This window comes from Python bivittatus, unplaced genomic scaffold, assembly GCF_059951505.1.
Source record: "Python bivittatus isolate LINGU-HERP-01145 unplaced genomic scaffold, Pbiv_v1 ctg000310_np1212, whole genome shotgun sequence".
Taxonomy (NCBI): domain Eukaryota; kingdom Metazoa; phylum Chordata; class Lepidosauria; order Squamata; family Pythonidae; genus Python; species Python bivittatus.
The window spans coordinates 8,730,993-8,858,201 of NW_028277054.1; the positions used below are offsets into that span (position 1 = coordinate 8,730,993).

A 127,209-nucleotide genomic window follows, 5' to 3' on the forward strand; every position below is an offset into this window, starting at 1 on the left:
GTTGAGAGAATTTTCCGCCCATACTTACGAATATCCAGCCGTGTTTCAGACGGGACGAGTGCACAGCTCCTCTCGAGCGAATAAGTAAGGACGGTCCGAGACGCACCTCGTGAAATCACGCGATCACGTCGGGGTCACCACAATGCGGTTTTGCTGTCCGCATCAGGGTGGGCCACTCATGGGGTCTCGACAGGCGAGAGTGAAGACAAACACGCAGGTTTTCCTCGAGGTGAGTGAGCCCAGAGCGTGTTCTGAACTACTCTTTTATTGGGTATTACAAGTCAGGAAACAGGTGGTGGGGGCAGGTTGTGGGGGCATATAGCCTTTTATAGTCATGCAACAGCTTTAAGCAACACTATTGGTTTATTCTATGTTTCCTGTATAGCCTGTCATGGTTATACGTTTCCCTACTTGCTTACGTAGCATCAGGTATGTCTCAAGCAGTGATCGCCTTATCGTGCTTTTAGGTGCTTTTATTATCTGGTACCTTCCCTCATCCTAGGTTTCTGGTTCGTGTGCTGGCCACTGGCCTGGCCACACTGCAGAAGCCTGAATCAAGTTTCTGATAAGCAAGCATTTTATTCCAACAAGCAACTCCCTTGATAAGCGAAGCAGTAGTTAAGCAAAACTTCACACGACCACCCCATTTAGCAACAACAGTCCTAGTAGTGGTCGTTAAACGAATCACCCATGGTCATTAAGTGAGACATCACGTGACTGTGACTTGCACCCTCCTGCCAGCTTCTCCATTGATTTTGCTTGTTGGAAGCTGGGTGGGAAGGTCACAAATGGCAATCACATGACTGTAGGACGCTGCAACCATCATAAATGTGTGACGGTTGCCAAGCACCTGAATCACGATCACATGACTGCAGGGATGGTGCAAAGGTCTTAAGTGTGAGGACCAGTCATAAGTCACTTTTTTCAGCGCCATTGTAACTTCAGCAATTGTTAGACGAATAGTCATTAAGCAAGGACTGTCTGCCTACTCAGCTAGACAGTATGTAACCCACTTTCAAGTCAAACGTACCTAATTTTGCTCTGTTCATGGTAAGTTTTCAGGGAACTTTGATAGCTATGTTTGCAACAATTAAGAAAGTCTTTTTTTTTTTTAGATTTTTTTTAATCCCACCTTTATTATTTTTAAAAATAACTCAAGGTGGCGAGCATACCTAATACGCCTTCCTCCTATTTTCCCCACAACAATAACCCTGTGAGGTGAGTTGGGCTGAGAGAGAGGGACTGGCCTAAAGTCACGCAGGAAAATTCAGGAATTATCAACATCCTCACCAAACTACAATTCGCAGGGTTCTTTGGGACGGGCTATGAGAGTTAAACTAGCCTAAAAGCAGTGTGAAGGTAGAGGTGGCATCGAAGGTTGCAAACCATGTGCCTGAAATGCAAGTTTGGGAAGTCACTTACTGCTGGTGGACAATGTGGGAAGCAAAGAAAGGGATTAATGTAATGTAATTTAATTAAATTAAATTAATTTAATTTGTTGATGGGGTTTCTGATTTTAATTGTGAGCTGCCCAGAGTCACCCCTTGGGGGGGAATGGGTGGCATACAAATGTAATAATAAATAATAAGTAATAAATAAATAAAATTAAATCCATTGGCCCAACAGGGTTCTTTTAATGAGAGACTCTTACAACATTTCATTTTCTTCTGCTGCTTTAACAGTGCAGGGATATTTACACCCGGATGGGTGATCACAGCCTTCGAGCCGACGAGGGTTCTGAGCAATGCATCTCCTCTGTGCAGAAATTCCAACATCCAGCCTACAACCCCACCACACACGACAACGACCTCATGCTGCTACAGTTGTGCAACTCTGCCATTTTTAACCAGTATGTCCGACCCATTGAACTGGCTACTGAATGTGCTCAGCCTAACACTCATTGTGAGGTATCAGGCTGGGGCACCATCAAGTCACCACAAGGTACGATTGTCAGACTTTGTAGTCAAAAGCCGTGTTTCTCCACCTTGGCAACTTTAAGATGCGTGGACTTCATCTCCCAGAATGCTGGCTGGGGAATTCTGGGAGATGAAGTCCATACATCTTAAAGTTGCCAAGGTGGAGAAACACTGGTCTAGAGTGAAAATTATTCCAAGATGCAAGAATTTGGGTACTCTAATTAGAAATATTTATTCGATGAAAAGTTTAAGGTTACAACCCAAGAATTCTAGTCAGACTCCTATACAGACACAATTTATGGCACCTATATATAGGCAATCTTCTAAGATTTGACAATTTCATGAGATTTCAGTCATTTAAAAAAAAAAGAAAAAAAAGAAATGGGTTTCCATGCTTACAGTGTGCAACAGTCTATACAACATCCAACGAAGACTGCAAACGGGCATACCCAAACTCTATCACGGACATGCTTTGTGCTGGTGTGAGAGGAGGAGGCGTGGACTCTTGTCAGGTGAGAGGACTTCTTCTATAGCCCAACATTTGTCACAATAGGAGCTCCAAGGAATTGGGGGGGGGGGCACGCCTCTGTCTTTCTCTCCCAACCAGAAATGGACAACCTAGGGTTGTATGCAGTCTCTGAAATCCTTTGTTGCAGTCCTTAGAGCCTCTTCTGAATTTCTGCAGAACATGGCCAGGAGGGTGGTCTTCTGCTTTGAGGTGGAAATCCCATGTCAACTATAGTATGAGTCCTAAAATAAGCACAGTGTATTATAGTTGAGGGAAAGAAAGCTAAGCTAAACTCCTCTTGCCTCAAACTTCAACTCTCCTTCCACATGGATGGCTGTCCTTGTGGACCTACCACATGTGGTCTTCAGCCTCTTAAAGGTTAGGTGTGGCCTCAGGCTGCTGTAAGCTGCTCAGCCTTGCACTGTCCCAAATTGTAATGGTTCAGACTGCCAGATCTGCTGGCTTTTAAAACCACAATTTTGTTGTTGGTGTGGTTCTCTTGTGGTTAAGTCTATGTCCACCAGTAGTGGTAAATTTGGAATGCTCCTGTTGAGAGAAATCCATAAGCACTTCCTCAGGCTATGCTTTTTCTATTATACCAATAGGAGATGCAAAGATGATCTATTACCAGTAAACGTCAGTAGCACATTTATTCAATTCAGTCTGTTCAGTCAAAAGCCCAAATCATGCTATAATTTTTTTAAAAAGAAAATCCACATTTATTTTTCAGTGACTTTTCTTCAGACATACTTATATTGACTGATTTGTTTATGCGCCATCACGTCAATGTGTCGACTCTAAGCAACCACATACATTTTCCCAATAACTTCCCAAAATTATACATTATATATTTTCCAAATATTACACTTTTTGTATTTTCCTTTTCCCAAATAGTATGCCATTTTCCACTTTTGTATGCAACATCTCCCAAAAACACAATTTTTATGCAGGTTTTTCAGTTTTTTTCAGCCAGCAAACATTTTGAGATGGATATTAGCACAACCTGTGCACTGCTTGTCCTTTTGGCATGTCACACCATTCTGATTAGAAACATGGATTTCTCTGACATTACCAAGACTCCTCTGGCCAATCATAAAATGTAGACATCTAAAACAAACAGATCACTAATGTGGGACATGACTGTAATTCTATACATAATTACTTGAGAATAAGCTCCATCGTTCAATGGTTGTTATTGCTGATTGCAAAGATCCAAGTGATAGAATGCATTGAGCTTTTTTTAGCAGAAGAACTTCAGTCAGCTTGCAGTCTTTAACTTTAATTGCAATTTAACTATTTATTAGTAAATAGTTCACTATAGTATTTAACTATCAGCCTGATTCAGCTGACACGTACTAACAGACGGCCTTTTCAATGGAGATTTCTGAATTCCTTTCCTGATCAGCTTTCTTCTACAGTTTTTTGCTCATGGTTTTTCTACCATTGTTTTATTTCATTAGACTTTCTTGCAAGACCTCCATGCTGTATATTCGAATTGCTCACCTACCAACATTTTATTGTTCCATGTTTTGGCCAGGTTTTTGGGAGAGGTGAAGTTGGGATAAAATCATTTAACGCAACAAATGAACACTTCTGTTCTTTGGCCGGCAGGGTGACTCTGGGGGACCCTTAGTGTGCAACAACGGACTCCAAGGGATTGTCTCCTGGGGAATGCAGCTCTGTGCCCAACCTGGGAAGCCTGGAGTTTATATAAACATCTGCCAATTCACCACCTGGATTCGCAACACCATGCAGAGAAACTCGGGCAACCGAGCTGCATACTCCCGCTAGTGTGACAGGAAGACTTCACTGCACTGGGACCCTGATGTCAGACTAACTCTAGAGGAAATTCAGCACTGGCTTTCTCCCTGTGCGTTTCACCAGCTTTCATGATGTCTCTTTTTCTGTGAAAGCTAGAGGGGTCACTTACACATCCTCTGAAAACGGGGTGAAAGCAGAGGCATCAGATGCTACTGTAACCTTATAACTGAAAGTTTAGAAATAATAATCACTTGCATTTATAATAAAAAAGCACGTATTACAAAAGCTGGGGAGGGAAAAAGATGACGACGGGTGAGCAGCTTTGAGTCTATGCTCTCCGCTTTTATCTTATTTTATTTCATTTTACCCCGCAACATCCTTTTATTTTTCCTGTTTTTAAATCTATTTTATAAACTATATCGCGTGAGAGGTCATCTGTCTGGTCCAGTCATAACTTGATAAAATATAAACCAGGACTCAAGAATGGGAAAAAGGAAGAAGAGACAGCGTGTACATTCTGCAACACAGATCTAAACTTCTGAAGCAGCAGAAAGTGGACGAATATACAACAAACAGACAGCTCCAGTAAGTAATCTTGACCCTACATTCTCTCCAGATAGGTATAACACTCATAATTCTTTGGAATGGGATCTACAGGCAGAAATTGAAAGTCAACAGCTTATAGAGCTTTCTCCTTCCCTGTTGGAAGATGCCTCCCCTCCCCGGACTTCCGCTGTTTGTTCAGCAGCCGCTTTGTAATTGGGGAGCCACCACCCTCCTACAGCGTGGCTCCCCAATTGCATCCCCCAGAAAATGCAAATAAATCTCCGTGGGGGCTCGATGGGGATGCTGAAGACCAAACTAACAAAGGTGAAGAGCTCCTGTCCCAGCAACTGGCAACTTCTCAGAGACAGAGGCCTGGCTCTGGGCCTTAGGCAATCTCTGGAACTCCTTATTCTGATATTGATGTTGCCTTCTCTGATACCCAACATACATCTATCCCTTTGACAGCTGAGTCTAACAACAATCAACATGAAGCAATTTGTGTTTCTACCATCTCTCAGGATTTGCCTCTAATAACGGTCACATCTGGGAATTCAGACTGACATTTGGATGCTCTTAAATCCCTATCTATTCTCTCATGGAATATTGCAGGTTGGAACGCTAAATCCAGAGACTTTGCTTTTATAAATTACATTACTGAATTCGACCTACTCCTATTCCAAGAAACCTGGCTTGACAACAGCTTGTATATAAGTGGGTATAAATCTTTCTCACTACCTGCAGCCTCTGGAGCAGGAGGCAGATTGTGTGGTGGATGAAGTATACAAATTTCAACCAAACTACATTCAAATATTATACAGTTAGGCCCAATGGAGTGCTATGCAATGTCTGTGCTGTTAAAATTTAGTAATGCTCTATTATTATTGGTTAATGTTTATCTTCCACCTCTTCAAAATAGGTCCCAATTTAACAATTTCTGGACTAAACTTGAAGTATATATAAGTACTCTCATGCTAAATAATCCCTCAGCCTATGTAATAGTTTCTGGTGACCTAAATGCTAGGGTGGGGGTGAGCGATAAGGCACTTTTTACTCAGTTCCACCAGTATTCCCCAGAAGCAGTCATAATTCCCCCTTTGTTAATCCGGCCATCCAAAGACTCAAAAGGGGACTATAAGGGGCTGTGTCTATTACAAACAATTAACAAATTAAATTTATATTTATTGAATGGATCTATCAGTAGTGATTTCCCTGGTGAATTCTCCCACTGGGTTGGTTCAAGACCTTCCTTGATTGACTATACTTTAATCTCATGGAATTTGATTACTTCTGTACAAAAATTTTATTTAGAAAATCAACCTGATAGTGATCATCTTCCAAGCATTACGGTTATAAAAGCATTTGACAATTGCTTTTTGGAAACAGAACCCACCCTACTTTGGGGTTCAGACTCAGAGCTGAGGTTGGTTTGTGTTAAATGGACTCAGCACCTTAGTGAGCAAATTTCTCAGCTGCTTCTATCTGAAGTAGCACTGTGATTTTATGCCACTATAGTTAGAGGGAGGTCTGGGGATTCTCCTTTGCAGGCATTTACACAACTGATTCAGTTATTCCAGCCAGTGATTTCCACCCAGATATCAAGGAAAAGAGATAACCCAGGGGGCAGGACTTATTCTCCTCAGCCCTGGTTTGATGCAGAATGTTCTAGGGCCAGAAGTAATCTGATCAGGGAATTTAAGTTATATAAAGAGAACCCAGCTGAGAATTCCATCCAAGATTTTATGCTCTTGAAGAAACAATATAAACATCTTTTACAAAATAAGAAAAGAGAATTCACTAAGGCTTCTTGGCAGCAATTGATAACAGTATCTCAAGGCAGAAATTCTACTCTGTTCTGGCACCTGACAGCTTCCCATTCAATTGACAGGCCCCTTTTACTTCCCCACTTTTTATCTGCATCTGTGTGGGAAGACCATTTTAGAGCATTATATTCTCAAGAAGAGGCCCGTACAATTGATTTAGATCTTAGATCTCGATGTTAACCTGCTCCCTAATCAGGCTCCTGTTACAAATGCTGAAATAAAGAGGCTCATAAATCAGCTAAAGCCTGGTAAAGCCCCAGGCAATGACTTCATCACGCCCAAAATACTACGCAACAATTTGGAATGGTGGACCTGTTCTTGCTTCCCTGTTCACTTATATCGATCGCACTGCACAAATTCCAGAGGATTGGGGCCTAGCTATTATCGTGCCTATCTATAAAAAGGGCACCGGAGACCTGCCTGCTAATTATAGGCCCATTAGCTTGTTAAGCATAATAAGTAAGCTCTAGGCCAGACATTTATACAATAAATTAGTTGACTGGATTGACTCAGAGCATATATTGGCAGATGAGCAAGCAAGTTTCATGTCCAGATATTCTGTCTATGGACATACTTACACTCCTCTGGAAAGGGTTCAATCCAAATTCCTAAGGGCTATATTTCAGGTAGCTCCTTGCATTCCAAATGTAGTATTAAGGAGGGAAGCAGGGTTATCCAAAGTTGAAACAGGTGCATGGATTTGTATTATAGCACATTGGCTGAAACTACTGTTTTTCCCTATAGGTTTGGGTTCTCTCCTTATTAAGGATAATTATAAATCAGCATGGTCCAGGACTATCCTACAAAAACTCCAATGTCTTGGCTTTTCTAGGGAGGCGTTCCTAATGATGGGCTATGAGCATGCACTCAGTGAATTTAAACAGCATATCAAAGACATGGAAGTCCAGCAGGACCAGTCTGCTCTACCTAAGAATGTTTTTTTGAGCAGTCAAGCCTTTTTTAATAAGCCAGCGAGATACATAAATTACATAACTGTCCCCAAATTATGGAGGGCATTCATTCTAGCACGCTGTAATGTTCTTCCTACAGCAGTTTTGGAGGGCTGATACAAAAAGTCCCATATGAGCTGAGACTGCGCCCCTGTGGACAAGGGGCTATTGAAACTATAGCACGTGTCCTGCTATACTGCATTTTCTATAAGGACTCATGGACCCATTTAATAACTCATCTGGTAAAATATCCAGGAAATTCTGATCTTTTTTATGTGTAGCTGTTACTATCTGATGAGAATGATTTAGTCTCCCTGAACATAGCTAAATTTTGTTATACTGTTTGTAAAATTAGGCAGACTTTGACTGCCCATTGATGATCCCACCAATTTTTATATTTTGTTTCATTTCACTTTAATGCATGCTTAATGCATTTAATGCACCTTTAATGTACTTTCATTTGTAACTCTGGTCTGTGACCATAATAAAGAAATTTTGAATTGGAATTTTTGAATTGGAATTTTAAAAAAGCATATTAAAAAAGGCCTCATCATTTCGTGATCCCACCCTGCCCTCCCAGCAGTAGGTAAGACACTGAATCCTTTCCAAAAATTGTCATCAGATTATGATTTTTAACAGGGGTGTCTGCAGGATGTGGTCAAAAAGTCAATGTGATCCAATGAATACTGCGGATCAAGACTCAGGTTTCTTGATTCCACAAATTGACACAGCTGCCATGTGAAAGTCACAGAAATTTTTAGTGGCAGAACTAGAGAGCTAGCCAGTGGTGGCATTGTTGTGCAAGGATGCCCTCTCCTGGCATCTGGCCTCTCCAGCAGTTTTTCAGTTGATTTGGTTTTCATAAGCATCATTTCCACAGGTAAAAAATCCTTCCTACTCCTTTCACTCTCAGTGCTTTGCAAACATGGCTGCAATACGCTGCATCTCCTCAATGTTTTTTTTTTTCCTTCATAAAAAGGTGCTTCAAAGATGCACATTGAACAGTGAACTTAAGGGAGATGTACATGGACACATCAACTTGTTTTATACATCAGCTTGCAAAACAGAAAGAAAACAAAAGGCCTTCACAAGCCAGATGTTCATTACTAGCTGTGGCAAAAGATACTGCTGCTTTTGTTTAATGCTAAATGAATAATAAAAGATGTAAGCCACCAGAGAAGGCAATTCCAATAGCTGTTGGTATATGTAGGGAGGAAAGAATAATTTTTAGTATTAACTGTTATGCAACATTAATAAAATAGTACAATCTACATTGCCAGAACTCATCCAAACTACTTTTTATAATTAAAATCGTGAATTTACAACAGTCAACATTTATGGGGTGAAGTGGTATCTGGAGTTGCAAACAGAGTAAGTAATCCAGATTTAGTTGTATGTAGAATATTTCATCTTCTGAATTGCACTAGCTGCAGTTTAACATGCAATCCAATCCTAAACCGCAACTAATATTAACTATGTTTTGCAAAAACAAGAGAGTTTCATAACCCATAGTTCAGAGGTTGCTTTATTCAGCCAATCCATAGTTAACATAATGATTTGAAGGAGAAAAAATATGCAAACAACAGCTGAAGTTCATCCTTGTTGCCCTAAACGATGGCTTTGCATGAACTCTAAACCAGGAGAATAATAAAATTCATGTTGTATATGCTGGCACAAAAGCAGATACACAGATGGCTCTTCCTTTCACAAATTGTAAAACAGAGCCTGAAAGCAAGTGGTGTTGTTTCTGTAAAGGATTCATTTACACACACACATGATCCTAGAATGTTATGACACTAAAGAGAAGAAATTTCCACTTCTGGCACTGCCCAACTCACAAGATTATTTTACTTTTCCAATTTCACAAAATATTATTTTGTCTGGATCCTCCTAGAGATGACAGCTAATATCACACAGGTTATTCCAGAAGTACACAGGCTTAGGCCCCCCACAACTCCCATAATGCTCAACATTTGTCCATGACGAGGGCTTGCAGACACTGTAGTGCAAAACATCTGGAGGATACCATACTATCTATCCTTGTTTCAATTCTGTGGCTTATCTGGTCTGTGACCCACAATAAAGATACTTGATTTGATTCTACGGCTGACCTGAACAAATGACAGAAACCACTTGAGAAGACTTATTTATAAGATTATATTATATTATATTATATTATAAGATAATATAAGATTTGGACATAAAAGCAAATTGGATGGTGAAAGAAAAGCGTGAATTTTAGTGAAAGTGAAATCCCTCTGAACCCATTCCATCAGATGCAAAAAAGATAGCTTTTTCTGAATTCATCAAAACAATTCAAAATTGTATGGAAAAATCCATATAAAAATGTAAAAAGTTTTCCATTAGCTTCTGGTTCACAAAAACATATATTTCTTTCTTCCAAATCAATCTGTTGATGTCAATAAAATATTTGATTTATTATAAAAGCTACTATTTAAAAAATAAGGCTTTTATTACAATCACAATATCAAAACTATACAGTGCTTCACAACCTCTCAAGCTACCACAAGTTCTCAGGCACACCAGTGAACTGATCTCACCTCTCAGGTCAATCAACAAAAGGGTTTCTCATTCTACTGGGTCATCTTCATCTTTGGAAGCATAGATGGCCTGGTTTCGCCTTTTGATTCTCTTTGGGCCGACTGTTCCTTCTTTGCTCTCATCACTTAGGCGCTTCAAAGACTTCTCATCAGGGCTTTGCTCTTCTGTCTGATTTCCATTGCTGGATTTCTCCAGTTCACTTTCTACAATATCCAGAGTATCATTGGGTGACACTACCATAGAGCCAGGCAGGATTCTGACATCAGAAAAAGTTGCTGAGGTACTACAGGAGTGATCAGATGATGGTCCTCCAGAAGTCTCGAAATCATCATCACAGCTATCATCATCCAATATTATTTCATCAGGGTTGATAGAAGATAAACCAGAGATATCGGCATTATAGTCACTAGACTCCTCCACTGATTCAGTACTGTCTACTTCCTCCTCCTCCTCCTCTTCACCCTGATGCACATCATCTCTGTGCTCTTCTTTCAATTGTTGAATTTTAGCGTTAATGTCCACAAGACCAAACCGGGCACAGAACTCTGTAGTCTGGGGGCTGATTCTATGAATCAGTTCAGTCTTTTGTTGAGACTTTTTTGAATTATAACAAGCATCTGTAATGCTGAAGTTCTGGGGAATCAGAAGATCATGATTGACCTCTTCCAAAACCTTCCTGATATCTTCTTCCGTAACACTGTAGTCCCATCTACAAAAGGTGAAAAGTGCAGAGGTTCAGTGAAATAAGCTTTTCCTATCCTGTATCCCTCCATATGCTTTAATCAAGAATGGAGAAACTGTGGAACTCCAAAAGTTGCAATTCAGCAATATCTGGAATACCATAGGTTGCCCACCCTAGTTTTAAATTGTAACTTAACAGGGCTATCACCCATATGGGCAGAAGCTGATAGGCAGAACACATGCTTTACATACAAAGAGTCCTTGATTCAATCCAAGTAAGGCTGAGAAACCTATTGGTCTGAAATCCTGGAGAACTACTGTAAGCATAGACTAGGTTTCCCTCACTGGACTAATATTCTAGATGTTAGCCCATTGAGGGAAACCTGGTCTATACTTGCAGCAGTTCTCCGGGATTTCAGATCAAATTTCCAGCCCACAAAATTCTAGTATACGTACTTTTCATGCAGTCCATTGTTTTCAGGCATGTTCCAAGAAGTGGGAGTGACATTAATGAGATCATTAGTAGCTTTTAGAACAGCAATCCATTCAGGGTCATATTCCAGGCAGTCAGGTGCATTGGGATTGTGCTCAATCTCTACAATCTTAGAGAAGAATCGGAAATTAGAGAGACCTCCTGGCTCTCACAACAGAGAAAACACATTTATGAACTTCAGGCAGGGATACATAAACAATGCATCAGAAGCCTAACTATAATGTAGGTATGCAGACTCTCTACCTAGGGGTCAACGATGACCTTAGGAGATTTCAATCTGGACCAGTCAGCCTAAAGGTTTTCACTCCAGATTATTAATATTATTCACTTCTCCCAGGTTTGTATCAAAGTATAATGGTGGTGATGCACAAATTGGGGAGGGAACACATCTGAGTGGATTTTTTTTTGTGATTGTTGCTGTCTATTGAGTAAGAGTCTCATCTGTAAATCTGATGAGACACAAGTTCTCAGGATGTACCATCCTTATGGTTAAAATCCTTCTCCCAGACTGGATCAGTCAAGCGATGGCAGCTTCAGCTGATCAATCAAATTAAGATCAGATAAAAAAATGAAAGCCCATCCACAAAGTGGCTAGCTGACCATTTTGCTCCCCTCCTACAGAAGACTCCGAAGTTCATTATATCTTACTGATTAGGACATATGTCAAAACAGAAAAACTGTTCAGATTGTTTTACCTGCAGGAAGTCCCTGCGGGGCAAGCATTTATCCAGGGCCAGAAATTTGGTGATTTGGGGTTGCTGTTCACTGTTATCAGCCTAAAAAGCAAGAACAAGGGCAATCATACCGTGAAAGGCTCCCCCCACATATGGAGAACATGTTTGGGGGGTGGAACTAGGAGTGGGAAGGAAGTGCCAGAAGTTTTGATTTGATTTGAATCTATCAGCCTTCTCATTCCATACCTTCGATCAATCCATCACCTAACCTAGCACTATGCCCCTGATTGGCAGAAGTGTTTCAGGACACAAGAGAAATCCAGACTCACCCACTTGAAGCCATCCTTTAGGTAAGGGATGGGCAGGAATTGGGAATGCAGGTGACAAAGGCTCCGAAGCAGTGTGACCCAACTAAATGGCACCCCACTGATCTTACAGGAAAGCTACACATATCTTTCAGAAATCACACGAGATGGCCAAATCTTGCTCTCATGTGAGATTTGGGGCAATTTTTAAAAAGGTACACTTGATTTTTTTGCAGGGGGCAGCCGCGTCATCATGCAAATCAATCAGTGATATCTGCCCCTTGTAAAGATCCTCAGCTGGCCCATTCCGCTAGGATTGGTTCAAAGCAGAATGTTACAGATGGTCATGGCAACTCATACATAAAGCTATCACTCCCCCTAAAAGCATCGATTAAAAAAACAGCACCTTTTTAAACATTTATAAATAATAATACAGTGGAGACCTTAGTATTAAGCTCAAAGATCAAAATTTTTCTCATACTATAAAACAAATCAATGCATTTTAAAACAGTTTATCCATGATATACTTAGCATCAATTGTATAATTTAAGCAATGTTATCTTCATTAACATTTTAGAAATTATGTTTAACATTGATATAAACTTTTTTAAAGGTTCAATTTATCCAATCATCATAGCCTTAACAATTTCTAGTTTCTACTGCATAAATACCACCGTACTCAGCTGTCACCTGTATTCTATAATGTATTATTTGCATTTTATAATGTAATAAAACAATTAATTTGGAAAGAAATAAAAGAAATAAAAAAACACCTCTTGATATTTTGCTGAAATCTCAAGGCAACAGGGAAATTGGAAATCTTGGGGAGTAAAGCATGAAGGTCAGCTAGTGAGTCCTGGGCAGAGAATGCATAGCGGGTTCTGCAGTTTCTCCCAAGGTCCAATGTCTAATGACTAGTTACTAAACTCACTGATATAAATATTAGGACTTCTATAGTCTGCTACCTTACGTTTAGTGAATATCAGCACTCCAATTATCTTCTTCCTCAAACAACCTTCTTCCCCAAAATCAGTCAGATCTCTCCCCATTATTTCTTTCTCAGGGCAGGGTGAGCTGAGAGCATGCTTGTTCAAGGTCATGAGGTCCGAAATGTGTCTCAAAGGAGCATTTCTATCTGGAGAAGGGAACTCTCCTATAAATTCTGGGTCCTGTTTATCGAACAATGTCATCTTAGGGGACTCAGGAGGGATGCTTCTCTGCTGTCACGCTAGTCCTAGGAAAGACCGTTCCTCCTGAGTTCCATATGGCCCCGACCCTGTTGTCCTTTAAGACAGTCTTGGGCTGGCTTTTCCCATAGGCACTAGGCCAGGAAGTGGTGTGAATCCTACCATTTGAGTTGATATTATTTTACTGCTGTCGGTTTTCCTGTTCCCACAACCTGGCCATTCTTTACTATTGTTTTAATTGAACTTTATAACTTGTTTTAACCTTCTGTAAGCTGCCCTGAGTAGCTGGCAAGTGGGTAACCTTAGATGTTGAATTAATAAATAAATAGTAAGTAACCAACCAACTTGGGACTCCCTTAAGAAGCTTATATTTTAACTATTATAGTTTGAAACAGATTGTCTTTGAGTACTAACACAGTTTATTCTTGTAAAACATTTTGCAAAATTGGGAGATTATGTCCACCATTAACATTCTCCAGTTCTCCAGTTTTCATTACAAACAATACACTTAACTTATAGAAAGCAACCCCCATCCTGTGCATTTCTTACCTGATGCTGCATTAGTGCTGCAAACTTGACATGCAAATGTGCCGAGAACCAGTAGGTGGGTTTCAGGTGCTGCAGGAGCTCTGACGCGGCTGGGCTCCCTAAAGTGTTGTTCTCCACTTCTGAGCGGAAGAAGGATTTCTTCTTAAGCAGCAACTTCGTGTTTCCGTAATGGTAGATGCTTCTAGGCCAGTCGTGGGACAAAAATACGTCCATAGGCTGCTTGAGCTGTCAACCCGAAACCAAACAACAGAAGTGAAGCGCAACTGTCGCCACTCATGGTAAAGGAAAGACAGTAGGGCAGGTGCAAACAACCAGATGTTCTGGATCACAACTCCCATCAGCCTCAGCCAAAAGATAAGATCATAAATCTCCCACCAATCTTTAAAGACAGTTTTATTTCACTGGACTTTGAGTCCTAGCAAAGTTTTATTGGTGTCTACCTAGAGGGATGGTTGATTTGTTGTTACTAATTTTGATTTACTTCTATTGTTGCACTGATAATTTTGCTTTGCAGTTATCCGGCTGCAGTCTTTTGAGTCGGGCAGGCTACAGAAGCTGCAAAATCAGTCAATCCGAGGAGCTGTAGCCCCAGATATATTGAGGATATCAGACTGCCCACCTTAGTAGCAGATGATGTTGATGAACATTTAGGGAGAAGGGGAACATATTACATCTCACTGGGATTTGCTAAATATAAACTAGATTTGCACAGAGCATTTCACATTAAGCCAATATGATCCCAGCTTAGCTGCTGAACAGCCATTATGGTTTGTAAAGTATTGGGTTATCATGTGGTATGTACTCAGCGAACTATGGTTTATTCAATAAATTATGGTTAAGCAAACCATGATTGGGCATGAAGTACAAACAGAGTTACAGAGATAATTTTTAAAAAGAGAACTCTATAACCAGTCCAGATTTAATGCTGGGGCCTTGCAACAATTAGAAGTCATATTCACCAGGACACAAAGATATGTCTGAGACCTAACCCAGCTTTCAATTCTTCCATCACAGAGAGCTACACATGCCTGTGTGGACCTCAGAGGAGAAGGAAGATTGGTGGTAGAGGTATGCTGGTCTGACTGTGGTAAAGATTTGATTTGATTTGGTGCTGGAAGATTACAGAGGTGAACCTCAAAAAATCTGCCTGGTATAAAAAGTTCTGTCTGGGATGTTCTATGTAGAGAAAAGATGACTTAGGGAAGACATGATAGCCATTGTCACATACATATATGGAACCTAGAGAAAATAGTCAAGACCTATTTTCCAGGACCACAGGAACAGTCTGTCTCTGGAGGTTGTGAGTGACCCATCTCTGGAGGCTTTTATGAAGAGGGTGGACAACCACCTCTCCTACAGAGGTTGGACTAAATGATTCTTGTGGGCCCTTCCAACTCTATAATTCTGTTGTGCAATGGCCCTCCTTTACAGCACCTCCTACTTCACTTTACATGGTTGGGATCAATATGAAGAAGAGCCCAATGCACAGACAAGATGATATTTAAATTTACCTGTTTGAGCTTGAAAACTTCAATATTTCTTACATGATAAATGCTTCGTATTGTTTGCTGGTTGTAAGGAGGATACTCAAAGTGACCTGAAACAAATTAAGAAACAGCGACTTGAAACAGTTACATCAAGAAATCACACCAGCTAGTTGACTTTAGCTCACCTTGAAAGACAGGCCCTGGTTAATACGTGCATGGGAAGTCCAGGGCTGTAGGCTAAACTATCAACTTAAAAATAAAATTCTAGAAAGCAGTAATGGTAAGTCACCTCCATATCATGTCAAAAAAATTGCAAAGATGAATCTATGTAAGTTTGCGAAAGTTGAGTTTAATTCAAATGAGACATGACTTTAACAGAAAGACCTGCCAGGCTGAAAATTGTGCTATACTTTGGGTCATCTCTCTGGCTTCAACAAGAACTGAAGAGTTAGCTCTTGCATAGTCAGAGGAAGACAATCTGATATCAGATTTGTCTGTTACCAAAATATGGGACGCATACAAACAGGACCACCCAGTCAAAAGAGAGGGCCACAAAGCCTACTGCATAGCTTTGGTGGAAGAAAGAGGAGCAAGAATCTAAATGTTGATTTTGCTACCATTAAAACTGGCCTTTGATACATAAGTCACTAGAATTCTTTCATAATGTCTCCTTAGCTTTTCTGTAATAAAACCACCTGATCAGAAGTTCCTGGGTTCTTGTGCGTCTGCTTTATTAGTTCCAATCTAGCCCTCCAGCAGTAGCCTGAGAGGGACCTTTGAGATTATGTGCTGATGGGAGAATGTCATTTATATCTTACCAACTAAGCTATGATTCCTGGGACTAATGCCAGAGCTCCCATCTCTGCGAGATAGTAGGTAGGACTGAATTATATCTCTGAATATCAAAATGCAAGCCTGCCTATTTTAATGGCTAGATAAACAGCATCATGGACATTACATGTCAAAACCGTGTCAGGATAGTTCCACTTTAGCACTTGGTAGAAAACATCCAAATTCCATCTATTCCATTTGTATTCCTAGTTTTCTCCCAAATGCTTGATATGAAATCCCCCCACTGCCATTTATACCCTATGAAGTAGGCAGGGATGATTCTGACTGACCCAAAGCTCACTGGCCTGGCAAGTGAGGAATCTGAGGATTGTTTGCCCAGTTTTAATCTGGCATTCAGCCACAACATCACGCTGGCTCTACAGAAACTTAGCATGTAAAACTTCATATGCATTAAAAAGTGAGCTTAGAAGAGCTTTTCTACTAAAAAGGCAGAATGTTTTGTTGTCAAATTTTTGCTTCAAATGGCACAGTTCAAAATGTTGCAGTGAGTTGCTTTGCCCCAGATTCTTGTAGAAGAAATAGGAAAACAACAGTCCTCCATTTGTTTTGGATCTAAACTCCCACAATTTCTTGCTATTGGCCATGCTTCTTGGGACACCTAGAGGACATCGGGTTGCTTCTCCCTTTCTTAGATAATTGAACAGTTTTCATGTACATGGGATAGACGTTTTTCAACAGATGTCAGTTCTCCATAACATATGAACATGCAAAGTGGTGTTAGTGAAAGAACCCAAGATCACACTGTAGTTTCAGATCCTAGCTTGATAACCAGCTTCCCATGACATTTGAGCAATCCTAAACTCATATATCAATAGCAATAAAAGCAGCAAAAAGCACTACAACCAAGCCACCCACATTTCAATGGCATATTTGTTTAAAACAAGAGCTTGCAGGATTACCCACACATACCTCTTCTGTAGTCATGAGCTTTGAAAATGCCAGAGAGGCCACCAATTCTCACCCCACGGTACTTTACAACTCCAGCATAACCTGCAGGGAGTAATGAACATAACCTTGACACAGAGATGCAAGAAACGTTACCTAGACAAAAGGGTCTGAAACAATTTTAAGTCCAGAGGAACGAGATAACCTTTGGAAGCAGCTCAGGTGGATGCCTTCCTAATTCACCGAACTATGAGGAGGAGGAGAAGGTACAATACAATGAGGCTTGCAAGATTCTGTTATTATAGCCAATTTCAATTAAAAGTAGTTTTAGTCTTTCTGTGGAGTTGACTTCCCAGTCTGGACTATCTAGTGAGGCTGACTTAACCTGAAAAGGGCACATGAGTTAAGCATAAGCTGGACTGATATTATCTGTAAAAGTCACTTTCAGTATATAACAGTGTTTTTCAACCTTGACCATTTTAGGATGTGTGGACTTCAACTCCCAGAATTCTCCACCCAGCAACCCTGCTCTAATTCACATGTTGCACTAAGCCCAAATATGGTTTGTTTGACTGAGGCTTCAATCAAGCTCTTGACGTCAGAGTACCCAAAACCAAATTTCTTGTAGAGGCTTCTCTAACCTGATTTATTAAAAGGAAAAAGGGAACAAAAATCTCAATAGAGAAGATCCACTACCAAGGTGAATGTTAAGTTAAATTCAGTATTTAGATTCCAAATTTCCTGAATCCAAATTTGTTAAAAAATTTAAAGGCTTGAAAAGCAGGGATTAGCTGATGTGGTGAATAAATATGGCCTTGAAGGACAGAGAAAATATCTGTTCAATCAAGGCATGATCATATAAATGAGACTTGAAATCAGGCTCAAAACTTCTTAAAAGGATCCATAACAATTAAGATCTAGCATAGAAAACAATTAAGATATAAAACGCTGGAATAAAAACTGTTTCAACCTCCTGAATCGAACTGCTGCAGTTAAAATGATGTCCCCTTCTAAACTTTTTCGGGTCCTCCCAGTAGAGATTCCCCCCTCTCCAGTTTTTCACAAAATGACAAAAGAAAATGAAAACCTGTCGTTCAATTTAAAACATCCAAACATCAACTGAAGGATCCTCTCTACTTCTCATTATAGTCTGGATGTGAATGAAGAGGTATGCCACACTTATCCAAGATATAACCTCTTAAACCGATGATATATCCAGGTTTTTACCCTCAATATAGAATTGGCTGAATACAAATGCAGAAATTGGAGGGCGTATTTATTTAACTGAATTTCCAGGCGAGTTCCACAGATCCACCCCTCCCAATTTTTTTTAATTGTTAGTTTTTATGATGTGTTTTTATGACGATGTTGTATGAGATGGGCAGCTATATAAATATGATAAATAAATAAATAAATAACACACTGAACGTAGGAAATCTAGGCAGAAGAACCACACTGTCTCTTTTATGTGGGGTTCCACCCCTTCTCCATTTCTACATCAAGCATTTGAAACTATCAAGTCAGAAAGCAAAAGGCAATACCAAGATAGTAGATGTTTGGAGCCACCCATCCGCCGTACGGTAACTCTTGCAAGTGATTGGAGGCCTCGTGGTTGCCCCCAATGAAGATAGTCAGGACAGGCGCTTTCTTCTCTCCAGAGTAATACCTAGGAAAGCACAGTTGGAACTCTGAGCTGTCATGGGCATTAAAGATCCAGGATTTTTCTTCTTTGATATTCTCTACTCAGGGGAAGTCACAGGGCCACTATTAATTAACCCTTTCAGTAGGACCTAAAAGAGAGGGAGTTGTCAAGGAAGCATGGCTCTGGTGCCCCTTTCTCACATGGAGGTGAAACTTGGCTCATGATGGTAAAGTCCAGCAGCCTTACAAACCCTTCCACCTGGTCCCAAAACTGGCGTTTTAACCTTCTGCCCAAGGATAATGAATGTCCCCCCTCCCCCACTCCAGGCTGATCTCTGCACACCCCCAAATGCAAAACTGACAGAAGGAAAGTGGAGAACTGGATATAAAGCTACAGCTGCACTAGTCCAATAAAAGATGGTGCATTTGTTTATTTTTATCATTCATTGGTCAGTAGTGGCATTTTTAAAAAATGAAAGGCTGTGGAAGGCTATGATTGCTGGTTGTGTTTTAACTGTGTGCGCCACTCAGAGTCACATGCAACTGAGATGGGCTGCCATATAAATAAAATAAAATAAAATAAAATAAAATAAAATAAAGGAGGGGAGCAGTACTTTCTTATCCAGTAATCCCATACAGCCAGTTTGATGTAGTGGTTTAAGGCAGGGTTCCTCAACCTCAGCAACTTTAAGATGGGTGGACTTCAACTCCCAGATGGGAGTTGAAGTCCACCCATCTTAAAGTTGCTGAGGTTGAGGAACTGTGATGGAATGGAATTATGAAGGCCAAGCTCAGGGAAATAAATATTTTCTTAGCTCACCAGAACCGCGTGGGAGGAACAAGAGGATGAGACTGGCACCTCCCTGAGGAATTCACACTGTTGTGGCTGGAGGACTTTGGGAACTGGGGTTTTAGTCTGGGAAGATTCTTGCTAGAGGTTGTAGCTAATAAACATAGCTGGACTGAATTGGCATTGTCTCTTGGAGTTCCTTGGGCTAGCCCTGACAGGAACCCTGGTTTAAGGCATCAGGCTAGAAACTGGGAGGGTGTGAGTTCTAGTCCTGCCTTAGGCACAAAGCCAGCTGGGTGACCTTGGGCCAGTCCCTCTCTCTCAGCCCTGGGAAGGAAGCCACGGCAAACCACTTCCGAAATCTTGCCAAGAAATCTGCAGGGCCTAGTCCAGGCAGTCACCAGAAGTCCACACTGACTCCAAGGCCCCCAACCCAAGCCGTGCATCTCCAGGTGGCGGGCGTATGGTTTGCGTTGGCCCAGCATTTCAGTCCCAAGCCTGCCTCTCAGGGAGCCCCATGGGCTCTTGTGGGCCCTTGCAGCGGGCGCTTCCCTTCCCCAGGCGAAGAGCCCCGCTTAAGGACCCGGAGGCACATCCTCAGAGCGCCCGCCGGATGGGCAGCAGAGCAGCCGGCCCTCCGCGGGCGCCCCGCAACACCTCGTCGCCTACCGCGGATCCGCCGCCCCCCCGATTCCGGTTTCCCCACTCACTTCGCGAAGCCTCCCAGCTGCCGGTACTTGGGGGGCACCGCCATGCAGCGCAGGTCGCCCACGTCGCGCACGGCCTGGAAGTCCCCGGCGCAGAGCAGCAGGTCCGGGCAGGCGCGGCCGTGGCGCTGCTCCAGCAGCTGCAGCGTCTCGTACAGCTTGTCCAGCGCGCCATGGCAGCAGCCGGCCACCGCCACCTTCATCGTCCCGGCCGGCGCATGCGCCCTGCCGTCGTCCGGCCTGGCTGACGCAGGCGCCGCCGGAGCCAACCGCCGCCGCTCGGGCGTCTGCCCATGCGCCCGCGGAGGTGGGGCAGGCGGGGCGGCCCGCGTAGGCCGCTGCCAGCCGGGCGCGGGCAGACCTGGAGCGTGGGGTTGTTTTTCTTCCGTCGGCTTCGTCCTTCCTGCTCTGGAGCCCATTTTCGGACTGATTCCCATCGAAACGCACGTGGAAACGAGAGATTCAAGAGAGCAACCGAACTCCATTTAAACAGACGCTGCAGCCGTCCCGTTCCATCTAGTGTTTCTCAACCTTGGGCGCTTGAAGATGGATGGACTTCAACTCCCAGAATTCCCCAGCCAGCCATGCTGGCTGGGGAATTCTGGGAGTTGAAGTCCACCCATCTTCAAGCGCCCAAGGTTGAGAAACACTGTATGGAAAACTCACTTTCAAAACCAAGCCCTGTCTTCTAGGGACATTTTAGGGCGTATTTTGTTTTCATAACAATGTATATATAGATGGCTGCCCCAGATGGGAGGAATAGATCCATAGGCGGTAACTCTGACCTGTTTGCAACTCAGCCCGTAAACCTGTCATCAAGACGTAATGAAGAGGATTATTAAACTGGAAGTAATGTATATAAGATTAGCAGAAGGGTGTGGGCCTGTTAGGGAGTTGGGCTCTCGCCAGGGGACCCATGACCGAGATTGTCAGTGGGTAAAGCCGAACGAAAGCAGACGAAAGGGTTGGCGTTTCCCGGCTTTGCAAAGCAATAAAAACGTCTGCTCCTGAATTTGGAGGAATTCTTAAGCCCCACTTAAGTCAGTTTCCCCTCAGGTTGTTGATTGCACCATCGCCAGGCCTCGACTGCCAAGTGTTCCCTTCCCTCTCTCACGAGGTCAGTTGCATAACCTGTAGGAAAATACCAGAATGAAATTGCCCAAACCTATTACTGAACCCAAATTAGCCACACCTTTCCAAGCAGTGCAGATGAACATGGAAGAGGAGCGACTGCGGCTGCTGTCACTGCCTAGGTGCCTCCAGTAGCAGCTAATAACCTGTGAGGTCTGTGAAGGGGACCTTGTATTCACCATCAAACAACCCTTCCTCTCATTCCTCCTGAGTATGGAGTTGCTCCTGGCGCAGGAGCGGAAAATGCCGGATCTGGTTATACCTTGGCAAGGTCCCTAAACCGTAAGGAAATGGCCATATGCTTCTGCTTGTTGATCTGCTTTTCTTGGATGCCATGTTTCACTCCAGGTATGTGGCTGTGGCCCCAGTTCAGACCCTTAAGGCGAAGCGAATGACTAAAGTAAGATTTCTAGGAGGACAGACTCAGAGCAAAAAGAGGCAGATTATTTTTGTCCAGAGTTGCAGAAGTTCAACAGATGGGGCTAAGTAGCTGAGTTCAGTAGAAACTGGATGCGGAGAACAGGCAATGCCAATTCAGCTTTCCTAATGGAAGAAAGTTACAGATCCTGTCACAAAATCAGTCCCTTCCTGGGGGTTGCCCCAAATGATCTTTTTCAGCAACCCGATTTAGAGAAGAGGAAAACCTTTTAGGTGATGCTGGTTTTTTTCAGTCTGGAAACCCTTTGAACAAAATTATTGTGCAAAGCTGCTAACATCTTCATGTTGAGAAACAGGTATTTCTAAAATGTCACTCAAGTAGGATTGCCTGTTTTACCAAAGAAAAGAGCAACCTGAAAAATTGATAGAGTGAACATTTCAGCAGGTTTATGCTAGGTATGGTTAAATCTAGACTCATTCTGCCAACAGCTAGGGAGAAAATCACAGGAATTAGCCTTCATGTATAATGTAGCAGTGATGGAGAACAATGCTTGTACTGTAATATCATACCCTGTAATATCTGTGGTGGAGGAGAAGTGGGATATATTAAAAATCTCAACCTTGGCAACTTTAAGATGTCTGGACTTCAACTCCCAGAATTCCCCAGCCAGCATGCTGGTTGGGGAATTCTGGGAATTGAAGTCCAGGCATCTTACAGTTGCTAGGTTTGAGAAACACTGCATTGGGAAGATTGTGATTTTGGTGCAGGAAAGAGGGGATACAATGGGATTAGAGAGAATTATCTTTCAGTGTTTGTGTCGTGTTTGATGCTGGATTCAATCTGGAAGCATCAGCCCAAGGCTGCCTAGAGTCATTTTGGAGCTGGGTGGCCTCAATTAATAAATAAATAATAAACAAGACTGCTTTCTGTAAGCCCAAAAGTGTAATGGGCAAAGCCAGCCGCATTATTCCAGTATACAGGACAGGAAATAGACAACTCGTGCTCCTCGTTCTTGGCAATAGGAAGAATATCAACAATAATAAACTGCAAATAACGTGTTGCCCTTTTATGAAATCAGAAACATGCTGCTTCTGACAGCTGTCTTTTTCTACCTAATACTAGGGACAGTCTCATTCTTTGGCAAATATGGCTATGGCTGAGAAGTTTCACCTCTGAAATCATTCCAGTCCCACTATTCAGGCAGACTTCAGTGGTCAGCTTGTCCAGTGGGTTTTAGTCTCCTAAACTACTAGCCTGCTGCCCTCAAATATAATGAAAGGGGTCATTTCATTGCAAATATTGAAGCAAGCTGTGGCAAAGGTCTTTAGCTTAACAGTAGGGTTTATATCAGTGTTTCTCAACCTTGGGAATTTTAAGATATATGGACCTCAACTCCCAGAATTCCCCAGCCAGAACCATATAAGAACCATAAGTCCCACCCAGTCAGGCAGAGAGGGCATGTTGTGGACCCCGTCAGCAAGAGAATGTTGGCTGGTGGGATTCAGAAGGAGAGCCTTCTCAGCCGTTGGAATATTCTCCTCCCTGAGGTGTGGCGGCCTCCTACCCTCCCGGCTTTACGGAAAGGGCTAAAGACCTGGCTCTGCCAACTTGCATGGGGCAATAAGAGTTTTAATCAATCCTGGGGGTGGCTGGTGCCCTGATGTCACTCCTGAGTTATTCGCCAATACCATCATTCTTGGAATTAATTTATTATTTTTAAGATTATTTTTATATTGTATTTTAATTGATCTCCTGTCAGGCCTAGCCCAAGGAACTCCAAGAGACCATGTAAATTCAGTCCAGCTATGTTTATTAGCTACAACCTCTAGCAAGAATCTTTCTAGACTGAAACCCCAGCTCTCAAGTAATGCCAGCCACAACATTGTGAATTCCTCAGGGAGGTGCCAGTCTCATCCTCATGTATCTCCCACGCTCCTCAGGAGATGTAAGAAAATGTTTTTCTCTCTGAGCCTAGCCTTCATAATTCCATTCCATCACATCTCCTTTGTAAACTGCCCAGAGTCGCTTTTCAATGAGATGGGAGGTGACAAGTTTGATATACGTATATATATATATATATATATATATATATATATATATATATATATATAATAAACAAACAAACAAACAAATAAATTGCATATGCTTAGGTATATATGTACATATATATATGTACTTTTATGTACATATATTCTTATGTATAGGCTATAGGGCTGCCTTCCCCAAGCGATTGTCCTTGAGTTGTGGTTGGGGCTGAAATATTCAGAGCTCCTGAATTAATCAGTTGCTATAGAGTAGCGTCTGGGAAGCAGTTCCACATTTTGGGGTATTTCTGTACCAGAGGCCTGGCTGGGTTATTCCCTCTTTCCAAAGAAAGCTGAGAAATGTAATTTCTGAGTTGGATGGCATATGTGAATGTTTTGTAAATATGGATCCTCTGTTTGGGGACATGTTTTCTCTTTTTTGGAAATGGCTAAGCGGCCCTTATTATGGTGAGCAGGGTAAGGATTGCTACCAACAGGGCTGGCATATGTGGATGGCAACTATCTGCTCAGTCACTAGATGGCAGCAAAAAGGTACAGAAAAAGCTAATGCCTTTGGTGCCATCTAGTGGTCATGCAGATGTTTCAGATATGCAAGCCCTACCAACAGAATCCTTAGCATCCACCGCAAATCACAAACACTAAGAATCTTTGGGGACAAACTATGATGCGTGCATGCAACCCCATTTTAATTGGCTAGGGCAAGTTGAAGGATATAAACAAGCCATAGTTATACTGCATAAGCTATGGTTTAACACAATGTTTGAATATGGTCACTGACTTCAGAAGGACGCACTCATGCGTAACAGAATTGCCATCTTAAGTAAACGTAAAAGGGATGCATTTCCTTACGTAGGAGCTCATAAAACATGTGCTCAGAAAATGCAAAATTCTCACACCAGGAATACAACTTGAGGGAAAATATGTGAACTATGGACAAACATGCATTTATAAGTTTAAACAAAACTGAACTGACACAAAGGCTTCCCCATTCTTAATTAATGTACAAGATCTGGTAATAGTCTTTTTTTTCTAACCTGCATCTTGTAAAACAAATATTGTGCTACGTACCATTTAATTTGAGTTCCGTTTTATTAAAAGCACAATCTGGGGTATATCTGCTAAGAAGTAAATCCCATCGAGTCCCATGATGCTTACTCCTAGGTAAGTTAGCATAGTCTTTCAGCTTAACTAGTAAACTCTTCTGAGCAGTTAGTGTTAATAATTATACCTACATCTGTCATTGATTGTCATAAAGGATTTGATTTGATTTCATAATAATAACCTCAGTGCCCCTAATCCATGAGATAACTTCTCGTTTTCTCTCTTTGTATGTCACTTTGGTGATCCCGACATAAAGCTGCAATATTGGGAGCCCCTCAGAATATTACAATTCTGTCCACCAATATGAAGCACTTTCTGATCTGGAGCCCAGTTGCAGAGATTGTACCTGGCAAGGTCATAAAATATTCGGTCGAGTTTCAAGGGTAAGTTCTTTCATCTTGAATACTGGTTGCCTACAGACGAACCAGCATAACTGATTCTAAATACGTGCTCCTACACTTCTTCACCTTATACCAACCAAATATGTTGGACTAAGGTACTACTAATTATACCAGCTGGAAGTATTAGAAATTACAGTCCAACAAATCTGGATTACTAGATCAGGGACAGCTCTAACTTTTGCTATACTCAGTAGTTAATAGGAGACACCACAGAGGTTTATGGAACTATGTATGCTGTGAAGAACCTGAATAGGGCGAATTGTTCTGTTTCTTCTTGTACTCATACTAGATGGTTGTCTAGCAGGACATTCAAGAGAAATAAAAGGAAATGCTTCATGTGGTGCAAAGTTAATCAGTGAAATTTGGTTCCATGAGGTATAGTTGAGGGCCACCAACTTTAAAAAAGGGTTCAGCAAAGGAGTGTAGACTAAGGCCTTTTCTTCACTAACAGTTTACATCCAAATGGCTTGGCAATCCCATGTTCCCCCTTGATCACACAATGCTGACCTTATTGTGTTTTCCATCTATATTTTTAAGAAGGGTTATATACCAGTCTTTATGTAGTGCTTTACTTTTCCATAGTCATTATTGGCCATTGTTTGAAAAAGAATGTTGACTGGTTAAGCCTTTAGTCCGATCCAGAAGGCTGTACTACTAGGAAGGCTGGCTACCAGGGTGAGATAACTTTTTCCATTGGGCATTTTCGGAGTAGGAAGGACGGGAAGCTGGGAAGGATGGAAAAATGTGTAACACAAAACCACAAAACCAGTAGTAGCATCCTTTGTCACTTCTACCCGTGCAGTAAGTTCAGAAAAATCCACTGAGAGAAATTTGAAAGAAATTCTCAAGCACCTTGACAATAAGGTAGAAAAATAGGAGCCTTTTTGACCGAAGGAAGTTTCTTAGAAACTGCAAGGCAGATTTTTACACAAGATTAGCAGAAGTACCCTGTGTGTGCATGGAAGATGGGTTGACCAGTTCCAAAAGTTGAACTTCTTCAAAATTCCCCAATCATGATTCAAGCGCAGTAAAATAAGATGGCAAAATCCTGAAAAATAACTGTATCACTTTAGACTGCTGGATATACCTTAAGAACCAAACTGCAATGACAAAACCATCTGGGAGAAAATTCTAAACTAGGTCCCTATCTACTAATCTTGTTTTCTACTTTGAAGGAGTTTAAGAATAGCATTTAGAATGTTCTATCTGCTGCTTAGAGTAATGAAATCTCTTTTCCGGCCTCAAAACTTTGCCATGGCATTCTGTTGCATGTATAGACAAGCTAGGCATGCAATGGTATTGCAACAAATTAGCACATGCGTGGTTGGACCTGCAACCCCTGCCAGATTTGTTTGCCTTTGGGCTTCATCACATTGTAATGTAGATGTGTGGTTGCTGGTTGGGACTGAAGAAATGCTTGTATCCAGAAGGGAGATTCACCTACCATCTTTATGTTCTGCTTTCCTCTGTGACATGAACAACCAAAGTAACTGTGGAACATGTGAAAGCACAGTTAGATTATCATCACTAGGAGGTACTTTGGGCCATCCACAGCAGTGTACTTTCAACAGCTACACTCCCTAGATTTTGGTTAAATAAAGCATGGCTTAGTGTGACATGGGAACAAGAGTTATGCGTTCTTTGAAAATGATTGGGAAAAAGTATTTTGAACCTCATACAAGCACAGCACTACTACTACTACTACTACTACTACTACTACTACTATTATTATTATTATTATTATTATTATTATTATTATTATTATTATTTCCTGCATGAGCCTGAAATAAGATGCAGTTGCTTTAAAAAGTGGATTCATTCTCATCTGTTGACCACTTCTGCTAGTTATGGATCACTGAATTGATTTCAGTCACAGTTAAGATCGTCCTATATAGATAGCATTAATCTAATGTTACTTTGCAATAACTTGTTCAATCTGCACAGCTTGTAAATCTCTTTCTTTTTTCTTGGTGGTGCTTTAAAAGATCTGTTAAGATAAAATGAACTTTTTAAAGTTGATTAATTAAAGTTAATGTGACTCTGAAAGCAGCTGCAGGTTTTCTTTTTCAGGGTTGTCTGGAAGTCCCTCAAAAGGGAAACTGTAAGAGAAGCTTTAATGAACAGCAGAGACCACTCATGCATGGTTCAAAGTAATTCTTTCTAATCAGTTTGAAAGGGTTACTGGTTGCACAGCCTTGCAGGGACCCTTAGACTGAGTACACATGTGGATTAAAGTTTAGACTTCTTTTTTATCAAATAACAACAGTAATAATAATAAATAAAACTTCTAGCTGAAGGATGCGAATCTTGTGGTCTTCCAGATATAGCAAAATGAGAACTTCCAGCAGCCCTAGCTAGCATTAACTAGGGTTAATTAATTAGTTTATTATTTAAATTATTTAATGCAATTTAAATTCAAATAAATTATTTAATTAGCATCCATTAGGTTTAATTAATTAGTGAGAAATTAAATCTGGGAATTGTAATTCAGCTATATTTATTTATTTATTTATTAAATTTGTATGCTGCCCAACTCCCAACAACTCTGGGTGGCTCACAAGTGAAAACATATATTAAAATAAAAAATCTGGAGGGCCCTGACTTCCTTTTTCTTCCATTAGATCCACCAACTAGAGCCAGTTACAAGATGCAAGCTGAAAGTAATATGGTGATTCAGGAAACAAGAGTTACTGCAGATAATTCCAGCATACTTTGAGCCACCCTCCCCTACTAGGGATTAGGGATTCTAACAGCCTAAAGATTGTTAAAGTGTTAACCATTTGGAATCAGATCTTGCTGGTTGGCTGCACATGATCCACTCATCAGTTGATCTATCCATTTTTGAACTTTTGAACATGAATCCAGGGATACCTTATCTCAGAGCTGCATTGAAGTTACAAATTTTAAGCAGGCTATCAAGGAAATAATGTTGCTTATGAACTGGCCCTTGCTATTTTATTTATTATATTTACTGTATATGTCACCAAATCAAATGACTCATGGTTTTTGTTTTTGTTTTTGAGGAAATGTGATGAAGGTCTGATCTTTTCTACAAAGAAGCTGACATTGCTGGCTTTTTCCTAAATATGTCTAGGGAATATGAGAGAGACTATGCCAATGACAGCTGGATTCCCATTGCAGAATGTACAGACGTTAGTGTTACTCAGTGTGATATCACAGAAGACATATCTGCTACTGTGCCATATAATCTCCGGGTTAGAGCATCTATGGGGACACAGGCCTCCCCATGGGCCACTCTCAATGGCTTCTTCAATCGTGTCACAAGTAAGTCCATCCCTTTCCGTTCCTTGTTAGGAAATCTCACAACCCAGCCCCTGTCTGAATGAGTTCAGTCTTGAGCCTTGTTTTGTTGAAATCAGATCTAGCCTCAACACCTGGCAACAGGGGACAGCTGCGAAGATGCCACTTCCCAGAGAAGGACCACCACCCTGATGTCTGTTTGCAACAGCCATTCTGAGCTGCTCTTTAATATTTCCCACAGTGACCAAAAGCATGTTATTCTTCCAAGGCATTGGTGACATTCAAAACAACAGCTCAAGGTGATCTATCATTGTCACCATAAAGCGATACCCACAGGGTATGGTCAGAAAAGTCAAGATAGTGACCATGACGGTGTGATTGAAGCGCCACCTGTTTTTTATGTGCAATGCACATAAGAACAGGTGGAGCTTCGATCACACCCTCACAGCCGTCTTCCTGACTTTTTTGATCATACCGTGCAGATGCCTTTGCCACCAGATGAGTTGCGAATGGAGTAGATACCTTGTTGAGGGTTCTATCAAACCATTCTTACCAGTTTGATAAATGTGGGTCTGTAACACTCAACATTTCAGAATCAGATATAATGACCTGATTATTTCAATGTGCCTCTCATAGCACAATTTTTGTTGTTGTTTCTTCCTCACTGCCCTGGCCTATATTCCATCTCTAGCCCTAAGTGGGTAGTTTTCATATGCATCCAATTAACAATTACCTCCAAATAAATATATATTTATGTTTATAGCAAGGGTAGAGAACTTTTTACAGCCCAATTCAGGGAGAGGCCTGAAGGTATGCTGCAGTTTTGAAGGGGCCAGAGTTAACACTGATAGAGCCAACAAAAAAGATACTAAATAATCAAGGGCATAGACCAGTGTTTCTCAACCTTAGCCACTTTAAGAGGTGTGGACTTCAACTTCCAGAATTCCCCAGCCAGCATGGCTGGCTGGGGAATTCTGGGAGTTGAAGTCCACACCTCTTAAAGTGGCCAAGGTTGAGAAACACTGGCATAGACTTTTCTCTACATGCTTACTGAGAAGTAAGTAAGAGCATGGATTGTTCTGCATGATTGCTCAGAAATGACTCTCACTAGATTCAGTGCAGCTTGTTCCCAGGTAAGCATGTATAAGATTATAAATTGCTTATAGGAAATGAAGTAGGTCTGTGGATTATTTTGGATACAGGACAAAAAAGCTGCTTTGGAGTACGCTGGGTCTTCAGCATAGCACTTGTCTGCAACTATTTAAAGCAGCTGCATCGGGAGGGGCAGGACTGTGTGGCTGCTTTCCTGACTGGAGATGAGGCCTGAAACTTGTATTAGGGTTATAATTCAATTGGAAATAATGCAACCTTTCTAAGCCACCATTCACATTCCGATTCAGGAGAATGCTTAGGAACAATAAATCAGAAAAGTCAGCATAACAGACTAAGAACTCTCTTTAATGAAAAGGCAGCTGAAATAATATGTTTTAAGAGCCGGTCTACTCAGTGGAAAGAGGAAAAGACTAATATGGACCATACAGGAAGGAATTCCACAAGGAAGGCACTAGCATGGCAAAGACTCTTAAATTTGCAAGCCTGGTTGCCTGTAACTCTGAGCAAAGGAGTAAAGCCCTTGTTGTAGATCTTAATACTCAGGCAGGCTCATACTGGTCTAGTTTTTTTTCCCCCCAGCAAATTTGCTTCCAAACTCTAAACAGCAAAGCTCACGCTTTGGATTGAATCAAAGTGAATCCTTTGCCACTGCAGCAGTTCAAAAGATGAGTACAGTCTCATCTCAGAGTTGCCCTTGATAGCATCTGGATCCACTAGCTAAATTTCTGAACGACATTCAAAGGCAACATCTACACAATGTTTTGGTGGCAAAGGGCCACACATAACCAATTTGGGATGGGAGGGGTTGGCAGTGGTGGTGGCTGAGAGCCACAAAGTAGGTTTACATATATAGATTGGACTGACTGTAGACGGTTTGGTGTTTTGTTTTTTGTTTTGTATTATTATTATTATTATTATTATTCAGCTATTTTAGAACTTACAATACCATTTTCATGAGTTACTCAACTCAAAATAGCAAGAAACTTGTCATTTTCCAGCAGCAAAGAGGGCCTTGTTGGCCAAAAGAGGTTGCTACCTCCATCCTGCCTAAAGTGCCATTGCAGTTATCTTGTCTAGCTAGAACTAGAGCATGAGTAAGAGATTATTTATTACTACAGAAGGCACCTGGGGGCAAATATGACATTCAAACAACCCAGGAAACATTTCATGTCCAAGCAAGATTGCTAAATGCCTGGCTTTAGTGATAGAACTCAGGTTCCATCCCACTTTAGCCCTAAGGAGTCTCTAATAGAAAAACAAGAATAGGTCAGGAGAAATAGAAGAAACAAAACATGCTCATCTCAGGTATACAGTTACGGGATCATGCCTTAAAAATTCAGCACATTTTATTTATTTATTTATTTATTTATTTATTTATTTATTTATTTATTTAATATGCTGCCCATCTTGCCTCTGAGAAAAAAAATCTCTCTCTAAGACAAAGGATGGTGACTTTTTCTGGGTCCCATGTGTCATCAGATGTTCTTGTGCAATAGCTTCGTGCCTAAAAAGCTCTAAAGAGTTTCCCAAACCAAATAAAACCAGACCTGCCCCAAATCTCATTAGGTTTGGTAATCTTGCAAGATTTCAGTAATTTTGAAGCATTTCTTATTTTAATTTAATAAGGGACTGTGGCATTTTTTGTGAAACCAGGGGATGCCCTGGCACTCACAATGTTGAAGTGATGATACCTGTTATAAAGTGCACCAACACAAGACCCAAGCACCTGTTTTTAGATCCATGTCCTTCCCGGTTGGTCAAAGCCTCCAAGGAGATGTCATACGGTCAGGTCCATGCTGTGGCAAATTCATCCTTGAGAGAGGGCGTGGTTTCCCCTTGAAGGAGACAGTGGTGTAGCTCCTCCCCAAGAATGATCACCTTGAATGATGCAGATTATCTAGACCCTCTTCAGTTGGGTTTCAAGCTTAGACCTAGTATGGAGATAGGATTGGTCATAGTTGTTGATGACCTTTGGCAGAGCTGGGACAGAAGTAGTCACCTATCCTGATTCTTTTTAGACTTAGATTCTTCTCTTAGCAGCTTTCAGTATCATTGACCATGGGACTGGGAAGCATAGTGTTGCAGTGGTTCTCTGGCTTCCTCTGTGGTTGATTGAAATCAGTGTTGACAGAGGAGGAGATGTTGGATCCCAAACCCCTCATCTTTGGAGTACCACAGGACTCAATGCTCTCACCCCACCTGTTCAATGTCTATATGGAAAGGTCATCTTAGACACAGGGTGTGGTATCTTCTGTATGCCTCAATACTCAGTTGTATATCTAGATCCCTGATTGACTAAGTGGTTCTGTCAAAGTCTTGTCCCAGTTTGTGCTGGCACTGAGGTTCTGGATGAGGAGAAACAAGCTTAGGCTCAACCCTAACAAGACCTAGAGTCTCCAGGTTTATGGACCTCTCATTTCTGAGGATTTTCCATTCTTAGTTCTAAATAGGGTCACATTCTCCCAGGTGGAACCAGAACAGTATCCTCCCAGAGATCCAAACAACCCTGACGCTGCTCTCTTTTAGACAAACCTTAAAAGAACTTGCTGATTCCCCAGGTACTGAGCTAAGGTATGGTGTGGGCTGATGGGGCGGGGAGTGTAGTTTTTCTGTTATTGTCTGTTGTCTCCCTGTTTGGCCATCTTTTCCTTTTTTACAGTTTTGATTATTGTACCAACCCTTTATGTTTCTCATTTGTATACCACCCATAGTCACTCTCAGTGGGAAGCCAAAAAAATGTGATTAAGACAATAAATGAATTGTTAGCCCAGAAAGCTTTCAGGTGAACGGGAAGGTGTGAACATTCAAATATATAAATAATATATGATGACGCTGCTTCTTAATTTCACACTTTTTAGGGTTTTTTACCCATTTTACCCTTAATTTAAATCTTGATTTCTATCTTCTTTGTAATGTTTAACTTCTGTAAACCGCCTAGGGTCCATCCGGTTTCAGGCAGTTAGATAAACTGTACTAATTAATTAATTAAGACTGCCACATACTGAATATGGATCCCTTTTCTTTTTTATAGCATCCCTCATTCCGCCAATGTTGACTGTCACTGCTGATGGATATCACTTGCTAGCAGAACTAGAACATCTAGGGCCTGCCTTTGAATTTTGGATATTTTACTGGAAGAAAGGCCCAGAGCCTACGGTAAGTTCTGAACTTGTTTCTGACCTGCAAATGTTCATTTGGATGGGTTGGAAGGCAGGAAAGTTTCCTTACTGGGCAAGGTTGAATCATTGGGCCATCCTGAAGCTCTGACAGAAACTCTGGACATTGTTAACAGCGTAGCACTGCAGTGACTCATCCTCCCTTCTTCGTGGTTTCCTGTCATAAAGTAGACAGGGAAGTAGAAACATGGGATCATTTTGGTTCCTGCGTGTGGCAATTCAGCCATCCTGTTTGGAAACATGAGCATGTTCACCTATTGCAACCAATATTAAAACTTGGTTTTGAATCCCACTGCAATTGCAGTGTCTTAATTTTTTTTTCCATTTGTAGTATATTGCCTAAGTGGAATAAAAATATTAATAATAAGAAAACACACCCTGACAATCAAAGTATGAGTAGTGATGTTTGCATAGATTTTCCCAGTTGTAACATGGCTATGAAAGCTGGACTGTCAAAAAGGCTGAAGAAAAACGTATGTCTCTGAACTGTGGGGCTGAAGAAAATTGCTAAGGGTATCTTAGACTGCAAGAAGAACAAATAATTAAACATCAGATATAGTAAAACTATGCAGCTCCTGGGAAGCATTAATAAGGAAGCTGAATGTTAAATATTTTGGACAAAAGATGCAAAGGAGAGAGTCATTAGAGAAGAGCCTGAGTTTGGAAAGATCAAAGGCAATTAAAAAAAGACAATAGAAGACAACATGACTAGATAGTATCACTGATGACACAAAGAGGAGGTTAAAGGAACTCATGATCATCCTGGCAAACTGACATCCATCAAGACATAAGGAGTTAGGAGCCACTGAACCATCAAAGAAAAACAACAGTGCATAAATATTAGTACTTCTATGTAATAGGCGTTTTTATTAGTTGAAATGCAGGAAAAGGCCTTTTTCCTTGCAGTGCCCAAGGTTAGCTGGGTTGCCTGGTCAAAGAAGCCTCTGATGCCCAGCTTCTCTCTCATTGGGGCCTATTGACCATATTTGCCAGGGCGTTCTCTGAAGAAAGTCCAGCCGTGCTTTTAATTTCTCACAGTGCCCCAAAGGAATGCTAGGTTTGGAGGATTCTAGGAGAATTGAAGAGAAACTAAAACCAGCTACTTGGTGCTATTCGTAATGCTGGACAAGAAAGAAACGATTTGGTGGGAGGGAGGGCCATGACAATTAGCAGCAGTGGCCCTTGCCAAATTCCCAAGTTGTGAAACTGCCTACTTTAGAAAGGCCGACTTTATTGGTATTTCAGCATGGTGCTAAACATTTCTGATAGGCTGCATTTTTTGTACGTGGTTTAGGCTTGTTCTTTTGTTTTTATGTGTTGCTCCTCTGTGATTATCAATCTTTGGTTTTAGTCTGCTCCTTTGTTTCTTTTAACTGTTTTACTGATTGCAAATTGCAAATCAATAAAGCAGTATATTGCACTACAGAATGATTTAACTTCCCAGAACTGCTTAATTGGCTATCAGACCTAAGTGGCATGCAGCAGTTTTGTAACCTGAATTTGCCTACCATTCCAGTATATATTTTCCTCACTCCTTGTTATCGTTCCAAGCCTCCAGGTTGAATCTCAAAATCAAAATATATAAAAACAGTTCAGTGTGTAAGTACCTGAAATTCAAAACCACTTGCCTTTCCTTTAGATTTTGGTGGCATCCTGCACAAATACAGTGTGGTGGTTTTTCTGGTTTTTCTTGTGATTGTGGCTGAGGAAAGGCAAACCAATCCAGTTAAGCAGATTATTTAACCTAACACGTGGAAATTCCCTTCAGCCTGGATTTGTTTTTCACTCCATATTTTGTGCAACTAGGTTTACCGCAAAGTGGTGAGAGAGAGCACCACCACTGTGCATCTGGAGACTATGGAGGCTGGAGCTGAATATTGTGTGAAAGCTCAGACTTATGTGGAGGCTATCAACAGGAGCAGCAATTTCAGCGAGGTGCAGTGTGTGACCCCGGAAGGTGAGAACAAGGTGGATAAAATGCGTGGACTGGGTTTGCAGATTTGGCTAAGCTGTTGGTCATATCCACTCACCAGAGGGAGCAGAACCAAAAGACTTGAACCATTGGCAGAGATGGGAATGGGGGGGAGTTTAAAGGGTAAAATTGGTGTATTATTATTGTATTAAGCTTCACAAGGCCTTAAAGAGTCCATTGCACCCCTTAAAACCCCATCTTGCTCCCCAAATTGGGCCACTTTCCCCCTTTTGAGGGATCTAAGGGGCAAAATCAGTAATTTACCTCTCTTAATTCCCTCCAACAACTTTCTCAAATGGAGAAAAAAGCAAAATATGTTGCAGCCACTCTTTCCAACAATATTACATTGATGTTTGTCTGCTACCTGGCCCCTGGGCAAGGAACAAAAACGAACTGAAGACTCTAGGCCATCCATTTGCTAACACATAGTTGGTTTACTAAATGAACTATATTTGGTTTGTAAGGCTAGTCATCAATCATGGTTTGCAAAGCACAATCGTTGGGTTTAGTAGATCCAGTTATAAAGTTGAGGGGGAGTTTATAGGCTCTTTCAAATAAACGATGGAATCATAGATTTGTATGGGGCCTTCATAGTTATCTAGTCCTACCTATTCAAGTTAGGAAATTCACAAGTAAAACATCTTAGCAAACAGTTGCCCAGCTTCTGCCTGAAGACCTCTAGTGAAGAATAACCCAGCTGACTTGGTAATAGATTTTGTTATCTCTTGTGTGACCTAAAATTTTCTCTCTAAGGCTATCCAGACTATATCTCAGTGAACACAAATTCCTTATTGGACACATTGATCCAGGAAAAGTTTGCTAATAACACATGTCCAAGAGATGTGCAGAAGAAACTTGCCCAGTTTAAAAACAATTTGGAGAATACGCAAAAGCCACTGAGAACACTAATTGCAAAATGCATCTATTCTGTTTCCAAATATTTTCAATGCAGAGCCTTCATTGAGATATTAATGAATGTTTCCCTTTGCCTCCAGATGGCAAAGCCATACTGTTGAGCTTTGCCCCACTTTTCCTGGTTATTTTTTTTGTGGCTGTTTTGGTCCTTCCTTTCCTGGCTTGGAAAACATGTCGGATCTGCCAGTATTCCTTCTGCCCAGATGAGGTCCTTCCAGATACTTTGGTAAGAAGCTCTGTTTGATGTTTCAGCTGTGCTTCTGGGCTCACTCCCATATCCTTCTAATGTTGCCTCAAAGATGCCTTGCTTAGCATGTGACATGCTAAGGACATGTCTTCGTGACACAGCTTTCATCTCATTCCCAGCTGAGACCATTCCATTTCATATTTATCCTATCCAATGTTGAAATGCAATCTTCCATCTCCCAACACAAGCCTTGCTCTACTGTATGCATGATCTGTGGCAGTTCAGCAGCAGCCAGTTGATGGGATATGACCAGTTCCTATTTCCTGCTTCTGGCTGCTGTGGGTACACCCTCTCTTTTCTGATCACACTTGGCAAGTTCTCTCAGTAGCCATTTTCTGTTGGGCAGCAGGTGTGATCAGGCACCAGGGTTCTGATGGACAGAGAGGTAATCTATGAATTATCCATGGGGTGAGTGGGGACTGCAGTGCTTAATCTGTGTGGTGAGTGGGGGCTTCTCAGTAAAGCAGGAAGAGTGGAAAGCCCCCACCCCCATCAATCAAGTTCTGACCCCAGCCCCGCCCCACATTAGGAAGAGCAATGGCTGGAGATCTTTCCTGCAGGCAGGAAGTCCACCAATCACTTTCCTTAACTCATCTCCACATTAAAATTGTGAGGACAGCATTACTCACTGGCCTCTTAAGGAGACATAATAGAAATCAGCTGGTGAGACTGAGCAGATTATGTCATCTCACAGACTGGAGAAAAGCTTGTTAAACCAGCTGTCTGGATGTGTACTTAATACTGTTATCCCGGAGAAGGTATACTGCCTATTGCATTAAGAAGCTACATACAAATGTTTATTGAACGATTATTTGCCAGTGGTATATTGTTTTCCTTTGTTTACTGAGGTTTTCAAGGAATTCTGTTTTTATTAACATTTATAGCCCACATTTTTTCTGAGAACGTCTTGTATTATCCTGTTCTCCTGAGAATGTATCTGGTCTCATTTAACAGGCACCTTAACTTGTATCGTTCCAGTCCAGGCTGTTGATGCTTAGAGGTTTCACCTTCCAAAGGAGGATTCCCAAGATGGTTAGGCACTGAGGGATCTCTGGGATCTCTTTGGATCAGTTTGCAACCTGGTTTGCCTAACACAGAGGATTTTAGGATTTAGGTGGCTGTAATGTGGGTGGTTACATTATTGGACCAATCAATGCTAGGCATCAGAAGACAAGTTACAAAAATTTAGAGTGACATATGCAGAATAGCCCAAGACACTTGGGACAGAACATGTATAGTTTTATATTTCAGCTTTGCCCAAGTTGGCTTTTTCCAGATCTTTTGGACAAAGATTTCTGAATTCTCAGCCTCTTGGCTGAGATCTCTGGAAATTGTAATGTGATGCATTTCAAGTACAACATCTTGGGGAAGGCTGTGGTATTGTATTTATTTATTTTTTTAGAATGTTAGGTACATCATCTTCTCTGTGGGTGAAGTAGACTTCTGCAGTAGAAGGGATGTTTCTAGGTGTTTTGCTCCACTTAGCTTACTTTTTCTCTTCTAGAAGCTAACAGCATCACCTGCTAAGATACTAAAGGACAGGGGAGAAGAGATGGAGAAGTGTGATGAATCGGTACAAGTGTTGCCTTCTGAGGAGATTCTGCTTCATTTTTGGATCCATGAAACTCTTTAATATCACTCTGAAGACACTAATTGCAAACTGAGATTACCAGTCTTGCCCTCCTTCTTGCCCCTTCCTCAGGCACACACAAGTTTTCTACTGAGAAGTACAGACTGCACAAAGAGGGGAACCAAAAATATGTTTGGTATAAGGGAGAAGTTCTACCAGCCTGTGCGGCCTGTGCTCAACATTTTAGAGGAAGATTGGAGTTGACGTCTCCATCCTTACTTGACAGAGAAGTGCAGCCAAGCTGCGGAGTGAAAGGAAAACAGATAATCTACACAGCCATTTACTGTACTATTGTCTATTTAATTGGGATTTAAGGATCTTGAGCTGATTCCATTCCACTGTATTTTTTGGTCCTTAGAAGGGTAGTATTGGAAAGAGGCATTAAGTCCAAGTCAGTTTTGCAGATCATGCCTGCAAGCAAGGAGGAACAGGGAGAAATATTGGGAGGTACTCTGTCTTAGTAATAGAGTATACTCCTCTGTAAGAAAGCAAGTTGCATGAAATGGATCTTTATGGGATTATTTATTATAGTCCTCATGGGCTTTAGCCACAGGCCTTCAAGTATTCAGAAAGCAATGGTGATCTAGATTTCCACTAGATTTCCACTATTACAGAAAGGCAATCAATGAGAGCCTGAAACTCAGAAGTTTGGGTTGAGCTTCAGTGGATCATTCAGAGAGAAATCAGTTGTTCAAAGAAAGGCTCAGTCCATAGTCATTCCTAGGCACAGCGACCTACTCTAACTATTCATTGTGATATTGTCATTCCATGAGTGGCTGCAAATCAGATCAATAAGAGAAGGTCCTCTTTTTCGTGTATGAGTTTTAGAATCAAATACAGAATTCATCAACTCATGGCTAGTTTGCTGGATGTATTTTGGAGCAATTTCTTCATTTTCCAGGTTACTAGATAGCTGTCTACTTCCAGCTGCTGAATCCAACTGAGAAAACTTGGCTGTTTTCCACAAGTTGAAGTACTTACTCCAGAACTGGAATTCCAAGTTCGGAAGCTTTCTATTCCTGGACCAGATTTTAAATGAAAAAAAAAAAGTTTTTCTCTGCTTGTGCTTTTTAACTATGCAAGCACTGAAATGCTTAAATATGTATTTTAAATACTAAACTGAGCTTTTATTTACTATGTGATTGTACATGTGACTTTTAAGTTCAGTTCACAGACTCAAAGGTCTAAGAATTGGTGTAAACCTTTGTGTATTTCTTATACCAGCCATAAAACAGTCATACATCTAGCTGTGTATCTGTATTTTACAGTCTGATCACTCCTAAGATTTGCTATGGCTACAAACAAATGTGTGGTAAGACATCACGTAATGCAAAATTATTACTATGGGGCTGGGGGGAGGGCACTAAGCTCTAGCAGATTCAAATAGGTTAAGCGGCTTGGTTCACATTTCACACTAAGCCATAATGTGGCTTGTTTAGTTTTGGCTTATTATGTTGTGAAAATCCAGGTGTTGTGACTTGTAGATAGCTTATGACGTAGCATGAGATGAACCTACACATAAAATATACTGCAACAACTCTAGCAAAAGCAGATTGCATAGTGATGTCAAAAGATCCTTTTAGCATTGCTAAATTTTTCCCTTACATATCTGCCTGTACCTTTAACAAGTGCACAGAAGGCAGAATCTTAATCAGTCCAGCATTTTGTGTCACTGACTCTGCATGCAGGAAAAAACTGCACCAAGAAAATCTCAGCCTGTCATGCAGTTGTTAAACGACAGTCTTCATCTATTAAAAAAAAAAAAAGGGCAACCTGTTACAGGAAGGAAGGTTCCTCAAGGAAGGTTGAGGGGGACACTTAGAAATTGTAGCTGATCTTTTTTTTCCCCTATAGATCAGATTTTCCTTTCAACCATAGGCAGTTATGATGTCTGTCATTAAGAAAATGGAAATGTTAGAACTGCTATGAACATTGCTATCTGCGGTTTGCAGTAACAGAACAGAATCAGGATATGTGATTTATGATTCATGATTTGAAAGTTAGACCTGATTTAAATATATACAAAATAGTTCACAAGCTTGAATTTGTTACTTGCAATGGATTTACGGCAACCTGTAGCAATGGTAACATAAATTTGACCGATTTGTGCCCTCTGTACACTGTAACATATACCTGTTAATTCAGGCAAGAAGAATGTATAATGTTGGCTTTAATTCCATTACCAGGAAGTGAGTCCCACTGAATTACATGGGATTTATTAAGAACAGATGTACAAAAACTGAAGTGGTAGTGCTTATAGTGGTATCATCACACTCTACATGTCTGAAATCAGACAAACTTCAATATTATCTCAATACTCAGAGTTCTTTCCTGTTAGTTTCCATTGCTAATGATCAGAAGTACTTTCTGAAAAATCTTTGATTCAGTAATGAAAATTCTTCCTAATAATATTTTCCTCCCTGTGGCTGTGGGAAAAAAAAAATTCCATGAAGCTCACTAAAGTGAATCTCTCATTACTTTACATGTTTAGGCTTCAAACAAGTACAATTCATATCTAAAATCGCACAAATACGGCTGTATTCATAGGGGAACTAAGAGGGAGGAATGAGCTACATGTGTTTATTCAGTAATGAACCAAAGGCATTTTACACATGCTCAGAGATAATATGTAAATATTTGGGCCATAATATTGAATTGATAGGCTGCCCACGTTTATTCCATGGCAAGTATTAATTAATTAAGGATTATTTCCAGGTAACCATGCACACATTTGTAACCTAGAATTACAATTTTTAAGAACAATAAATATTAAATCCCACTGAATTTGCAGATATATACTTCTAAGTAAATACACGAATTACACTGTAAGACATTTTGATTTGCTAAAAGTGTTTCTGACAGAATTGAGCAGCCAAAAAAACTGTACAGCTCCCTTTAATGTAAACGCTTATTACAAACTGCAGTTGACAATCCCCATTCATTCTCTTCCGTGCAACAGAAAGAAAAGTCCATCTCTAAAAGCAAAGCCTGCAGCCACATAGAACCCCTTTTCTTTTTGCTTCAGACCTTTTTTTCCCCTTCAAAATCTTACACAAATTCTTGATTTTAAGATCCGAAATGTAGACTTAATGATTGACCAAATTTTATTGAATCAGGTGACAATCCTAACTCTGATTTCACGTGTCTGGAAAAACAGTAAATTATATTTTTGTTCTCTCTCTGCATTTCAACTGACAGGAAAAGGATGATTTTCCCAGCCAGCCCTGGGTTTCATGCACCACGACTTAAGGTCGCCATTTGCTGTTCCTCCTTCCGCAATAAAATGCCTTTAGCGCCGGCTAAATAGATCCACGGGGCTCAGCAGCTCTTCTCCCTACTCCAGCCTCCGCATAAGAAGAGGGGGGGGGGGGGAAAGGAAAGAAAAAAACCGTTTTGAGCGTGAAAGGAAAGAAGCGACGGAGACGGGAGCTAAAAAAAAAGAAAAAAAGAAAAAAATCACTGCAGCAGACTGCATTCCCCAGAAGGCCCTGCGCATGTCCGCGCGTGCGCACAAATCGCTCCCTGACGAAGTTCCTGTGCGACCTGCGGCATATGACGTATGAAGGTCTGCGCTCTTGGGTTTCCTGTCCTGGAATTTTAGGCGCGTGGGGAAGGAGGCGCCTGGCGTGCTCTCTTCAGCCATGCGGCCCGGTAAGGAGGGTGTGAGGAAATCCGTTCGGCGCCGTTGAGTTTACTTGGAGTCCTTGTGTGGCGGCTACACGGGCCAGCTGGTGGGGACGGAGGATGTTGGAAGGGACTCAGGCACATGGCTGCTGCGACCATTTGCTGATTCGGATTCTCTGCCTCTCCCCCTGCAGGTTTTACCCCCCGCGGAGGACGTGGGGACCGTGGAGGACGTGGAGGCTTCCGAGGAGGGCGAGGTTTGTTATTCTTCCGTGTTTCTTCTCTTTTCTCTCTCCGCATCTCGATGTCGGCTTGGAACGGCGCCTTGCTATTCCACCGCGCCTAGATCTCCGTTGCGGTATCTGTGCTGTAGGCGTAATGGTATGTGGGAATGACCTTAGGAGACAGGAGGAAGAGCCGCAGCCTTGACAATGGTCGGATAAATGAAATTTGAGTCGGAAAGAGGAGGGATGGCGAAAGCCTTTGAGAAGGGATATCCTCCCTGGTTTTCAGGGGAGTAAAAGTGAGGGACGGGCAGGGGTACTTTCAGACTTGCTAAATTCTGTTAATGTAATCTTCTAGTAAAGATAGAGCTAGTACTCCTGTTTGTGCTTCTTGCCTGGACTATCTCACAAGGCTAACATCAATCTTGCAAGTCTGAAAGTACCCCTCCCATCCCTCACTTTTACTCTTCCGAAAACTAGGGAGGGTTCCTTCTGAGAAATTTTCTCCACTCCTCCTCCTTTGGACTCAAGTTTCATTTATTAGACCATAGTCTAGGCCGTGGCTCTTTCTCCTGTCTCCCAAAATCATTCCCACATACCATTACAGTAGGAGAGACCAAAACTACTGGTAGATTTTATTTATTATTTATTTATTGTTTATAAAGCTGCCCATCTCACTAACATGACTCTGGGTGGCATACAATAAAACAAACAATTAAAACCAATCTTAAATAACCATTAAAACAATTAATAAAATATAAATACGACCATAGGAGAATGCACCAAAATCTCACATGCAATGCAACCAAGTCATGGGCTCCTCATTACTATTTTGGGGAACTGGAGCCAAAATAATTAGTTTGTCTACCCGAAAGTTATGCCTAGTTGCATTTTCCATTAATAGCTTGGTTGATAAGTGAATAACCTGCATCTGATGGGTTAACATTTTCCTCTGAGATGACTTGTTGGGCCTTGCTAGTGTGGTAGCTAATCACCACCACCACAAGATCTTATGATGCTATTACCACATTAATAAACCTAATTATGGTAGAAATTTCTGTTGTTTAGAGCATGCTTAACATTTAAGCATGCTCTAAACATTTGAATGTAATGTAGGCTTTTATATTTGTTAGCTGTAGTCAGCAGTAATAGAGCTGTTTGCTGAAGAGCTAGTAGGTTATATCATGGCATTGATTATTAGGCTTTATCTGTTGCAAGTAGCTGTTACAATAATTGTATATAGGTAGTTCTTGCTTAAAGACCACAATTGGGACTGGGCTAAGCGATGCAGTTAAGTGAGACATCACATGAGTGCAACTTGCAATTTTACTGCTGGCTTCTCCATTGACTGTGCTTGTGGCAAGCCAGCTGTGAAGCACATAAATGGCGGTCACATGACCATGGGATACTGCAATGGTCATAAGTGCAAGGACCAAACATAAGGTTACTTTTTCAGTGCCATTGTAACTTCAAACAATTGCTAAACAAGGGAGTCATTAAGTGAGGACTACCTGTAGGTCTTTTCTTTCTATTCTGTAGCCTGTCAGAATGAGTAAAACGTATGGTTCTTACCTAATTATAATTTAATTTGCTTTAAAGATATTTCAGTAGAAGAGAATATCTGTAGCTCAGGGTTGAACTGTGGAGTTCTTGGTGCTCTCCAAGCTTGGTTGTTTGGTTGCAGATGTTTCATTACCTGACTAGGTAACATCATCAGTATACTGATGATGTTACCTAATTGGGTAATGAAACATCTTCAGGCAAACAACCAAGCTTAAAGATATTTATCTGGAAATTGTTTTTCTTGATTTGGGGTCAGGCAGACCCAGGTTCATATCTGTATTTGTCAGTGGAACTCATTGGTTTATATTAGGTTTGGACCTTTTCTGTTTAGTTATCTCATGGGTTTGTTTATAAAGATAAATGATAGGACACTGCTGAGCATGCAGTCTTGAATTTCTTGAGGAAAGCTAGGATGGAAATACAATGTTAAAAAGGTTGTCTCCTTTTCATAGAACTTGTGTCTTGAGAGGAGCACATTGGAGATAACGGTTGAGCTAATGGCATCAGTCTCAAACTTGTGGTTGTACAGGGTATATCTTGAGGCTAATTTTGGGATGGTGTTTGATACTGACCAGGTGCTGTCTATACCTTCTCTTCCCCTTTGTTCATAGGAGGTGGATTTAAATCTCCTGGAGGTGGATTTAAATCTCCTGGAGGTGGACGAGGAGGTGGTGGTTTCCGAGGTGGACGAGGAGGTGGTGGTTTCCGAGGTGGACGAGGAGGTGGTGGGCGTGGTGGACGGGGTGGCTTCAAAGGAGGCAAAAAGGTGACTGTAGAACCCCACAGACATGAAGGTAAGACTTGCCCAGTATGTCATATATTGGCTCAAATATAAGGAAATAATTTTATTTTTTAACCTTCTCTGCTAAAAAGGTGATGGAGGAACAACTCCATATGTCTAGAACAAGCAGAGGCAGCCTGGAGTTCCACACAGAATGCAATCCCTGAACTTCTTTTTTGCAGCCCCAATAGCTGTTGAAAACTCTTGATACAATTTCTTACTTATTTGAAGTGAGAAAAACTAAGAAACTGGTCTGTAAGTCTTCATAATGTTGACTTATATCCTTGTTGCTTCTTGATTAGACTACTGCAATGTGCTCTACATGGGGCTGCCTTTGAAGACCATCAGGAAACAATGGTTGGTACAAAAGGCAGTGACCCAGTTACTGACAGGTGTTACCAGCCAAGACCACATCACATTATTACTTTGGGTCCTACATTTGTTACCAATAGGTTTCTAGGTGCAATTCAAAGTTTGGTTTTGGCCTGTAAAGCCCTCTGTGGCATGGAATCCAGGTATCTGCAGGACTACCCCTTCTATCTGAACGGGCACATCCAGTATGTTTTTCCTGGAAGATGGCTAAGGTTAAACTTTATTTTCTCAAAATAAGGGAAATGGTGGCCAGAAGGTGCTATTTCTCAGTTGCTACTCCAGCCTTGTGAAATACATAGTTGGTTAAAGTTGGTTATGGTCAGAGATTGGCATCATAGCTTATGGAATAGCCTTCCCTTAGAATTAAGGCTTCCTCCATCCCTTCTAACAGGATGGAAGCGACTTATAATGGGACTCTTCTGAAAAACGTGTGGTGTATAGTTTGTTATCTTTCCTCTTCGGTGAATGCATTTATAGTGATTGAATTTTCTGTTATTTCATTTTCATATTTGGTTTTGTTAATAATTTTGTTTTGATTACTTTTCATTATTGTTATCTTTGTATTTTTGTAAACTTGATTAGTAATTGGTTATTTTTAATTTTATTGGCACTTACTGTGGACATTTTAACTGTTTATCGATGTTTTCTATTGACTATTTTGTAAACCACCGCGGGTCTGTATTGATTTGGCAGTATACAAGTAGAAAAAACTAAATAAATCGTAAACTAGCCTTAACAGTGTTTTTAAAAGAAAGAGAAATTTCCATCCTCAGATCCAAGAAGCATGCCCTTCAGAAATTCTGGCATCACTGTTTTGCATCATGAACCTATTTGCTGTAATCTGACTACCTCAAAACTAAATGTGCCCTTAGCCATTAAAACATTGCCTGTCGTTGAATCAAGCACTGAAATCCATGCATTTTCTCTTATTCTCCTTTAGGACAAGGTAACAGTGTTATGTCCGAAGTATTCACATGTGTAATTTTAAAGTATTGTAAACCACTCTGGGAAGCTCTGTTTTAAAGGACAGCATACATTTTTGAAAAAACACATTCAGCAAATTTTTATTTTATTTATTAAATTTATATGCCGCCCGTCTCCCCCAGAGGGTGACTCTGGGAGGCAAATTATACTGCCTTTGGTTAAGGCACCAGGCTAGAAACCGGGAGACAGTGAGTTCTAGTCCCATCTTAGGCACGAAGCCAGCTTGGTGACCTTGGGCCAGTCACTCACAGCCCTAGGAAGAAGGCAATGGCAACCTATTTCTGAAAAACCTTGCCAAGAAAACTGCAGGGACTTGTCCAAGCAGTCACCAAGAGTCAAGACTGACTTGAAGGCAGCCAATAAATAAATAAAAATACTCATGATAGCTTATACTTTTTACCAGAGATCTCTATGCATCGAATGAAGTGAGCTGCAGCTCATAAAAGCTTGTGCCTTTTGATAAAACGTGTTAGAAAAGGCGCTACCGGATTCAGATTCTGGATTTTCTTTGCTACGTTAGGCTTCCTCCAATAATACCGTGTTAGCCATGGCCAAAATTATGGCAGGAACAGATGCTTTAGGTAGTTGAAGATTAATGAGGTTCCTTTCATTGTAGAATACAGATTTATAGATGAAAAGCTGTTTCATTTTGTTTTGAACTCATAGGCCATTTATTTCCTCACAGTAGCTTGCTGGTGGTGAGCAAGACTCTATCCACTATACATCTCATTTGTTCCCATTCATTTTTTTTTAGAAACCATCCTCTGAACAGTAATTTGTTTCATATGAGGGGGAAGGTCTCATTCATATTATTCCCTTAATAAATGCTTAGAATCATGACTTTGTAGACTGCTAGAAAGCCTGAATTTTCCGTGTATTTACACTGGAAAAAAATGCATATTTGTGAAATGCGTTTTTCAAATGCTAAACCTACTTTCTAGCATCTCATCATGCATTAATTGCTTGAAACTGCTCCAACTAAATGAGGCTATCTGACTAAAGAGAACTCAAGGTCTGATGCAAATATTCTGGTTCCCAGAAACCACTTAAATATTTCTGACCAGATATAGCCTAATGTAACTATCCATATTCTCTTCACAGCAGTGTTTTAATAAAGAATTTGTTTCTTTAAATTTTAAGGAAAGGCAGTAGTATCATAGGAAGCCATTTTTGGGCAAAGCAAATACAGAACTTAGAAAGTTTATTTTAATAACACACAAGGAATATAATGCCTTTCCTTCCCCACTGGAAGGGAATACTTCTAATGGGACCTTGAGAAGAACCCACTGAGGCTGGAGATATTCTAGTAAATCACCATTGTAAATAAGCCCCTTAAAGTTATTTGCTCTGTCCCTCTCAGTGTTGAGCGTGAGAGACAGGGTTTCATCCAGTTTAGTTTTTGAGCCAAGTATTGAGGGTGGGAGGGAGAGAGAATGCTCCCCCATTTTGTCTCTGCCAGCCGCCTCACTTGCCTGTACAATTCCGTGCATGTGCCTGTATGTAATACTTTGTTACTGATGGCTACTGCATGAGTGTTTAAATTCCAGGCTATAATAAGCTTAATGGGTTACTTAGAATACGAACAAGCACGAGCTGAATAGTATGTATATTACAAATTCTTGGAAAGAGTTCATGAGCTGTTGACATGGACATGTTTTAAAGAGATGGTTGTTTTCCCTATTATGTTATTTATTTAAATTTCCATCTGGCTTCTTGACAAACTTAGAAAGTAACAGTAGCAGGTTGAAATAGGCACAAGGTCTCCTTGCTATTGTCTGAGACAGCAACTGTAGTCTGCTTTCCTGAGCGTAAGCCCAATTGAATGGAGTAAGGCTTGTTTCTGAATAACTAGGCATAGGGGCTACATTATGGATCAGTAATAAAGCTTTCATTTGTATACCACTGGTCCTTTTTTTGGAGGAAGAGTTGCCTGTGAATAGTTGGGGGATGGGGAAATGACAGCTATACTTCCCCCTCTCTCAACCATATTCTAGGAATTGTGCTCTTAGAATGTTCACTAGAGGCCAAGGCCTGGAACATATACATCTCTATGGCTACTATATGAGTAAATCTTTTGTATCCTTAGGAGTCTTCATCTGCAGGGGAAAAGAAGATGCATTAGTTACACAAAATCTGGTACCTGGAGAATCTGTATATGGAGAGAAGAGAATATCTGTAGAGGTGAGTATCAGCTAATGCTTTGGAAAATTACAAGACAGTGGAATACCTAGAAGAAACAGATTGGTCTATAAATCCAGTTGGGAACAGTCAAGTGAGGAGCATGTTCCCATGGTTCTTTTATTCTATAAAGGCTTTCTCAACCCAGGATGCTTTGCTTTTCTGCTGCAGGATGGTGAAGCAAAGGTGGAATACCGTGCCTGGAACCCCTTCCGTTCCAAGTTGGCTGCTGCCATCCTCGGAGGCATTGATCAGATTCATATCAAACCAGGAGCAAAAGTGTTATACTTGGGAGCAGCATCAGGAACAACAGTGTCTCACGTCTCTGACATAGTGGGACCGGTAAGAAACCGCTCAAACGCTGAAATGGGGACCATAGCTTGAGTAGATGTTCATAGCACTTTGTCCCTGCCATAGGCTGCTGCTGCTGTAAACATATTACAGTTAGTTCCCAATGAATCATTAGGCAAAACAATCTTCCTAAGCCTTAATAAATTTCCATGTATTTTGAACGGCCTCAGTCTCCAATCAAAAGTTGCGTCGGACCTCATTTTTAGATTTCTGGATGAGTTCAGAGACAATCTCTTCCCCAGCTGCACATCAGAAGCAAGGTGAGGGAAGAGAAGAACAATTCACAATTGGGTATTCATCCTATAATTGTGAGGATGATCTGTGCCCTCTCTATTACAAGAATAATACCTAGCTGAAGAAAAAGGCCAAGGGAAGCAACACAGGGAAGGATTGCTTGCAAAGGATTGAACACTACTCTTCCGAATAATTAACTTTTAAATAATTTCATTTAACAGCACTCCAAAAGATTGTGAATATTTTCTTGTTTCTTAGCCTCCATATATCTAGCTAAGCAAGGCACTGATTCTCCTTTCTTCCTGTTTTTGGTTAAACAGGAAGGGCTTGTGTATGCTGTGGAGTTCTCCCATCGCTCAGGCCGTGACCTCATCAATGTAGCAAAAAAACGGACCAACATCATCCCTGTTATTGAGGATGCACGGCACCCACACAAATATCGCATGTTGATTGGTAAGAGATGTAAAGCTGTGGTTCCTGCACAGAGAGACGGATGCGTGCTGATTTAAACTGGGTGTCTCTTAGAGAGGAGCCCCTTTCTCTTGGTTTTCCTCCCTATCCTATGCTTTGAATAAATGAATGGCAGAAGCCATTCTGCTAAGGTAGAAGGAATCATGAAAACCTACTTTTCTCAGAACAAAATGTTCCAGGATGTTTGGTGCCAAAACTGCATGTTTTGCACATGCCTAAAAGTTATTTTGTAGAGCCATTGTTGTCGTCCATTTAGCTTAATTGCCTACACTTTTCAAGGTCGGCCTACAACTTCCCCAACCCGGGATGTGTCTGTTGTAATCAGATAAGTTCCTCTCACCCCCACTAGCATGATAGCATTCAGCAGGGCACCAGCTTGGAAAAAATTGTTCTTGTCCTCATGTGTTCCTTTTGCCCAATCTGAAGAAACTAGATTAATTATAAGATCTATAATTTTATATTGATTGTAATACAAAGTATATATTAATTAAAGGTTTGGCGTATAGCTGATAGTTATACTGGTACTGTATACACTTTCTCTTTGCAGGTATGGTGGATGTCATTTTCGCAGATGTGGCTCAGCCTGATCAGTCACGTATTGTTGCTTTAAATGCACACAACTTTTTGAAGAATGGTGGTCATTTTGTTATCTCCATCAAAGTAAGGCTTTAATCTTGATTAAGTTTTGTTTTCTGGCTGTAGGATCTTGGGCTGATAGGGGAACATCTTATGGTACAATAGTTGTTAGTGATTGCTGCTTTATACTCCTGTATTAGATGGGAATGGTAAGGTGTTCTCTAACCTAGTTGAAGTTGAGGATTTGGTATTGGCTTATATGTTATCCTGTCTTCCAGGCCAACTGTATTGATTCAACAGCAGCTCCTGAGGCAGTCTTTGCGTCAGAGGTGAAGAAAATGCAGCAGGAAAATATGAAACCCCAGGAACAACTGACTTTGGAGCCATATGAACGAGATCATGCTGTGGTGGTTGGTATCTACAGGTAGGGGAAACCAGAGGCCACTGGTGGAATTCTGTGTGCCTGGAGGTTTTGGGAAGGTAGTATTTAGTCCCCAGTAAAATCTGATCTGTTCTCCCATTATCATCATCACCCCCCCCCAAAAAAAAACAGCAGGAGGAATGCTCTTCTTGTCTATCCAGATTCCTTTAAAATATCCATTATTTCATTTAACCTTAAAACCTGTAAGCCCTATGTCAGTCTTATTCCCAATGATAAAATAGTTTAGATTTCTTGTCCATCTAATCCAGTATTGTGTAGTTTGTCCAGAAATATCTCCCCAAGGGCTTTTTTCGCTAAATGCATCTTTCCCTTTCATTGGATGATGTCAGCAAAGGCTTGATCTGGGACTCTCAGCATATACAGTAGTGCATGCTGTTATTCTTGAACCTGATAGATTGGCTGAATCAAGGACATGTCCTGGCTGAAGGCCATTTATTCATTCAAACTTCTTGTTCAGAGATTATCTCTGAATCCGTACAAAACTTTGGAATGCAAATAGGTATTATGAATGAAGAGTTGATTAAAAGTTTTATAAGCAAAGCCTGAAAATACTGAATCGTACATTGGATGGTTTTTCCACATGCCAAGAAGGCTTGAGGTGTCCCTGCTTATTCCCAATTCAGGTAACAGATACTCTCCTTTTTCTATTTTGCCTATGACCGTAAATAAATTAATCTAATCTAATCTTCCTTCTCTTACAGGCCACCACCTAAACCGAAGAAGCAAAGCACATAAATAGTTGATGCCCATTGCTATAGCGCTTGGGGCAAAAAGGACTTTTCTTATTTCTTTTTATGTCAGGATTCTTGCTACTGCCTGGGCCTCAACAATCTAAGATGCTGTATTGCATCTGCACTCCGTGGCATTCTGAAATGTGTACATTTTTTATTAAAATAAGTAATGTAGAGACATGCTAGGTTGTTTGTAGTTTTGAGGATGAGGAAAGACTTGCAAAAATTAACAAATCAGAATTGAATCAAGGGACCCTCTAGCCCTGTTCTTTCATTCATTTACTGTGCTTACATACTGCCCAGTATCTGTGTTTACCATTGTATATATAAAGTATTAAAATGCCTCTCATCATAAAACAATGTTAAACAATGTAGATTAGTGAGATGTGTATACAGTGTTGCCTCTTAGATCTCAAGGTGATTTATCTTCACTCTGATTTTTGGTTGACCATTTTCAGATTTGTTTGCTTTTGTTTTTGCCTCCGAGTCTGTCTTGACTCTTAGCCACTGCCTGGGCAAATCCATGCAGTTTTCTTGGCAACATTTTTTGGAAATGGTTAGTCATTGCCTTCTTCCTAGGACTGAGAGAGACTGACTGGCCCAAAGTTCACCCAAGCTGGCTTCATGCCTGAGGCAGGAGGAGAACTTGTGGTCTCCTGGTTTCTAGCTGGGTGCTTTTAACACCAAACACTCTCATTTTCAATTAAAGCTTTGCAAAAATTCCTGAGTGCCTTAGATCCAGGAGCAATTCAGACTGGTGTTTATAAGGTGGGGGAGAAAGCCAAATTGGAGAGGAGGAGGAACTGTTATAAAAACCTTGTAAAACAAGATTTTTTTTAAAAAATAACTTATATAGAATCTCCCTAGAGAACAAATCCCAAAGTTATGCGAACTACAAATCATAGCCATTGGCTCCTGCTGATTATTGTTAACTCTAATAGACTTTCAGGGTTGATGAGATAGATACACGCAATAGCTGTTTGAAAATTTATAATCCAAGACATTTATTTAGTATCTTAAGGGGAAAGAAACCTGGACGTGCAGCTTAATTTCAGGAATAAAGAATAGTGTGAAGAGGGACTTATACTGTAAACTGCTCACACAAATTTTAGGGTTTCTGTTATAAACTAGCAAATTGAAGAGCTAAGCCACAGAAGTAGCACCCCACCAGGACCACCATGGCATGCTTTGTAAGCCAAAGAACTGTAAAAAGTGTGGCTCTTTTTAGCCCTTTATTTAAAAAAAATTTTTTTTTTCTTCCTCTGGTCCAGATGCACTAGAGGGATGTTATTTCCAAAGCTTTCCTGACATACAACTAACCCTGCATGTTACAATCACCATCCATAGGTAAGGCCACCAGATTCTATGCTACAGCATCTTTATGCCATTAAGGCAATGTCAGACAGGTAGATACTAGGTATTCTTAGCATTAGTCTGCTGGTGGCATTGAACTCCTCAAAGTTGTTCAGCAGTAGCAATGTTCAAGGCTTTTTTCAAATTGCTTTTATTAAATACTGTCCAGAAAGGACCTGGGTCCTGTACATTATTTCATGTTCGCGTTATGAAACCTGAACGTGTTAGGTTTTTTAAAATGGCTTAATCTTCAGCAGCAACTGATTTGCAGGGGTTTTGGAAAAGAATTCCCCCATGCGCTGCTCCTTTTCAGGGGTGATACCAAGGAGAGGGATCCGGAGCCTGCGAAACTGAAATGTGCTAATCCTATCCATCGATTTACCTATACCGTTAGGGCATGCAAAGCGCGTTTTTAATTCCAGCCCCCTCCCCACCAAACCTTGAAAATTAGCTCAAGGAAAATCTCTTCAACGCGGCAATAGATCGCTTTCTCCGTTTCCACCCACACCTGGAAGACCATTGAAAACCTAAAGGGAGTCTTCCCCCTCCCGCTCGCTCTTCAGTGGTACAGCCCATAATGCTACCCTTTCGTTCTATGTCACGTAGAAAATGTTCTAGGCTTCGTCGATGCCATTCTGCAAATGGGGCGGGGGGGTTGCCGAGATGCATATACGCCCAGCTGCACGGGCTGCAGACTCCGGCGCATGCGCACCCTCGGGAGGGAGCGCGCACCTTCATAGCGGGCGGGCGTCCATTTCTCTTTTTCCCTCCCTTCCCATCCCCCCGTCGTTTCTCTGCTTCTCCCGGCCCGCTGCCTCACGTGGCTAAGCCGGCGGGGCGCATGCGCTCAGCGGCGACAGCGGAGGCGGTTTGTTGTGGTCGCCATTTTTTGTTGCATTACTGGGAAATCCCGGCGCCGGAGCAGCCGCCGGAGAACGCCCCTTGCGCTGGGGGTGGGGGCGCAAGACGCCCGCCTGCCGCGCCCCGCCCCCAGCGCGCTTCTCCTCCTCAGCCCCAGCTTTGAAACACGCCGCGGGCCGCAGCCGCCTCCTCAGGTAAGAGACCCGCCCGGTTGTCGCTCTCTCTCCGCCCGCCCTCCCGTTCACCTCAGGGCCCTTCCCAGCGCGAGGAAGGGAGCGGGAGCGGGGCAGGAGAGAGAGCCTCCGGGGCGCCTCAACCCGCTCCCGCCCGCCTTCCCTCCTCCTCGCAGCCGGGCTGCGGCGGGCAGCTTTGCCCAGCGAGCCGGGTTGCCTCGTCAGGCCCCGCCCCTGTCCGGCTCTCCGGCTTCGCCTCGGGCGGAACCCCGCTCGGCCTCCCGTCCGTCCCGCCCCGCCCTCGTCCCCTCCCCGCCGCCCGACCCCACCCTGATTCCCCCGCCGCCGTCGCCTTTTTCTCCCATTTCCTGACCCCCAAACTTCTACCCGCCGCAGCCGCCCGGCTACTGGCTTCAGAATAGGCCCGGCCCGCTGGATCGGGTTCGCCGCCGCCGCCGCCGCCGCCTCTTTTTCCCTGCGCGCTGCTGCTGGTGGTGCATGGACGGCCCATCTCTCTTCTCCCTCTTTTCCTTGCCGCCGTGATAGTCAGTTTCAACCGACCTCTCTTTTCCTCCCTTCCTTTCTCGTGCCCCCCCCTCCCCTTTTTGGTACCTTTTCCAAAAGGAATGAGATCTATTCTGGCATTCGTCCATTTCTCTTTCGGAGCTTTTTTTTTTTTATGCCATTATGATTGCTGATGCTGTTACAGTTACTAGAGTCACTGCTGCTCAGGATCAGCGATGTACTAGTAGATCTGAGGTTCCAGTCAAATCGGTAGTCTTTAAGATATCACAGGATTTGGTGATTCCCCCCCGCCCCGCTATTTTTTCCAGAATTTGTGATGGGTAAATATCTTTGGGTGAGCTGACTGCTCTATACTGTATTTAAAATCACTAGCACAAGTTGTGTCGTGTGTGTGTGTTATAATGATCATGTATCACAATAAAATCAATCTGCAATCCTTTAATCATTATTTCAATGTTTGGTATTCAAGATACATGAAGAGATAGTTAGCTCTCCTAACTTCAGACAAGTTAGGATCTAAAGGCCCTTGTTTTTCCAAAACTGTAAATTGTGCTCAGTGTGCCCCATTATTTTTAGGAGACTCCTTGGTTGAAGATTTAAGGTGGACAAACCTGGACCTTAAAAATCAAAGTGTCATTATTGATCTTAATGGGGTGAATTGATTCCTTTAGGATTCACCTTCTTTTGGGAAGCAAAAATATGTTTCCCTCACATAAGCATTTAAGTATTGTGGCATGTAGTACATTTGGTTCTTGTTTCTGTCACCCTTCTTAAAATATATAACTATCATAAGCTTCCCTTGTCCTAATATATATTGTATTTTTGCCATTTCCCCCCAACCAAATGAAATTAAAAAATCTCATAATTGCCATCATTGCCTCAATACTACTAATTCTAGTGTAACCTGTTTCCTTATCTCCTGTCTCTGAGTTCCTTATGCTAAATATGCCACCATAAATAATGCTAGCAGCTGTAATGTTATAATTCAGAATAGCTATGAATTGTAGTAGCAGGGAATGGGAAAGCTCTTTGATGCCAGTAACTTTGTAAAGAAATTCATGGTGAACCTATTAGTGCTTCTCAGAAATAAATACCATTGTGTTCAGTCAGGCAGTGCATAGCTGCAATCCATTTTTGCCTGAATATAAACCATATAGAATACAGTGGGACTTACTTTTGACTTAACATTAATAAAATTATGCAATGTAGATAATTCACAATAATGCTAGGGGAATAAATTTCACTATACATCTGCCAACTGTTTGTGATGGAATTTACTTAATTCTCTAACCTGGACAGGTATTAGCTTATATAAATACTGCTTTTATGACAAAAATGTTACAAAAAGTAATGTATCAGTCAACATGGTTTTGACAATTATAAAATAAGTGTTTAGCAAGTCTCTTAGCTGTTGAGTTCCAAAAAATGCTGTATTGGTTTGTCAAGCTGTAGTAGCACAGAGTGATTTTGTTTGTTTGGAAATATCATAGATGTTGATGCTAGATTGGATTCCTTGAATGCTCAGCTGTGCCTGAGTTGGATCTGATGGTGTTCATTGAGGTTGGGATTGGCTTATGTGGTGTTGTATATAGCCTTCACAGTTCTCAGTTAGTGCCCAATTTGTGCAATAACATATTGTGAAACTCTGAAAAGTATTAATGGTGATAGTTTCAGACTAAACTGTTGTTCTTGTTTAATCTGATTGCTGTGTGGTTTAATTTGTGAAGACTTAGTGTGATTTTTGAAAAACCCAGTTCTGGACTATATTCTGGCCTGGATCATTGAAAACCTGCCACTCATTTTGAAACACATTTGGATGAATTTTTGGTCACAAAGAATCAACTTTGAGTGGTGTATGTATGTGTTGTGCACATGTATATTTCCCAATTTTAAATTTCTTGTGAATGCTGTTCTAAGCTCACTATACCCTATTTCACTATGGTAGTGATATTGGGTAGTGGAAACAATTATCTGGTTGGTTACTGGGAGGCAACAAAAAGAGCATCACTGAAAAGTGAATTCTGTGTGCAAAAGTGAATATAATCCTGGAAAGCTCAGAACAAGTAAACTGATGTGAGGCAATGGAAGGCATTGGGAAGAGACCACTGGATCAAATGTTGCACACTCCCTGAACTCTGGCAGATAGAATAGGGAGTTGAATTTTTGTTGGGAAGCAAAAGCAGCCTTGGAAGGATAAAGAATACATTGTGGAATTGGTTACTTCTGACAATGGCAGGATGGATCTAGAAAGTCCAAGTAGACAGTTTCTCTAGCACACTGTGCAAGTGGGAGATAATGTGCTGTTCATGTATGTTTTGCTTATTTTTTTGTAGTTGTGGAGCTTTTCATATTTGGGTAAAAGTTCAGGGTACTTTCTGCACTGAAAGAAATGAAATTGCCCCAGGGAACATGTAAAGGTTACCACATTAGAGGCATTTCCTGTTGTTGCAAACTGATACTATGACATTTGCTGATATGTTGATAAGCATAATAAAGATAAGTTACGGTTATTTCTGTGACAGAGCTGAATGATTTCATAAACCTGTGTATAATGAGAGGTGACATACTTGAGAGTCTCTAGCCCAATATAAATTATTATGAATAACAAGGCATTGTTTCATTGCCAAAAAAAAAAGGAGCTTGGATTTTTCAGTGGGAATGGACAAGATGGATGTTGAGATGCTAATATTTTTACAGTTATTAATGAGAAATATCTCATGTGTATAAGAAACATTATTTTAGAGCTGAAGAAACAACAGAAAACTTCATCACTCTATTACAAAAGGGTTAATTTACATATCAATTTAAAGTTAATCCTTGAATCCACAGTGTACCATAAACCAAGAATAGGTATGCTATAAAAAGGCCCTGTAAGTATAACTAATTTGGGTAATTCAACAAGCAAGCCAAGATATATACTGCAAATTCATTGGATTATATTCTCCTTTAAAGTGAAATAGTTTCTGCCATGGTTTACATTTGAGAACCTAATTCACTGGATGTAGCTTATTTTCCCAAAGTATTATCACCTTTGCAACTGGTGTTCTAGAAACCAGTTCATGGGGGATGTTAAACCATAGTTTCCTATAGGCAACCAGAGTAACCTGCTGTAGACATCAAAATACAAGTGTCCTTCAATGACGTCTATGGAATGTGGCTGAATTGCAGTCACCCATGTGATTAACCTAGAGTACTTTATCACTGTGTAATGTTCAAATAACTTGGATGAGGTCTTAAACTTGGATGGAACATGGAGTCATATTAGCCAACTGTTTTCATTTCTAAAGAGAAACTAAAATGCCGTAGGACATGTAAACATAAATACTAAGGTTGAGGTATACTTTATCCTCTTGAGAAACTGTTATTTTCTTTTAAATGTAAGCATGGGCAAGATTGTTATAATCTGAAGCCAGAATTGTTATAATTGAAGCCATGACTTTCAAAAAAGTAGTTTTCTTTAATTGAGTTTCTGTAAACAGAGAGTTTTTATCATTGTCTGGTAGGCTGTTTTAATTTTCCTGGATACTATCAAAACACAAAACTCTTAGCTGCTTGATTATTCTAATATAGTTTTAAGGCTTGGCTCAATATTGCATGTTAATTTAAGAAAAAACACTTATAGAAGTTTCAGAATTAGGGAAATGTATAATACTACTAAGGTTTGCATATAATTGTTGATAACCTGTTCTTTATTCATATTTCAGTCAAAAGGTTAGATATTATGGTAAATCCTCTTTTACTAGCCATAATATAATACTGCATATATTAGGAAGCATATCCATCTTTCCCTCTGATAGAGAAAAACCACAATCCTATTAAAGTTAGAAAGAATATGGTTTGGGAAAACCATACAGCTATGGTTGCTTCTACTTCTGAACCAACAATTTACAGGGCACATAGAGCAATGTGAGAATGAGGGGTTAGTAGCATATATGTCCCCAATAAACAGTATGTACATTTGCAGCCTTAGACATTTCAGATGCAATCTTATAGGCCATTTGTGTTTCATTAATATCTGGCTAAAACACATTCTGAACCATTTCTCAAGTAATTTAAACCACTAATATTAGTTCTTAGCCTGAAAGGTACATCACCTTCATGTTAGTATATTCTGACATTTTGGGCATATGGATGTTTTGGGGGTGTCTTTTTTTTAGCCCAAAATTGGTGACATAGATGGTTTCAGATCTGCTATAAAGAACATGTGGGGGAGAATTACTGTCTTCTCCAAAAATCTAAAGCCTACAACATTTAGACTCTGTGATATACTCTCACATTTTTTTTTACAAATGTAACTTTCCATTGACCAACATTCCTATGTTCTGTTCCTCACATGTTTAATTTTTGGGCCATAAATTCTTTGGTAATGGTTTTCTACCTTCTTTTTTGATAACTTCTAATGTTTATTTGCTGGTATTTCTTTATACTTGAAGTCTTTTATAGTTTATTAATATTAGTAAATTTAATGTGGAAAACTTGCTTTTGTTCAAGAGAAGGATTAGACTAAAACTTGGCAGTTGTCTTATTGGACTTATTTGACTTCTGGATACTCCAGCATCTGTCAGTGTTGTGAACAAAACCTGCAGTTTAATTAGGTAGGAAAAACAGAATTTTCTAATGGAGAAAAAAGGATTTAAAGTGCAGATTGTTTAAAAGTCTTATGAGCCCAGTACAATATTTGATATATAGTAATCATTAGAATTCTTGTAATCTAAGATTAATTTCATAATATTTTAGATGTAAAATAGAAGAAATACGCATGACTTTAACTCCAAGTACATTATAATTGATTTTAGAATTAAGATGCCAAAAACAGGTTGTTTCTGGTATTCTAGAAGAAGCATGTAAATTCATGTTTTTGTGCTTGGCTTTGGTTATCCTGAATGGAGTTAGGAGAGTCCTGAAAGTTATTCCTATAAATGTCAACTTGAGACATCCTGTAACAGAAGGGGGAAAACAAAGATCACAGTTTTAAGCTCAGGTAGAAAAGAATCCCTAAAAATGGACTTTAACGTGACTCACATATGTATCCACATATTTTGTACTGTGAACAACCTTGGCTCACTTACATCTAAACATTTGATCAGTTTATCCATTTCAGTAAGTGCTACAAATGTTAGAATCCTCTTCCCAGAAAGTGGTAAGAACTTGATTAAAAAGGTAAATTTGGAAGGAGCTTTGTTCATTCACACAATAAAACTGGAGATAGTGAAGCAGGTTTCAGGAAAGCATAGTTTTGATATAGCACAGATCTATTGAGTTCAGTTACATGAAATGCAGAAAATGCATTTATCTGGTTTACAAAGATTCACGATAAATTTATGGACGCATAACAGTAAGGGCTGTTCTTTTAAAATCTTGAGCTATTAAAATATATTGGCTACTTTTGCCCATCATCAGTGTATTACCTTTACCACACTAGGACCAACTTAAGTGTGTCTGTAGTACACACGTTCTCCCTCCTTCCTGTGTCATTAGAAGTGTTTTTATTCCATTTTAGAACATTACAGGTTGAGTTTTGTCAGAACTCAATATACTATTTAATTTTAACTATGGTTCAATTTAAACAATTCATCTTCAACATTTGAGATAATAAAGCTGGCTTGTGATTTATTAGCCATCTGAATATTGTCTTGTTAACACTCAAATGTGATTACTGTTGGCAATGACTAACTTGGCTGATAAACCTTCAGTTTATCCCAGAATGGCTTCTCTACTCAAGGTTTCTGCACCGAGGCAGGATCTTTCACACCCAAACATGGCTTGTAGGTTAATCATGTAATCTATGTTACTGCCAAGTCTGCTGCACACTCTTCTGCTATAACTAAGCTACATTCACTTGATATTTGAGCTTTCCATGTACCTTATTTGGTAGGAAAGCTGGCAGCAATTCTAGGTATTTTCATTTACAGTTTGTTTTCTGCTGTATGGTATCTTCATACATTTTTTGTGATGCATTGAAAATATTTGTTGGGCTTCTGAAGCTTCTGATGTGTGTCACAGTGCCCTGAGTCATCTCTGTAGAGTCTACCTTTTACTCAGAAGTGTGGCTCATAAGACTTCTCAGTAAGTGTGCTTACTGTTTCAAAACAGGCTGCTATCTTAAGCACATTTGGAAGTAAGTTCTGTTAAAATCTGTGAGGTGAACTCAGATCTGCAAACCTCTTTTTTTAAACATTTTCTTCTACCTAGTCTTCTCTATTTTATTTTATGTGTTTATGATACTATTTTTGAGTTTCTAATGAGGGGAGATTTTTGGACTGACTTTCCTCTTTTATTATATTTGGGTTCCATGTAGTTCAATAACTATGCAATTCATTTTGATTCCCCACACCCAATAATTTGTAAATGAGGCTGTTATGTGTGCTTTATTGTTGTTGGTTTAGTTGAAGGTGAGTAAAAAAAAAAATTACTGTGCCATATAAAGTTGGTTTAAATATTGTAAAGTAGTTATATACATCTTTAATACATTTTTATACTATTTTCTATATAAAAGCATCTTGAAGCAGTTTACAAAATATTATATTCTACCTCCTCTTATTGCCAGGTTGTATTATATTTGTAATTATTAAGTAGTGGGGAGTGAAACAGTTGTTGTGGAGCATGGAATGAACTTTTCCTTAAAGATGGAGATATTTCCTGTCACTTATTGTTTAAGGTGCAAGGTACAGTATATGAAAGCTTTCAAGCTGGGAATGGTTTATGTAGCTTTTTGACATAAATTATAATCCATGGCTTTTTCAAAAACAAGAGACGGTTTGGCATCCTTCCTCATGAGATCATATGCCCTTAAAATGTTCTGCAAGGATTTTGCTTGTTTTAATTTTTCAAGGTGTTTCTGAGAGGCACATTTAAGACTGCAATTGTATGACCTTCTTGGGCATTCCTTCACCTCCAGTGGGTTGCAGTAGGTTCCCAGGTGCATAATTCTTTTGCCAGGAAATAACTACATGGGGGAAAAAACTGCTCTTTCTGGCTAATTAGGGGAGTCCTAGAGTAGAAAGATTTGGCTTGATCCAGACCTTGATTTATATAAAGGAAAGATTTACAGTTCATTCTAGTGGCCTTTGGCTACAGTCTGAAGCCTGTAGAATATATAGTAATGTTTTTAACTGCCCAATATTATAGCACGACTGTTTTTTGTTTGTAGGGCCGTTCATTTTGACCATGTATTTTCCTTAACTATATGAAACTCTCCTAAGCTTCTCATCTGGCAGCGAGCCTCTTTTGAGAAAAAAATTGGATGCCTTGTGATTGGCACAAAAGATAGCAGGACCAGCTAGGGCATTGTGGCCAGGCCGAGAAGCCCTTTATGATAGACTCGCTTGTTACACTGAAGATGGAGAAAGATACGAAATGTGATTCAAGCGCCACTTGGGATTTTGCCGGCGGGGGGGGGGGCTTTTGACCCAGCTGGCTGTAAGAGCCACCACGCAAGAGAGATCACGGCTGCAGTGAGTGGCTATGGCATTCTGCCAGCACTGTGAACCCTGTTGTTGCTGGGTCTCCCTTTGCAGGTTATTTCTAGCCCCTGTTCCTGGAAGGAGAGCCAGTTCTTCACCGAGGTATTTTTGGAGACTCTCGCCTTCTCTTTCTTGCTTTGTTTGGGCATAATCAGCCCATTGCATCCCGGAGAACCTAGCAACACCGCCTGGCTTCCCATTGGCTCCCCAGCAGCTCTCATTCTCCAATGAGAAGCTTGTTGCCATGGCAGAGATACCATTGCACAGAAGCAAATGAAGAGGCGGGGATTGAATTTGCTGCCTGGTGGAAATCTGCAGGGCAGAATAGGGACCAGGCAGAGGGTTAATGTGTAGCCTGTGGCCTGGAAGCAGAGTGCAGGCTTGGCCCAATGCCAGTGACGTACAATGCCAGGGTGGGCTGACAGACTGAAACTCCCCTAGGTAACCCTGCATATATGGCAATACGGCTCCTTGGCTAATATTTCCTCTGCTGCAAAGTGCCTGTAACATGCTTCTCTTTCCCTACCCCTCCTCAGTCTCCTTTTCGTGTAAGCTCTCTCTCTGTTCCTCCCTCCCCCTATCTACTTTGAACAGCAAGAGTATTCTGGCAAGAGACATATGCAGCCTCAAAAAGCTAGTTGTGCATTCTCCTTGTGTAGGGGCCGTGCAATTGTGCTAACTATACAGTTCCATCAGAAGCCGTTGCAGCAACAGAGCTGACAATGTTGATATGTATAGAACTCACAGGCAGCCCATGAAAGTCTGAAATATAAATTTTTTGCTAGTTTGCAGTGCAGTTTTTCAGCTTGTGCTGGCGTCACATTCTTATCTCCTCAGATGTGATTTGTTTAGTGCAGCTGTTGTTTTTAAACCAGGTTTTTTGCTAATGTATCTTTATGAGTACTGATAAATGGGACATATTCCAAAGTTAGATCAGAAGAGTCTAACTTAGTAAATCTAATTTGCTAATTATCTGGTTGCTTGCATCCATTTCTTTCTGGGGTTATATGGTGGCCCTAGCATAGGTGTAGTTTTTAATTACCACTAGCTAGTGCTAGGTTATAGAACAAGTCTTAATCATGAGTCAGGATCCTTGACAGAGCTGCCCTGATAGCTGCATACTTTTCATAGCTTCATGTACCAGGAACTCAAGTGAGCTAAGAAGCAGCTAGAGAATAGAGGAATTTTCAGCTGAAGAAGAAAGATGGAAAACTTGATGTGGAGAATTTTATCTTTCTGTCTCCAGTTAAGGGTACTATGTATTATCTGAGCAAAAATCCAAATAACCACTTGATGGCAGCATAGGCTTTTCTGTATCATTCTGCTATCTAGTGGTCATCTGGATGTAGCTGAGATGTAGTAACCTTACCTCCAGCAAGAAAAGTGATGTTATCTTCCAATTTAAAGGTAGGTTATTATTTTTTTTTCTCTTGTCTTGTCCCAGTAATTGACCAGATTAAGTAGAGAAAATGTACAACAATAAGAAAGCTTTTAAAATATTTTTATGACATGTGTCCTCTATCAAGGTTTCATGTTTTTCTCTGTAACTTTGAGTCACTTGCCCAAGTTGTCTGAATGGCTCTCCAAGTTTTCATCCCCAGTGCTTCAAATGTTGATGGAGATCAACATATGAAAATGTAGAAAGCACATGGAGATCTCCAGAGATGACAACTGTAGTCATTTTGATTATATGTTTGGAATTTAATAGGCAGTTGGGAAAATTGTCTTTGCATACAGCTTCAAGTTCTTAGTTGAGTTTATCATATTGCCAGCTCAAATCGCATAACATACAAATTTGATCTAGAAAGTATCTCCAAAACCACCAAGATGGCAAAGCAATGTTAGTTCAAATAATTCAGACATGAGCTTCCATCTCAGTATCTTTTCTAAAAGCTATTCCTTACTACCCAGGTGGAGCTCTTACAGTGCAGCATATATATTACCTCAGTGATTGCAGCCAATAGTTGCTTGTGGCTGAGAAACCATTCCCCCAGTTATTAGCAGAAGATGTGGCAAATACTTGGCACAGCAAAGGTATGGACAACACAGTTTTGAAAGTTGGCAGGGAAAACACAATATCCTCCCAAGTCTCCCAAGTACCTTAAGGGAATCAGAAGTTGAAGAGAAAAGATAAGCAAAAATACAATAAACAATAAAGATAAACAGTCTTCTTCAGGCCTTCCAAGAATGTCATTCGGACCTTTTTCATTGGAAGTTCTCTAGAGTGCTTTTTTCCCAGTAGGCCAACAGTGCCTCAGGTACTTAGAGTAACACTGGATATCAACCACAGAAAATGTTTCATTTTTTCTTGGTCTCTTGAGAGAATATGTATGTATATGTATGTATGTATGTATGTATGTATGTGTGTACTGTAATTTGCTTAGCGCTGGTAAGACCTTATCTGAGATTCTGCATGTTCGATTTTTAAAAAATATGTTGACATACTAGAGGGAATTAATAAGAGAATAGAGAGGCTAATGATGTGCAGGATAATCAGGTATCATTGGGGTAAGAAAGACCAAGGGACTTTCTATCAATATTCAGATTCCAGGGGAAGAAAAAAAAACATAATTTGCCCTACTCACTGGTGATTGGATAAGAAAATAGGTTGTAATTGGTTTAACAGAGTTAAAACAACACCATCACCATCCCAACTTTAATGGCTATTAAACAATGATATAATCTTATGGGAGGGTATGGAAACTTTTTTGTTAGAAGTTTCCAAAAAAGAGTGTTAATGGGCATCTTTTGTGGATGCTTAAGTTGTAGCATGTTGGCAGAGGCAGGAGACTGAACTAGGTTTCACAGAATTCCAGGTTTAGACCTAGAAGTTTTATTATCAACAATGTTAGATTTGAACTGAATTCTTTCTCTCACCTTCTAATATTTGCTTCAGATAATTAATATTTTTAAAACATTCTAACTATTTCAGATGTGTGCACAGTGCCTCTTGTGATACCAGAATATAAAGATATGGGCACATTTGCCCTCTGCCAGTGGGCTATGCCCTGGAAAATTCCCATGAGCTTGATCTTTCTTGTATGCCTTAGATTAATTTCTTAGGAATGGTTATAGCATTGGACCAAAAACAGGATGGGGCCAATTTATTGAAGAACAGGATAAGGAGAGAGCAGACAGTTCCAGGAAGAAAATGTAATTTGGTCTATAGCCCCATTTTTTTCTTTTTGCTGTTTACAAAGATTTTTCAGTTTTATTTCCCTTTAAAAAGGTGTTAAGAAAGACCATGTTTGGGAATTGTGTTTCACCAGTGCTGCGGCCAGCTAATTTTATTCCAGAGGTTTTTTGGACACAGCCTCAATCATTTCTATGTGCTGGACTATTCTTCAGAAATCAGGATATACATAAATTGGGAACACTAGTATCTCTATACCAAAAAGCTGTACCTTACAGTTTAATAAGGCCTTAAGTCTCTGCATACATTTCATACTAATTGTTGGAGTAGTGTTTTTACTGACCAATCAGTCATTAAAATTTAGAACTGGAGAAGTAGAGCAATTGCTTAAGGGTATTTGTCTCTTTCCTCATGGATAGTAAAACTACCAAGATAGTTTTTTTTGAAAGAGAGACACAAGATCTGATGTGACCAAACAGATTAAACTTGAAGTTGTTGGAGAACTTTCTGGGCTTTAGTCAATATTGCAAGGTTTGTGCATTTAGATGTAACAGCTTGCTGTACAACACTAGTGCAAAAGTGAGTGTACAGCAAATGCTCACTTATACAGTTCCAGACTATGTCTTGTTTAACCATGGTTTGTTCAGTATAACATAAGAAGCTAAACTTGCACAATATGTTGCCAAAATTGAAACAGCATGCTTTATTTTGAAAGAAAAGAAATGGGCAGTTATATTTGTAAACTCTATATCTCCTAAAATCTTGTGGTTCAGGCCTTCACCAACAAGTGAATACCATTGGGAAAACTCATGGAGGTAAGTGGTAGCCTACAGGAAGCATTTGTTAGAAGAGTTGAGAATTGGCACATTTCAGTCCTCTCCTTAGTGGCTTCTCTGGGCTGCGTTTAGAAATCTTTTGTCAGCTGTTCCTCTGATCAGTTTCCACTTGGCCATGGCATGTAACCAGCTGTTTGCTTTGATCCAGGCAAAAGAGCATTCCAAGCCCACTGACCTTCCATAGCCTTTGCAATGACAGCTGTGTAGCACTGCTTTCTGGGTTAGCTCACTGTGGCTTTAAGACTCACTCTTTCAGGGGCACAACCTGGGTGAGTATTGTCCAAAAAGCCTGGCTGTCAACTCAGTGGACTGTGTGTGGTTTATTGGAAGTGGCCTTTCCCTATGGTGATCTCCTTCATCGCCAAGACCCATCTTGTACAATGCTGCTGACATTGCAGATGCAGTGGGCCCGGCAAGAGCCTTCCTGTTTTCTGCCTTCCACTTGCTATAGCAGAAAAATGGTCACAGGTAAGACCTGCTTGTGGTAGTGGAAGGATTCTGCATAGCCATTTAATAAAATCCTCCTAAGCTGTCAGTATGGGGATAGTGGATGAGGTATATCATTGTCTGTGATCATAGGGCAAAAAGACAGTGGATTATTTACAGAAGGAAAAAGCATGTTGTTTTACAATTGAAGTAGATGGAAGAAGAAGTTGTAATGTGAGAATATTTTCTAAGCCGTATAAAAGGGCAATGTGAGAAACTGGAAGCATTCTGAGGAGAAAAGTCTAGCTCAGGGTGTTGGTTTATTTGTTTATTTGGATTATATCATGCCTTTCTACTCTGACCAATACTCAAGACAGTTAAGAAAAATTAAAAATATAGAGAGGAAGTTAAAAACATAGATTAAATTAACACTAAAATAGATACTAAAAATTATTTAACAGTTAAAATCCAGGTTAGGATGCCTTTTTATTCTTAAAGATGAAGTGACCTAGTTTCTTGACATGCAAGGAATAGTTTGTTTTCAGTATAATGAGAATGAAAATCTTATGAACCATAGCAGGAGTACATCTTTAGGGTTTCATAAGTTACATGCCTGAGTTAGGAGTAATATGGCTAAGTTTGAATGAATTTCTAAGACTCAACATGATGAATTCTGCACTGATGCATCATAAAGACCATTCTTATAATTACTACTATAGCAGAGGAATGTTCCATATATGGAAGTTTTTGAATCTTATCACAGTTGCAGAATTTTATTTAGACTGTATGGAATGAGCAGTGAATTTTGTGGGAGTTGTATATTATATTGCTGGTTATCTTTGTCACTTATCTGATGGAAACACTGTTCCATGATCTGCTTGGTTAAGATGGTTGCAGTATTTTCTAAAAAATATTATTGTATAAATCATGTCTTGTGAGAGGAAAAGTGCTGTTAAGAAGAAAAAAAATCTTTGTGTTTAAATGCATGAGCTCACATCCTCCATTTTTCTAAGATATGGAAAGATACTTTGTTTTACTAAAAGAAAAGAAGGGAAACACCTTGAGTAAATACTGTATAGCCTTTTCTTTTACAAACACAAAAAGCCCTGAAACAGTTATAGGGCTACAGGCAAAAAGCAAAATAATGCATGTTGGATATGAAACTCAAGAAACCATTTGCAGTTGCATTTAATGGCAGAACATTTGTTGAGCTGGACCTAAAAATAAAGTACCTCCAGGTCTAAATTATTCTTAGATTTATTAATTTCATGTGTCAGCCCTGGGTTGCTAGATAGAATCCAAGATTTGGTGGTCACAATAAATAGTACAGGTGCATCCAGAATTGTGTTTCTGAGAATTCATTGGTGGTTACCTTTTTTTTTTTATTAAGTAAAATTAAAGCATGAACAATGAAGGGAAGAAAGTATTAATGGGGAGAGAACAAGAATACAATCCATGGGAGTGGTGCAACTCATGACTCTTAGAAAGACAATGCCTCTGTATGTTTTAAAGTTTTTGATCATCAGTTATTTAAGCCATAGAATCTGAATTGTTTGGAATGCCTTATTCCATAGCACATAATAAAGCCAAACATGGATGGACCATGAATAGCACTTAACAAAGAAGTAATTTTATTAAGATATATTCATCCTGGAGGATCAAAAGATGATTTGAAGATAGACATTTTAGTTCTTCATTGTTGGAAAAGACTTGCAGTTGACCCTAGAATTCGACTAATTTATAAATAATTTTCTGCATTGTGTTTAGTGAAGACTGTGTTGTCACATACTTAACTGTACCTTTAGTTGAGAAAAGAAGCTGGCTGTCTTAGTTAAGCAAGCTCTTCTGGGTTTGAGTTGAGGGGGCTTACACTGCCTGACCAGAATTGTGAACTCAAGTTGTCTGTGCAGGGCAGAAGCCCTGCTCCTAAATATGCAGCTATAGCTAGCACAGTGTTATAGAGATGCTGTTCTGCTAGGAACTGAATATAGCTGGACTGAACCTGCCAAGACAGTACTGGATTTTGTGCTTCAGTGGAGCACAGCTAGGAATAGAAACGGCTAGCTCCCTCAACGTTCGCTACTGTATCTCATTCCGGCCACTCTTAAAACATCCCTTCCACATCTAAGAATAGCACATAGTACTTTGGGTGTTGCTGGGGCACCATCAGTAGTAATAAAATTGCATGTCCAAAATGAAAACTGACTTAGGCCTAAAACATCTATGTTTTGAGGAAAAGCAGAATTTCTTCAATGAAAAGGAATTAGAAACATAATTAAGAGACAGCCTATATATAACTCCAGTGCCAATTTTGAAGGCTCCCAAAATCTAAATATTAGTTCAGTGCTGGGTGGGTTCTGCTGTTCCCTTGGTATCAACCATCTATGCTAATGTGGCATCTTGAGAGACATGGGAGTATCTGATTCAAATCCTTGTCCAATTTATTTAAGCGACTATACATTTAAATGCATTGATTTAAATACATTGTAATTAATTGCATTATAATTAATTCCCCCACAGTGTAGAACCTACATGCTGTGCAGATATAGCCAGCTCCAGTCCATTGTTTTGACTGCTGACTAATATGACATGTCACTGGCTTATGTTATTTGTGGGTACTCTTAAGGCAAGGCTGCATTTTAAACTAAACAAACAGCCTTGCTTCCTTGAATTCCAGTAGGTGATCTAGCAGCACATTTTTCACGTTGAGGTTAAGCCAGTATAGGCTCAAATTCATGGATGGGACACCATTTGGGAAGAATATAAATAATGTTAAAAATCCTTCACAGTTTCTGTGATATCAAGGCAGAGGTTTTGTGGAGGAAGGACAATATATGACAGCGACTAAAAATGTTAATTGAGATCCCTGTACATGCAGCATCACTCCATGGGATCCATTCTTGGGCTGGTTTTTATCCTCATTCCAAACTAGCAGAAATGAACAGCAGCCATTATTTTGTGACAATACATATCATCTGCAGAGTGCCTTGGGTTCAGTTCCTAGCATCTCCAATACAAAGTCTTTGGTGATGGGCCTGAAGAAAACATCTCCCAGAAGTCTGGGAGAATTGCTGTCAAGTCAGTATAGACAATGCTGGCTTAGAAATATTACTAGTCTAGCTCAGCTTCTAGAGAAACATTGTTCACATGGTAGCTAGATTGCTTCCTGACCCTGATGTGTCCCTGCTCAGCTAGTTTCTATCTCAGCTATGTCCTGTGTTATAGCTTCTTTCAGTGGCCCCTTCGAATGTACTCTGAATCATTAAGGGTCAACTCTGAGCCTAGATTTACAGTTTTTAGTCTAGAAATGTTTCTTATGAAGAGGGTAGGTCTTAATGAAAAGGAGAACCAGTATATTGCAATGCTTCATTAGGTCATGTTAGGTTGTGTTACTGGGAATCTTTGGAGACTGGTAATGTATAAATATGAGAGATAAATGAAATTATTTTTGCCAGTATTTGTGCATATCAAGACTGTATGTATTTCATTATAGCACAGGAAATAACATGTGAAAGAAATGAAGCCAAAGTTGGATTTTCAGCAGTTATGAATCCAGAATTCTGTGACTTGCACTACTACTTCTCATGACTAGCAGAAGAATTTATGAATATATAATTGCAAAATTCAACCTCTCGGTGTATAATTGGACTAATATCTTACAGATTTGTTAGTAAATCTTACATGTTGTGTTTTTTTCATAATTAGTAATGCTAGAACCTTAGGAGGAAAAAAAATCCTGTAGTGCCGGTTTAAAAAAAGAATAGATGAGAGTAGTCTGAACTGGTACCTGCAGAGGTTTTTCATCTAGGAGTTAAAATTATAGAAGGCAATTTATATACACTTATAGATTATTAGAAAACATCAAGTGACTTCCTTAATAATAAAACATAAAAATGGATACAAGTTATTTGAACAAAATATTTTCAGTTTTTGGGGTTATTTGAATACTTTGAAAAAGTGCTCTGATAGGTATAAGGGCAAGTACATCTCAGCAAAAGAGTCCACAAAATAGAAATGTATATCCTGGAAAGCAGTAAAATAAAAGTGGTGGTCTGATGATGTCTTCAGTGTTTAAGAAGACTGGTAAGTTCTTAAACCCCTACTCCTATCAAATGAATGGATTCTTAAATACCACACTTTTGTATAGTTTCCTTATGTGTAAAAAGACTTCTCCAGTGAAGTGCTCCTCAAGTTTCCAGTGCAAAATTATAAGTACAGTAATTGCTGGAAAAGAAACCGGACCTGACCTTCCTCAGTCAAATATGCAGATGCTATACTTCTTGCTGGATCACATGACTGACCAAGGACTAGTTAGGATGAAATAATGTACAATGCTCATAGTGGAGCAGGTATCTGGCCCAGAACAAAGTATTTGCCTACTTTTTAGTCCAAAAAGTGTTGTGTAAACTATTCTTAATGTTAGTTGTAATATACAGTGAATCTGCATCTTATTGCCTTTGAGGCATGAATCAAGTGAAGATGTCCAGACCTAGAGAAAAGAAATGTGCAATTCTAAGTCCCCAAGCCACAATGATTGGGGCAAGGCTGTCTGAAAGGGAATGACAGCTAGAATAGCTCTTCCAGCCCAGGGGAGACATTGCCCCTCTGCACAGGGAAGAAGGGTGGCTTGCCAGATCTTAAACATCCTGCAACAGCTTCAAACTGAGCCCTTGCTCTTCATCATTATATCAGTGTAATGGGGGACAACGCATCTGGGACATAATGCATCATATACATGATATGTGGCATAGATTGAAATTAGAAGCACACAGAAGAGACACTTGCCACTTCCAGATTATCCAGTGGACCAGCTTGTTCATTATTTGTCTAATAAAACTTGCTTCTTTAAATCACACTATGGTCTTTTATCAGGACCTTGTCTGCAGCTGTTTGTAATAATTGTGCATTAGGAAAAGTGAATTCCTGGAGCATTCACATTGATGTGTTCTTACATTGCCAGTAAAAAGTTATGCTTTGGGGGAGAAGAGCAAGAAATGATAGTCCAGAATCTCAAGGCAGTATCAGAAACAGCTGGAACATTGATTACCCCATGCACTCTTGGGAACTCTTTTCTCTAGCTATATTTAAAACGTGATTTTATTTGTAGGGGCATGTTGCTATATGGATTAGATTTAATGATAATGACTATTAATTTTATATAGGTATTTGTATCATATGGGTCTTTCTGTTAATTAGTTTTTTGTTGCTACATTTAGATCATTTTAATTATTTTAAGATATTTAGTCTTTTTTCTTCACTGTGTAATCACTAATATCGATTTTTTTCTTTTGTACTTCACCATTTTAACACATAAAATTAATTTTTAAAATGTGTAGGGGTGCATGAAACAACCAAGTTATGATGCAGATTCAAAACTTAGTATTTGAAGATGGCAGGATTTGATTTTCATTTAAGATTCAGAATTTAGAGGCAACAAGATTAGATTTGAACCTACTCAAACTGTTGATTTTTTAAAAAGGGGGGCTATAGTGGAGAGGCATTAAAACTTTTCATCTACTTTCTTTATTTGCAAAATGGGATGAAAATAGCAGTGGTGGTAGAATGTTTAGGGGACACTAACCCTGCAAAATTTTGTCTGGATACCTTCAGGGGTTTAATTGCAGTATATATTTGAACTATTCCCCCTGCACTTCTTTTAAAACAGGCTAGAAGGGATAAGACTATAAAGAATTTGCCCGAATCAATTTAGAAATAAAAGCATCAAAAACCTGTTTTGAAAATGCTATTATTAAAGATCAGTGAGTCCATCATTCTCAGACCACCTGCTTTGCTGGGAGGTTTGTTGGTATAGCTCATTGTCCAGCTATTCATGCCACTGTCAGGGAACCCAGCCACTCCTACTACTTTACTCCTTCTCAGCTTTGTCACTTTATGGAAGGAAAATTATAACAATGTTTAAAACTCTGAAAGCCACAAAGCACAAGAAAGTCCACTGAATCTTCGAATCACCATCAAATCTCTCCAAAGCTATTTGAAGACACTTCAAATCAGTTCAGAGGCTTGATTTGAAAGGGCATTCAGCTGAATCTCATTTGAAACAAGTCACCACTTTGAAATTTTGCACAGCCCTGAGCAATTTGGTTTGGCTGCATGACAAAATTCTGTTTCTTGCCTAAGCCCCAGCTAATCATCTGCTTCAACCCTTGTGATCCCAGCCCACCAGTCAACGTATCCAAGGAGAGAGATACACCAAAATTAATGTACATGCCTCTGCTTGTTTTCTACTTGCTGCCCCTCCTTTATGCATTTCAAGCTTGGCCCCTCCCTAGCTTCCCCTCTTGCTTCTCTTGCCTGCACCTGTGACCTTTAATCCTCCCTTTCCAAAATTCCATTAGTGATAGGATGTCCTCAGGGATGCATCCTTGGTTATAAAAAGGTAAAGAGAAAATCATTTTCCAGACCTAGAATTGATTCCATTTCTATCCCATTCTTCCTCTAAGAAGCAGAGGGCTATATATAGGGTCCCCCTTTGTTTGATCTTCTTAACAGACCTGAAGGAGGATAGGCTGAGAGATAGTGATTGTCCTGAAGTCACCCAGTAACCTTCGAAACTGAGCATGGAGTCTGAACCCAAATCTCTGTGGTCAGAGTCTTAATGCTATACCTGCCATGCTGCTTGACAGCTGAAAGCTACCCTTGAGAGATTACATGCGCTGAATGAGGGACTAAAAGGGTTCTGGGAGGAATCCATACTTTCCCCTTTTCTTTGGTCTTAAATCTTAGTGCCAACATCTTAACATTCATTTCATATTTGTCCCTCTCAGTTTTCCATTCAGTGTTGTTCAGTAGGTACTTCTACAAGCACTGAGTCTGGAAAATATTATAAAAGGCACACCATTTATTTCTTAGTGCAATACCGTGAAAAGTAAATTCAGTGGACCTCGTATTTGGCAAATATAAAGAGAAGTCAGAGTAAATAAAGAAAGCTAGGAAACACTAACATCAAGTAGTGAATTGTGTGTGCTTAAACTCCACTTTGTGGTTTACAGTATTACAATGCATTTAATACTGAAATACAGACATCAATTTGATATACTTCTATTGTCATTCTGCGCTAATTCCGGAAATTAGATCCACTGTCAGCCCTCCTCCTTTCCTATAGAAAAGGCAGGAATAGAACCCTGGTTCTTGGCCACAACTTCACTTTTAATTGTCATGGAGATACCTGACTCTCTTTTTAAATTGGAATTCATTTTGTGGTCAAGGCAAGATGCTATTTTGGGGCAGTACAACCATGTTTGCCAATATTTTTCACCTAGGCTCTTTTTTTGTCCTCTAGGTGGCAGCAGCACCCCACAATGCCAGCTGCCTCCCTGCAGCCAGGTTGCCTCTCTGGGCCGCTCTCTTCCTACTGAGACAATCATGTCGAGCCAGCACAGCCATGCTCCCTTCTCCAGCATCCAGACCATGGCTGAGCATCAGCAGGTAGTTCCCTGGAGAATCCTTACTCTGACTTATTTAGAGATCCCCTATTCAGCTTCTCTTCAGAATGCATGCAGTTAAGAGAATACAAGAGTAACTTTCATCTGACTCCTTTCCTGCTCTCAACCTGTGGCCATTCCAACTAAAAACTACATACGTACAGTGGGGCAAAAAAGTATTTAGTCAGCCACCAATTGTGCAAGTTCTCCCACTTAAAAAGATGAGAGAGGCCTGTAATTTTCATCATAGGTATACCTCAACTATGAGAGACAAAATGGGGGGAAAAATCCAGAAAATCACATTATCTGATTTTTAAAGAATTTATTTGCAAATCATGGTGGAAAATAAGTATTTGGTCAATATCAAAAGTTCATCTCAGTACTTTGTTATATATCTTTTGTTGGCAATGACAGAGGTCAAACGTTTTCTGTAAGTCTTCACAAGGTTTTCACACACTATTGCTGGTATTCTGGCCCATTCCTCCATGCAGATCTCCTCTAGAGCAGTGATGTTTTGGGGCTGTCGCTGGGCAACACGGACTTTCAACTCCCTCCAAAGGTTTTCCATGGGGTTGAGATCTGGAGACTGGCTAGGCCACTCCAGGACCTTGAAATGCTTCTTACGAAGCCACTCCTTCGTTGCCCGGGCGGTGTGTTTGGGATCATTGTGATGCTGAAAGACCCAGCCACGTTTCATCTTCAATGCCCTTGCTGATGGAAGGAGGTGTTCACTCAAAATCTCACGATACATGGCCCCATTCATTCTTTTCTTTACACGGATCAGTCATCCTGGTCCCTTTGCAGAAAAACAGCCCCAAATTTCCACCCCCATGCTTCACAGTAGGTATGGTGTTCTTTGGATGCAACTCAGCATTCTCTCTCCTCCAAACACGACGAGTTGAGTTTAGACCAAAACGTTCTACTTTGGTTTCATCTGACCATATGACATTCTCCCAGTCCTCTTCTGGATCATCCAAATGCTCTCTATCAAACTTCAGACGGGCCCGGACATGTACTGGCTTAAGCAGGGGGACACGTCTGGCACTGCAGGATTTGAGTCCCTGGCAGCATAGTGTGTTACTGATGGTAGCCGTTGTTACTTTGGTCCCAGCTCTCTGCAGGTCATTCACTAAGTCCCCCCGTGTGGTTCTGGGATTTTTGCTCACCGTTCTTGTGATCATTTTGACCCCATGGGGTGAGATCTTGCGTGGAGCCCCAGATCGAGGGAGATTATCAGTGGTCTTGTATGTCTTCCATTTTCTAATTATTGCTCCCACAGTTGATTTCTTCACACCAAGCTGCTTGCCTATTGCAGATTCAGTCTTCCCAGCCTGGTGCAGGTCTACAATTTTGTTTCTGGTGTCCTTTGACAGCTCTTTGGTCTTGGCCATAGTGGAGTTTGGAGTGTGACTGTTTGAGGTTGTGGACAGGTGTCTTTTATACTGATAACAAGGTCAAACAGGTGCCATTACTACAGGTAACAAGTGGAGGACAGAGGAGCCTCTTAAGTAGTTACAGGTCTGTAAGAGCCAGACATTTTGCTTGTTTGTAGGTGACCAAATACTTATTTTCCACCATGATTTGCAAATAAATTCTTTAAAAATCAGACAATGTGATTTTCTGGATTTTTTTTCTCATTTTGTCTCTCATAGTTGAGGTATACCTATGATGGAAATTACAGGCCTCTCTCATCTTTTTAAGTGGGAGAACTTGCACAATTGGTGGCTGACTAAATACTTTTTTGCCCCACTGTATCTGCAGTTCTGAAGCTCTGGTTTTTAGCACCTGCTATTAGAATTCAGGCCTCAATTCAATCTGTAAACCAAGGAACATGGAGGGGAATTTCAGAGGAGGTAAACATCTTCTATAGTATCAGCCACAACCCCCCCGTGATAGCATACTGTTGGGTGACAGGTTCCATCTTCCAGATTCAGAATACAATGATCTTAACACCATAACTGCACACTCTCTTGTGAACCTTTTTCCCCCCTAAAGAAATGGCATAGTAAAGAGTGGCAGTTTCATGAGAATTATACCTATATATAACTCTTGCCTTTTCATTATTTTCCCCCCACAGATCATGCCAGACCTGGCCATTCTGCAGAGGAGGATCCCACTTACATTTCGGGACTCTGCCACAGCCCCACTGCGCAAGCTCTCTGTGGACCTCATCAAAACATACAAGCATATCAATGAGGTAAGAGGAGCATCCTTTTGAGGGCATCTTTGGTTAGGGTATAAAAGCAGGAGGAGCAGTAATATCGTAAATACCACTGTGCCTCCTTTTTCCTCCATTGTATATGTTGATCATACATTTCCTTGTTCTCTGAGGAGACACCTGAGACCTTCAATCATTGTCCTGAGAGTAACTTTCATTTTTTAAGAAGCCCGCCCCTCCTGTTTTTTGCTTGCTTGGGTGGTTGTTGGTTTTTAGTTACACCCTGAACTTTGATATGATTGACAGGTCTACTATGCTAAGAAGAAACGCCGAGCCTTGCAGGTGGCACCTGAGGACACAAGTACCAAAAAAGAACGGAAAGTGCACAACGAAGGCTACGACGATGACAACTATGATTACATTGTCCGCAATGGCGAGCGCTGGCTAGAACGTTATGAGATAGACTCGCTCATTGGCAAAGGATCCTTTGGACAGGTCAGAGGATGGGGGCAGCAGAGAAGATAATTTTGTAACTGCTTTTGTAACCTTATGTGGAGCTGCGCTCACTCCTTTTGTGAACATAGGCTGGAAACCCTCCTTGCCTGCAGATATTGTCTCCCATCAGATTGAAGACAGTCTAAACCTAGCAGCAAATTATCTGCAATCTGGCCAGAAAGAAAGAGCCGGTGGCCAGTGGTAGAGCACATGGTTTGAATGCTACATAAAGTCCTTTCACAGGCACTCCAAAGGAAGATGTGAAAGAATTCTGCTTGAAATCCTAGAGGATTGTCCACAGTCAGGAAACAGTACTGTATGACATGGATCGGTTGTCTGTCCCGCTATAAGGCAATAGATTCTATCTCTTGTAGGTAGCTAGGATTTTCATTTCCATGTCATCCTAAGCTAAGTTTCCTTTTCCAATTGCCAGAGAGTAGGCATACCATTTGACTGTTTCCTCTCTTAAGCAATTACTTTCACTTGTTAGTTTCCCACAAGGATTAACTTGCTAACACGGTACATGGTGGACCCGTGGCGTTAGCCTTAGGGATAAGCTAGGGATGTTGCTGCTGTATTGGACTCGCTGTCACCAGCTTCATTCCTACCCAAGCTGCTTGATCTTGTTGTCATGTTGGTACTGGAATTTCAGTTTTCTTTCATTAGGAGATGGGGCTGCAGCTTGTGAATTCATGACCACCATGACACCCTTGGGCTTGTTCAAGATTGTGGCCCCAATACACATGGGTGGCTACATGTTTTTGTTTTGTTTTGGAGCAGCTGAGATGCGATCTAAGGGTAGGATCACTCTCTGCTTACTGTGGAGTTGATTGGGAGGAAGGTCTTACTTGATTGGCCCATCCCAGGTGCCTAATGGATCTTACTGGTTTCCAGCGAGCAGTTCTGCTGAGTGTCTGGCTAACCTCGGGAATAAGGGTTCAGCTGCAGCGGTTGACAGAATTGCTTCTGAGTGGCCTGTCTCTAGCCATCAACCCAAGGGAGCACATTGGAACTGAGGAGCTCTGGGAGATGATATGACTTAAGAGTCACCTAGAGCAACAGTGGTGTAAAACAAAAAACAAATGTGATCGAACATAGGTAAGACCTCAAGTTTGAGCCTACATTGAGCAGTGAAGGATACTTACTTCTCCACCGTTACTGAATCTGTGGATAGCCACTAGCAGTAACCCTGTTAGGAAAAACCGAGTCATATTGTCCATTGGGCTTTTGCAATGAACTCATGCAGCATCTAGAGAATCAGATCACCCCAGTTCACTCAGATGCTATCTGAGCAGGGCCATTTCAGTTGATAGAGGCTTCATCTTGCAAGGTTATCTGAGATAGGTTTGTGCCTGTGGATCCTAGAGAGTTTAATAGGATTCTCTTTGCTGCTAGCTCAGCCACCTGTGCATTGAACCCCTGTCCGTCCTGGCTAGTGAAAGCTGCCAGAGAGGTATCAGAGGCTGGGGGAGATGGTGATAAATGCATCCTTAAATGAGGGGGTGTTGTCTTCTGCCTGGAAAGAGGTGTTGATGCACTCCATCTGCAAGAAGCCATCTGCAGTCATTTTAGGGAAGGTGTTGGAGAGGGTGGTTGGACTATAACCATAGAAAGTCTTAGCTGCAACTGATTATCTGGATCCTTGGAACTGAAACCACCTTGATTGCTCTTATTAATGACCTCTGCTGGGATAGAGGAAATGCAATTCTCCTAGTCCTGTATGATCAGCTTTCAGTAAATGGTGATGGTATTCTTCTGGGCCAGCTGGGAGGGTTGGGAGTGGGAAGTATTGTTTTGTAGTGGTTTTCCCTCCTGAGCAGTTGGTTCTGGTTAGTCATAGTGGTAGGAGAAAAGTCAAGCCCTAGGGAGCTCTGTTATATGGTGCCAGAGGGCTCAGTCCTCTTTTTCTTGCTGTTTAACATCTGTATAGAACTGCTGGGAAAAGCCATCAGGTGGCATAGGGTGAAATACTGTCAAAATGCTGATGTTGCTCAGTTATATATCTCCATCCTGAGTCAGATAGAAGATGCATTGGAGGACCTGACCCAGAGCTTGTTAAGATTTGGATGGACAGAAACAGGCTTAGACTGAATTCAAGCAAGACAGATTTGCTATGGATTCATAAGCTAACTGTATCCAAAGATAGGCCATCTGACTCTCTTTGGGGTTGCACTCCCCCAGATGGAGCTGGCACACAATCTGGGGGTTCTGCTGGACTCACACTTTCTGCTTGAACAGCAGATAGAGGCTAAAGCCAGGAAGGCCTTCTCACAATTATATCACCAGCTGATTCAGCATGCAGCAGCCCTAGTGATTATGGGAGTACACAGGTTCATCCATATAACACTATAGGAGTTGCCCTAGTTGCTAGTCAGCTTCCAGGGACAGTTCAAGGTGCAGGTTACAGCCTTTAAATGTCTTACATGGTTAAGTATCTCTGAGACCATTTTCTGAGTTGATCTGCCTGCCCAGTGAGATCTAACAGAGTGGATTTGCTGAGGATCCCAAATCTGAGGAAATGCCACCTTCAGGGACCCTGTGCTCAAACCTTCCCAGTGATGGCCCCCTGTGTCTTAAACAGTCTACCCCCAGATATTCAGATCATTCCTTCCCTCTGGGAAGAGCATTTGGAGATGCCTGAAGATTCTGCTTTCCAAATGATGACACATCAAGGCTTCTTGTTCCGTTATTGATTGTTTATGCTTTAATTTCATGCTGTGATTTGTAAGTTGCTTGGGGTCTTCAGAAATGGAGTGGCATATACCGAAGTAATACATAAATAATAAGCTGCTGAATGTAACTTAATTCTGTTATGGTTTTTCTGCCCCTTAGGTAGTGAAGGCCTATGATCAACAAGCTCAAGAATGGGTAGCCATCAAGATTATCAAGAACAAGAAAGCGTTTCTGAGTCAGGCTCAGATTGAACTGCGGTTGCTGGAGCTCATGAATCAGCATGATACTGAGATGAAATACTACATTGGTGAGAGTTTGTGGGAATGGATTCTTTAATAGGAGGGAGAGATTCTTGAATTAGTTGAGAAACATTAAAGAAGATGTAGCCAGGGCTGCTGATTGATGAGAAGTTTCCATGTATTGAAGGAGTTAATTAAAAGGCAGGATGGATGGAAAGAAGTGACAAACAGCATAGAGCTTGATTTGAAGACAGGACTTCACTGACATGATACCTAAGAGAAATTTGTCAGTAGGATGGTATTTGTTTATGTACTAAACACATGAACCAGTTTCTATCAGTGGGATTCTGTCAAAACATTAACAGAGAGTTGTAGCAGGATAACAGTGTTGTCACACCACTTTGCTCTCTTTACGTCTTCAGTGCACTTGAAGCGTCATTTCATGTTCCGGAGCCATTTGTGCCTGGTGTTTGAGTTGCTGTCCTACAACCTCTATGACCTGCTCCGTAACACCAACTTCCGTGGCGTCTCTCTCAATCTCACCCGCAAGTTTGCTCAGCAGCTGTGCACTGCGCTGCTCTTCCTGGCAACACCCGAGCTCAGCATCATCCACTGTGATCTCAAGCCTGAAAACATCCTGCTCTGCAACCCCAAACGCAGTGCCATTAAAATTGTGGACTTCGGCAGCTCCTGCCAGCTGGGCCAGCGTGTAAGTGATTCCCTAGCTCTCACGTCCCCACCTGTAACCTGTCTCCCAGTGCCTGATCCTACATCCTTCTGTTGGTTCACCTTGGCACTTTCTGCCAGCTTGAAGAGCTCCCCTCATGCTCAGGTCTTTAGCTGCTTGACCTTGGCTAGATGGAAGTTCATTTGATTCAGTCACTATTTGACAGGGAACCACAGAGAGGAATCCTATCTGCCTTCACTTTCCCATCCCCTCAGTATTGAAGTTTGATAATCTCTTAACTTTGGCCTTGCAGATCTATCAGTACATCCAGAGCCGATTTTACCGCTCGCCCGAAGTGCTGCTGGGCATGCCTTACGACCTGGCAATCGACATGTGGTCCTTAGGCTGTATCCTAGTGGAGATGCATACAGGAGAGCCCCTCTTTAGTGGTGCCAATGAGGTAAACTAGTCTTTACACTTCAACGACCAACTTACAGCAACTGGAATTGAAGCAGTGTGTCTGGAGGGCCACCAGTCCTAGTCAAAAAGCTTAGCGAAGCTCAGCTTGTTTTGAGCCAAAATAGTGAGCAGGTCTGAGCATCATGAGCAGATTTCTGGTTTAAGTCGATAAGCGTATAAATGAGCTCCAGAGATCAGTGAAGAAATAAGGAAGTCGGAGATGCAGATCAGGGGAGAAGCTCTGCAAGGTTATGGGCTGTCGCCTACTGTCCCTAATCCTGTGCCTTTCCCTTGCAGGCAGATCAGATGAGCCGGATTGTAGAGGTGCTGGGACTACCACCACCTCACATGTTGGAGCAGGCTCCCAAGGCTCGGAAGTACTTTGAGAAGTTGCCCGAGGGGGGCTGGGTCCTCCGGCGGGGCAAAGATGGCAGGAAGGTAATACTCCGCACAACTCTTGGATCTTGTCACTTCTAACTCCCTGTTCTGCTGCTGTTCAAGAAAATGTATACAACTGTGCTAAAGGTCTAGTTGTTATGCTATACCAGTATATTTAAATGTATCTGAAGTGATAATATTTGCAAGCCTACTCTAACATAAATATGATAAATAAACAAACATACCCTATTAAAGGTGAACACTGAAGAAATGGGTTTTCATAGTGAAATTTTTAATTCTGCCATGTTTCCTATAGAACACTATCTGAAGTAGGGAGAAGAAAATGCATGGACAGTTACTGATTCTCTTTTCTCTGTTCTCTCTTTCTTCTCACATTCTGGTCTTTCTCTCACTCAGACTTCCTACCTACAAAAGAGGGTGTGGGAAACAACTGCAAAAATATTGAGTCGAGGAATAACCATATCTGTTCTTTGGGTTGGCTTTTAGGGTCATATTAAGCCATTTGCTCGGAGGAGACAAGCACATTATTTCTGATGGAACTTACATTAGAAGAAAGCATTTTGATTCTGTATAATGATGAATACTGTATATTCTTTCATCTCCCAATTAATGTTACTGCTGCTTGATGTCTTTTAGGACTACAAGGTTCCAGGGACACGGCGGCTGCATGAGGTGTTAGGGGTAGAGAGTGGGGGCCCAGGTGGACGTCGTGCAGGGGAGCAAGGCCATTCGCCTTCTGACTACCTGAAGTTCAAGGATTTAGTGCTGCGCATGCTGGACTATGAACCCCGTAGCCGCATCACTCCCTTCTACGCCCTGCAGCATAACTTTTTCAAGAAAACTGCTGATGAGGGCACCAATACGAGTGCCAGCACCTCACCAAGCCTGGGAACAGAGCATAGCCACTCCACCAGCACCACCAGTTCTGTGTCCAGTTCGGGTATGTCTCTCTCATTCACCTTCCCACACCTTCTTTCTAGCTCTCCACAGAATACATTTTAGGCTACTGTTATGTTCCCAGGCCTCCCGTTACATTTTCAGAGATTTAATACTAGTCCATCTGGTGAGTATTCTTTTGGCCACTGTTCTCTCTCCCAACAGGTGGTTCCAGTGGTTCTTCCAATGACAACCGTGGTTACCGCTACAGCAATCGTTACTACAGCAACATAGGCACAGTGCATGCTGACTGCGAGATGCAGAGTCCCCAGGTATGTTGGACGTCAAGCCCCAAATGTTTTGGGTTGCAGGTCCTCTCTGAAACTCTGTTCCTGAGAGTAACATTACTTCCTTCCAGTTTTTGTCCTGTGTCCATTCTACAGTTATCACTCTCTTCTCTTTTTGTTGCTGTAGGCGCTCCCTCAGCAGCAGATGCGTCTCTGGGCCAGCGGTGACAACGAGGGTATTCCTCACATCTTACCTCATAAGCCCACACCTAGTCAGGCCATGCCATGTTTCCCCCCAAGCGGGCACCCTCCGTACCAGCGCCCTCCTCTCCCGCTATCTCCTCCACTCCCGGAGGCCATGGAGGTGTCTCTGGGCCCTCGCCATCTGGACTGCAACCCCACTGGGCTGGGCTCCTCCAGCTTGCACTTGGGCGCCTCAGCCTTCCGGACTAGGACTGCTGGCGGCTCACGCCCTGAGGGACTTGGCCTCAACTACCCACTTCGTGGCCGTGGGCACCGAGACACTGACGAGACTGCACTGATGGGCGTCTGTGTGCCCCAGGGCACAGCTGCCAGCTCCTGATGATGGACTGGCCCGGCAGGCTAGGAGCCGGTGCCCAGCGAGAGCACTCCTTTGTTGCACCAGAGCCTGGACGGGCCGGGACTGACTGTAGGGCAGGGAACTAGTGCCCATAGAGCACTTCTCCACATGCGAGAATCTGAGTGGGCCAGGACTTGGGGTGGGATGGGTTAGGTTGCCTGGCTATGGCCAGTCTGGAGACCAGGTCCTGTTGCTACCCGGGACCCTGCTGCCAGTGGTAAGCATTATGGGTGGGAAGGAGGGAGGGAGGGGGGGATTTTGAGAGGGGGAAGCATGTGGAGCCAGCATCCTACCACCCTTGCAAACTGGATGCTGCCTTCCCCCTTTCAGTCAGTGCTTTCTCTGACGTGCGGTCCTTCCTGGCCACAGCCCCTCTTGATTCACTCGCGACATGTGGCCTGCCAGCCATTCCCTCCCCTGGTGCGAGAGATTTCAACATTCTGTGCTTGGACGGACAGACAGACTCCTGTGCACTACATGGACTGATGGGCTTGGTGGCCTGTGTGGTCCCATGGGAATTGCTGCTAAAACTCCCTCCCTGCTTGGAAATAAAGGGTTGCCCCAACCAGCGAATGTTTATGCTGACTCATGCGCAGCCATCTTGGACCTGCCTCTTGTTACGTGTATGCCGGGGGGATAGTGCCTAGGTCTGTGCTCTGACATCCTTGGGTGGAACCGCACGTGCCAGGCTACCTTAGGAAAGGTGGCAAAGTGGGACCTGAGCTGGACCATGGCTGTGAACTGTTAACTCTGCCTTACTTGAGCTCTTGCATCTTTGCACAGTCGTCTGATTCTGCTTTCTTGAATAGGAAGTTTGGAAGCTGTGCAGAGAATGAGGGATGTAACCCGATATCACTATTCATTGTCACTTGAGATTGGTCCTTAACCTTAGCACCCAAGCATGCACCAATATATTAACTTCATATGGGTATTCCCCCCTCCCCTCCCCTCCCCTCCCCTCCCCTCTCCTGTTGGATAGGCAAGAAACGGATGCACCAAGGCCAAAGGTCTCTTGGAGAACATGTCTCCACTTTCCACTTGCTTCTTGTTACTCACCAGGTGCTTAGTGCTATCATACTATGCAGTCAAGAAAAGTGCTAGTGTCTGACCAGAGTTAGAGATGTTTTGTGTTAGTATTGTAGCAGATTGTACCAGCAGATTGCTCTGGAACAAGATGTTCTTCTCCTTGTTCTCTAGTGCAGGACACACGGTTCCAGGCCTTGCTAAAGTCAGACAAAAGGTGATGCCTCGATGGAAATATCACGTGGTTGAATGTGGCTTTTGTCTATGGCGCGCAGCCTTTTTTAAACTCATTCCAGTGGATCTGGGTTAAGAAACTTGTGACGTTCCCATCCCTTGGTCTTCAGCCAATATGTCCAGAGATAATGAGAGTTCTAATTTAGCAATATCCAGAGAGCTACAGGTTTCACACTGTGTTACATTAGCCTTGTGCTTAGCTGTCATCACACACACACACAGGCACATTGTAGCTTGACATTTGATATTAGGATTCAGTTTCCTAAAAATCTGCAACAAAGGCTAGTGTGTAAGTGCAAGCAGGCCCTGGTGGTACTTCTGAAGTAAGGAGGCAGCTCATTAGGTTGGTGGTGGTTGGAGTGAGGACACTGCAGTTCTCTGTAGGGTCCATTGGCACCCTTTTTTTCACCGCTAGAGAAAGCTGAAATAAAGCATACTTCATAATCTACACAGGTTACAGTATTTAAGTCTTCTCACTGCAAGGTTTTGTTGTGTTATTTACAACAAGGTACATACCTTGCACAGGTTGCTGCTACTTAAAGAGTTTTGAAAGATGTATTAGTGCAGGGGTAGAATGGCATAGATGTCTAATTAGGAAGATGGGCTATGGAGACATCAATAGCTGCAGGCAGTCTAACTGGAAAAAAAGTCACAACTGTACTCAAGAACAACTTCACAGTGGATGGAAAGTTAAACTGGCACTCAGTGGCACTTGTACGAAGAACTTTCTACTGGAACCAGAACCCTCAGGCACTGCCACTCAGCAACAAGCATCACAAAAGTTGCAAGCCCTGCAGATTTTGGATGCCGATTCTGAGTTGACATTAGTTAGAATTAAACTAAACTTGGGAATGTATTGTTAGCTAGCAAGCCCTCCTTAAATGATAGATGTTTAGAAGTGAGCATCAAAGGATTCTGTGTTCTTGCTTGCCTACTTGTTGTCTCTCCCTCCCCACCACGGAGTTCACATTTTCACACCTTGTCATTCATCCGTCTATATTCTCCAGAATGAATTCACACAATTTACAAAGGAAGGAAATAGTTTTCATCTTCTGCAACTTGCCTCATATGTGAAGTAATTATCTTGGTACAAATTAATTGAACTGCAGCTAGTTACCATGGAGTAGCTATAACTGGATCGCAAATATAGTTCTTGCTGTATTGAACAGATACTTTACAAGCTAAAACCAGTATGTAGTCCGTGCAGATGCACAAGAGAAGGAAATGATTTCACTCAGCTCTGTAGAATCTTAACTTGCCCCACCCTTTCTCTCCAAGGAAAGGTTTAAATCTTGTAATTGCAGTGTAAATTCAGTTAGATACAAATCTAAAAAAAAGCATGGAAACTAAAGGAAATGTTGACTTTCCTGTTCCAGTGGTTCTATTGCAAATTGGTCATGACTTCCTTACCTGGAGTAGGCCCAAGTGTGTGTGCACCTGTGCTTTAATTGAGGGACCTTAAAAGAGACACTGGAGATTTAAGATTTAAACAAGATAAAACCAGAGTGATGGGGGCTAAAAGCCGCTGTAAATACAATCCATAACACTACAGGGTTAATTCAGGTAAGCAGGGAAACTTGTAGTATAAAGCTTGACATGTGTTTAAAAACTATTTGAATTTGTTTCTTACTCAAAATAATAGGGCTGTTTCCTCACCTGGGCTGATGTGATTAAAGGCAAGGAATTAGTAAAAACAGGAGAGGTTCATACATTGTACTAAGTCATAATATGGTTTGTTTAGATTTGGATTAAGGTAGCATGTTGGGTTAACCAGTCACACACCATCTACCTGTCTTTCACTGTAGACCCCCACTGGGTTTATGCCATGAGACCTATATTTTGCTTTGGTGAATAGATAACAAAAATGTAGCGTATTTTTGGTTCTTGAGGAGAGCTATTTTACCATCTTGTACCTCAAAGTGACAAATAGGAAAAAAAAATGGAAATTTGCAATTTGCCTAGCTTGTACAAATCATAGCCTATATATAGGGTTGCTGAGGATATTAATGTCTAATCTGCTCAAGTCCCTTCATTTTTAATTCACCATTTTGACTAATGGGTGACATCCCCGGTGTTTCAGGGTGTGTGTTTGAGATAATTACTGTTTTGATTGGGTTAGCTTGATTTTCTCTTTCCAACTTCTAGTCTTGTCTGATTATATACAGTGAAAATACAGAATTCCACATGTTGGACTCCGCTATCGTTACTCTTGATGTATTGCAGTTGCTAATGTAATGTTCTTTTCATACCGAGGATATTACATGAAAATGACCTCTTAATCACAAGCAGGTTTTTCACAGAAAAAAATCAGAAACCACACACACACACACACACACACACACACAAATACTGTTCTCATCCCAATGTATGTGCCAGCTCCAGGTTCTCTTCCACTTAGTAATTTTTACACATAACATGGCCTAGGATGATACAAGTTCTAAAAATGTGTGCTGCTTTCTAGCTCAATCTAATATCTTAACAATAGATCCCTAAGAACAACTATCGTGCATCCTTGTAGGCTTACCATGATGCATTACTTTCTCCATCACTTTTCCCTCCCTCTAAATAAGTTCCTTTGGCTCAGCTGGGGATTCTCCTCGCCTTCTCCCTCCTGAGCCAGATCAGCTGAAATGCGGTAATCTCATATATTTCACACCAGGTCTACAACATACATTTGGGGATTGAGAAAACAGATTGTATACAAATTAAAGGAACACAGAAAAGCATCTGCATAGATAATACTGAGCTAGATGGATTAATAGTCTTGATATAGCCCAACAGCAGTTAATTTATCTAGCTCAGTATTAGCCATAGCTAGGCCAATGTAGAAGGTTGTGCCCCAGGTGACATTCCATCACCACCGGGTTTCTTCTCCAAGTAAATGGAAAAACCTATGTGCGTTGCCAGGTGGGGGAAACTGACCTGCCAAATGGCTCTCCTTCCTCCCCATCAGTTTTTTTTTTCCCCAAGCAGGGATAATTCTTTCCCGGCTACCAAGTCAATGGTGCTGTTAACCTCCATTCACTTTGAACCGGGGGGGGGGGGGGACGGACCCTTTTCAAAATAATTCTTCCCTTCCCCTATTCTGATGATGGTAGTGCGGGTTTGGGTTGTTTGGGGTTGGGAGGTTTTTTTGGGGGAGTGGATGAGAGAAAACACAGTTGGTGCTCATAACATTTTGTAGCCCCCCCCCAATATTGGGGATACCTGATTTGTATGGATTAGAAGCAGCCTAGCAGATTCTTGTGAAGAGTTGCTTATTCCATAAACATGTACGCGTGTCATTTCTGGTTTTTCTTTCAATTTTTTCCCCCAATATACAGGTGTCTATTTAGGTCTACATTATTATTTGAAATATCCACAACAATGCAGAGATCCTTTGATTAACCAACAATGAAATTATAAATCAGTGTATATATGTATTGGGATTCATGCATTGGTATGAAAAGACGGCAGGGCGGGAGTTTTACTGGCATGGCTACCTCAACCCCTGAGTTCAAACTTCTTTAGGTTAGAAAGTATTATCTCAGTGCTGACATTTGCAGGTTCCCCTTTTGTACAAGAATGTTTATTTCTGCCTGCTGCTTGTAAACACCTTAGGAGCTCCATCATTTTATCCCATGAGCAGCGTTTTCTCAGGAGCTTTAAGTGTTGTGAACCATATGCTTATTTAATATGCTTAAAATATTTAAAAACAAAAATATCAGCAAGGCAGAAATTCTCTTTGTAAAATCGACAATAATTCTTCCTTAGCAAAATGTGCTGTGTTAATTTTAACATGGCATTTCCTAGATTTCCTTTTTAAGGAATCATTGGTAACCATTGGTTACTTTCCAATTTCCATCTGCAGTCACTGATACTAGATATAAGTCAGCAGCTGCAGGATGCTATCTGGATTTGAAGTTTTGTTAAAGATCAGGGCATGTTAACACATCTCTCATTAGCTCTATTTGCCTCCTTTCTTGAAACGCCATCCTGAAGAGGTCTGATCAGGAATAGGTGTTTACACCGTGTTTTTCACAGTGAAGAGAGTTGAGGAATTCATTCTGTCTGACTTGCAGTTTAGGAGCCCAATTGGTTCTCTGGCTATATATTTAAAGAAAATTTGTATAACACAATAGGTATGTTCGCAGAACACTCTAGCTGAAAACAAAGCAAGCCACATTTTGGCTCAGTGCAGTATTTGAACCACAACTTATGGTTAAGTCTTTATGCTGGCAGTATTCACCAGAGATTTTTTTCCCCCATTTCCCTAGCCACCAAATTGCATTTGTTACACCAGAATATTCCCCCCACCTAATTTAGGTAATATCGTTTTCTGAAGGAAGCTTTCTTAGTTTTATTGCTTCCTTGATTTGCTTATTAATCACACTGGTATCCTTTTAAACTTTCCTATTCTGAAGTACACATATCCAAGGTTCGGTTTTGATTTCCTGACTTGTTCAACTTCCTTTTAAGCTGTTCATTTTTTAAAAAAAAAAGTTTCCCTTTTTGAAAATATGCAAACATGTTGGAAATTGTTTAGCAGTATAGTGAACTTGCAACTGTTGTGCTATACAGCTAACAGAATTCAGACTGCTTCTCCAGTCACGCTACCACACCACTCCAACTAAGACAGAAAAGGCATTCCTCTGTCCTCATTCTGTCCAACATCGTACTTAGATCTTGCATCAAGACCTGGATGCTGTGTAGTCCTCGTGCCCTGGCTGATACATCTGCTGGTCTAGATCGATCTTTGGTGTTCTGAGTAAGTACAAGTTCTGCTTGTCAAAACCGACCTGCATATTTTTTGCATAACTAAGAAATGCTAAAAATATAATCTATTCATAAAGGTCACTGCTACATCCTCATTCACTGCAATACAGTTTTTGAAAGAATCTGTAATCTGTTAGCAGAGAAAGAATTTGAAGGTGGTCATGAAATGGTAACAGATGGAAGACTGTAGTGCAAGATTATAGCCACCCACTCCCTTGGGAAGTGCAAACTGGTCTATTAACTAGTTTTCAAGAGTGACAGAACAAACTGAGTAAACTCAAATTACGAAAGCTAGAATTTTTTTTTTTTAAACTGAATATCCGCTTGCCAAGTTAGGAATTGTAGATATCCTGCATGTTTGATCAGAGCAACTGTTGGGGCAGAGATAGATTCTGTTATGGAAGGAATCACCTTGTATTGACATGTACTCAGAACTGGTCAGGCCCCTTTGAAACCTACCCACAGTCCCATATGCAGCACAGGTACAGATGAATGGAAAATGAAGGTCTTTTCTGACCACAGCTTTTGCAAAAGCAAGAAGCTGAAGCTAGTCTAATTTTTTATCATGCTTACCTAGACCCTGTTGAAGGCACGCAAGCAAGCCTACAGTTCCTCTGGCACTATTTGGCATTTGCTTCGGCAGAACTACCCTATGCTAATGTGGTGACTTGCAGTCAGCTCGACAAATGGAGCCACTAGTGCTGGCCCTCGTCCAGCGTCTCTTGCTTTCCAGCCAAATACAAGCCAGCTTCCCTCCTGGCAAACAGTATTGCTCATTCAGATTGGGCTCCCAATCATTTCCTCCTAGACCCAAACTCGGGGGGGGGGGGAGGAAAAAAAACCCTGCCACTTGGCCACAAGTTTAAAATAAATTGCACTTTAATAAGAAAGACCAACCATGGCACAGCAGCTCTGAAGGTTCAGATTGCCAGAGAGAGCCCTGCGTTTCTTCAGCGCCGCTCCTCCATCCAAGGTTCAAAAGGCATCCCGCAAAAGGCCAGAACCCACCTCTACCCCCAGGGTAAAAACACCCAATTCTGGGGGAGGGGGGGCTGTGTAAAATTCTCATTCAGTCACTGCAATGCTGTTACCCACAGCACCTGGCTGGATCCTACAGTCAGAATATGATACAGCCACCCTACTCAGGGCAAGATATCCCTCTGTGGAATCTTTGGTTTCCTCCATCCAGAAGCAGGGTCAGGGTGGGGCTCCTGTCCCCATGCCAACCTGTAGGCGGTGCATCATGTGGAGTGCTGCATGCCCTTCTCAGTTCCAATGAACACAGTGATATTGGTATAGAGGGGGTGGAGTTCCTTGGAGAGCAGCTGATACTCCAGGGTGTTCATACCATCCTGTTTCCATGTTCTCCTTGTCTTGGCCAGCAAGTTAAATCTGCAAGATAAACATTAGGAAGAATTGACGCCTTAGCTTCTCTTTCTCTCCCCTCATCACAATCGACATCTTCTCATATTTACAAATTAAGAGAACGTTTATGTATTCGCCATCACAAATTTCCAATGTGCTTACAGTTTGCAACAAAAACTGAGAACACAGACATTTGTTTAAGTAATAAATCCACAGTCATGTCAGTATTTCCCCCCCAAAGACGACTGTTCAGAGTCTGAAAAAAGATTACAGCTGAAGTTCAGGAACAGATAATATGTTGGGAGGGGTAAGGGATAAGGGAATTAGGGGCTAGGAAATGGGAGAATTAGTACAGTTAGTCCTCATTTAGCGACCACAATTGGGACTGGCAACTTGGTCATTAAGCAAAGCAGTCACTAAGCAAAACTGACTGGTTATGATCTTCCTTCAGCTTTGCTTTACAGATCTGCAGAGACTGTAAATGCGAGGATTGGTTGTAAAGTTACTTTTTCATCACCATTGTAACTCTGAATAGTTGCTGAACAAGGCAGTTGCTAAACAAGGATTACCTGTACTGGTAAAAACGCAGAATTGGAGGGGAAAAGGCACTGTGGTGAGACAAAGAGCAGACCTATAGACAGAAGGGGATATGCCATATTGCAAGGGAAGCTAGAAGATTGTTATAGGGTTGCTACTTTTAGAACCCGATAGATGATTACTACCAATTATAGCTTCTGTCACTCTAGACAAAAAAGGCAATGAGGACCAAACAGTTTTAGCTTTACGTTTGCCATTTTTTGGCTACAGGTTTCTAGTCCACATTATTTTGCACAACAAAAGCATTCTGGCAGGATCTGCCATGCAAGAAATATATAACAGCCAAGGGATTATCAGAGACTGAAAAGCGTCTGCCTGTCTGACTATGCTATACTTCCTGTCCTTCAATTTTTCTGCAGATTTCTTCTCAGTTTCAGTTTATCCTTAGGTGATACTTCAATCCTTGACAAGCTGACAAATTCCCATCAGAGAATATGGACTTAAAATAAATGAGCGACTGAACATCCAGAGCTGCCTGACCAGCTCACTTAACTATTGCATCTACACAACAAAATTGTTCTCTGCAAGTCATTCATCAGCAGTGGTACCTATAGTGTGCTTACATCCAGGCCCAGAGGATTCTGCAAATGTCAAGGTGGCCACCATGAACAGAAGAGAAGGAATAGTATTCAACAGGTGAACTGCACTTGATCAGTCAGTCTTACATGGGAGCAGCTTCTGTCTACAAATTCTTCTTAAATATTTCTTTTGACTTACCTCTTGGGATTCTGTTCGTTGCCCTTGTCATGTCCATGTTTGATCATGCGATAACGGCCATACTGAATAGATGGGCGAGAGATAACCATTCCACTCAGTGCTACCCTGCAGGAGAGGGGACGGCCGATCAACATTAGCAGAAGCAAGCAAGTGATCGCAACAGGCATGGCTGCCTCTGGAGTCAAAGATATACCCAGGGAATGCTCCACTACCTCACTCCAGATAGAAACTGGCTCTTTAATCTCCTGTATAGGAAAACTGGGAGAAAACAGGCAAAACTTTTCCTGCTTTAATCACCTATACAAAGGTGTCTCACATGAAAGGAGGATACTTGCTTGAATACTTCTATTATAACTTTTACTGACTTCCTAATACAGACTATTAACTGGCAGTCTTGGGGATTCTCATTCCTTGGATTATCTGCTTCCAGCCCAGATTGCAATGGGCCTGTCTGTTTCCACATCTCCCAATCAAATCCTTACCTGACTGCAATGTCATCATCTTCACCACCCCAGCCCCAGTAGTTATTAGGAAATCCGTTAATCTTCATGTACTGCTCGGGACTAAGTGCTGAAACTCCTCCAAAATATGTCTTGTAGGGAAGCCTGCCAGAAGAATGGTTAAAGAGAACATTTACTTACAAGAAGCGGCATCCATGCATCGAGGTAGTTTTGAGAATCTTGTAAAATCTTAACTGGCACAGACACGTGCCGACATTTCTACCCCAAATCACAACTGTTAGAGAGGAAGTTCACTGAGAATTGGTCCCAACCAGACTGATAATGGGAAAGGCCCTGCCTATGTACCGTTAGGACTCCCAAGGGCAGCCTTGTAATACTCTGCCAATGGGCCAAGCCTAGGCAGCACCTCTCTTGCCTTGAGACTGATCACAGAATGGATGTTCATATCCCAGGATGTCTAAAAGTCCTCCCTCCACTGGCTTGATGGAGAGCATCTGCCATTCCTCTCTGATGGTCAGACAAGCCAACATATTCAGTAAGATTTCCCATCTAACCAGGCATTGTTTTCTATTGCTTTTTCTCTAGAGTTCCAGGCTATATAGATGGTTCCTATGCCACCACTTTAACAATCTTGGAAGCTGTGGCTGGTTCAAAATATGGCAGCACAGGCAGTTATGGGCGCCCCTCAGTATCCACACATTATACCTCTGCTCCGCGAGTTGCATGGGTTGCCAGTATGCTTCTGGGTGCAATTGAAGGTGTTGGTGGTCACCTATAAAGCCTTTCAATGCATTGGACCAGGTTATTTGTGAGACCACCTCCCCCCAATTAGATTTGGCAGAAGAGCCACTTTACAGGTCCTGTCAGTTAAGGAATATCATCTGGTGGGACCCAGGAAGAGAACCTTTTCTGTTGTGCCTGCCCTGTGGAACATCCTCCTCCTGGAGATCAGCTTGACCCTGACCCTACTGGCCTTTTGCAAGGCCCTGAGGACATGGCTGTGTTCCTGGGTATGGGGCTGGATTGTCAGAGCCCATTTTCACAGTCGGTTAAATTTTTAACTGCTGTTAGCTGCCCATGGCAAGATGGGCAGCCACATAAATGGAAAGAAATAAATTCTATGGAACAGGCTAAGCTGGGAAACTATGACTGGCAGCCAGTAAATTTCATGGTTGAGCAAGGTTTTAAACCCAGGACTCCCTGGTCTTAGTCACTCAAATCATATCCTATTTCTAGATAAGAATTGAAAGAAAGACCTCTTTATTAATACGATTTTGTTTCAGAAAAGACAATATTATAATAAGGAAGGGGATTGGGAAGGGGAAGCAGCTGCACGTTTAGGAAAGAAGTATCCCAACTCTCAAGCTTACTTGTAGCCAAACTTGTCCATGGCAACCGCCACATGTTTAGGAAAATGATCACAGGTATAAACATTTCGATCATCCTCCGGAATGAGATCCACATCATGGAAGAATATGCAGTCCCAATCTTCATCTTTCATAGCTTCCTTGAAGCCCACATTCAAGAGCTTGGCCCGGTTAAAAGTGTAATTTTCAGCCTGGGGAAGATATGCAACCCTTACAACAAAATAATTTACATGGACAAGCAACTGATATTAATGTGATTTCCCTAGAGTGGTTTAATCTGCAGTCAAGATTCCACAGCTCATCTCTCCCTTCTTCACGGTAACTACTAGGTAGTGGTCACACCCTTATTTTCAGTTCCTAGCCCCAGTTCTCTATTTAGATTTTGGAAGTGTTATCTTAACCCTGACTCCTCTTTTCCCTTGGAATCCTTGCTTTATTCCTGTTTCTTTAACAACCAAGTCTGCACAGCAGAAAAGCATGACTCACTTTGGGATTTAGAGGAGTAACTCCCGCAGTCTTCTGCTATGGCAAAGTGCTACTATTGCCCCTCACTGTTGCCTAATTTTACAAGCAGCTTTGTGTGAACACTGGTTTCCAGCTGTCAAGCCTTTCATGGCTGAAAGCTCAAGAAACAATCATCTGGATTTCTGGAACAATCTTTATTAGTAGTAGGGTAATGTAACAGAATCTTGAAAGCCTGCCAAAGCAATTTTCCAGATCAACTTATACCTAGCACAGTGTTTCTCAGCTTTGGCAACTTGAAGATGTGTGGACTTCAACTCCCAGAATTCCCCAGCCAGCGTGCTGGCTGGGGAATTCTGGGAGTTGAAGTCCACACATCTTCAAGTTGGCATGGTTGAGAAACGCTGACCTAGCATAATTAAGGCTGAGTTACTAAATCTCCTTCTCACACTTCCTCTCTTCCCTGCACTAAGGAATCTTTTCTGTAAAGGTCCTCCTCCATATTCCCAGGGTCTGGTAGACATTCCAGCACAACAGCCTCCTCTCCCATCACTTGAGGCACCAAATCCTGGGGCTGATGCTACCGGTGTAGACCATGCCTCAAGGTGGAAACTCGGACTGCCAGTTTTCCACACCTGGAAAAACGACCACTCTGCCCTGCTGCATCTGTGGTTCCCACCTCCCTGCTTTCATCCCGAACCCGTTTCCTTTCAAGGACTGTGCTGACGAATGCAGGAGAGTTTGTTCCCAGCTTCGCTGCTGTCACAATGGCATACCTGATGGATGATGTAGATGCCATAACTGAGCTGCTGTCGTTGCAGGAAAGGATGCAAATAATAGAGCAGGTACTTGAGGTGTTGCTCCCGATTACGGTGGGGAATGATGACAGCTGTTTTGTGAATGGCATCACAGTCGGGGGGACGGTAACGCCCCCCTTTGCTCACATAGGGATTCTTTCGCAAGACATCTTCAAGCGACAATCCAAGGGGAAGGGTCACTCGAATGGGCCCTCCTGTACATAAGTAGAGAGATATTAGTCCATTTCTTTCCTACTGCCCGATGTATTAGGGAATTAGAGCAGTGTTTTTCAAACTTGGAAACTTTAAGATGTGTGGACTTCAACTCCCAGAATTCCCCAGTCATCAAACCAAGGGAAAATATAGGTTAGGCTACAGCCGTTTGAGGCCTATTATCCTCCTTTTGCAACAGCAGACTCAGTGGGCTTCCCAGCCTTGGAATATAAGCAATTCCCTGCTTTGAAAGTCTCTGGGCTCTTCCTTTCTTCTAAGTAAGGCTTTCCAATATGAGGAACCTAAAAAATGAGCTGGGTCCCAGCCAGACAGCATAGAAGGGTGGGTGAGTCTGTTTAGGCAGGCCTTGATAAGGGTTATTCCAGCAGGCACTTCCTCTGCAGGCTTCTCATGGTCCTCTGATACCTGCATCTCCCTCCACCTTCTTATCCAACTCCCACACCTGCCTTTAAACTTAGCCCTGAGTCTGCAGGCACTTATAGTCAGGAGCTGTGGCTTACTTACAAGGAGGCTGGTGTTTTCCCTTCACCACACACTGAAAACTTGAAACAAAACTCAAATTCTAGCTCCAACAGAATTAGAACTGATGGCAGAAGAGCTCTGGTTCACTTACCAAGAAAAGGAGAGACTTCAGGGCAATAGGGAAGATCTTCAGGGGGCAGAGGGGGCCGGGCAATCAGGCTGAGGTTGGCATAGACATCCCCTGGCAGTGATGCATTGGGGAGGCTGGCCAGCATAGTCAATGTGCCCCCTTTGCAAAAAATGCCTAGGAAATAAGCAACACGTTTCCGGTAGCCCTCGCGGTACAGCAGGGCCATCACCACCAGCTGCACTCCCAGGAAGAGCAGCAGGTAGCGGCCACGCAACTGTAGCATAGCGGTGCAGAGCCAGGATCATCTATCCATGGTGTCAGTGGGCTGAAGCGTAGTGGCAGCAACAAGGGAGCTGGAAGAAAACCGACCTGTTGAGAGTTGGAAAGAGTGAATTAGAGAGCTCAGTTTTCAGAATTGCCCATTAAAAATGCACCCACATTTAAAGAAACTGAACGTTGCTCCCTACTTAAACACTCTCAGATTTTTGTTTAATTTTTTAAAATAATACTTCAATTAAGCATCCATTGTAAGAGGCATCTTCTCCTAAAGGAATGAAATGCCTCAGTTAGAAGATATGCTTGCATCACCCAAGAACAGATTCCCTCCTCCCACTTGCAAATTACTTTTTCTTAGGAGAAAGCTTATGGAAATTTGATCCTTTCATTGCCTTTTTTAATTGGCCCTAGTTATATATCAGATAACTTCTCCAGTTTGGAATTTAACAGTAAAGTGTCATTTATTCTGTGGTTCATATCCTTGAGGCTCAGACTCCAACAGTCCATTCTTAGAACAGCAGTAATGTGTTACTGATGAGATGAAATCTCCTTACAGCAAACTCAAGGGTAGAAGCATGCAGATGGCTTAAGTGGCTAATGTCTTCCTGCCTCGTCAAATGCAAAATGGCCACAGGAAAAAAAAGGAGTATGGGAATGGATATACAGCCACATTACTACAAACGTGTCTATCAAAGAGGGGAAAGGATGCTAACTGGGAGACAAACAGAAAACAAAGAAAAACTCTGGTTCTTTTGGATCACATTTCCTAGCACCTCACTTTATACACTCTATACTTTTTTGCTTCTGGATTTCCACAGGTTCCAGTTTGGGTTCTTTAGGACTAATCTTTCCATACCAAACTCCTAACTTCAATCCTTGCTTACTCAGTTACAGGATTCTCAGGGAAAGGACAGGACGCTTCTGCTCAAGGAACTGGATTGCAACACCTAAGGACAGCAAATTCCTTGGCTGAGTCAGTGCAGTTTTCCTGTTCAGCCCTTAGAGCCACCACCAGGATTGCCAGTTTGCAACAACTAAGGAGGAACAAGGAAATGACAGAAGTAGTTTCTGAGTAAGATACCAGAGGCTTATGTAGAGGGCGAGAGGAGAAAGTATGTCTTAAGGATTTGTTCTCCCTTGGAGAAAATTACCTGTAGCAAGAGGGTTGCTCTAGAAAACTTGGCTGCGTTAGGAGTAGAAGAAAAAAAAGGAGCATTCCCCTGTGAATAAGGATAGATGGTTAATTTATAAGATTTGATGTCACCTGTTTTGAGACCTCTCACACAACTCCTGACTTTAAACCTCTATTAAAAAGGCAGATGTGTTCTAAACTTAGTGGGGGCCATACTAGGAAACTTTTTAATTAGAGATTCTTTTTCATCTTCAAAAATGGCTATGCTATCCCAAGCTAGACTTTTACAGAATGTTTCACTTTTGTCTTCTTTAAATAGTGCCTTTAAAAAAAAAAAATTCTGGTATTCCAGTATTAATATGCAAATACATGATTTCTTCATAACTGGCAAAAAAAAAAAGCATAAAACTGGCTCACAGCTGGTATGCAAACACAGAGAACTGTTGGCTTCTAATTAAGAATTTATACATATTATACATAACAGCTTCTCAGATTATTTCCTATTAGGAAACAATAGCTTTTCATTCTTTAGCTACTTATTGACTATCTAAACTTTAAGCTACCTGCATCATTTGTGTCAAGTCATTTGGTACATTATTGCAAAATAAATTCTACCTTCACAGACATCCTTCTGTGACTACTCACTACCTGAAGTGGTGTAGTTAACTGGAGTAATTTCTGAAGTCTAAACTGGGGCAAGTACGTTGGGAGTCACTTGGCTGAAAGAGATCACTATAGTTCCTGAAGAGAGATGGATCTCTCTTTCTGCTACATATAATCTTGATTCATGCCCTACAAAAAGAAGGAGGGGAGGTCGCAGCAGGGTATTGAAATGCAAAACGTTGAGAACCCAGCATTTTTGCATCCTCTGCTCCACTCTGCCAAGTGCCCTGATATATCCTCCTGTCTGCAGCAGAATGAAATCCCTCATTCAGACATTCAAAAACAGAGAGAGGAAAAGAACAGGATGCAAGTAAGGTACTACTGATCAGCAAGACCAGTGAGGAACTGATAAAATCAAATAATGCTACCTTGCTGTCTCTAACACAAGTCTGGACTGCTAATGAAGAAAAGATAAAGGCTCCCTTGAGTCAACTAAAACTGATCAAGGATCAACAAAGATGATCTCAGCACTATTACTGAAAGAGAACACACCTAAGAGAAGCCCTGAGATTCAGAAAGAGACACAGGAGAAGCCCCCCAATTTGGAAAAAAGCATCTTCTTCACCCTTCGTACAGTTCAAACAAAACAGAAGGCAACAGATTTTGATCCTTTGGCTTATGAAGGCAATGAACTGTGTTTCTTCTTTCCCATGCAGGAGTAGAATTCAATACTTGTGGCATTTAATTCCTCTATTACTCCAAGCTCTCTGCAAAGGCAGTTCCCCATCCCATAATATCACATCCAAAGCCAACTACTGTACTATCAGGAATTTATTGCAAGTCCACGTTGGACTCTGGTATGGAATTTACAGGGGCATTACAAAATTACTGAGGAAACATATTGATCTTTCTCTACAAAGCAGAACTGAGCAATTCACATAATGGGGCAAGATGTGGACGCTCATTAATTGGTACAATATTAATAAAGTCACAGTAGGGCTGCTGCCCAAGTTAGAACAAAGGCTGAAGAAAGTACTTCATGCACCCTAAGTTCACTCCTGCCTTCCTGATCTGCATTTCTCCTGTCTTCCCAACATTTCTCTCCTGCCTTCTTATCATGCGGCCACCAGTAGAATCATCACAATATCTAAAAGCTCCTTGAAAATCCTAAAAGCCACCCACTCGCCCCCTTTCTGTTGCTCACCTTCTTCCTTTACCTTTCCCTCTCTGTATTCTGCCCAACTCCTTCTTGGGATCTCCACAGGCACATCAATCCAACAACCACCCAAATAGTTTCCAGAACATTGGCTGCCCCTGTTAGAGAGACCTTATTCCTTGAACTCACATTCTGAGTCTCCAAGTAGAAGTACTACTGGGAAAAGATTTGGAAGACTGGAAGTCTTCAGGTGCAAATTTCCCCTCTAGGGGAAAGATAGTGATTGCCCAAACCTGACAGCCTTCTTTAATCAGTAAGTGAGTAAGAAAGAATTAACTCAAAGTAGTAAAATCAAAACAACTTGACAAACAGTTCCTCCCAGCTCTTTCATATTTCTTCCTATCAAATACATCATCACCAGGGAATGAAAAGGACAAAAGAAGAGATTTTTCAGTTGCTGGGGCAAAGCCTGATCCACCCCCTTCTACTACCAGAGAAACCAGTTCTGAAGGACCCACCTTCCAGAGGCAAGGAGTACCTTTCTTGTAATTTCCTTAATGATCATGTTTCATTGATATTATGCAGCACAATTTGATTCCCCTTATTCTGCTTGAGATTTAGCTAATCCCCATAGGAATGTCTTAAGATGTTAGTCTTTCACTAAGAACGCCTTTATTTCTGCTTGGCAAGACTTCCTAAAGCACCGAGGGGGGAGGAGGCAGGGAGATCAACTAAGTGTGATTTGTTATAGCTGGGAATCCCTAATCTGCAGTAGCATATACAATTCATGGTTTGTATGTGAATCACCTCTCCAGAAGCTTTGTAGGGTGACAACAATATTATTCTACGGTAGCCAAAAATCAGAAGTCTTGTAGCACCTTTTCAGACTACTATAACAGATTTTATTAAAAGGTGTAAGCTTTTGTGAACTATAACTCCATGGTTATTCCCTGAAGTAAGCTGTAGTTCACAAACTTCTATGCCTTTTAATAAAGGTGCTGCCAGGCTCTTTCTGATTTCTGTATAAGTTTATGTATTTCAGTAGCTGATTTACTCTTCACCAATTGGATGCTAGTTTGAGCTGGTTGGTCATGCGGTTTTATAAATAATAATAATAATAATAATAATAATAATAATAATAATAATAATAATAATAATAATAATAATCTGATCTTGCAAACCTGAAGGCTGCCCTCCCATTCTTAAAGGAGATGTTCTCTGTAGTCCTATCCCCACAAGTAGAAACCTTTCCCAGTCTTATATCATGATACATTACTCCCCCTGAACTTTTGAGGATGGTAAAAAGAAAAATCTCCTTCAAGTCAAGTTTCATTTCTGGTTATCTCAGGGACATGTTCATGTACTTGTCTTGGCTCCAATAAAAAAAATGGTTTGCCCCTATCTTTTTCCAAGTTGTTTCTTTGATTGCTCCAAGATGGTTCTTTGATTTTCTTGTGATCTCTCATCCAAAGGCTACCTAAGTCTGTGACAGGTTCTTTTTAAACTGTACCCGATCTGGTTGACTCAGACTCCAAAGATTCACCAAAAGCACTGGACCCCAGACCCTCGGATTTTTATATCTCCCTATAAGGGTTGGGGAGATGTTTTCTTTTGAAACGAACTATACAAGATACAAAAGTAAAATATACAAACATATATGTGCAAGTTCTTTCTATGGCTATTATCTTAGCCTATACTTTATTTCTGTTACAGGTAATCCTCAACTTATGACCACAATTGGGACCAGAACTTCCATCACTAAGCAATGTTGTCGTTAAGTGAGTCGCACCCGATTTTACAACCTTTTTGTCATGGTCATTAAGCGAATCCAGCTTCCCCTATTGACTTTGCTTGTCAGAAGCCCCCTGGGAAGGTTGCAAATGGCAATCACATGACCCCAGGTCACTCCAACTGTCATAAATACATGCTGGTTGCCAAGGTCCCAAATTTTGATCATGTGACTGCAGGGATGCTGCTATGGTCGTAAGCGCAAAGACCAGTCATAACTCATTTTTTCAGCACCACTAACTTCAAATTGTCATTAAATGAATGGTCTTAAGTCAAGGACTGCCTGTACTAATACTACTATACAATGTTCTCTACTATATTATATATATATATTCTACTACTATCACTATACTACACTCTATACTATTGCTTCTACTTCTATGCTATATTATACTATTACTAGTATACTATTGCTATTATACTACTACTATTACTAGTATACAACAGGGTTTTACTCTTACAGACCCTGGTCTGTCTTTAAATCCTCTCTCTCTCCCTGGGATCTGCACTTTCCCAACATTATGCTTGACTTGGCTTTGCTATGCCTCTTCTTTTTCCTCCTTCCTTCAGTCTGTGAAGACAAACCACCTTCTTTTATTTGGCCACTTCTTCTGTTTGTTGTTGCTGCTGCAGAGCTTCCAAAACATACAATCTCCTCTGTTCCCCTCCCATTTCTTCTCACACCTGGGCCAAGGCTGCAGCTTTTGTAAGCAACTTTGCTGAACTGACAATGGGGAGAAGGTTCAAATGGGAGGGAGGCAGCAGAGGGGCCTGCAATTGTTGCTCAATGGCCTGCTCTTTCACAAGGTCCAAGTCAAGGTTGACTAGGTGCTGCTCTGGGTTTGGAGATTGAACTAACTAGGGTGTACGTAAAACATTTTCAACTAAAACAGCTACTCTAACCATTCTGGAAATGTTTCAAACACCAAACATGTACTTAGAGTTTTGAACACTTCCAGAATCATCACAATCCACTTTAATCTCAAGGCAGCCAATTCACAGGGGATCAGGTGTGCTGTCCTTAAATAAAGCACTAAACAGCCCCTGCTTTGCAAAATGACTTTGGTACAGATAGCATTACAATCTTTCTTTCTCACTGAGTTTACAACTCATGCAATGGTAAAGCAGCTGCATAATGTAGTATTTTGACTCATGTGATCCTACATTAACCTGAGATTCTGCACTTAGCTGAGGAAACACCAAAACTATGATTCATGTTTCCACCTCATAGTGTTGGTTCCCCCCCCACCCTCTTTAGTAAATGAGACATGATCTTAAACCCAACTAGTTTGCAAAATTTTGCAACATATACTTGGGTGTTACAGCGAGCTCTTTTGCGGGCTGTATACATGTGATGGGAAACATACAGGTGTGGCAGTAATATTTATTTTACAGCATTTACTGCCTTCCCAGTTTTAGATGGAAAAGGCAGCAGTTCTCTAACTAGTCTCCCTGACTGTGAGAGGAACCTTTACTAAAAAGAAAATGAGTGTCTCTTAACTTTCATTTTAGTATAATAGGCTGCCTTTGTAGGTAAGAAAAAAATCTTGTGTTTAGCACGCAATAGTTTAATAGCACTTTAGTGCAAGATTTACAACGATTCTGGTTATTGTTCCACTCTGCTATCTTTAAAAGCTCCACCAAGGAGCCACCACATCCATCCAGCAGGAGAGAATGAAATCATCCAATCTACCAACAATCGAGAAAGGGGAAGACGGTAAGCATTATACTAACACGGTTTAAGTCCTTATCTAAACATATGGGCAAGAACAAAATACAAGAGTTGTGGCAAGAAAATGGATTTGTAAGTGCGCGTAAATAGTGTTTCTGTTTAATCAACCTGTTCCACCTCTATTTACAAATAACGGAGAGGAATAAAAAGCACATAATTACCTCTCTCTGAAAGTAGGTACCTCAAGATCTGCACAATATGTACAAATAACAACTAGACCTGAGGATCTCTTCATCCATTGTAGGTGAATCGTTCACCTACAATGAAGAAAGCAGCTTCTACAAATAAACAGCGATGCAGCTACTTTTAGGAGATGGGAAAATTGTCACTTACTAAAAATTATGGCAAAATTCAGAAGACTCACCTGAGCCTCACAGGTTTTCACTGAGCTAGATCCTGCACAGCTATTCCTATAAAGCCCAATCAAGTAACTGCTATTTATCCAGTAAAACATTTCCTTCAATCCATGCAGAAATATCTATATATTTACTTCTTAAACTTAAGCAGCTTCCATGTTTTGTAAAGGAGGTAGAAGTATCATCAGCAATACAAAAGAGGAAACCTCAGAATGCCCTGAACCATCTGAATTGTCTGATGAGTGCTCAAAATATGAAAAAATAATCTATGCGTATGGTTTCCTTTGACAGGATGTGTTCCAATGCCAACATTCACATTCCCCCTAGGTCACTGACTCTTAACGTTCAGAAGACAAAATAGCTCTAAACACAGACCCTGATTGTACATTAAGCAGTCCCCATTTTACAGCTGAGACCGACTCCCAAGGAAACACTCTACATCAGTGTTTCTCAACCTTGGCAGCTTTCAAATGTGTGGACTTCAACTCCCAGAATTCCCCAGCCAGCCAGAATTCTGGGAGTTGAAGTCCACACATCTGAAAGCTGCCAAGGTTGAGAAATACTGCTCTACATTGACAAGACTGAGCTTTCTTTTCTAACAACTAGTGTGCATCACAAACCGCCTTATTGACCATCAATGAAAATAAGGCATGAAATCAGCATGGAATTCCTTAGCTGACCTTACTGGTGGTACCCCTGTATGGCTGAATGCATCAGGGTCCAATTCTTAACTTACAGCTCTGCATTCATGCTGAAAGACATGCGCCTTCCATGACACAGGAACAAGCTTCCTGGGATTTTTAAGAAGGATAGTTGAAGAGTCGATATTTGGCAGAGACGCAGCCATGAATCAACATTTCAATCCACATCTGAAGAAGCACCTGGCTCTTTAATCTGGGGGTAGCATTTTTTCCAAGTCTTCCACCAGTTCATTTAGAAATATGAAGTGCTTCTTATTAAGGATAAAGCAGTACTGTACCAAAACCCCCCAAAAAATCTGAAATTGCTGCTCTCCAGAGGAAAGAGGGCCTACCCAGCTTGTTAACTCTTCAGTTATAAGGGTGGCCATCTGAGAAATCTTAAAAAAATACTTATCTGTGCCAACATAAATGAAAAAAATACCTATCTGACATAAAGGCAGTTTTGTCTATTCAGCAGAACTATGGTAAATCCTTATTTCCTGAAGCCCAGAATTTGTCTGATTCCAATTTCAATAGAGTTTCTGCAATGAATCAGAGATAGTAAAAGGATGTGAGAACTTAGAACCAGTGCATGCAGCCAGGCCAACAAGCCCTAAGCCAGACCAGCAAAACCTGGCATTTACTCAGAGTAATAATATACAGTCAATTCAAGCCAATAGCATTCAGCCAATTTAAACAGGAAGCGGAAAGCTGCTGGTGCAAAGCAGAACCAGGAAACTGGAGGGGGTGGCTGGCTGGGGGGAGTAGGTCCAGATTGTATAGTGCATTCAGAACAAGGATGGGACTTAGTCAATACCAGCTGTCACTTCTTCAACAGATAACAGTCCTCTGAACTAGCTCTTGTCATTTGGCAATCATTCCCAATTTCTTCCTCAAGATGAGCCCACCATTCACTATGCAGCAATAACATGGATGGAATAAAGGAGAATAATCTGCCTCAAACAACAGAACCCCTCTCAAGAACCAAACCATTACCCAGACGTTTTTCCGTACCTCCTAGTATTCCATCAGATTAATTCTTCACTGCCTATTTTACTTATTATTCCCTGCGGAAAAGCACAGAAGCCACACCAGAGTTAAGCAATGGTAGATTAACTTGGATCCCCAGAGCAGACTTTGTATTCTGTTGCTTAGACAACGATAGGCTACCAAGATTCCATCCTTGGATCTACTGTTTCTTAAAGGGCAATCTGATCTAGAAGGATTTTTTAAAGACACCAGCCCCTGCTTGCAAACAGCATCCGATCCATTTTGACAACTTAAATTCAAGGGCATGTATAATATACTTTTTTTTTTTGGCCATAGACCTTGATCTAATGCATTCAGAAGACAACCCAGTGGGTTCATCTGAATCCATGAATTCTTCAAAGAACTTTTTCAGCAATTTACAGAGGTAGCACTTTCTCACAGATGTGCAACCAGGGCATGCAACTCTGAAAGCCTTTAGGACTGTTCCCACTCTTTAAAAGTTGCTGAATTGTAATGTTTGTTTGCTTGGTTTTTGTAATTAAAAGTTTTAGAGAAGATTCATAAACTATACAGATAAAAAACAAGTAAAGAGAATTTTAAAAGGTAAAGCACAAGTAAATACAGAAGGGATCTAAAAACATCCGAGTTGTTATAATTTTCCATACATCATTAATTATGAATAATTGAATATGTTACTTTAAGGAACCAAAAATCAAAGCTCTAAGCTAGGATAAATATCAAGAACCATGGTCAACACAGTATGAATCACCAAATCATTTGCTGATTCACACTGAACTATAATTTTTAATATAACAGGAGAAAGTATAAAAAAATGGCTACAGAGTAAATAAGAGATTCACTGTATTTAATTTTAATTAAAATAAATTAAATCTAGGCTTTTCCTAGCTTCATCTACTCCTTTTTGGAATGCAGCCCCCCGCGTAGCACTCAAAAGGCACGTACCACTGGAAACTGTGCCTAAATTATAGAAGAAGCCACTCCAAAGCCCTTCAGAGTTATCCAGAGGCCCTTTTAAAGTCATCCAATCTTTACAATCTCTGTGGTTGCTAGGAGTCAAAAATGACTTGACAGCACATAATCAATCGATCTTTAAAAACAAGGTTGACAAAACCCTCAGGAGTAGATCATGCCTCACAATTATTTCTGATCAGGCTGACTGTGAGATAACCCAGGACAACATTGCTCATGTGCCATTCATTCAAAATGGGAAGATGCCATTGTACACATGGGCGATGAATGCCATCATGGGAACTATTAAGGAAAAGGGACAGGCAAGTGAAGAATGCCCCTGTGTCCAAGGTGAGATTTCTATTAGTTTCTTAAGCACTCTTACAGGAGCAACATAGTCTTGGCGTTCTCCTCCCATTTGTATTTCTGTTAGTCGCTGATTTGACTGTAACAACTGAATCCTACCACTTCAAATACCACATGAAGAATGCCTTCAAGCACACCCTCCTCTTAAAACATGAGATCATCGTGTCAATATCAGGCTCACTTAATTTTTATTGCACAACATGATTCATTTAATCTTTCATTCTCCCAAGCCAGTGCTTCTCATCTTTGGCAGCTTGAAGATGTGTGGACTTCAGCTCCCAGAATTTCCCAGCCACCAAAGTTGAGAAACACTGTCCTGAACCCTTTAGATGAGACCATCCGATCTAGCCTCCATTTTAATGCAGGAACTGAATGCAATGGCATTCCAGCATTAAACACACACCCCCGCCAAATTTCCAGAGATAATCTCCTGTCAGCCAATTGTTTTTTTCCCCCTTAAAATTTAGCTAAAAACTGCTTTCCTTCAGTTTCTACCTCCTGAGCTCTAGTGCTAAGGAACAAAGCACAACAGTAATTAGACATAAATGTGTTTGTGTACCTGGGGAAAGAACTGCTGCATCCTGCATAGAACAAAGAAAGCCATAAATCTGACTTAGCTATTAAAGGGTTTATGGATGTACATGCATATACCCACAAATACAAAGCAACTTAACAATCTAACCTTAGTTTGGTCTATCCCAATTCAGAGATAGAAAGCCATGCAGAAAATGACTCACCAACCGTCCAGGGGTTGGAATATATTTTGGAATATATTTTGTTTGGGAAACACTAAAACATGTATTACTTTTCTTTTGAAAAAAAAGGAATAAGATAGTGGCTTGTGAAAATACTATATTCATCATTGAAAAAGGCTAGAGAGAACTTCCTGCTATTATATTAACCGTTCAGAATCACCCAATGAAAGTGGCTGGCTTGTAGATGCAAAACAGACCAAAAACTGTATTCCTTCGTGCAATACAAAAGCTATCTGAGGGAATTTACCACCATCAGGAGTGGCGATGGCCCCAGGCTTAGCTAACTTTAAAAGGTAATCAGACAAATGAACAGAAGAAAGACTGAAACTAATGGAGCAGAACTCCTCTGCTGCCATGGCCACTACTGCAAAACAGAAAGCCTATGTTCAGAGGGTTTTTTTTTTATTAATTACTGAATTTACTCCCCGCCTTTCTGTTCCGAATAATCCTCAAGGCAGTTTACAGCCATTAAAAAATGCAGAGTATAAAACAATACCAATAAAACCAGTCATTAAAATATAACTGTTGGGAAGCAACAACTGAGGAAAACAACATGTGCGTCTTGCTTCTGGAGTCTGGTCTAACATGAGGCATGATTTGGTAAACCTAAGCTGATTGCAAAAGATAGGGAGGGTCAGACCTGGCTGGCATTTGGATGGGAGATGGAACGCCATCCCAGGACTGCATCTTAGTTTAGGAAGTGAAAAAAACCTACTGTAATAGGAAGACGGTGATGGCAAACTGCTTCTGTACTGTTCCCAATGTCAAGAAACTACCCAGGAAGTCATCAATTAAGCTCAGCTCATGGAAATGTTTGCCTTTCTCTGGATTTGAGGTCACTCTAAGAGGGCTCTTCAGAAGAAACAAGCAGGAAAATGACTGCAAAGACTTCAGGGGAAAATGAGAGAAAAGAATAATTTCCCTTCCCCATCCCCAACATTTTCCTTATGCTGCTTTTTCATTGCTCTTTTTTTTTTTCATCCTGGTTGGATTGGAGGGTAAGAAGCCTGATGGCTCAGACAAAAAAGTCTATCAAGCCCAGCAGTTGAAGCCATCATCATACTTTATTTATAAAGCATCTAAAATTACGAGGTGTTGAACAGTAAAATGGAGAGTGATAGTTCTCTGCCCACAGACTCAAGTCTAAAATTAACCAACATCTTTCCTTCTTATAATGAAACAAATCTGGGGGGGGGGGAGGTAGAGAAACAAGAAGACAGACTGAAAAACCTTTGCAAAACAGCCACTTTTCTCACATCTAGAAGGGTCCATTTCTCAGTGCCTACAAACTGTTCACTGAGATATTTACAAACACCCTGATTCATCAGCATGACCACCACAGTTCATCTGCAAGAGTAACTTCAGTGTGCTGGGCATTAGCCAAGAAAACTATCCTTGGCTGCTGCTTGCAACCAGGCCCGTCTGAAGGTCGTTAAAAAGGACCAGACATACATGCTGCAGCACAAAAAGCTGACAGGTAAGCCCCACTCCAGCAGAGACACTTCTTCTACTTGGGTCTACGAAATAAACTGTAGTGCAAGACGTGATCCAGTTTGAACACCTTAGGGATGCTGACTTTATATGGCTTGTGTTAGATGAGAGACCTATGCATGGACTACACCCATGCAGACTGAATTGCAGAATTACACAGGCCTCTTTGAGAACTTATTTCGTGTATGTTGTTCGGAAAAGCTCCATCCAAAAGCCAATGTTTAGAACTGGCAGACAAAAGGAAGACAATTGAGCGTTACAGAATTCATGTGAAGCATGTTGTGCTTTACAAACCACCAAGTGTGTTAGCAGAAGGAATGGGAATCTGCAGCCTGTAATAATGTACAAATGCAGGTCCACAAGAAGAAATCTATTTCCTTTTTACCTTACAGCATAGGATTTCAGTTTTGAAAAGTATTAAAGTCTCAAGTTCAAAATATATTGCAAGAAAAAGCAAGATTGCCTCTGCTGAGAATCTCCAAGATAAAGCAAGAACAGGATGCATTCAGTTAAGCTCCTGGAGGATTTGAATGAGCCCAAAGGCTCTGCAATTATGAACATTTATGCAATCTGGAAATCTTTGGTGGAAAATGAAAGGTTAAAATAGTCATCTATCCCATACTGAGAGTTCCCAAGAAGACACAGCAACTGGATGTCTCATTATGTAGTTCTGCTGTATTACCTATGGTTTGTGGAATAAGCCACAATTGGCTTGGTTATCAAATACATGAAACCCAAAGCAAGCAAACCATATTATGGATCTGCATGATATATAAATGGCATCACACTCTCTACACCAGACTTGCCAACCTAGGGGCTTCAACTCCCATAGCCCACAGCCAGACAGAAAGGCTGTTCCATTTGCGGTTGTTTCAGAACTACCTTTCTGCAGGCAGACATACATACTTCCAGTCGATGGAAGAAGTGCCCTAAAATATGAGTCATACCTGTGGAATGGATAAGATGTAAGCCCAGCCTTGCAGTATTTAGGGTAAGAGCCACTGATTTACCTTGAACGGAAAGGGGAAATCCCGCTCTTAGGGACCCCAAAATCCAGCTTTCATGGTTTTAGACCCTGGGTTGGATCCACAGGCTAAAATATGATTGGTCAGTTTGTGGCTTGTACTAATCCTGCCAGTAATAGTTCAGTACCTTGTATGTACCTAGCTACTTTGGTTAAATCAGTAGACTATGAGTAAGTGATCTTCTACCCGGGCAGCCTTCAGATATATGGACATTAATTCCCTGTGCATCACAACCACAGCAAAGAATGTTGAGAGATGAAATCTGTACAGCTAGAAGATGCTGAGTTTGGGGAAAGCTGGCTGAATATATTGTGCAAATGCAGACATCAGCACCAAGGGGAGATCATACCACTCTCCTCTTCCAGTACACGTGTTATTTGCGAACACAACCCATCAAAGGTGTCAGATTATGGCTTCCCTGTTTATTTTCTCTGGGCTTCCAAGTGGAGGGGGAAAAAAAAACAACCACCACCAAAGCTGCCACACCTCTCTCTCCGTTGTTCAGCAGTTTGCAGGCCTCCCCATCCCATAATAAACAACAAGCGAGAAACTGCCAAGTTTGTCCAGGCTGCCCGTTCCGCGGCTCTTCCTCTCAGGACTGCCAGCGCCGATTTCCCTGTCTTTTGAAAGGAAGGGGAGAACTCACAGGCACCCACACGCCGCCAGGCTCCCCCCGCGTGTTTATTATGTCTTTCCTCCCTCACTGGGAAAGTAGCCTATTTCCCCAAAGCATTTCTCCCTCTGGCCGAAAAATTAACCTAAGTTTGCTTAAGAGGGGAGGCCGGGAAGAAAGAGGGCGGGACGCGGAGAGTTGGGGGGGTAAGCCCACCCTTCTGCTCCCGTTCCCAACGGCGGGGGCTGCTCGCCCTTCTCCCCGACCCGCGGGCTGCAGATGGTGGGCGCCTGGCGGTTCAACCCTTCCGGAGGGCACCGGGCTGGAGAAGGCGGGGAGCAGCCCAGAGGAACCGCGCGCGCGCGCCCTGACCGCGTCCCCCCAACACGCCAAGCCGACACGGGGTCCGGAGCTGCTCGTGCGAACCCAGCACGGGTGGTTCGTGGGCAGCGACTTCTCGTCCAGCCTGTTGCGTGGCCGCGGCCGATCGGGGCCGCTCCGCGGTGAGCCCAGCGGGGGGAACACGAGGAAAGTCGCCGCGCGAGCCGCCGCCGCCGCCTCCCAGCAACCGCCCTCCGAAGAGTCCCGTCCCCAGTTCGGCGCCGCGGCCGCGCCGGCGGAGAGATCAGTCCCCTCCGACGCCCCGGGGGTTCCCCGGCGAGGAAGCCCGCACTCACCGCCGAGGCGCCACCTCCCCGCCGAAGGACCCGCGGCTCGCTGCTGCTGCGGGCGCTGCCGCCCCTGCGCCTCCGGTCGCCGCTCCCGCCGGCCGCTCTGCGCTCGTCGGCGCACGGAGGGCCGCCCGCCCGAGAACGGTCTGAGGCGACGCGCGGAGGGGAAAAGGGAGGCGGGGCGCCGACGGAGCGGCGGCGCACCTCACGCCCCGCCCCCGAGCGCGGCCGGGCCCAGAGTCGAGCGCCTCGGCCAATCGCCTTCGAAGGCGAGGGAGAAGGGGCGGGCCACGCGGGAGATAGGCGGAGGCGCGCCCAAGGCCGGCCAATCCGGGCCCGATCGCTCTCGACGTCGTTGGGCGCAGAGTGGTGGCAAATTCACAAAACCCGGGAAAGAGGGCGGGGCCGCTGGCCGGGGCAAGCAATGCGAGGCAGCTGCAGGCGCGAGGGAGGCAACAAGGAAATGAATGAGTGGGTTAGTGCCTGTGTTCACCTGCCGGGGTAAGCTGAACCATGGCTTATTGACCAAGCCAGCTGGCTGAAATCAGGCCTCGCGCTTAGCCAGAAAATCTTGGTTTGCGAACTTCGGTGGATGGGTTTGCCCTTCTGTTGAAATGAGCAATGTGGAGTTCTTGGGGCTCTCGGAGCTTGGTCGTTTGCTTGCAGACGTTTGAAACGTCTGCAAGCAAACGACCAAGCTCCGAGAGCCCCAAGAACGCCACAGGTCAATCCTGAGCTACAGATGTTCTCCTCTATTAAATGAGCAGGAAAAAAAAGTCTGCTGGGAACTTTGCCCAGCGGTCCCGCATATCTTACTCAGCGTGAAGTCTTCATGGCTGCGTTGGTCCAATGGGTTGAATTAGCATAGTTACCTTGTCATGGAAGTGTTTTCACAACATGTGCCAACCTTGGCGAGCTCTAACCTGAATTTGCTTTCTTGTGGCTTAATAGGTTTATTTGTGCGTGTGCCTCCCAGTCAGTGTTGACTCCTGGACGAGTCCCTGCAGTTTTCTTGGCAAGATTTTGTGGAAGTGGTTTGCCCTGGCCTCCTCCTTCCTAGAAGGAAGGGGGGGGGGGCTAGGCCAAGGTCACCAGCTGGCTTCATGTCTCAGGTAGGACTAGAACTCAGGTCTCCTGGTTTCTAGCCTGGTGCCTTCACCACGACACCAAACTGGCTCTCAGTTTATGTTTATTTTCATGGTAGATTTATAGCCTGCCTTCAGGAGTTCAAAGCAACTTTCAGTACGCTGCCTCATTCCCTTTTTCCCCACAACAGCAGTTCTGTGGGGTAGGCTGGGTGGAAAGCGAGAGGCTGCCCCATAGTCACCCAGTTAGCTTTTGGGTCTCCCTAGCTCTAGTGCAACACCTTAGCCACTATGCTTCAATTGGTTTATGGTTCAATCAGACCGAGCTTGATTCAGTAACTGAGTTGTGAGTTACTGTGTGAACACAGCCATGAATTATGAGCCCCCTCTGGCTTCTGGTATGTAGAATTCCTCAACTCAGCATTCTTTTATTCTAAGGCAGTGGCTGCACAGCATACTAAACTAAACATTTTAGTCTGGAAGTTTCTGCGCATGAACTAGTTCACCCAGCATGAACTAGCTTATGGTTAACCATATTTTGCAACCCCAGAAAAATGGATCAATAGACTAAATGATGGCTAACTGTGAGTTTGTTGTGCAAACACAGCCTAAGTATGAGTTGGAGGATCTCAAGATTCCAGTATCAGTCAAAGCAGATCCTGCACCAGCCTGAAATTTGCCCCACCGGATTTAAAGGAAAAGCAGTATTTCAACAATGAGTTGGGGGTGGAAGGGACTAGATGGGTTGGTGTCCTGATTAAACAACATTGGCAGTGAACAGACAGGTTAGACTAGCTCATTGGAAGCTCTGAAGTAAAGTGGTTAACGTTTTCCACCTTAATTATGTAAATTTACTTGGAAGTAAGTGAGATTTTATTTCAGGCATCCAGATCCAGGATCAGGCTGCACTGGCCTTGATCCGGCTGTGTAGCTTGCAAGATTTTGTCTGTCTGTAAGGCTGTTTCTCAAGGTCAGAAAAAATGCCCCATATCCTTGCTGGGTGATCCTTGCCAAAACCACTCCTTAGTAAAGGCAAACATTTATAAAATATAAGTGAACTCATAAAGTTTTCTAAAGTATTGGATTGGTATTACTAATCTTTGAGATTAACAAGATTTATTTCTGTGTAAACACATTTAGAGTTGCAACATAAAAAAGGTGAGGTTCCAAACTTGACAGTGTTCTTGAGTAAATGGAAGTGTTTCTTTCTGTCCTGTTTGATGCTTAAATAAAGATCTGAGATTACTTTGAAGTTGAGTCACTTAAGGTCACTTTTCCACTACTGTAATTTCAAATGAACGGAGTTGTTATTTCTCAACCATAAGAAGCGTGATGGAATGCACACGTCATTCTAAGCCATACAGCTAAGTTCACACAACACATTTAACCTGCTTGCAGAATAATCAAGCACAGGACTAACCAAGGTTAAGTTAACAAATCATAGATTTGTAACTGATCAGGTTAAGCATATTAAGGTATTGTGCAAACCCAGCAAATTCTAGTTTAAATTATAAGACATTGTTCAGTTTATCATATGTGCTAGAAATCAGGCTGTCCCCCCTCACCTACCCCCAAAACCTCAGCCGTTCCCATCTTGAATGGGGAGGAAGTTAAGAACAATTACCATATATCAACCAAGACTTCCCATCTCCTCTGATCAAAGATAACAATGGTGGGAATGTTGCAAAACTAGGTCTACAACTTTTAAAATCACTTTAGGTGGTATAAATTGCCACAAAACTGCTGGTCTGGAATGCATGTAGCTCAGTATAATGAAAAAAACAGCATTAGTGACAACAAAACTCATGTAAAATCATTGGGGGGAAATGCTGTATTAAGAAAGTGTGTGTCATTAGTGCCTTGAGTGAGTCACATGTCAAGATATCCTTGAGTCAAGATATTAATTGGTCCTTGGTCAGACTGTTGTCAATTTAGCCCAGTATTGTCCCCTGAATTTCTAGTACATGATTTCTAGTACATCATAGGACCTCAGAGCCTTTAATTCTCAGATATGTAACTTCTGTCTTCTTAAGGACTGCATAGGCTTGGCATGGCATGTTCAGAACTGCCCTCCAGAAGTGGGCAACTCGAGGACCTGCTGGAGATGGGAATTTGAAGAATTTTAAAGGATGAAATGGCAGGGTTAAGCGTATCTACAATGCCTAAGGAACATATTTCCTCCTTAAAATTCCCCAGAATACAAACTCTCTCAAATTCTTGCCCCACCCATTCTGGAATGGCTCTAGAAGCTTCAGAAGACCACATTTTTTTGCTTGCTTCATTCAAGTAGAGATCAAAGCCAGGGGACTTCTCCCAAATTATCTAAAGCCCAAGGAGAGCCAAGCTAGTTAGAGGTGAAAAGCAGAAATGCTCTTCTCCTGAAGTTAGATTAGGAGATGCATTTCCCCAGGCCAGAAACCCAGAGAAACAGGAGCAAGGGATCAGTGTGAACAAAGGTGAACTTTATTTATTTCACTTTAAAGGGCTATAGAAACACTTTATACACTTATGCCAAATTCGGAGGTACTTGCAGCATCTGTCTTTTTAAAATTTACAAAAGAAAAACAGGAAATATTTTAAAGTGACAAGGCTGTAGGACAAGGCTGTAGCTGTGTTCATGTGACACCTTCTGTACAATGCTGACTATTTCAGAACACAGGGAGGGAAATGCTCGTGTTTTACCAACAAGGATGTATTGTCCATCAGATTTTCCTAAAAGTGAAACACCAGGCAGTATGGCTAAGGACAGGGGATGCTGGGAGTGTTAGTTAAGCAATATCTGGAAGACCAGAAAGCTGCTCCCTCAGTTTCTGCTTGAAGGAATACAGTACTTCAATGGAGGATGTTTTCAGATCACTGCAATAACTGCACATTTTATGCCCAGAATCAATACTGCTGGATTCTGACAATAGGGGTGCAAATAAGTAGACTCTCCCCACCTCAATTTCTCTTTGCTCTAGTCTGTAGCTCTCCTTTTCCAATACCATGGTACTTGAAAAAAAATAGGAAAGTTACCTGATCAAAAAGTTTTTCTCTGGGCCCTTTTGGGAATGCAGAAGAGACAGGAAATTAAGTTCTTTTCACCCCAGGCAAAGGATGATGGAAAAATAACAGGAAGCAGCTTTTGGAGCTGAGGCCCTCTGCTTTCCTACATAATGCATTTCTGTAGGCTAGGCAAAACTTAACCATGACCGGGCAAGTCTGTGAATGCAAAACAGAGCCAGACAGGAGCATAACATTTGGTGTCACAATGGTCTCTGGAACTCACCCAGTGTCACCCAATACATGTTGTTGGATCATCGGAGTCATGGAGTGCTCAGGAACCTAAGAGGTCTTATGATCTTCTGAGTGCAGGAGATGTCCATGTTCCAGAAGATGCATTAGGTGAGGATGCCCCCTAGTGGCAGAGTCTCATTCATCCTGAGGAAGCATGTGATCAAGAGGATTTAGACCATTAGATTTAGAATCTAATACTCTACAATCACCCAGTTATTCCTTGCGATGATGCTTGTCTTCCTTACTGTTAGATCAGCACAGCAAGTTAAGCCACGCTATGAGAGTCCAGAAATCACTAGAGAGGAAATGGGCAGCATTTTAGAATTTGCTTTTAAGGACAGAAGTCATAATTGGACACCATAATTACTGGAGAAGCTACCACAATTAGCTGAATTAGCTGAGAAGGATGCAGTTTTCAAAGCCAGGGTGCCAGAAATAACCACTCTCCATGGGTTCCAGAAGTCCCTTAAGACCTGGCTCTGTTTCCAGGGCTGGGGTTATTGTGCGTGGAGCTCCTGTCAAATCATGTAATATGATTATCTTGTCTGGGCGATTATGTTTTTAACTGTGTTTTTAAATTATGTATTAGAAATACTGTAAGCCGTCCAGAGCCTTTTCAGAGCGGGGCGACCTTAAAAATCCAATAAATAAAGAAGTACATCAATAAATCCTGGATAAGAAGGATGCAGCCTGGGCTGCATTGTTTATTCAGAAACAAAGATGTTCCAAAGCATGTGCAGTCCGTGTATTTTGTATACACATCCCATAGGCCCTGCCCGTGCCATCCATGAATACGGATTGTGGCAGCTGTTGTTCTAAACATCTATGTAGTGCTGTGTCCCCAGCCCCCCAAAGGTCAGTGTAGGATTGCAGCTTCTGTTCACCAAAAACTCACAGAAAGCTCTCACATCACTATGGTTCTGAGCACAAAATAAAGTTGTTGCAGAGTTTGCTGTCCCCGTGGCTCATCCTGTCCTGCCTTTGGTGCGCAGTTCCTTCATGCTGAGATTTCAGCTTGGCATCACTCTGCCTGTGCCTCTTCCCACACCCAGCTTGGGCATTTCACCAGGTTAAAGAAGAAATTTAGAAATATTGGAAGATTATCCGTGTACCTCCAAAGTGGCTTAAACTAACCGAGCAGCACAAGATGGATATTAATTGGGTCAGCATAAAGAGAAACCCAGAGAGACACAGCAGGAACAAATAGATCCAGCATGGAAGGAGAAGTCATGATCCCAGTTCAGTTGGTTTGAGCCTGTAAGGCTGGATGACTAAAAGGGTCTCTTACTCCACGGGAAAAGCGAGGCTTATGGTTAATCTGTTGCAGGAATTCAGCCTTGGGAGTGGGTGGTCTTTCCATGACAGAGGCAGTTGAAATAGAAAGTTGGCCATTTCTGCCCTAGTTATCACTGTATTCTACACTTCAGACAGTGGGCTGAGCAGATTAGATATGATGACTTTAATGCAGTGTTTCTCAATCTGGGCAACTTTAAGATGTGTGGACTTCAACTCCCAGAATTCCCTAGCCAGCATGGCTGGCTGGGGAATTCTGGGAGTTGAAGTCCACACATCTTAAAGTTGCCCAGATTGAGAAACACTGCTCTAGTGCAGTGTTTCTTAAACTTTTTGCTCTCAGGACCCCTTCCCACTTTTAAAGCCCCATAAGAGCTTTTATTTCTATGGGTTATATTTATTAGATGAATTAAAATTGGCACATTCATAGTTTGTTTATTGAATCATGTAAAAACATTCAACCCTTTAGATATTAAGATAGTGTTTTTCAGGAAAAAGCCCTATTAAAAAAAAAAAACCCAATGAGAAGAGTGGCACTGTTTTGAAGTTTTTGCAAATATCTTCAATCTCTGGCAAATAATTTTGATTTTGCAGCCCCCCGAGAGGGTCTTGGGGGACCCCCAAGGGTCGTCAGACCACACTTTAATGTTGCTTTAGTGCACCATCGGTCCCTAGGACGGCCTGCCATGCTCAGTTCACATATTGCACTAGGTTACCCCGATTTATGAACCCTGGTTTCTGAAAACCCCCGCAGCGGGCTGGCTTGCCCCACAGCCTGCCCCACCATGATTTGACACACCCGTTATTTGGCCAAGTACCTCCTATAAAAAGACTGAAATCAAGAAGGAGCTTTTTAGACTGCGCAGAGCAGATTGTGACCACAGCTCAAACAGAACTATTAAAAAGGTGGAAATCTCAAGCAAAACATCTTTATGATTGGATAGAACCGCTTGAGGAGCTGCCTGGAGCTTCGGAGGAGGAGTGGACTGTTTGGAGATGTTTCAACAGACCGCGCACTGGTTTGGCTAGAAATAAAGACCATATTCACATTGCCGACAAAGATCCGCATAGTCAAAGCTATGGTTTTTCCAGTAGTAATGTATGGCTGTGAGAGCTGGACCATAAAGAAGGCTGAGCGCCGAAGAATTGATGCCTTTGAACTGTGGTGCTGGAGAAGACTCTTGGGAGTCCCTTGGACTGCTAGAAGGTCAAACCAGTCAATCTTAAAGGAAATCAACCCTGACTGCTCATTGGAAGGATTGATACTGAAGCTCAAGCTCAGATACTTTGGTCACCTAATGTGAAGAGAGGACTTTTTGGAAAAGATCCTGATGCTGGGAAAGATGGAAGGCAAAAGAAGAGGACGGAAGAGGATGAGATGGTTAGATGGCGTCACTGAAGCAATGAGTATGAAACTGAGCCAACTCAGGGAGACAGTGAAGGACAGGAAGGCCTGGTGCGATATGGTTCATGGGGTCACGAAGAGTCGGACACAACTTAATGACTGAACAACAAAGACCATATGGAAAAATGGGGGTTTCTCCCTGAGGACAAGGATATTTACTGCGAATGTGATGCTATTCAAACAACTATCCATCTTTCAGTGTCCCGCAGGACCGACTTGCATGCAGAAGGACTTGCTGGCCAGAAATATTTTTGCCTTCAGTGTGGCCCGGGCTTGGGCAAGAATTATATACATCGAAGCTTTTATTAAAGTTTTTAGATTTTTAAATTTAGATCAGTGTTGTCCAAACTTGGCCACTTTAAGATGAGTGGACTTCAACTCCCAGAATTCCCCAGCCAGCTAGGGCTGGCTAGGGAATTCTGGGAGTTGAAGTCCACTCATCTTCTGGGAATTCTGGGAGTTGAAGTCCACTCATCTTAAAGTGGCCAAGTTTGGACAACACTGATTTAGATGAATAACTTTCCCTTTCCCAGTTCCTGCATTTCTGGCACTAGACGAGCCCCACCACGGTGCACCACCGCACTGAGCCCCCGTTTACTGGGCCCTGGCTGGTGAAAACACCCGCGGCGGGCCGGCTGGCCACGGCCAGCCCCCAACCACGGTGCGCGGGCCGTCGTGCCCGGGGCGGCCCATCGCCTTCAGCTCCCGGCGCTTCGCCCCGTGCGAACCCAGCCGCGAGCGCCGCCGAGTTCCGGCTCCGCCAAAGGGCCGGCGCGGGGCCCGGCGCCCTGCTCGCGGCGGAGGACGCCGGGAACTGTAGTCTCCTTCCGGGCGGGCGGCGCCATTTTCCCGGCGGGCGCGATGCCGGCGCCCGTGCTTTGCTGGAGCTGCGGGACGCAGCGCGCCGCGCTCCGGCGCCCCAAGACGGGCCAGGCGCTGTGTCGGGGCTGCTTCGCGGCCGCCTTCGAGGCGGAGGTGCACGACACCATCGTGGCGGCGCGGCTCTTCCGGCCGGGCGAGACGGTGGCGGTCGGGGCGTCGGGCGGCAAGGACTCCACGGTGCTGGCGCACGTGCTGCGCCTGCTGAACGAGCGCCACGGCTACGGCCTGCGCCTCCTGCTGCTGTCCGTGGACGAAGGCATCGCCGGCTACCGGGACGACTCGCTGGCCGCCGTCCGGCGCAGCCGGGGCCGCCTGGGCCTGCCCCTGCACGTGGTCTCCTACCAGGAGCTCTACGGCTGGAGCATGGACCGCATCGTCCGGCACACCGGCTCCAGGAACAACTGCACCTTCTGCGGCGTCTTCCGGAGGCAGGCGCTGGACCGCGGCGCCGTCTTGCTCGGGGCGGACAAGATCGCCACAGGTAGCGGGGCCGGGCCGGGGGGAACCCGGCGCAAAACGCCTGCGGGTCTCGGAGCGCGCGCAGGGGGGAGAGGGGGAAAAGGCCAGCCCAGCACCAGCCGGACGCTGCAGCAGATCAGTCGTACCCGCTTGATCCAGTGGAAGAGAACAGCTGTAGCTCAGGGTCGAGCTGTGGAGACTCTCTGAGCCTGGCTGTTTGCTCGCGGGCATTCCATTACCCAAACAGGTATCGAACTAGGCGCACTGATGATGTTACCTAGTTGGGTAATGAAACATCTGCAAGCAAACAATTATGCTGGTCTTTGACTGTATTCAAGATGTGATTTGATTTGATTTGCAAGCAAACGCTCAGAGATCACCAAGGACTCCACTATCTATCTATCAAAAGAGACAATAGAAAGACCAGAACATCTCCTCACCAGCAATCATCACCCAGATCAGCAGAGATTAACACTAAGATTGCCACAGGCATACAATCAAGCAGTAAACAATACCCTAATCAGGAAACTACCAGAGGGAAAAAATAAAACAAAACAACCCCCCCCCCCAACACTGGCAGGGCAGGCCACAGTATATAAACAGAGAGCAACCCCCACTCCCGTTCTAGCACTGAAGATGTTACCTAGCCCGGTAATGAAACGTTTGCATGGAAACAGCCAAGCCCAGAGAACCCCAAGGACTCCACGTATCTATTTGTTTGAAAGGCCGCCAAGATTTTAGGAAAGGATGCTGATGAACAACCCCTGTGTTGACTTTCTACTCAGAAGTAAATCCCGTTGATTTTAATGCATCTTGCTCGCAGGTGAGACTGGATGTGCAAATGTTTCAGACTTCAGTTCCCATAAGCTATAGCCAGTATGGCCAATGGCAAGAATTGTGGGAGTTGTATTCAGAACATCTGGAGAGCAGCAGGTTGCTCCAATCAGTAGGTACTATCCTGGGTCTGCACAACATGCTAACCATATTGTGATTTGTGTTTGCTTTGGTTTACCATGTTGTGTGAGCCTAAGCAGTTATGGTTTTTTGAATAAACCAAGGTTTAACAAATGGAGGTTAGCATGTTGTTTGAATGTAACTATTAGATTAACTGTCCCCTCCTTTAAAAGTTAGTAATGCCCAGTAAAGCCTTTGGAAGGATAATCATGGGAAAGATTTACTTCTGTGACTTGTTGTATTAAGGCTAAGTTCTGGTACCATATTAGGTAAGGTGTTTATTTTGGTTTGGATTTAGCATGTTGTGCAAACGCAGCCTGTTGTATAGCTGAGAGGTTTATGAACCTGACCAACTGTGTCTCACTGAACAATCTGTAGCAAGAGTGCTGCTGAGCATGTGCAGAGACAAGACATTCGTTTTCAGCTCCAGAACTGAGCTGGGAGTTAAAAGTTAAAAGACCTGGGTTTCTTCCTTCTCAATGTTGCGCCTTAATTTTGAAAATCTCAAAGTCTTTGAGTTGTTAAAGTATTGCTTTCCGTGCATATTATTGATTAGCCAAGGACTTGCTGGTAAACCCAGACCCGCTGTCTGGCAGCTCCTGAGGAACTGGGTTGAGTTTGCTGCTGACTCCCTTAAAAGAAGACCAGAAAGGCTGTTGCTCCATTTTATCCACCCGGTTCCACTCCGCTTTGCTTCCTAGGTCATAACGCCGACGATGTGGCTGAGACAATCCTGATGAATTTCCTGCGGGGGGACGTCGGGCGGCTTCAACGCTGTGCCGAAATCCTGACGGGGGGCGAGGGAGCGCTGCCCCGCTGCAAGCCGCTGAAGCACGCTTACGAAAAAGAGATCGTGCTCTATGCCTACTTCCAGGGCTTGGACTACTTCAGCACCGAGTGCGTCTACGCCCCCAATGCCTACCGGGGCCACGTCCGTGCCCTGCTCAAAGATCTGGAAGCTATCCGGCCCAGCTCGGTGGCTGACCTGGTGCACTCAGGGGAACGGCTGGCTGTGCGCAAAGATGTTCGCTTGCCTGTCCAGGGCACCTGCCGGCGGTGTGGCTACTTCTCCAGTCAGCCCCTTTGCAAAGCGTGTGTGCTGCTGGAAGGGCTCAACCGTGGGCTCCCTAAGCTGGCCATTGGCAAAACCAACCGCCTGCAGAAGGCTTTGTTGGAGGGGGAAAAGCCAAGGGCTGATTTAGAAACAGAAGAGAACTCACGAGTTGGAAGGACAATAGACTTCTGAGCTCCCTCCTTTTATGCCCCCTTTTCCTGCTCAGGGTTGCTGAGGTGGGATGGAGATTAAGGGGGGAAAAAGACTCTTAAGAAGGAACAGCATAGATTTGGGGGTCAGGAAGCAGTGCACCCCCATCCCAGTTGCTGGACCACAACTCCCAGCCGTCCCAGGCAGTATGGACAATAGTGATGGTTGCTCAGCAGCCATCTTGCAAAGGTCATTGGATCCCCAGTCGTGGTGGTTGCTGCTTTTGCGTCAAAGAAGCAGCAACCACACTTTCTGTGCTGCCCTTCCCTGATCAGGAGCCCTCTGGGTGTGTTGGGCTTCAGGTCCCTTGAGCCCCATCCAGCCTTTGCTCCTGTTGGCTGGGGGTTGTGAAGATAGTGTGCAAACATCTGGAGGGCTCTAAGTTGTGTGGGGAGGCTGCTTTCTGAGCATTGCTGCTGCCTCCCAAAGTGGTGGTGGTGGCCACAACGTTTAAGGATGGTCCTCCAGGAGAGTTTTTCCTGTTTCAGAATAATCGTTTTAAAGCTTACTGAACCCAGCTTTTGACCATTGCCCAATAGGGATCTTCCCTTCTGGTCTTGAATTGTGCAATTGAGGGTCATAAGAAGCTGTTTGAACCCCACCTAGACCAGACCATCCATGATGGCTGTTCCCTCTGAAGATCTCAGGTTGAAGTTGCTCCTTTCTACAGGGAGTGGGTTTTTGTTTTAAACTGGAGATACCGGGGGTTAAACTCTGTGCATCAGTGTGGGGTAGACATTCATGGCCTTCGTGGCTCTCCCCTCTGCAGCTCCCCTCTTTTTCTTCATTAAACCCTTGGACGTGCCACTCAACCCCACTTTTAACAGACTTGGTTGCCAGATTCATGCATTTTGCCAGACTACTCTGTGTTTTGTTTTGTTTGCCTTAGCAAGAGGTGTGAACCAAATCATTACAGTGCTTTATGCAAGCCAAACCCCAAACCGTGTTGTTAAAAAACTCCTATCTGAAATTCTGGGTATGCTCAGCCCCTAACCTGGTTCTCACAAACATGCTAAAGCAAGAGTTACTGAAAAAGTCTCAATACTGGGCTTGGTATGCACAATATGCAGGTAATGAGCCCTAGGTTGCCAAATTTACCAACTGTGCTGAATCCTAGCCAAACAAATTACAGCTTAGTGGGATGTGTGACGTGTCTCTGAAGCGTCAGTACATGTATATGCCAATCTGTGGTTTGCTTTTGGCAATTTTCTGACACATCAATCCCATAGACACTCCAATGTAGATCCAAATTTTGCAAATTTCTTGTGTTATGGGATAATCGTTAAAAAGGTAAAGACTTTGTCAAATCGAGCTCAACTGCAGAGCCCACATCAAGTAGTTTTCTTGGCAATAATATGGAAGTATTTTTCTACTGCCATCTTTTCCATTTCTACCTGTGGGATTTTCTGGAGGTCTGTCCAAATCCCAACCAGGTCCCACTGTGTACCTGTTTCAAGATCAGCTAAGTTTGGCTAGATCCTGCCAGCTAGCTGGGTACGGGAAAGTCAGACTTCTGTCCCTATCTCAGTATGAATTAAGACTTGCCCTTTCATTCAGAGCTATTCCACAGCTCTGGAGTTGCTTATATTTATGTATGTATTTATTTAAATTTATTGGCTGCCCAACTCCAGTGGACTTTGGCATAAAGGAATAATGCAGACTGTTGTCTAAGAGCTCTGAAATATGTGGCCCTAAAGGGAAACCATTGGAAATGGACATTCTTGGAGAACTGGCCCTAAAGGGAAACCAAATCTTTCTCAGCAGAATGTAATTTGGTAGAATGGACCTTTCCTTCATCTCCCACTAAGAAAAGAATTGGTGGAGGAACAGTGCCAATCATGTAAGGTTTCTAGTTGCAGTGAGTCGTTTCTTGGAAGGAAGAGAGCTTGGGGGATGTTCACTCAGCCATAGCATCCATGAGAGTTGAATTCCATGAGAGTTGAATTCTTGATCATTACCTCTAGTGAGGGAGTGCCTCTCAAAGTCAATTTTTCCATGGCTGGAGGGCTGTTAGCACTAAGTAATTTCTCCTGAAGTTTTTTGAATTTAAATCTGTTTCCTTGCATGCCTCTTTGTAAAATGTTAATTCTTAAGGAGCTTATCTAAGAAGCTGCCATCTCTCTGGAATGCTAGGAATTGGGTTTCAAGGTCTGTATATTTGTCATGGGGTTGGATCCAGTGGGTGGAAAGATCTGAAGTGGTTTGGGTCAGAGGTGGCCTTGGATCTTCTGGATCCAAAGCTGCTCCACTCCTCCCAGAAACATCAAGAATAGTCTATCACTTACTCTAGTTTGAAACCAGATATCTGAAGATAATGCACTCCTGCACATCTTCTGCTGGTAGAGTTGTGGTCGTGATGGATCATCTGCTCACTCGTCTAAGTTTCCTGCCTTTCTCTCTTACAAATTGCTCTCTTTAATCGGAAGAAATCTGGTAGCACCTTTTCCAACTAACAAATTCTATTAAAAGGCATAAGTTTTTGTGAGCTACAGTTCATGAAAGCTTATGCCTTTTAATAAAACTTGTTAGTTGGAAAAAGTGCTACCAGGCTCTTCCTGACTTTTGTCATTAATTGGGTGACAGCCGTTTGTGCCTTTTTTTACTCACTTGCCTTCTCCAATCATTGATTAATTGATTTCTTACATTTATGTCCCACCTTTCATTCAGGAGTTCAAGGGTACATACACAGTGATCCTTCCTACTATTTCATCCCCACAATGGTAACCTTGTGAGTTAGGGTGGGCTAAAAGAGGGAGACCGATGAGTGATTGGGTCAAAGTCACCCAGCAAGCCCACTGTGGGTTTGAACCCAACTCTTGCTGGTCCTAGTTCAGCACCTTAACCATTATACTGCACTGGCTTTCAAATCTATGATGATTGCATCTTATCTGGCATGAATCTATACCTCCTATTACTCCTGCACAAATCTCATTGTCCATAAAGTAGGTTTGTATACTGACTGGCACGCAACTTTTGAGATGATTTGCGTCTCCGCGCATTGCAGGATGTAGGCATAGTTTCCTGCAACAAGAATCTTGGACTGAGTGGATAAAAACCAGGCTATTTGGGGATTTATGCCTTAGCTATCTGAATTTTGGACTCTCCCCTTACAAGTACCAGATCTCATTTCTCAGACCAACATTAGGAAACACAGTGAACTGATTCACGTATCATCTTAAGCCACAGTTGGTTAGCTGAGTCCCAAATGTCTGGGGCTGCATATTCTGCTAAGCCCCTATATCAGTGTTTCTCAACTTTAACACACTGAAATACAAGGAGTATCAGGGTTATAGTCTAAACTGAGAAGCCAAAGAAGAATGTAGTGGCGAATGGCTTCTACGCTGTTGCTGAGATAACTGCGTGGACTGACGGATGTATTCTGAGACCAGGAGGACTTCTCCTTGTATGATTCTCTATACTAACTAGGAATTTTTCACTGAAATTTCCTTCTCCTTTAGAGGGAGAGGGGAAAAAATCAAAAGCAATGCATTTTTCACCAAACTGAAGGAAAGTAATTAATGGGGAAACACAGAAGAAATACTCAGGGTAGGGCCTTCCCCCACATAAATTGGGGCTCCCTGACTTTTTCCCTACCTTTAGGAAATGTGGTGGTGCCCCATCCTGACCCTTTGTACTTGGTCCCAGTGCATGTTGCAGCCTTTGGAGTGATGTGGACTTTGCCTCCCAAGATGGGAGGGGGATATAGTCACAGAAGCATGAGGTCATTCTTCAGGGAAAGGGGCTCAGGGCTGGGATGGCGGATGACCGTTGTTGCCTTGGCTTGTTGCTCTTCTCCAAGGTGGGCTTTGAGTGATCTAGAAGGTCAAAAGTAGCATGGCTCATCAATTGAGCTAAATTAAAACCATGGTTGGCTCAGCTATGATTTATTGAGGAAATCTCAGTGGACTGAGTTTTCACCCTATGATTATCAGTTACTCTATTGGTTATATTTTACCTTTCTGCTCAAAGGGCTTGCAGCCATAAACCAAACAAATCATACTAGGGGGTATCATGCTGCTAGGACCCAGCACTGGCAGCCAGCCTCAGTAGACCTGTCCTCCAGGAATATACACAATCCTCTTAAAGTCATCTAAGTTGGTGCCCATCATATATTGCAGTAATGAATTCCACACATGAATTATGCACTCTGTGTTTCCAACCAGCAGAGCCAGGATTATGACCTCTGGTCTGTATTAGAGATGCCATAGGTCTTCCGACATCTGCTGTCTCACCTTTCAAGTGGCAATGCCAGGGACTGAACCCAAGGCTGCTTGTGTGCAAAGCATGTACGTTGGCCCTCCCCCTGCTGAAGTGTCATAGTTTGGTTTGTACAGACTGACATTAAGCCACAAGGAGTTTTAGGTTTCACGTTCTTTAAAAGCCAGGCCACTGTCTTGTTCAACAAATCGTGGTTTTGAAAGTTGTGGAGGGAAATCACACTGTTTTCAATACAAGAGCAAAAACTGCAGTACGAAAGGGAGATGTGGAAAACCATTTGGCAGAGTCTGACCTGGGAAGCATAAGAATATAAGAAAGCCATCACTGGGTCTTCCGCATCCTCAGCATTTGGGTTCCCTCATGTGCTGAAACTTAGTAACTTGAAAGTGAACATTGAAAAGTAACTCAGAAGTTTAACTTCTTTATGTAGGTATTTTTTCCTGCAGACTAATTTCCACAAGAGGCAGGTGATTCATCCGTGAGTCACCACACGTACCTTCTGAGTTCACTTTCAGATCAGCCTATTTTGTTTGAAAGAAGACGTGGATTGTCAAAAATGTTTGGCTGACCCTGAAAGTGAGATTTTTGTTACACACGTGTTTCTGCTTCTTCTCTTTGGCCAATGGAGTTGTCCTGTCCTGATTGAGATTCGCCCTGCTGGATGCTCTTTAAGATGGCCTCATTTTTTGGTTTTCTTAAAAAATGGCTTTGAACATAAATTGTTATTAATTTGTTACAGCTCCCCTTTGAGTCACCACTGCTGGCTATCTCACATAGCTAGAAACACCCAGCCATACGAAGGCCTTCTCCCTCGCCTGATGTCACGGCTCTCCCCTCTGCAGTTTTGGACGGCAGCTATTAAAAAGTAGGCTCTGTGATTCTGAAGAGGTGGAAAACCACAGAACAGGTTCTTCGTGGCTCCTTTTATAGAGACATTCAAACCAGATTTGTCCTACCTCTGATCAGTAGATTTCCTGATTTCTCAGATGCACCCCATGCCCAGATGCTCCTTATAGATGACCTACCATTTATTATTAGGTCTGGTTGTGCTGTAATTTCTACTTGAACCTGTGTGATGTACTAATTCAGTCCCTCATAAAGGAATTCCTAGGGAAAGACAATCACCAGTACATCTCCTATCTTCCAGGACAGCGTTTCTTAAAGTGTGGTCTGAGGACACCTGTGGGTCCCCCAAGACCCTTTCAGGGGTCCACAAAATCAAAATTACTTGCCAGATATTGAATTTTTAAAAATTAATTTAAAACAATGTCACTCTTCTCGTTATTTTTGTTTGTTAAAAAATAGTTTTTTTTCATGAACAATATTTTATTTATGTTAATATCTAATGCTATTAGATATTATAATACTATAGTTAGTTTTACATGTTTCAATAAATATTCTACAAATGTGTCGATTTTAATTTTTAATACAATAAATATCCATAAATATAACCCATACAATCAAAAGCTCCTCCATAATTTTTACAAGTGGGAAGGAGTCCTGAGAACAAAAAGTTTAAGAAACACTGTTCTAGCACAACATAACCACTATTATCCGTAATGTAGCCAAATTTTGCCTTGCTGCAAAAATTTGTCCATCAAATTTGTCCATCAGGGATAATATGCTTGCAAATATTGTCCCATAAAATTGCATTTGTTTGACACCTTTCAAATTTCCTCCTCTCCATTTCCTTTTCTTCTTTTAAACTCTTTAAACTGCTTTTAATTGCTATTTTTTATGATGTATGTAGCACTTTATGTAAAGATAGTCCCCAGTTTAAGAATGAGTTCTGTTCCCAAGGTCTGTCCTTAAGTTAAATTTGTATGTAAGCCAGAACAGTATCATTGTATAATACTGTATAAGTAGTATTGGGTAATGAACTCGAACCATTGTGTATTTAACTCAAAGTTTGCTACAGTAGGCTCCATTCTTTAACTATGGGTCATCCGTAAATCAGGCATTCTTAACCTGGGGACTCCCTATATATGTGTGTATATGTACACATGCTGGTCAAAAGCTGCAATAAACTTTTATCTACCTACTATTTATTACAGCACACATGACTAGATTTTGCATAGCAGCATGTAAGATCCACTGGACCTTGATAGCTCAAGTTCCTGCTACATAGGTGTATTTTATGTAATTGTAGATGTTATCACATTTTATGTAATTTTAAATATTATCTCACTTATAGCCTAGATGTAGATTGGATTAACTCATGGGTCCCAGTCAGGCTGTTTTATAGATGTATTGTAATTTTGTTTTAAATTTTTATTTACTTGTTTCTTAAGCTAGACTCTTTTATTGGTGCTTTCAGATCACTTATGAACACATTTCTTGTACTGGTCTGAGACTACAATAAAATGACTGACATCTCCCCTTTGGATTTTTTTTGTGACTAAAAAGTGGGATATTATACAGACAGAAGAATACTGGTCTGTTTTGCATCTGTATTGACTGCTGTCAACATTGCTTTTGTTATTAGACTTTCATTTTTGCATACCTGTCCTATGTACTTACTACACATGGTTTTATTAAACACTCCTTAGTTTATACCAAATTTCTCTGTGCTTAGTTCCCCCTCCCACACACCTCTTATTGTATATTTTACTTCTTTCTGCCCTTACATTTGCAGATTCCTCCATTCCATTTTGGGTTGTGTTTTGATCATTACTTTTTTGTTCCTTTCATAATGGCTGGAGTATCTGCCACAGGTACACTAATTCCTGCAAAGTGTTTTAGGAGGATGAATGCCCCACATGTTAAATTCCTGAAAGCAAAATAATTAATGGCATGTTTCATATTAATTAACCTTTTATTTTACCTAAATCTCACTGATTTTGATGGCATTCTTTTCAAGTGAGTTTCTAACCCCAGTCTTATTTTTATTTCCAATCTAAAATTCCACCAAAAAGTGTCTTTTTCCCCAGGGTAATACAGTGCACCAACAGTGAAAACCACTCGCTTTCTAGAGGAAGGTTTTGTATCCATTGCCCCAACTCACAATGTAATGTTCGCTGTCCTTATTAGAAGGGGGATGATAAGTATTCATCAGGTTATCCCGACAAATGTTTATTTCCTTTATTGAAAAATAAATAGCCTATTTCTCTGTGGGGTTGTACCCTTTTTAAGAAGAGTGAGGATTGATGGATGCTCCAGTCATGGGTGTCCGCAGGGGAGGTAAAATAATGTCAAGATCATGGCTGCAGCTGTACAATGGAAGCCCCGCCCCTTATTACATGGGTCACCGCACACAAAAAGGGGTGGGGCTTCCATCACACAGCTGCAGCCATGATCTTGACTTTTTTGATCCCAATTCCATCTAGTCTTCGTCCATCAGGAATAATATGCTTGTAACTCCCCAATACTGTACCTTCTTACCTCCCTATTTCCTCTGATAATAGTATTATTCTGAAATGATGCTATCCCATAATTTAAAAAGAAAACAATAAGAAAAAAAAACCCAGTAGTGAACAGGAACTGACTACCAAAAGCAGCGTATCAGTAATGTACCACACTGAACAGGAAATAATTAGAAGCTGAGTGCAAAATCTAACAGCAGCTTTCAGCCTGCATGAAACAGACATTGCTCAATAAACACCACCAGCAGAACTTTTTAGCTGTCCTCAGTTTCAGTTTCACGGCATTCCTAAGGCATCGAGAAATGCCCAAAAAGATATATGTCTTGGTCAAACAACAAACGCTTTGCTTTAGTGAGTGAGAGGGTAGGGATGGGACAAGGTAGGCAGTGTCCTGGATTCAGAATAAAAATATGGGAACCGAAAACAAGGCTTAAGGTTGTTTCAAGGTTGACTTCAGTTTGGAATCAACCTGAAATTTGTCTTCTCATTTCACATACCATGTTGAACCTGCATCAGTAGAAA

General features: G+C 42.0%; 7 protein-coding genes across 11 annotated transcripts; 5 read left to right on the top strand and 2 right to left on the bottom strand.

Moving 5' to 3' along the window:
* Positions 1 to 1,687: 1,687 nt before the first annotated feature.
* On the top strand, positions 1,688 to 4,230 carry LOC103049729 (kallikrein-14-like). The gene is made up of 3 exons (XM_025167792.2): positions 1,688 to 1,930; positions 2,287 to 2,428; positions 4,036 to 4,230. The coding sequence occupies exons 1-3, from the start codon at positions 1,704 to 1,706 to the stop codon at positions 4,213 to 4,215; spliced, it is 549 nt and encodes a 182-aa protein (XP_025023560.2). The 5' UTR covers positions 1,688 to 1,703; the 3' UTR covers positions 4,216 to 4,230.
* DBR1 (debranching RNA lariats 1) lies at positions 2,285 to 20,578 on the bottom strand. Of its 2 annotated transcripts, XM_088140025.1 has the most exons (9): positions 20,318 to 20,578; positions 18,718 to 18,842; positions 17,201 to 17,281; positions 15,464 to 15,549; positions 13,953 to 14,177; positions 11,933 to 12,013; positions 11,201 to 11,346; positions 10,063 to 10,772; positions 2,285 to 2,666 (listed from the first exon to the last, which is right to left on the bottom strand). In XM_088140025.1, the coding sequence occupies exons 1-8, from the start codon at positions 20,515 to 20,517 to the stop codon at positions 10,091 to 10,093; spliced, it is 1,626 nt and encodes a 541-aa protein (XP_087996151.1). In that variant the 5' UTR covers positions 20,518 to 20,578; the 3' UTR covers positions 2,285 to 2,666; positions 10,063 to 10,090. The 2 variants fall into 2 exon arrangements, with proteins under 2 accessions (XP_087996151.1, XP_087996150.1); XM_088140024.1 differs by lacking the exon at positions 2,285 to 2,666 and having other exon boundaries at positions 9,645 to 10,772; positions 20,318 to 20,575.
* A 404-nt stretch (positions 20,579 to 20,982) lies between these two features.
* IL20RB (interleukin 20 receptor subunit beta) lies at positions 20,983 to 38,931 on the top strand. Its single transcript, XM_007429974.3, has 7 exons — positions 20,983 to 21,793; positions 25,227 to 25,353; positions 28,466 to 28,656; positions 32,777 to 32,901; positions 34,728 to 34,878; positions 35,889 to 36,034; positions 37,560 to 38,931. Exons 1-7 carry the CDS (start codon positions 21,736 to 21,738, stop codon positions 37,686 to 37,688), a joined length of 927 nt encoding a protein of 308 aa, XP_007430036.2. The 5' UTR covers positions 20,983 to 21,735; the 3' UTR covers positions 37,689 to 38,931.
* A 2,288-nt stretch (positions 38,932 to 41,219) lies between these two features.
* FBL (fibrillarin rRNA 2'-O-methyltransferase) lies at positions 41,220 to 51,742 on the top strand. Its single transcript, XM_007429973.4, has 9 exons — positions 41,220 to 41,336; positions 41,504 to 41,566; positions 43,708 to 43,890; positions 47,320 to 47,414; positions 47,583 to 47,753; positions 48,317 to 48,449; positions 49,015 to 49,127; positions 49,322 to 49,467; positions 50,187 to 51,742. Exons 1-9 carry the CDS (start codon positions 41,327 to 41,329, stop codon positions 50,218 to 50,220), a joined length of 948 nt encoding a protein of 315 aa, XP_007430035.1. The 5' UTR covers positions 41,220 to 41,326; the 3' UTR covers positions 50,221 to 51,742.
* Positions 51,743 to 52,414: 672 nt separating this feature from the next.
* On the top strand, positions 52,415 to 85,556 carry LOC103068249 (dual specificity tyrosine-phosphorylation-regulated kinase 1B). 4 transcript variants are annotated; one of them, XM_088140026.1, is made up of 11 exons: positions 52,415 to 52,624; positions 72,287 to 72,432; positions 74,506 to 74,625; positions 74,893 to 75,081; positions 77,914 to 78,061; positions 78,416 to 78,702; positions 78,974 to 79,120; positions 79,417 to 79,557; positions 80,155 to 80,458; positions 80,620 to 80,726; positions 80,869 to 85,555. In XM_088140026.1, exons 2-11 carry the CDS (start codon positions 72,370 to 72,372, stop codon positions 81,262 to 81,264), a joined length of 1,902 nt encoding a protein of 633 aa, XP_087996152.1. In that variant the 5' UTR covers positions 52,415 to 52,624; positions 72,287 to 72,369; the 3' UTR covers positions 81,265 to 85,555. The 4 variants fall into 4 exon arrangements, with proteins under 4 accessions (XP_087996152.1, XP_025023559.1, XP_087996153.1 ...); XM_025167791.2 differs by lacking the exon at positions 52,415 to 52,624 and adding an exon at positions 61,853 to 61,998; XM_088140027.1 differs by lacking the exon at positions 52,415 to 52,624 and adding an exon at positions 64,711 to 64,829.
* Positions 85,557 to 88,155: 2,599 nt separating this feature from the next.
* On the bottom strand, positions 88,156 to 108,672 carry LOC103068003 (beta-1,4-galactosyltransferase 3-like). Its single transcript, XM_088140028.1, has 7 exons — positions 108,496 to 108,672; positions 93,908 to 94,255; positions 93,040 to 93,275; positions 91,805 to 91,992; positions 90,456 to 90,578; positions 89,974 to 90,078; positions 88,156 to 88,686 (listed from the first exon to the last, which is right to left on the bottom strand). Exons 2-7 carry the CDS (start codon positions 94,167 to 94,169, stop codon positions 88,536 to 88,538), a joined length of 1,065 nt encoding a protein of 354 aa, XP_087996154.1. The 5' UTR covers positions 94,170 to 94,255; positions 108,496 to 108,672; the 3' UTR covers positions 88,156 to 88,535.
* Positions 108,673 to 116,220: 7,548 nt separating this feature from the next.
* Positions 116,221 to 124,841, top strand: CTU1 (cytosolic thiouridylase subunit 1). Its single transcript, XM_007429978.4, has 2 exons — positions 116,221 to 116,911; positions 118,545 to 124,841. Exons 1-2 carry the CDS (start codon positions 116,410 to 116,412, stop codon positions 119,087 to 119,089), a joined length of 1,047 nt encoding a protein of 348 aa, XP_007430040.2. The 5' UTR covers positions 116,221 to 116,409; the 3' UTR covers positions 119,090 to 124,841.
* Positions 124,842 to 127,209: the final 2,368 nt, after the last annotated feature.

Coding starts and splice junctions, on each gene's coding strand:
- LOC103049729 (XM_025167792.2), top strand. CDS start 1,704: ATGGGTGATCACAGCCTTCGAGCCGACGAGGGTTCTGAGCAATGCATC. Junction 1,931..2,286: donor TCAGGCTGGGGCACCATCAA/GTCACCACAAGG, acceptor TAAAAAAAAAAG/AAAAAAAAGAAATGGGTTTC. Junction 2,429..4,035: donor GAGGCGTGGACTCTTGTCAG/GTGAGAGGACTT, acceptor TTTGGCCGGCAG/GGTGACTCTGGGGGACCCTT.
- DBR1 (XM_088140025.1), bottom strand. CDS start 20,517: ATGAAGGTGGCGGTGGCCGGCTGCTGCCATGGCGCGCTGGACAAGCTG. Junction 18,843..20,317: donor CAGCTGGGAGGCTTCGCGAA/GTGAGTGGGGAA, acceptor GTGCTTTCCTAG/GTATTACTCTGGAGAGAAGA. Junction 15,550..17,200: donor AGCTCATGACTACAGAAGAG/GTATGTGTGGGT, acceptor AATTTGTTTCAG/GTCACTTTGAGTATCCTCCT.
- IL20RB (XM_007429974.3), top strand. CDS start 21,736: ATGGCCATATGCTTCTGCTTGTTGATCTGCTTTTCTTGGATGCCATGT. Junction 25,354..28,465: donor TATTCGGTCGAGTTTCAAGG/GTAAGTTCTTTC, acceptor AAATATGTCTAG/GGAATATGAGAGAGACTATG. Junction 34,879..35,888: donor GCAGTGTGTGACCCCGGAAG/GTGAGAACAAGG, acceptor CTTTGCCTCCAG/ATGGCAAAGCCATACTGTTG.
- FBL (XM_007429973.4), top strand. Junction 47,415..47,582: donor AGAAGAGAATATCTGTAGAG/GTGAGTATCAGC, acceptor TTTCTGCTGCAG/GATGGTGAAGCAAAGGTGGA. Junction 48,450..49,014: donor CAAATATCGCATGTTGATTG/GTAAGAGATGTA, acceptor TTCTCTTTGCAG/GTATGGTGGATGTCATTTTC.
- LOC103068249 (XM_007429972.4), top strand. CDS start 64,941: ATGCTGCTGACATTGCAGATGCAGTGGGCCCGGCAAGAGCCTTCCTGT. Junction 74,626..74,892: donor CATACAAGCATATCAATGAG/GTAAGAGGAGCA, acceptor TATGATTGACAG/GTCTACTATGCTAAGAAGAA. Junction 79,558..80,154: donor GGGGCAAAGATGGCAGGAAG/GTAATACTCCGC, acceptor GATGTCTTTTAG/GACTACAAGGTTCCAGGGAC.
- LOC103068003 (XM_088140028.1), bottom strand. CDS start 94,169: ATGCTACAGTTGCGTGGCCGCTACCTGCTGCTCTTCCTGGGAGTGCAG. Junction 93,276..93,907: donor TGAAGTCTCTCCTTTTCTTG/GTAAGTGAACCA, acceptor ACTTATGTACAG/GAGGGCCCATTCGAGTGACC. Junction 90,579..91,804: donor ATGGACAAGTTTGGCTACAA/GTAAGCTTGAGA, acceptor TTCTTCTGGCAG/GCTTCCCTACAAGACATATT.
- CTU1 (XM_007429978.4), top strand. CDS start 116,410: ATGCCGGCGCCCGTGCTTTGCTGGAGCTGCGGGACGCAGCGCGCCGCG. Junction 116,912..118,544: donor GGCGGACAAGATCGCCACAG/GTAGCGGGGCCG, acceptor TTTGCTTCCTAG/GTCATAACGCCGACGATGTG.